At 36.1% G+C, this 144,179-nt stretch overlaps 1 protein-coding gene across 3 annotated transcripts; it reads right to left on the bottom strand.

The window, feature by feature from the left end:
* Nucleotides 1-40,570: 40,570 nt before the first annotated feature.
* Nucleotides 40,571-139,910, bottom strand: SCN9A (sodium voltage-gated channel alpha subunit 9). 3 transcript variants are annotated; one of them, XM_047083900.1, is made up of 26 exons: nucleotides 139,653-139,910; nucleotides 132,111-132,229; nucleotides 131,672-131,761; nucleotides 130,993-131,121; nucleotides 129,406-129,497; nucleotides 128,215-128,424; nucleotides 120,572-120,635; nucleotides 119,151-119,292; nucleotides 116,164-116,370; nucleotides 114,302-114,589; nucleotides 111,676-112,047; nucleotides 108,574-108,703; nucleotides 106,912-107,150; nucleotides 104,660-104,833; nucleotides 102,891-103,247; nucleotides 98,088-98,564; nucleotides 75,562-75,682; nucleotides 66,254-66,408; nucleotides 62,229-62,402; nucleotides 58,545-58,667; nucleotides 54,585-54,866; nucleotides 54,089-54,142; nucleotides 53,014-53,151; nucleotides 46,854-46,958; nucleotides 44,845-45,115; nucleotides 40,571-41,763 (listed from the first exon to the last, which is right to left on the bottom strand). In XM_047083900.1, exons 1-26 carry the CDS (start codon nucleotides 139,908-139,910, stop codon nucleotides 40,571-40,573), a joined length of 5,964 nt encoding a protein of 1,987 aa, XP_046939856.1. The 3 variants fall into 3 exon arrangements, with proteins under 3 accessions (XP_046939856.1, XP_046939858.1, XP_046939857.1); XM_047083902.1 differs by having other exon boundaries at nucleotides 111,709-112,047; XM_047083901.1 differs by lacking the exon at nucleotides 129,406-129,497 and adding an exon at nucleotides 129,197-129,288 and having other exon boundaries at nucleotides 53,014-53,147; nucleotides 54,085-54,142; nucleotides 111,709-112,047.
* Nucleotides 139,911-144,179: the final 4,269 nt, after the last annotated feature.

The following is a 144,179-nucleotide window of genomic DNA, read 5'->3' as shown; positions in this document are numbered from 1 at the left end:
CTGCAAAGTCCTCAGACAATTTTAGTCAGATTTCCAAATTACGCTATTGTATTTGGAGCCCAGCTTTAGAAACCCTGTCTTCAAACAGCAAGTGTGGGCCCCCTCATACATTCGGATGTGAAAAATCTGATACATGGAGCTCTAAACCAGCAGAGCTCTCTCTGCTGAAGGCCAGAGTTTCCCTGGAGGTAGAGGATTAAGATATAGATGCTGAACTGGGTACCCAGACCCATTTGTTCCTTTCACCTCATCTCTTTTTCACCCCTCAACTTTTCCAGTTGGAGAAAGACTTGCCTGAGGCCACATACCTAGCTGTCTCTATGGCTTGGTCAACACACAGGTTTTCTTGACTAGGGTCACAGAAGCGAAGAATCAAGTATCGAAATGAATAACAGAAACCCAGTTTTGTTTTTGTAGATGTAGCTGGATTATAAAAAATTCAAAGTGCGTTCCATTTAGCAAAACCTCTAAGCATGTTCTGCATGGTGACGTTATATATGCTAAGTCATCTTCTTGCCATTTTATAAAGGGAGAAGCTGATGAGAATGTTGAACTAATGACAGATAAACGTGGATCATAATTTACATTTGTGTGAATGTGCTTAATACTTGACAAGGCGCCTTCATGTATTTGATCCCCTAGAGACCTGGATCCTCACTGGATCCATGTGAGGTCTGCAAGGCCACCGCTGACCTGAGCGAGGCCGCTACTGAGATGAGTCCGGGATGCATCCTGAGTCTTGGAGCTCTGCACACAGTGCTCTGTGCGGCACTTCCTACTGTAGGAATCTACTAGCCAAGTGGAAGGCTACATGGGTGTGAGGTGAAAAGTGTGGATGAGGAATGTCCAATCCTAACCCCAAACCTGCCGCAGAGAATCTGTTACCATTCAGACCTCCATGTGGGCTTTTGGAGGAGAGAGGTTCAGGACTTGTGAAATCCAGTGATGAAAAGATCTTCAGAAATGCCAAGCTCTGTTATTACTCTGAGTAACAATTAGTCCCCAGATGATTTTTATTTTGGGGAAGAAAATCTCAGAAGTGATTAGTCAACTAGTTGCACAGCTGCAAATGTCTTCAGATTGGAAAACATTGCCCTCTTTTCAGAGGACAGGCAACAAGGTTCCAAATGCAAGCAAATTTTGCATATACAAAAAACTACTCCATCAGCAAGCTTAATTAGGTAGAAAAAAGTTTGCCTCTGATTCCATTATAAATCAACCAATCATAGGATTTGGAGGTTGGAAGAAACCCCAGTTTTGCTATTGCCCCACATGGCTAGTTTGGCAAATACAGAAGGCAGATAAAATTTGATTTTGATTAGCGCTCTAAAAGAAAAAAATATTTCTATTCTGGTACACAATGTATCGTTACTAATATGAGACATCTTTAAAAATGTAGTATATTAATAGTTTGATAGTTAATCTTTGAGCCCTAATGAATTATTTGTTTTCAATAAATAACATTTAATATATATTAATGAATATTAAAAACACTCTCTGTAATCCTGGTTCCCTAGCATTCAGGGCAAATTTTATAGGGGAAAAATGGCAATTATAATGCCTCTCTCATACGACTGTTGTAAATTTCAGTGGCAAAATACTTGTTAGTCACGGAGCCTGTGTTGAGTTAATAAAGTTCACTTCTATCTTTCTTGTTTCCCTCACATAAAGATGGGAATTTTGATCTCTGGTCAGCCAAAGGAAGACTATTTTTAGCCACTAACCCTTCAGATTAAACTAAATTGGAAAGCTTCTCTTTGGGCTTCTTTTTTTAAAGTTCATTTTTATTCTCACTTGTCTGTAACAGGAAAGGTGGGGCTGGGAGGTTCCCTTCTTCATAGAGAAACCTTGCGTTCAGTATGTGTGCTAATCAATGACTCACTGATGATTGCATTTTTAAAGTATCCTTGCTTCTGATGTACTTAGCCATTTGCTGTATTCACTCTAGCTATTAGCAAGGAATATTTATTGACTCCCCTACCCACACCTATCTTTTAGGACATACAGCTAAATCCTTTTGGAATGTTTATGGTCTGGGGAATATATGATGATATTATACTGTATGATTGGTGCTGAGGGCTGGAAATTTTAAGCACGTTGGAATTCAAATAACAAGATCACTTCCTCTGGGGGTGTAAGATATCTTCTTGGGGAAAGTGGGATTTGGATAGAGAAGTGGAGGGGGTGGATTTCATAGAGAAGAGTATGGAGAGGGTGGAGTGGTTAATCCTTCTTGAAAGAAAAAGGGAAAGAGAGGAATATTCCAGAAAAAAGGAATAGGCCAGTTTATCTAGGGCCTGAGGGATTGTGCATTATCATGATTAATCACAGGAACAGTTGCCAAGCTTTCATTATAAAAATATTCTCTAGGAGAATTCATCAAGTTCTATTGCCTATTAATTTCTGTTGATGCATTTTATTTAGCATCTTCAATGACTGAAGACACTTTTTAAAAAAAGAAATGAAGGCAATAAGATGAAGCTCATTAGATAAATGATTTATGTGTGATATTTTAAAACTAAGCAATGTCTTTGCCCCAAGAAAATTATGAGTCTTTACTTTTAATATGTTTGCAGTATCCTTGGAGTGTCTAAATTTGTGACTTAACATTTTTACTTAGTACATATCAGTAGATAGTGTTTTATCATCTTAAATTTACCATTTATCAAGAAATTATGAAACAAGGCAAAGTAATGCCGTGGCACATGTTTTGATTTGGAACTTTAAAAAATTTGGTTTACAGTCTTATACCATTAAAATTCTCTTTTCTTGTATGACCTTGAATATATTTCCCATCTGTGAATCTGTGTAATCATGTACAAAATAACCGAGACTAAATTTAAATGCATTTGAATCCCTTCAAGTTTTAAAATTGTATATTTTATATATATATAAAATACACACATATATATTTTAAAACTACAATACTCTTTTACTTTTATCTTTTTTAAAAACCACATTCATGAGAATAGAATTTGCAGAGTTCAAATGGTTTTTTTCCTAGGTAGCAAAAGAATTTTTCAAGGGCTACATAGCAGCTTTTAGCAGCTTACTGTCAAAACCAACATCCTAAAGAAACTTAATGACATAAAGCAAGATTTTAAAAGGTCTTTCTGCTCCTGGTTGGTGAGGCTTGTGAGGAATTCTGAAATGTGTGTAATTTAACATTCATTACAGCACTTCATGAGGCTCTAAAGTTCCAAAGTGTATCTACCCATACACTTGACCTAAGTGACTTTTTTTCTAAAGTTTATTTATTTTTGAGAGAGAGAGACAGAGCGCGAGTAGGGGAGGGACAGAGAGAGAAGGAGACACAGAATCTGAAGCAGGCTCCAGCCTCTGAGCTGTCAGCACAGAGCCTGACACTGGACTCGAACTCAAGAGCAGTGAGATCATGACCTGAGCCAAAGTCGGCCGTTTAACCGACTGAGCCACCTGGTGCCCCTGACCTAAATGACGTTTTATGGAAGATAAGAATATATTCAAGCCTCACCACTGAAACTGGTGAGGGATGCCACCCTTATGAAGAATGGAAGGTGGAAAATATTCCATCTTGAGAATATGTCCTCAGGAAGCCAACAATGAATGAGTGGTTGCCCCACTTATGAGTATAGCTAAGAGGTCCCTCTAGTAAAATAACTCTCCTTATCAATTTTCTAGCAAGAAGACTGAGCTCCTTCTCTTTGAGCCTGTGTGTGTTAGAGAGGACACTTGCTTGTATCAACAAGCACAGACCATTGATTGAACATTGCTAATGCATCTCTACCAAGAGAAGCCATGCGGGGATTATCAGAACCCCTGCAGGAAAGCCCATGACAGACTTCTGCATAGTTGTAGTTTCTTACAGCCCTGAGAAAATCTTTCAGATATTTTCATAAGCCTGGGTCCTATGTGGGCATGTAATTCTAGCTACACATAAATAAATAACATCAGTGCTAATAGTACATACACTTTGTGTTGTGAGGTAATTTTGTCCTAAATGCCTATTGCTATACATTTTTAATTCCCTTCAGAATAAATAGAAGCTTTTCTTTACAAAGTGGTTAATGAAAGATTAGGCCCTTTTCTTCTGGCTTTCTGTTTGGTGAAAACAAATGTGTACATCTTCTTTAAAGTTTGAGAACATAGGACACCCTCTATTCCCCAAAGCAGATTTGAATTTTCTAGCTTTACTTTTTAATATTTAAAATGTTTAATGTTTATTTATTTATTTAGAGAGAGAGAGAGCATGAGCTGGGGGGGGGCAGAGAGAGAAGGAGACACAGAATCTGAAGCAGGCCCCAGGCTCTGAGCTGTCAGCATAGATCCCAACATGGGGCTCGAACTCGTGAATCACGAGATCATGACTTGAGCCGAAGTCGGACACTAAACTGACTGAGCCACCCAGGTGTCCCTACTTTTTAATATTTAAAGGTTAGTATATTATATAAACCAAAATAAAACTATGATTATTAAAAACTATGATTCACAATAAACCTATATTACATGATTATTTGAAGTTTGCCATGGTATAGTGTAAAAATCACAGTAGGGGCACCTGGGTGTCTCCATTGGTTGAATGATTCTTGATTTCAGTTCAGATCATAATCCCAGGGTCATGGGATAGAGCCCTGCATTGGGGTCCTTGCTGAACATGGAGTCTGCTTAAGATTCTCTCTCCCTCTGCCCCTTTTCCTTCTCTCTCTCTCTCTCTCTCTCTCTCTCTCTCTCTCTCTCTCTCAAAATAAAAAAAAATTAGTAAAACACAGGAAGACCTGGATTGAGACTCTGGTCCTATTAGTTAATAGTATGGTGACTTCTGGAAGCTGCTCAAATTTTCTGAGCCTTTGCTCTCACCTATTAAATGGGGATGATAATTTGAAACCATAGGGTTGTAAAGTAAAATAATGAGATAATGTGTTTGGCACATAAAAGGTTTTCAAAAAATACTCCTCTTCTTCTCCACTAACCTCCTTAATCATGCTGAAAGTACAGGGCAGGAATTTGATGAACGCTTCACTGAAAAAGAAAAATCAAGAACTCATGATTTTATTTCTGGCCTTCTGTTTTTCTCACTTTATACATTTCCCTGAGTTATCTTGATCTATTTGTTGGCCACAATTACCACCTCTATGCTGATGGCCTCCATGTTTCTATTTGTGGTTCGAATCACTTTCCTGTATGTCTATATGCCTTTTATACATGCCTCTGTTAAACTCACTTTAAAGTCTACATTTCCAAAATTGAGTTTAGTATCTCCCTCTTACCATTAAAAAATACAATAGCCATTAAACAATTGGCTTTTCTTGCTTTGTTTCCTATCAAGAGTGCCCAAGCTTGAAATCTGGGTTACAGCTTGGACTTTTCCCTAAATTCTTCACACCCAATCACTACGTCCCATCCCTTCTACTTCCAGAATATCTTTCAGATTCATCTACAACTCTCCACTCTTACTGTTACTACCCTGCTTCAGACCATCATCATCTATTACCTGAATTTTTGCAACCAACTTTCAGCTGGTCTCTCTGCTTATAGTCATGCTTCCCTCCAATCTGTTGCCCATAATGCAGACATAAAGACCTTTCTAAATCTACTGCATATTGTGTCTCTTCCATTCTTAGAACACAGGCTTATCACCATTCTAATGCAGCTTACATGATGTATCCTTAACATGCTTTATTCACAATGGGGTGCACTCTCTAGACCTCCTTGAGGACCCAAGCATTCATTACAGTGTTACAGCCAACTGCTCTCAGTTATGTCCCTCCTTGGGACTTCCCTCAGCTGAAGAAAGCTTACTTGTACAAGGTTAAACCCTTCCTAGGGCAGCCTGCTTCCAGTGACAGTTCCACTCATAGGTATGAAATTATTCCACCCGTGATCCCAGTCAGAGAAAACTCTAAAGATCCATCCAAATTTAAGAACTCCCTGTGGGATTGGCTGAAGATGTTGTTTTGATTATATTACAGCCCAACTTCTTCCCTGAACACAGAGACAGAAGTTGAGCAGTAGACTGCCTTCACTGCTTCATAGGTGTTGATATTGAAAGTTCTCCCAATAAACTTCCTACATGAAAACCTCGACCTCTGAGTCTAGTTCCCAAAGAACCCAACCTTTGACACAAGGGTCTCTTATGGACTATTTAACATTTCAGCCTCTTCCCTTTGCATTCTGTCTTTTATCCAGTCTGACCTAATTTCAGTTCTTCAAATATATAGTGCTATACCTTTAGTACTTGTCCTTTCCTCCAGGCTCTCTCTTCCCTCGTTCTTTGGGTCATTGCTTAAAGTGTCACTTCTTTCAGGAGGCTTTTCTGATGCAGATTCTAGTTAAGTGCATTCTCTTTATGTTTTCCTGGTGGTTCCTTCCTCTTAGCACTTACCACTACCATGTTGTATTATTATAGCCCATGACCATGTCTAGTCTATATTATTGATCAGCTATAGGCTCTGTAAGGAAAGGGAATTATGCACCATTGTATCCTCATTCATTTCACAGTGCTTGGCTTATGGTAGTCTCTTGGTACAGAGTACAGAGACTCTTTTGGTACAGAGTACCAGAATTCCCTCCACTGTTAGAAGTTATCATTAATAGCCTTAGAATTTATAAGTAGCCTATACACTGTTGACAATCTCTTATTTCTAAGTTGAAAACAGAAAATAATAATTCTAGTCAGAAGTTATCATTAATTTTCTTAGAATGTACAAGTAGTCTACATACTGTTGACAATCTCTTATTTCTAAATTGAAAACAGAAAATTATAACTTCTAATCTAGAATTTAATAATAACTTCACTATTATTAAATCTCTCATTGAGATAGGAGAAAAGAATATTGAAATCTGGTAGGTTCTTATAAAGCATGTTAGTAACAACAAGTTATTTTCTAAAGTTCCAATGTTATCCTTGTTTTTTAAATACTTGGGGACATTGCAGGTGTCAGTGGGAAATCTGCACATAATTATATATTTATTCCCAATGAAATATCAAAGAGATGAACTTGTAGTGAGACTATTACAGGGACCTAAAGGGAACCTGAGGGAAGCTGTGTCATAGATCCACCTCTCACATAAGAACTTTGCTTAGGGTGTGGACTTGTTCATGAAAAGACATTGACCTTCCAATCTATACATTTGATTGTGAAGGTGTAAGAATTTGCTCTTAACCAACATTCCAGAATGTTCACATTTTAGACCCTTGTTAGAAACTGTAACATCAAACTCTGTGTTTGTACTCTTATAAAAGTTCGAGAAGTTGAGTTTATAGAGGATACTTTGATGGCATGCAATTCAGTCTTCTCAGTTTTCCTAGACCTCATTATTGCATAAACAGAGAGCTTTACTCTGAGGCGATATTGGTTTTTTAAAAGTCAACTACAGAAACTAGAAGCACACAGTGGTCACATTCTAGAGAGGTCCGCTGCAGGTTTCATTTGATCATGATCCTATCATTTTCACTGAGGTAGAATCCTAACAGGCTGTGGTTGAAAGCACTGCAGTGTCTGTTAATAGTCTGACCAAACGGTTACAGCTTAAAATCAAAGATCATCTAAATATGTATCTTTTGAACAGAAGAGAAGAAAAAAAATTCGGTGAAAATTGGCTTCAAATTCAAGTTTAGAAAGCATTTTAAACAAGATTATGTAAGTCAAACTAAAAATGCATGCAAATCACTACCTAAGTACTGACTATGAAACTTAGCACATTCATTGCTAAATTAGAAAGTAGTTGGACAATCCTTTCCTCTCTGGGGAGTGTGAAAACCTCTAGGCCCACGGCCAACAGACTGGAATGCCTGGTTAACTTCAGGCTGCCTGGACACTCACTGTTGTTATTGAAAGCCTATCACACGGCTCAGATCGAGCTCTGGCAGGTGAGATCTAGGGAAAAGGGAAGACCCTGTGGCCAAGTTTGTCCATCTCAAAGGGCTTCTCTATCTTTGCAGAAACAGAGCATCTCCTTGTTTTGGGGAGGAAAAGAAAACTGTCTTAAGAATTCCTTATTACAAGAAAAAAGTTAGACTTTTTATAGATTTTTAAGAATATATGTGTGTATGTGTATATACATATAAATATACATATTTAGGTTTTTATTTAAATTCCAGTTAGTTAACATGCAGTGTAATATTAGTTTCTGGTGTACAATATGGTGATTTAACACTTCCATATAATACCTGGTGCTCATCACAACAAGTGTACTCCTTAATACCCTTGACTTATTTAGCTCATCCCCCCACCCACCTCCCCTCCGGTAACCATCATTGTGTTCTCTAGAGTTAAGAGTCTGTTTCTTGGTTTGTTCCTCTCTCTCTTTGTCCCTATGCTTGCTTGTTATGTTTCTTAAATTCTACATTTAAAACAACTTTGTGCTTAGAGATTAAACATTTATCCTAGCTTTTGCATAAACCATCCAAGTTGGCTCAAAGAAAACACAAGACATCTTTAGATTTTTATCCAGACAAAGCCAAAAGTAAGTTGGCTTCAGGGCTCTATTGCAGGACTGATACCTCATATCCTCTTGGCTACACCTGCTATGAAGCCTCTGTTACTTTGTACCTACTTTGTACATGCTGCCTCTGCCTATTTGGGTGATGGCAGCCACAGTGGACACAGGGTGGTCACAAAACATTGAGGCCACTGTAAGGAATCTCTCTCTGTGTTCCCCACATCTGTTCTCAGAGGAAGTCCTGTGCTACAGGGGCAGGCAGGGTATTTAGTCTCCATGGGACAAACATTGCCTCTTACAGCACTCTGACTTTTCATTCTAGATCTTGCCACTACCAGAAATTAGCTTGCTCATTTATCTGTTTAGCTTTTTCTCATGCCCCTCTCGCCTCCCCACCCCCACCCCACCTTGCTCAGCATACATGCACTAGAATGTGCTGGAAAATGGTGGATAGGGGTTGTTGCATGTGTTCAGTACCTGGTATATTCCAGACACAGGATTTTTATCTGCACTTTTAATTTTGGCACTAATATTTTATACATAGTTTTTAAAGCTCTTTCATGTTAGAAATGTTATTCTGAAACCTCAAGCAGCTTTAACTTGAATCTAGTGAAGGAAAGACAAACAAGTGAAATATTTCTTAGATCACAGTGCTCTACAAAGATCTAAATTATATTCAGCTACTTATTTTGAAAAATTGGATAAGGGGATAAGAAGATCCTTAGGAAAAACTAACTGTTCACTCTTTAAAATCCTTGTATTTTCTTACCACTTTTATTCTTTTTAAAAAGCATGTTATGGGAATGCAAGCTGGTGCAGCCACTCTGGAAAACAGTATGGGGGTTCCTCAAAAAACTAAAAATAGAACTACCCTACAACCCAGCAATTGCACTACTAGGCATTTATCCAAGGGATATAGGTGTGCTGTTTCAAATGGACACATGCACCCCCATGTTTATAGCAGCACTATCAACAATAGCCAAAGTATGGAAAGAGCCCACATGTCCCCCAATGGATGAATGGATAGAGAAAATGTGGTGTATATATATATATATATATATATATATATATACACACATACATACACACACAATGGAGTATTACTCGGCAATCAAAAAGAATGAAATCTTGGGGCGCCTGGGTGGCGCAGTCGGTTAAGCGTCCGACTTCAGCCAGGTCACGATCTCGCGGTCCGTGAGTTCGAGCCCCGCGTCGGGCTCTGGGCTGATGGCTCAGAGCCTGGAGCCTGTTTCCCATTCTGTGTCTCCCTCTCTCTCTGGCCCTCCCCCGTTCATGCTCTGTCTCTCTCTGTCCCAAAAATAAATAAACGTTGAAAAAAAAATTAAAAAAAAAAAAAAAAAGAATGAAATCTTGCCATTTGCAACTATGTGGATGGAACTGGAGGGTATTATGCTAAGTGAAATTAGTCAGTCAGAGAAAGACAAATATCATATGACTTCACTCATATGAGGATTTTAAGACACAGAACAGATGAACACAAGGGAAGGGAAGCAAAAATAATATAAAAACAGGGAGGGGGACAAAACATAAGAGACTCTTAAATATGGAGAACAAACTGAGAGTTACTGGAGGGGTCGTGGGAGGGGGGATGGGCTAAATGGGTAAGGGGTACTAAGGAATCTACTCCTGAAATCATTGTTGCACTATATGCTAACTAATTTGGATGTAAATTTAAAAAAAATAAAAAATAAATAAAATAAAATAAAGTGTTAAAACAACCATGCATTCCTAGCATAAAAAGCAAAAAATATATAAATAAATAAAAATTAAAAAAAAATTAAAAGGATGCTATAATCTTTCTGGAATTTTAAGGTACACTCATATCTCCACATTTTTGTGGTTGCTATTTTTTTTTTAATGTTTATTTCTGAGAGAGAGAGAGAGAGAGAGAGAGAGAGAGAGAGAGAGAGAAAGCAGGAGGAGGAGGGGAGGGGCAGAGACAGAGGGAAACACAGAATTTGAAGCAGGCTCCAGGCTCAGAGCTGTCAGCACAAAGGCTGACATGGGACTTGAATTCACTAATCGAGAGATCATGACCCGAGCTGAAGTCACACACTTAACCAACTGAGCCACCCAGGTGCCCCTGTGGCTGATGTTTTCCTATGTAGTTCTTCAAGTTGAGATGAGCTTAGTTTTGCTTTTCTTGCAGGAAAATACTTGAGTTATTTCCCTGCAGAATTTAAGACTGAGATTACCCAAAGCCATTTCTTCTCGTTAATTGCCCCATTGTGATCTAAAACATCTTTCTTTTCCCCTGCTGTTATCAGAAACTTGACATCATCAGATAGTGAACCAAGAGTTACTGACAGCTGAGGCCAAATGACGACCTCAGCTTAATCTTGGCATCTTTGCAAGAAATAGACTCTAACTACTGTCTGACGAAGAAGTCAGAGAAACTACTGCCACCAAAAAGTCCTCCCTGTGGTCAGGAACCACAGGTCAGTAATCCCCATGAGCTCTGGAAGCAATATCAAGGTTTTAGTTTCTTCTACACTTTTTTTCTCACCCTGCAATGCATGCATTTTTATGCACTCCAAAAAAGTAATATGAAACAGAGGTATACAAATAAGTAAATATGTGTGTGTGTGTGTGTGTGTGTGTGTGTGTGTGTGTGTGTGTGTGTGTGAAGTTCATTGCCCTGGGGAAATGGCATAAGAATATTTTTCTTAAAAGAAAGAACATTATTGTAAAAGACAAACCCACAGAAATTCTTTACTTTATAACATGCTTCCTTTATTTTCCTGTAGTAAAATGTTTTCTACAGAGAGTCAGTAAAATTGCTTAGCCTCCACATAAAGTTTAATGTCTGCAGACAGAATTAAAAACACCTTAATGTGCCCATCAGTCCAACATCACCACTTCCTGGCCATGTTCAAATCGGGTTTAAGAGCTTCAGTGAGTACCAATAGTGATGTCCACGCTGACAGTGATCAGGGAGGCATGTTAAATGTTTCACCAGTGTTTCTGTCTGGAGTCTCTGATGCTGTCTTTATAGAGGGGAGCTAAGTACAAGATACTGGATATTATCTGTATGCAGTGGATAAAATACTTAACGTAGCTGTTGTTGGGAAGGTGTAACATTCAGATGTCTTAACTGCGCTGTTTTTATTTCTCTTCTAGTTGTACAGTGACTAAGACAAGCTTCATTTTGCACTAGGCCACATCTCTTACATTTTCTTCTATTCCATGGCTAGTTGGTAGAAAGGAAAGGGCAGATACGAATCCCTCTCTGTACCTAATCCTCAGAGCTCCATAAAAATGAAAACTTCCTTCTTAGTGTGTAGCCCTTTGATCCACAAGTAAGATAATTTCACACATACTAAATCATTCCCTAGCAAGACATTAGGAAGTATAAATATCATTTTTAGAAACTGAGCTTTAAATATTTAATAATGGATTCAAAGATTTTGCATCAGTTTAGTGATGCCTTTCTCTCACTGAAGTACCACCTTTGAGATGGAAATGACCCTGATTCATTGTCTTGTTTCTGTGTTTCTAAAAAACACTGAGCAACTACTTACTGATGCTTGATTCGGTTCAATGTACTAAGAAAATAAAATGCTGAGTTTTCTGGTCTCTTCTTAATGTTCCAGTCATCCTCTTTTTCTGCCTAGGTGTACTGTATTCACTAGTAGAATACAATATCTTGCTCAGCTCTGAACAGCATGTGCAACGAGAATTATTCTTTAGACCATGTTTATACTGAGACCAGTTCTCTTCACTAAAAGGAATCTTATTTTCTCAATAATTTTCTTCTGTTCCTAAGACATGAGAGGCATCCTGCTGAGAGCAGAATAATTTGTATCTTCTTACAGAGTGAGCTGTGTACTTACTCTTGTTTAAGATAATATAAGCAGTTAAAAGTAACACAAACATGAGAAACACATAATGTTGGTAAATATTCTTTTCAAAAACTGTATACAGTCAATTTGTCGTTTATTCTCAGGCTTAAGGTGCTTTTCCAAAGTAAAATTAGTTGGTAAATGTTTTGTAGATTTATAAGTACATCCAGATACTGAATAAAAAAGCATTTCTAAGACCTTGTGTTTGTTTGGAGATGCCTGATTAATAACAACACAGCTTATCTCACCTACCGCCTGTGTTCTTAAATACAATTCTGTATAATCTAGATGCTAGTGAGGAAGTAGGGATCCATGACAGGTACAGCATTGTTATATTTAGTTAATTTTCCCTTTCCCCGCACTGTGAAGCAATTAACGTTCACACACAAAACTCCCATTGAATGTGAACTAGTTAAAATTATTACCAACATGACCTAAAAGGAGTATGTGAGTTGATGGTGGATCTATCTGGATCCTGAAAGCATCTACACCTGGCGATCTGCTCACTCTCTGCATTGAAGATTGACCTGATTGTGCTTCCTGCCCAAAAGCTCATGTTCATACTCTGCGGCCAAGTCTGCCTCAAGGTTAAAACCTCAGTATAGTACTCCAATTTAAAGTATTGGGGTTTTTTCATTGTTTATGTATTTATTTTGAGAGAGAAACAGAGACTGAGAGAGTAGAAGGGGCAGAGGAGAGGAGAGAGGGAGAGGGAGAGAAAGAGAATCCCAAGCTGGCTCTGCAAGGTCAGCCCTGAGCCCCACGCAGGGCTCAATCCCACGAGCCGTGAGATCATGACCTGAGCTGAAATCAAGAGGTAGGCACTCAACCAACTGAGCCACCCAGGTGCCCCAGTATAATATTACAATTTAAATAGCTCCTTTGCCCCAGGCTCTTTCTACCTGCTTCATGTCTAAACTGACTTTAGAACTCATTCACTGTAATGAAACTTGATGTATGAAACCTCACCATTACATTCATTGAACTATAGCGTACACAAGTTTTTCTAGTTATTCTTTATTTGGAAGCCTACTTCCCATTATTCTTTTTTTTGGCAAGAATGCCAGGATTTACTCCGGGCAAATCACCTCTCCTCATTTTGTGCAGTCAAGGAATTTTACTATCTGCTGGTCAAGAGGAAGAGCAAATGACTCGGGTTGGGCCAGCTGGATTTTTTGTCTCCCAAGGCTTAGAACCTTAAGCAGGGTGAACACAAGGATAGAAAAAGTGATCAGAACCTGTTTATTTTGGTAGTGGCACTCTGATGGGTCTGCTGCCCTGGATCTTCAGAGCCTTGTTCATTGTTCTTATCTCTGTTTCCGAGGCGTCTTCTTCAGCCTTTCCATGAATTTTGGACTATAACTATCCTCATAATACATTGTTTTCTCCTTAAGTTAGTCAGAGTTGATTTTGTTGCTTGCCACCAAAGAATTCTAGCTGAAATGTGTTGCTTTTTTGATTGTAAGTCTGAACTGTATCCACATTCCTTATCGGTTTAATCAACAATTATTTCTAAACGTGAACTTTGGGGTAAATTTTGGCAGTTTTAGAGATGGTTTCAGTGAGAGGCCTGATACTAGCTTGCATTTTAGGCCTAGTTAAAAAGAAGATTGGGGCACCTGGGTGGCTCAGTCGGTTAAGCGTCCAACTTCGGCTCAGGTCATGATCTCACAGTTAGTGGGCTCGGGCCCCACGTCGGGCTCTGTGCTGACAGCTCAGAGCCTGGAGCCTGCTTCAGATTCTGTGTCTCCCTCTGTCTCTGCCCCTTACCCACTCATGCTTTGTCTCTCTCTGCCTCTCAAAAATAAAGAAATGAAATAAGAAAAAAAAATTTAAAAAAAAGATTAAGTTAATATATTATATTCCTGGTCGTGTGTTAAGTATTTGTTTGGGTGCCTTGAAAGAGTATATTTCTATGTTTGATTAAGAAAGAGATATAAAATTGGGGCACCTGGGTGGCTCAGTCAGTTAAGCATCTAACTCTCAGTTTCGGCTCAGGTCATGATCTCGTGGTTTCATGAGTTCGAGCCCCACAATGGGCTCTGCGCTGATAGTATGGAGCCCACTTGGGATTCTCTCTCTCTCTCTCTCTCTCTCTCTCTCTCTCTCTCTCCCTGCCCCTCCCCTACTCATGCTATCTCTTATTTTGAGAGCAAAATAAGTAAACTTAAAAAAAATGAAAACTAAAACTAAAACTAAAAAATAGAATAGAAAAAAATAAAAAATAAATAAAAAATAGATCACACAGTGTGTGTGTGTGGTATTTTAAAGAAAGAGATATAAAATAATTAAACATCCATATTTCCATATGGAAGGAAGTTTTAATTTATGGTATAATAAGATTATATTAACCTATTTATAAACCTATAATATTTAACCAAAGAAAGTTAAACAAAAATGTGTCTTAAGTAAAAACAAACAAAACCCTCCCAACAACAAAATCCACAATACGAAAGATGTCATGAGGCAATCATGTGATTCATTGCCAAATGAGGGATAAAGCTAACAAAGACTGTGGTGTCAGAGGAAGGTGACACATGCAGTGTTGGGGTGACCTAAGGAAGTTTCATAGAGGCCTGGCAGAGACTGAACAGGGCCAAGAAGAATGGGGTGTCCGGTAGAGTAGCGTTAAGTTAAGGATATCTCCCAACTCTACAAAACATGCCAAACCACAAGAGAGAACAGGTGTAGAGGATACATCACAATGACATTCTTGAACTGGCCTCTGGCACATGGACACCTCACGCCTCTTACACCCTCCAATTCAACTCTCACATTAGCTTTCTTTCTCTGTGCTCAGATTGTCTAACTTGGCAGCTCATTTGATCAAATCTCAGAGCTCCTGATCCTCCCCCTTACTTGCAGGTTGCAAATTGCCTCCTTCCTCCAATATCGATTTTGGAGTGTCCTCTTGGTAATGCCCTTCTTCCAACTGGCTCCTCTCCTGATATAAAACTGCCCTTTTGAGCAGCACCTCCTGGGTACGTGCCAAGCTTCTCTCCTTTAAAGTCCCCAAAGGTTGTACTCAAATAACTGGGAGGACCTGGAGAGACTGAGGGAAAGAGACTCCAGAGTGATAAAGTTTAGGCAGGATAGCATGAAGCCAAGGGCAGATGCAGAAAAGTGTAGGAGATATTCAGGGGAGCAGTGCTGACTTATTGAAATGACAGGATTCAGTGGGGGAATAGTGAAGGAGTACAATGCTTAAAGCAGGTGGAATTGATGGGTGATCAGAATAGATTTTATGCTATAGGTGATAGCATATGATTTTTTTAAATAAACTTTTTATTTATTTTGAGAAAGAGCGAGAGTATGAGCAAGGGAGGGGCAAAGAGAGAGGGAGAGAGAAGAGAATCCCAACCAGGCTCCACCATGCTGTCAGCACAGAACCTGACACAGGTCTCCATCCGAAGAACCATTAGATCATGACCTGAGCCGAAATCAAGACTCAGCCGGTTCACCGACTGAGCCACCCACGCACCCCACACATGATTGTTTTTAAACAGCACCATATATATAAACATTGACTGGATTTTAGAAAGATTAATTTGGTAAGGTTATGACCAATAGATAGAAAACAGGAGACTCTTGCAACAGCTTAGAGGTAGAGAGATGAAGTTCTTGGCTAGATGGTGACAGCCGATATGGAAATAAGTGACTGATGTGAGAGTCAGGCATGATAATGTTCCTAAGACCCAAAATGGTTTTAATTATACGGGGCTTATGCAGAATAAATTACCAATGATTATTCTATAGATTTCAGATCAAGCCAAGAATATAAGAAAAAATGATTCTTAATATTTTATCCAGATTGATTGTCAAAAATAGTCTGATTCTTTGGAGCACGTGGGTGGCTCAGTCAGTAAAGCCTCCAACTTTGGTTCAGGTCATGATTTCATGGTTTGTGAACAGAGCCTTCATAAGGCTCTGTGCTGACAGCATGGAGCCTGCTTCAGACAGAGTGGAGCCCACTGAGGATCCTCTGTCTCCCTCTCTCTACCCCTGCCCGCTCGCATGCACATGCACATGCACTCTCTCTCAAAAATAAACATTAAACAAAATAGTCTGATTCTTTAAAATTCTTCTACTTGAGATGTACAGACAGAATAATCAGTACTGTCACCAATATGGTGGCATAGGAAACCTCAACCTCTGTCCTCTTATAAAGAGCAAGAATTAGGCTGTCCATGAATAAAAACATCTCTGGGACAGTTCAGGAGTACACATAAGAAACTTTAGCAACACAGTGAACGAAACCCTGAGAACACAACAAGGGTAGGAAGAATAGCTTCATTTTGCCTGCATCATCCCACTCCCCCATTGGCTCAGAGCCAAGAGGGAACTCTTAAATACAAAGAGTCACTCTCCAGAAAGGGAGAGTGAGGTGAGTGACAGGCTTGCCCAGCCTTTTGTGGCACTGAACTGAAGGACCGGACTCAGTTTTACTGAAGAGACCAGCAAAGCTGAGACTTATTAGAGGTGGCTAGATACAAATAAGAGCAAGGGCTACCAATGCCATCCACACCGTGGGAGCAGCTGCAGTTCCCAGTGACATGCCCTGCAGAGGACCCCTGCAGCCTTCACCACTGAAGAAACCAACCAATAGCACAGCTCCCATGGACGCCCTGCAGATTTCACCAGTTTTTGCCCCATAGTATTAGTATCCACAGGTGCCACTTATCTGAGTCTTTTCCTGCTCCCTCCTCCCTGTCCCTGTTAGAGCCCTGGATCCTCACCAGCATCCATCCCAGGCCTCTGCGGCTGAGAGAGTTCAAGATGCCAGCCTACATTCCCACGACTGATCCCTACCACTATGGCTGTGCTCAGGACTGGTCTCCCTAGCTGCGCCCCTGCCCGTGGCTGGGCTGGTGCACATCACAGGCTTGTACTGTTGTGTTTGTGACCATGATAAGACCCTGTGGCCATAGAAGTACACACTAACAACCAAGGTCCCCATAGCTGCAAGTGGACATAGATCCAGCCCTATCCCTTATCACTGTCCTTCGCCACTGGGCTTACCTGTAGCTAGCCAATCCAGCCACGCACCTACATGCTCCCAGACCATCTCCTGACACTTGGCTCCAGTGAAATGCATGTACCTGTGGTGAGACCCTACAGTCATAGGAGTGCACAGCCAGGCTCCCCACAGCTGCCAGTAAGCCCATACTTGACCTTGGCCCTTGCAGTTGACCCTGGGCTCTACCATCATGCGCGTGTCTACTATCAGCCCTGCTACCTGATGTCTGCAGCTAATCCCTGCAGCTGAGTATGTGCACACCCCTTGCTCCAGCCACTGCCTCTGCCTGCCATAGACCCTAACTTCTGGATCTATAGGTGCTCCTGAGGACCTCATTAACCCTTGAAGCTACTGCGGACTCTCCACAGTGCTCACCACTGGAATAAAAGGTACAGCATAGGGAATATAGTCAATGGTATTGTAATAGCATTGTATGGTTACAGACCATAGCTACACCTGTGGTGAGCATAGCATAACATATAGAGTTGTTAAATCATTATGTTGTATGCCTGAAATTAAGTGTGTTAACTATACTTAAATAAAGAATTTACAAATTCAAAAAATAAAATAACCTCCCAATAAAGAAAAACTCAGAACCAGATGGCTTCACTGATGAATTCTACCAAATCCTTAAAGAATTAATTCACATTAATTCTTCTCAAATTCTTTCAAAACATTGAAGAGGCAGGAATATTCCCAAACTCATTTTATAAGGCCAGCATAACCCTAACACCAAAGCCAGATAAGGGTACTATAAGAATAGAAAACTCCAGGTCAATTACCCTGATCAATATAGATGCAAAAATCATCAACAAAATACTAGCAAATTGAAGTCAGCAGTACATTAAAAGGATCATTCACTATGATCAAGTCAGATTTATCCCTGCAATGCAAGGATAGTTCAACATACACAAATCCATAAATGTGATATATCACATCAGCAATAAAAGGCACAAAATCATATAATCAATAGACACAGATAAAGCATTTGACAAAATTCAACATCCTTTAAAAGCTCAACAAACTGGGTAGAGAAGGGACATATCACAGCAGATAATAAAGGCCATATACGACAAATCCCTCAGTACCATCATACTTAATGAAAAGTTTAAAGCTTTTCCTCTAATTTCAGGAATGAGACAAGGATGCTCATTTTTCATCATTCCCACTCAACACAGTAAAAGAAGTCCTGGCTAGGACGATTAGGGCAAAAAAACCACGTCTAAATCAGAAAGGAAAAGTAAAGTTGTTCTGTTTGCTAATGACATAATTTTGCATATAGAAAATTCTAAAAATGTCACCAAAAATCTCTTAGAATAAACAAATTCAGTAAAGTTATAGGACACAAAATCAATATACAAAAATAAGATATATTTCTATATATTAACGATAAACTATTTGAAAAAGAAATAAAGAAATACCATTTATAATAGCATCATAAGTGATAAAACACTTAGGAATAATTTTAACCAAGAAAGTTAAATAACTATACATCAAAAACTATAAGACACTGATAAAAGAAATTAAAGACACAAAAAATTGGAATGATATCTCATGTTTATGCGTTGGAAGAGTTAATATTGTTACAATGTCATTACTTCCCGAAGCCATCTATAGATTCAGTACAATCCTTATAAAAATTTCAATGGCATTTTTCACAAAAAAAGAAAAAAACAATCCTAAAATTCCTATAGAACCACAAAAGACAAAGCTGGAGAGATCATGATATTACAAAACTATTATAAACAAAACAGTATGATATTCATATAAAAACAGACACATAGACCAGTGGAACAGAATTAAGAGCTCAGAATGCATATATGGTAAACTGATACTTGACAATGGAACTGAGAATATTCAAAGGGGAAAGGATAGTCTCTTCAATAAATGGTGTTGAGCAAACTTGATACTCACATGCAAATGAATAAAATTGGACCCCTATCTTACAACACTCACATAATTCAAAGTGAATTAAGGACTTTAACATAACAAACCATTAAAAAAATTTAAAAGCCCATAAAACTCCTGGAAGAAAACAGAAGTGGTAAGTTCCTTGACATAGATCTTGGCAATGATTTTTTTTTTTTGCATATGACACCAAAAGCATAAACATCAGAAGTGTAAATCAGCAAAAAGGAGTACATCAAATGAAAAAGTTTCTGTACAGCAAAAGAAACAATCAACAAAATGCAAAGACAACCGAGGAATGAAGAAAATATATAAGGAACACATAATTCAATAGCAAAAATGAGCAATCTGATTTAAAAACAGGCTTGAACAGACATTTCCCCAAAGAAGATATATAAATGGCCAAAGAAGTACATGAAAAGGTGCTTGACTAGTCACTAGTCATCACTAGTCATCAAGGAAACACAAATCAAAACCACAAGATAGCAACTCACACCTATTAAAATGGCTATTACCAGAAAAAGAAAAAATAACAAATTCTGATAAGGATGTGGAAATAAGGTAACCCTCATGCACTGTTGGTAGGAATGTAAATTGATGCACCCACTATGGAAAAGAGTATGGAGATTCCTCAAAAAATTAAAAATAGAACTACCATATGATCCGGCAATCCCACTTATGGGTATTTACCGAAAGGAAATGAAATCACTGTCTCTAAGAGATACCTGTGCTCCCATGTTCATTGCAGCATTATTCACTGTAGCCAAGACATAACCAACCTAAGTGCTCATCGGTGGATGAGGTGGATAAAGGAAATGTGGCACATGCACATGCGCATGTACACACACACACACACACACACACACTGGAATATTATTCAGTCATAAAAAGAAGGAAATCCTGCCATTTGCAACGATGTGAATGGATCTTGAGCCTGGAGGGCATTATGCTAAGTTAAATAAGTCATAGAGAGAAAGACAAATACTGTATATTCTCGTTTCTATGTGAAATCTGAAAACAGAGATTACAGTCGTAGTGAGGGGTGGGGGAAATGGGGAGATATTGGTCAAAGAGTACAAACTTTTAGTTAAAAGTTGAATATGTTCTGAGGGTCCATTGTACAGCATGGTGACTATAGTTAATGGCACTGTATCCTATAGTTGAAAGTTGCTTTAAGAGTTTTAATGTTCTCACCGTAACAACAACAAAAAAGGTAATTATGTGAGGTGAAGGATGTATTTACTAATCTTATGTGGTCAATACTCCACAATATATACATGTATCAAATCATCATATTGTACACCTAAACTTATACATTTTTATATGTCAATTAATATAGCAGGGGAAAATCAGTACTCTAATGTTGTAGTAACTCACATTCCAAAGTTTACTTGCTGACGGTTTTTTCAGACAGGAATATTTTCTCCAATTTTAATATAGTTTTAAGCATTTTGCTGTAAGCTTGGCCTCTGTAGAGGGCAATATGCTATTATTTTTTAGTGATTGAGAACACATAGTCTTTAAGAATCTTCAGGAATGTGATCTGAATCAGGTAGGATTTTTTTTTATCCAGTCACATTATAGTTTTGATTAAAGGTTTTCAAGATTCAAGGCAAGGAAAGCACGTAAGTGTCTGAAGTGAAGATTAGACATCATTCCTATATTCAGAAGACAGTGCATATAACTTTCTGTGTATCAGTTTAATTGCCCATAAGCAGAGGGCGTGTGGCATACAAGCCTTTCCTTATAGGGAAAGCCTGTATTTGCTCCTCCCTGTACTGGTCTCACTGTTCTACACTTCCCACTCACTGGTACAGAGACACGAACATGGCCAGGGCAAGTGTTTGCTGAACTTAATCATTTAAAGGTTTTTGTTTTGTTTTTAAAATGAATTGAAAAACATATCTTTTTCCTATTGATAAAATTTACACTTAGTTTTTTAAAAATTCAGGCAAACGATGAAATTCTTAAAAGCACAAGAAATTCAGAAAACACACCCAAAAAGCACCACCTAGAGACATTAGTAGATGATTCTACAGATTTTTATGAATTTACATACATATGAACTAATAGTTTTAGGGAATTGAAAAATGGTTACAATGAGTAGAAATATTTTCAAACATACTCCCCCTGTTTGGGAAGTATTTTCAAATACATGTATATGTCCTTGTTCTAATTGTGATTATAGGAACAATACCTGAACAGGTATCTGAGGGGGCCGATGATGGAACTGGTCCTGAGGACCAGAGGAGGATTAACATGTGGAAGCAAGACTGGCTGATGATTTTTATCTTTGCTTCACACATTCAGCTTCATTCCCCTGTCTACTGTAGTAAAGTAAATTAAATAGTGTAGCCTCTATACATGGCCCCGGAGAGTGGGGACTTTTACCAGCATCAGTGCATGAAGAGAGAGACAGAGGTAAATAAAGACACTCAGAGAAACACAGAAAGTCCAAGAGAGAAAATGAGAGAAAGCTCTGTAAGATGAGCCAAGTATCATATTGACAATTGTAAGAAATAAATGCTCTTAAGTTACTCTATAATATTATGACCCTATCCAGACCACACGAAAACACAAAAATCGACTTTACCTACATAAAAAAAAATTACTGGGAAGAAATGTAGCAAGATGCAATTATTGTTTATCTCAATGGAATACGACTTTATTTCTTTTAGGGTTTCTGTGTCTCTTAATTTCTACAAGGAACACGTTACTTTTGCAACATGAGGAATTAATGTTGTCCTAAACACATTAGGCAACGCAGACCCCTGTGAGATGACCAGTGTGATTTGTCTAGCCTGGTGAAATGTGCTTAGGAAGCCTACCTGAGCTGGCCAGACTGCAGTTGTCTGTGACCGGCAACTGATAATTGTGCACTGAGATTTGGTTCAAGGTTGCTCTTACTTGAGTTTATACCAAACCAGCAAAAAAGTGGTACGAAGATTAGAAATCAGATACAGACACCAGTGAATGAGCGGATGCTGCTCTCCAGAACTCTCATTCCCTTCTGAGGAACACCCAAAGTGAGGTATCTATAAGCAGGATGAGCAAGTGTTAGTTAAGGACATGGGAATCCAGAGCTGAGGGCTGGTTGGCTTTTGTATCTTTGGAGGCCAAGTCACAATTTAAGACGTAGCTACTACCATTTAGGGTATATCTTGCTGTCCACAAATACACTTTCTAGATCCTTTTCTTACCGTCAAACCCTGAAAGAGGCCTTTTACAGTGAGATCTATACAATTTATATTCGTCTACTGAGGTGTTGCTGACTTGGTTTCCCTCACTGCTCTAACTTGCTTGTTCCACACCTTACTTTTACCCTCTGAGTTCTCTTGACCCTTCAGGCCATTTAAGTGGGATCATGATAAAAGCCCTCTTTTAAGTGTAGATCTCAGTACTGTGTATGTACTTAGTAAAGATGAACCTAAATCCCCTGGAAGACAAGTACGTGGGGGCTATCCTAACAACTTGCAGGAAGGAGAATTGAGACACATGAAATTGATAACAGAATTTGCTCATCACTGGCACTGTGTCTTCCACCTCCACTCTCTCTCCCTTGGATAGATAGATAGATAGATAGACAGATAGATAGATAAAAAGTCAATTCACTAAAACTTTTAAAAAAAGAGATAATTATAAATGTTAATTGAGGAATAAATTAGATGAATAGATCACTTAGAATCTGGTGTAACTATGCCCGGTTAGCTATTATTATTGACATTTATATTAAAGACTGGAATTTTTGTTGGTTTTGTTCATGGCTCCCCCCTCCCCCCGGTACCTACAACAGTACCTAACCCAGGAAGCAGTCAATTCATACCAATTCAATATCTATTGGGTTTATTCCACAAAACGCTAATTAGTTATCATTTCTTTTCTTTGTATATTTCATGTCAGAGAATGTAAGACTTTGTAAGTTAGTGAAAACTCCATGTCCAGTGGAGATTCAAAAGTGGCTCAATGATTATATTCATATTGGAACGTTTAATATCCCGTTCCTTCATTCTTTTTCAGTTTCTTTACTATATTTTTGAGATAATTTTCTGTCCTTTCATTTTAATAAAGCCATGTAAAATATCTCAACACTTAAATATTAGAAGAGACTGTTTTTTACTGTCATATTTGTAGCATAAAAGAGTAGCAGACATTCTAAACTTCTAACAGAAGTTTCAGAGAAGGAAGTATGGTATTGCTTCCTATAGTTAGTTAGCTAACTGCTTGCATGTTTTACCCCAAGAGATGTATTGGTAGACCCAATATGTCTTGGTATGAATAATATCCTTTATTGTGACCCAGAACATTCCAACAAAAATAAATCACAGTTTCTATAAACAAATGTAAAGAGTAAAAACATAACTTCTATTTCAGTATGTCACTGTCTTCCTATTCCAAGAAAAGATTTTATTCCTCTTAATAAAAAGCAAAACAACAGGTTTAATAACAATAATCTCCAACTGGATTTCCAAAATACTAACCTAGCTGTATATAGTAACATTCAGTTATATTGAACCGGTAAGTTTTATTTGCTAAGGCTCAGAAAGACATTGAGATACAGTTTAAAATGGTCTCTTATTTTACTGTATTTTTAGGAACTAAAGAATATGGTAAATTGTGTTACACTTCCCGAAGGAATATCAAATGGACTGAGGGCAGGAAGACTAAGACATTTCTGTGAGATTTACATCCAAACATAAAGGGGTTTCATAGTCATTTTTTTCCATTCAAGTACACAACTTTTCTATTCATTTAAAATTAACTTCACTTTTCAATAGGTCTTTATTTCCTTTAAGTTAAGCCCATAAACCCCAAAAGATTTCAATATACGTATTGGATGTAGATCTACTACTGGTAGCCTTTCTTTCTAAGAGACATCCCATCTCTAGGAACTAAACTTTGTTTGTGGGTCAGCGCAACTATCCATAATTTCTCATCATGATTTTAGCACAAATTTCATAAAATTTTCTTCCAAACTAGAATGAAAAATTGGGTACAGAGCATGAGATATCAAATTCACATGAAGTCTCAGGAGTAGGAGGACTCTGAACTCTTCTGCAGGGGGGAAGAAGTACCAAGAGGGAAGGTGAGAAGCAATGATAAAGGAAACTAGAGACAACAAGACAAATACAGCACCATCTGCTTTTATATGGCAGCATTGGAGACATCGGGGTCAATTTAAACAATAAAGTAAGTAAAATTCTCAAGGAAGAAGTTAATGAAGCTTGGGGACCTTTGCTGAATAAAAAGTCTTTTTTTTTTTTTTCCTGACATTTACTAGACTAGTTTAATTATTTGTGGAACATGGAACCTAACTGCATTTTGGAGACTGGAAATTCTTTATTTCATTGACCAGAAGATGGAGCCATTATATAAAGAATTTTTAAAACTTGGAGGCCAAAATGGAACCACAGTTTGTCTCTTTACTATATTATTTTAAATATCTTCTAGAATCTGAGTAGTTGCAGTGTCATTTTGTTTTTAATAATGGAAAAGAGGTAACATGTTTTAATATCTCATATGCAGAGAAATAATATATTATTAGGTGATTGGCACTTGAATAAGCATATACGTGGAAGATTCATAGTCTCTGTCCTCAATAGCTATAAAAATATATACTGTAGAATTATAAGCACATTGGTTACCTTGGACCAAAGCAGATTTCAACAAGCAGGTAGCATTTGAGCAGTTACTCTAACGTTCTCATTTGGGATTCTCATATAGCCAATAATCTGGGAGAATATATTTGAACTAGGAGCTGTACTAATTTTTTAAATCTATAAACCATCTATAAGCATCATTGTCATCATACCCATTCTTAATAATTCTTCTCTATAACATTTTAAACTTTTGTAAGCATTTTCCATATTCTTAATATACTGCTCACTCTTAACCAGAAGACAAAACCAAGCAGTGAAATGTCATATTCAACTAAGAAAGTCACACAGCAAATAGCAATGACTGAGTGAGACCCAATGGTGAGCTTCCTAACTCACAGCTGAGGCAGTCTACCACTGGATACTCAAACCTCTACTGGCACTCAAACCTCTACTGTTTAACACAAGCTTAAAACAAACTAGGAAATTGAGGGAAGGAGTACCTTTCTGATGGGTCCATTTTAGGATGGGCACTGAGAGACGTGTAGGAGCCCCGGGGTGGCTCAGTTGGTCAAGCGTGTGACTCTTGATTTTGGTTCCGGTCATGATCTCACAGTATGTGGAATCAAGCCCTGCATTGGGCTCTGCACTGACAGCTTGGATCCTGTTTGGGGTTCTCTCTCCCCTACGTCTCTCTAAATAAATAAATTTAAAAAAATACATCACGTATGTATTAAAATCCAGGGTAACTTCCATTGTTTTTCAAGCTTAGCTGTGCAGCTAAGGAATCAGCTGGGAAGTTTCTAAAATCTTAGTACCCAGGCTGACCACAGACCAATCAAAGCAGACCAATCAAAGCAGAAACTTTAGATGGGACCCAGGCATTGGTTTTCAGGTTTTCAGGTGATTACAATGTGCAGTTACGTTTGAGAACAGTAATCTTAACCAATGTCTTTCCAGCTGTAATGTATATTCAAATTACTTGGCCTCTGGAGCAGCCCTTCTTCAAGTGTGGTCATTAGACAAAAAGCCTCAGCATCATCTGGGAAGTTATTAGAGATGCAAAGGTGGAGTCCCACCCTAGGTCTACTGAATCAGAAAATGACCGTGCAGCCCAGCATCTGCAGTGATACTGAGAATCACAGGTCTATCTTGGGACCAATCTCCTCTCTTTATCCTTGGCACACGATGATTTCATCTTCCGAAGGGATGAAACTTTTTCACTGCCTCATCAACAGTTTTATCCTGGGAGCTGACCCATTTTTGGTTTTTCATCAGATTTGCTAAAGTAGTAGATACATCCTGTTTGATATTGAGTCACTTTTCCTTTCAGTGCCTGCTCCGCTTAATGTCTAGAATGTTAATGTCTAGAGGGAAGGGGTCAAAAAGACATAGCAAAGAAAGTAAGAAAGAGGAGTAGAGAGAGTGTTTCAAGATTTTGCTGGTGCACTGAACTCTGATTAACATACTTTTAGGATTCTCAATCCATCTAATTCTATACTCACATATAATTGATGCTAGCAATAAAATTGACTTCATCTGCAAGACATCTAGGATATTCAGAAAATAGCTGTGATCTTAAGAAGCACCTTGACATTTAACCAAAGTCTGGTTGTATTGTTTATTGCTCTGTGTGTGTGTGTGTGTGTGTGGCTTTTTTGGCTACCACTCCTTGAAACAAATGAAAGATGTAGCCCCCAGAGTCAGAGAGATCTGGATTTGAACTCTGGTTTCTCCCTCATAGTGGGCACCCTTAGGCAAATTACCTAAACTTATTTCCTCATCTCTGACATAAAACTAATAAATCAGTTTTATGGGCTGCTCTAAGATAGAAGAGACAGAATATAAAGTAATTCACACTATTCTTGGCACATGGGTGACATCGAGGGCCAGTGGTGCCCATCTTTTCCCAAGTCCAATTTCAGTGACTTCAGGTTGTTTGCTTGAAATTAGCTGTCGTGAGAGTATTTGCACCATGGAAATCGACAAAATGTACATAGAAACACGAACTTCTTTTTCTCTAGGAGAGCCAATTAGCAAACATTTACCAGCATACTACTGATAGGTGTTCCTTTTGTGGTTGTTTATTTCCTGATGGACTGATTTAGGAGGTAATTTGCTTTTTCTCTTATGAAGCAAACAAAAATAGCCAAACATAGACCAAATATGTGATATGAATGGAAAGATTCCAGAAAACCCTTCCCTGCCATCCTTCTCCCAACATATATCCCCAAGATTTCTCTGTTAAATTCATGGACCCATGGAAAAGGGAACACTAAACTATGAACAAACACTGATCTTTTTTGTGATTAGTGCATCAGAGCTTTTCCTTTTCAAGCCAAACTGGCAGAGTTTAGGATCTGAAACAATCTGTTAATGAATCCTGAACATCTGTTGGATCTCAAGCCTTCTAGGGATGGCGTTAGCTAAAATAAATAAGGTCTTACCTCACACGGTTATGTTTATGAATTGAGAGGAGACAAGAAAACAAATAGATAAAATCATAATAGTCTTAGATAATAGTAAAAGATGAGATGAAAATAAAACAGTTTAACATGGGAGAGAATGACTAAGGCCAGTGGGGTTGCTTTAAGTAGGCTGATGAGGGGAGGCCTGTTTAAGCTGAGCTGAAGTCTCAGAAGACACAGCTGTGTTCTGAATCAGAGGCGCATTTCAGGTGGAGAGGGGCAAGAGCAAAGGCCCTGAGGCAGGAGTAGACTTAGTGGACTGAAGCACAGAAAGAAAGTCAGTGGAACTACAGCTTGTGAGTTTTAGAAAAGGGTGGTGTGACATGGGGTTAATATAGTTAAGGGGCCAGATCACATACAGCCCTTTAGAATACTAAGAAGTCTGCCCTTCCTGCTAAAGAATTGTGAGAGGAATTGAGGAACTAGAAAGAATACCTTGATGGAAATTAGAGTTTCAAAGGATCATTGCTCTGTGGAGAGTAGGGAACAAAACATGGATCCCAAAGAGGAGTTCAGTAGCTACTGTGAAGGTCTAGGCAAGAGCTAATAGTGGTTAGGACTGGGGTCAAGGTTGTGGAGATGAAGAGAAATGGGCAGATTTGGGAAATAGTTTACAGGTTAAACCTATAGTACTTGTTGATAGATTGGGTATCTCTGTTCATCAGCTAATTTCTAGCTTGAGGTGACTTGTAAAGAGAATGGCTTGTCTAAGAAATGGAAGAAAAACCTTTAGACTTCTTGCAAGTTGGAGAAAAGAGAGCTGTTCATATTGCATCCTTGACTTCAAGCCATTCCTCCAAAGAGAAATGATTAACACGTTTAGAGTACACCCCAGTTCTCAAATAGCTCTGTGTTGTTTGTAAAATGGAATTACAGTGTGGTAGGAAAATGATGTTGCAGTTGGATCACCAAATGATTACTCTGATAAAAAGAATTAAAGCATTAATGATATTTACAAACTTAAGTGTTAGTCTTAATGAGTCTTCTTGAATAAATTATTATCTTACTTCTCTACTCCCTTTTTATTTATTTTTTTTTCAACGTTTATTTATTTTTGGGACAGAGAGAGACAGAGCATGAACGGGGGAGGGGCAGAGAGAGGGAGACACAGAATCGGAAACAGGCTCCAGGCTCCGAGCCATCAGCCCAGAGCCTGACGCGGGGCTCGAACTCACGGACCGCGAGATCGTGACCTGGCTGAAGTCGGACGCTTAACCAACTGCGCCACCCAGGCGCCCCTCTCTACTCCCTTTTTAAAAGAAATTTATTCCTAGGTTTGCTCTGGGAGGCTCTAAAAGTGTAGAAAAAAAGTATTTTGAAAGCCCAAGTTTCATTAGAATGACCTTACGTTCTGTACTTGTCAGACAAAGTTACAGGAGATTCCAAAACAGGAAATCATTCTGTGTTCATTTAGTTAGTGTTCAGCAATTAGATGACTAGATATCCTGAAAAAAAAAATCTGATATAAAATGTCTGTTGGGCAAAATTTAATAAATATCTTTTTTAATACAAGGCAAAGCTTGCAAGAAATTAAAGGAAACTCCCCAGAACCAAAAGCAAGGAAACAGCAGGTAACAGAGCAGCAAGATGGTACTGTAGCCAAACCACTTGGAGATGGTGGCTGATCTCCATAACACAGTCTTCTTGTTGTTGTTTCCTATTCTATTGAGGTCTAATAAATATACAGTATAGTGAAATACTTGTACTTCTATGTAAACGCCGCCTGGGGTGAGATATAAAATATTTCTGGTATCCCAGAATTCTCCATTATGCCCTTTTAAGCCAATAACCCCCCAAATGGTTCCACTCTTCTGACTTCTATGATCAGAAATGTTTTGTCTTTTGCTATGATTCATAAAGTAACTCACACAATATGTAATCTTTGGTGTCTAGCTCCTTGGTGAGATTTTCCATGATCTTGCATGTATCAGCAACTTGCCTTTTCTTGCTGTCCATAGTATATTGTTGTGTATGTATACCACCATATTTATCCTCTCTAATTTTGATAGATTTTCCCATTGTTCCTATTTGTTCCAGGCTATTATGAATATAGCATCTCTGAACAGTCATACAAATGTCTTTTGGTGGTTATAAACACTCATTTCTGTGTATATATACCTAGTGTAAGACTTTTGGTCATAGAATATGTTTAGTATTGATACTGTGAAACATATTTTTAAAGTAATTATACAAATTTATGTTCTTGCTGGAAAGGTATGAGAATTCCTTTTGCTCCAATATTTGTTATTGTCAGTCTTTTTTTTTTTTTAAGTGTAGCCATTCTGAAAGTGGTCTAGTGATATTTAATTTATTTTAATTTTCATTTTTCTAATGAACAGCTTTAAAAAAAGAATAAGACTGGGGCCCCTGGGTGGCTCGGTTGGTGGGGTGTCCGACTCTTGATCTCATTTCTTGATCTCCGGGTGTGGAGCCTACTTTAAAAAAAAAAAAAGAAAAAGAAAAAGTCTGACATTCCAATGTATTTTAAGGTAGCATTTTTGTTTGCCATTTTGTTATTATCTATATACCATGTCTTTTTTCTATCTCTCCCCTACTGTCTTCTTTTGTGTCAAACACATATTTTATAGTGTTCTGTTTTAATTTCCTTGCCATTTTTTTTTATATTTTTTGAGTTATTCTTCTAGTGGTTGCTCTGAGGATTACAATTAATATTTTAACTTATAACAATCCAGTTTGGGCTAATACCAATTTAATGTCAATAGTATATAAAATATTTGCTCTTAAATATCTCCTTTCCCTCCTCATTCTTTGTGCTATTATATCATATAAATTACATCCTTACACATTATACGCCCATCAACACAGACTTAAAATTATTGCAAGTGGTGCCTGGGTGTCTCAGTTGGTTAAGCATCCAACTCTTGATTTCAGCCCAGGTCACGATCTCATGGTTAGTGAGACTGAGCCCTGCATCGGGCTCTGGGCTGATGGCACGGAGTCTGCTTGGGATTTTCTCTCTCCTTCTCTCTCTGCTCCTCCCCTGCTTGTGTTCGCTCTGTCTTTCAAAAATAAGTAAACATTTTTAAAAAAGTAAAATTATTTCTTTCTGTGGTTATCATTTACATCATATAGGAGAAAAAGAGGAATTACAAATAAAAATACATTTATGCAGAGGCGACTGGGTCGCTCAGTCGGTTGGGCATCTGACTTCGGCTCAGGTTATGATCTCACGGTTCGTGGGTTTGAGCTCCTCATAGGGCTCTGTGCTGACAGCTCAGAGCCTGGAACCTGCTTCAGATTCTGTGTTTTCCTCTCTCTCTGTCCCTCCTCTGCCTGCATTTTGTCTGTCTGTTTCTCTTGAAAATAAAAATAAACATTAAAAAGTAATTTAAAAAATACATTTATACTATCTTTTATATTTACTGCTTTGGTTACCTTTATTGGTGCTCTTTCTTTCTTCCTGTAAATTTGAGTTACTGTCTGATGTCCTTTCATTTCAGCCTAAGCTCTGTCTTTAGTATTTCTTGTAGGACAGATGTGCTCACGACATAGTCTTTCAGTTTTTGTTTATTTGAGAATGTCTTAACCTCTCCATTTTTGAAGGTTAGTTATTCTGGATATAGAATTCCTAGTTCAGTTTTTCTTCAAGTACTTTGAATATGTCATCCTACTGCCCCTGTCTTCCATGGTTTCTAATAAGAAATCACCTGTTAATCTTAAGGTCAGATTTCCTTCCCGCTTTGTTTGTCCTTGTTGCTTTTTGTTGTGATGGTGAGGTGCTGCTTGTTTGTTTAGTGGTTTTCCTGGGCTAAATCAGTAAAGTCTGTGTTCTTTGTCTTGTGTGGACACTGAAGTCTGCTCAATTAACTTAGTGGTTAGCTAATGATTGGACAGAAATTTCTTTAGATGTCATGCATGATTACATCTCCCAGCCTTTGCTGAGAGCCTCTATTTGCTTGTTGGGACATGCCTTTAAGACTCAGGCAGGCAGTTTACGACTCTACCTTAACTGTCATTTCCTGCTTATACAGAGCCTCGAGGTCAGCCAGAGGTGAGAACTCCGTACTTGTGCATAGCCCTGGCATGTTCACAACCCTGTATATGCAGATGGCTTGTAGATTCCCAGAAATAAGTTAGAGTTTTAGGAAGTCCATTATGGACGTGTCATTCCCTAGCCTTTCCTTTTAAATTTTTTGGTAATCTTGTTTACCCCAACTATTATCACTGCCCCAGGCAGCTGCAATGTTAGATAATTGTGAACAACTCCAAGGAAAAGGCTATGTGCATTAGGTGAACTTTGAGTTAGGCCAAATAAAGATAGCTTTGCAGGTGCATTTTTCAGGGAATTGTCAGTTTTCTGAAAGTGGGCTTTGGGCGAGCTCCAAACTTGTTCTGCTCCTTCCACTGGCTTTTAGATTGCTGGTTTTCACTGAGATTATGAGACTATTGGTTTTTGAAGCAACTATAAAGCTTGCTGTACTTACTGAGATTCAGTCATGTTTCTTGAATTAAAGCTCCTATGGTTAATTTCCAGAGTTTTGAAAAAATCGATTTTTGACAATTTTGCCAGTGTTCCTCTTCTTTTATGGAGAAGTAGATTTTCAGAAGTCCCTACTTTGATATTGCCACTGATGTCCTGAAATCTCAATTTAAAAATGGGCAGAAAATGCAAACATACACTTCAGAAAAGAGGATATTCAGTCTGAATCCTTAAGTTTTTATTTTTTTAATACCTACCCTGCTATGTGCTGGCAAGGTGAATTTCATGAGAAGTGGGTAATGGTCATATTAATGCTTAACATAGTTCTCATTGACTCATGCCCTATGGCTTTTGCATCTAAAATTCCACCAAAAACACTTGTCCTCAAAGATTGACATTTTTAGTGTTGAGTTGTGTGACAAATCTGAAGCAGTTTGTAATGCTGATCACATTATCACATTCTCTTTCTTAATATTCTGTTGACTCCCCTTAAGACTGTTTCAAGCTTCTACCTGTGTATACTCTTCCTAGTTGACTTAGCATGCCTTTGAATTCATCCACCCCTGGGAAGCAGTGACTCCTGGATATTTGTCTCTAACCCTGTTTGAACTTCATTTAACTTCAGGTCTTATATTCAATTGCCTTCAGGACTTTTACTTTGACTCATAGTACCTCAAATTCCAACACATTCAAAACTGTAACTCAGTTTTTTTGTTTGTTTGTTTATTTATTTATTTTGACAGAGCGAGTAGGGGAGGGGCAGAGATAGAGAGGGAGAGAGAGAGAGAATCCCAAGCAGTCTCTGCACTGTCAACACAGAGCCCAGTGTGGGGCTCAACCTCATGAACTATAAGATCATGACCTGAGCTGAAACCAAGAGTCAGACACTTAACCGACTGAGCCACCCAGGTGCCCCTGTTATTCAGTTTTTAATATTCAGCTCTAGGCTGCCCTGTCTAGATTAAGCTCCTCTCTATCATCTATACATGTTACAATATGGAAAATAGCATAGTGCTATTATCATTGATTCTTCTAGGACACAATAGATGCTCAGTATCATATTATTGAATTTATGACTGAATCCTAGATTGAGAGGTACTTCACACAGTGCAGAATACATTGCTGCCCGTTAAAGTTTCTACTGTGTATTTATGTACTTTAAGACAACTGTCAGTCTCTTGTAGATGAACTTGAGGCTTGGAAAATACAGTACATTGTTCAAGTTCACAGTCACGTTGTTGGTGACAGGTTTAATCTCATGATATTACATAATATGCTGCTGCTGTGTATATATTTGTATATTTACATTTTTGATGATTCTTAAAGGTGTAAGATGGTATTTCACTCTGAAAAACAGAGCTTAGATTTCTTTAAAGTGCTTTCAATGTCATGTCTAATTTGCTTTATTGATTTTATAAAGAGGAAGAGATTAGTTTTATTGGTTTTAGCTCCCAAGATGACAGAAGCAGGGGAGAAAAAAAAGAGCTACCTTACTCTAGGAGGAAATAACTGGACAGGAAGAAATGACAATAGAGAAAACAATGCCAAAGGCTGCCATTTTAAGCCGCCAGAGTAATTCCTCAGGTTTGTGCAGTGTCAAGGGCATTTCTCTGTACCGGCACCGGCTTCTTTAGAGCAAGCTATTCAAGCCCTTTCTAGCTCTAGGCATAAGACTTAAGTGAAGTTTTATCTTTATTTCAAAGAAAAAAAACTAAAATATGCTCACCTGAAAACACTCACTTCTCGACTGTAGTCATTCTTCAGATTTCTGGTGTATTCTGTGGCTTGTGTCACAAAGTAAAGTAGATTTCATCTCTTGTTCCCCCTGGCTCCCTCCCAGATCGCTTTCTGTCCATAACCCAGCTCTAAGTGGTATTCTGGCTGAAGTTTGTAGGAGGCAGACCCATTTGTCTTTAAAATAAATGGACAATATGTGACTCTTTGGAGATAAACAGAACTTTTTTTGTTTGTTTGTTTGCAAGTACCAGGGCCAAATTAGGTAACTCTAAACAAGTTATCAGTCTTTGTTCTGAATTGAGGGTCTAAATAAGATGGTTAGGGTAAGATGAGTATATAAAAGGAAGTAAATAAGACAGGAAAACAAAGCATGAGTGAAATCTTTTCCCACTTCTGCTTTTTTCCCAATCCTCTCTTATTAAACTGATTCAATAGAGGGCATCAGCTAGAACCAATATATCAAAATGCACTGAGTTGTTCAAGGAGATTACAAGAGAATTCGATCTTTCTTATTTTCTTAAAGGCAGGCGGAATGAGAGTTTGATATTTAGAAGTTTCATAGTTGTGAGCCTCACCGATGTTTTTAAAGAAAAAAATATTTTCTGTGGAGTTTTGATACCTATTTTTCATCCATAACATTTTATTTTAAAGGTAGTTCTTAATTTTCAATGTTGAGAAGAACATCAAGGATAATATTATAGCTTCAAACAGAAGCGTACATTTTGATTTAACTATAAATTTGAGTCTTTGTCTCATTAAATCTTTGGCATAAATGCCAAAGCAAAGTGATTACTTTGAATATTAAAAAAAATTCTTTTATAGAAGTGAAAAGTAAAATACCTATTAGGAATCAAAATTTAGCTCCTGAGTGACTTTCTCTGGCAAAACAGCTTATAAATCATTGGAATGAATGAGCAAAGTATTTTTGGAGTTACAAAAATCTGCAGAAAAGGCAGAAAAGAAAAGGCACAACTTCAAGTCACTATTTAAATTTTTTAAAATTATTTTATTTATTTAGAGATCGAGCAGGGGGAGGGGCAGAGAGAGAGAATTCCAAGCAGGCCCTGCACTTTCAGCCTGGAGCCCAATGCAGGGCATGAACTCACCAACTGTGAAATCATGACCTGAGCTGAAACCAAGAGCCGGTCGCTTAACCAACTGAGCCACCCAGGTGCCCCTCAACTCACTATTTTTAAGTTGTGACCAAAAATTATGAAGCTTTGAGAGTGAAACATCCTGATATTATCTATCATAAAATAAAATAGTATATAACATAGACTATAGAACATGTAATAAAACATAATCTAATACATACACATTCATGATTAATAATGTATGATAAAACCAATATAATATTACTCTGATATTTATGATCATTCATGGGTCATCAGTTTTGCCTTAAGAGGGAAGGACATCATTTTGTCCCTTAAGAGGGAAGGACTTTGTTAACGGCTGCAGATTGAAGGGGAATGACAGATTGAAGGTGCTCAGTAGATATTGAATAATGAGTAACAAACTCATATATGATGTTTAGTTCTTTTTGACCATTAACTAAATTTTGTTTAGTTTGACTTTCTAGAGATAAATTAAGAATCAGAAAAGTTTTGAATTCATGGATTTGTTGCCTGAGGCTGAGACGGAAGTGAAGGTGTCTGCAGCTCTAAAACTCTGCAGAAGGGTTCAAAGTAGAAAGGATTTGTGAGAGCTTTTGGGAAGGCTGGAAAACTCTGCTTACCTGTATTCAATTTTAACAGGGGTCTTTTTCAGACCTCATCTTTGAACTGCTTGTTTCCGCCCTCAATAACATTAAAAAAAGTTTTCTTTGGTACTGCTCATTTCAACTTTGCTAGGGGTCTAATGTCGTCAAAATCAATTTTATTAAAATTCCCAATGGTTATGGAACCTCAGTGTGTTCTGACTGCGTTGAAATATTCCCACTGGAACCATCTGCATATTTGTACAATGTGTAGCCTTTTCAAATTGGCTTCTCTCACTTAGTAATATGGTTTGTCTTTGCTTGTCATTATTCTCATTGGCTCATAAAGACATTCCAAGCTGTTCCTAGTGGAAATTAAGTAAATAGAAGATGTTTGTCCCCTATGAAATAAAACAAGAAATAGGACATACCAACAAATATTACATCGGGAACAGTTCGATTAGGTTTTTATAATTGTTAACAAGGCTTAAGTCTTTTCCAAATACTTTTGTCCATTGTTTTATCTATTCCTTTGTTGCATTTCAATTGTTTCTGAAAAATATTTTAAATGAGAAGCTGAAATACATGATAAGGACAATACACATACCTCCTAATCTCTTACAATTGACTTTTTTCTTAGCTCAGTTGTTAATGCGCATATCTTATTACACTACTCAGAATAACAGGGAGTAAAGTGAAGTATGTCTGCTCTACTGCTTGTTTAGAGCTATCAATTATTCATGTTTCTCTTCCTGTGTGCATCAAATGGTATTGCGGCACAGGTCTCTGCTCTAGCCAGCATGCAATTCTTCCCTCCCTTGAGATGACCATGTACTCCGCAGCTAATTTTGCTTGGATTATGGTGTGTAGTGTTATCTATAGTAAGGAAGAAGTTCAGTCTTTTGTTGTAGGAACTTCATGTGATTGCCACTCATAAGATGCATAATGGTGCTGTTCAGGGATCATAATTTTGTTTTGCAGTGATTATCACAACTGCCAGTACAGAAGTCCCTAGGAATGTTTTATATCTTTTTATATGCCATTATAATAGCATACAAGGTTGAAATAATGGCCTAGCATGGCAGCAATTATTATTACTGTGTCTTACTTAAAGACCAAAAGCAGGACTGGATGCTCACATCTAAAACAAAATACAGGTTTGGCTTGACTATGTAGTTAACTCTGGGAACTACCTCCTCCAAATTTTTTCTTGGAATAAGCTAAACCTTTGTAAATATACACGTTTCTTCATGTTCGCATGTTACTTGAATTCACAAATCTCCATTTTGAAATATTGTTGTGTATATGTCACATCACTAAATGTTCTTTACATATCAATAAGATATGTGAGACTCTTTTGGGTACTCTATTTGTACAAAGTCATAAAGTAGAGAAAATATTGTCATGAAGAATGCATTCTGTTCCTATATGATAGGTTGCCTGGGTTCTCTCATGTTTAGTGGCAAACTGGTTGCTACACTAACTACTACTACTAATGTAAATTATTGATTCTGTATTGTCAGGCATTGTTCTAATTGCTTCATGTGGATTTCCTCCTTCTATCCTGTGACTGTATAGTGAAGTAGTACAATTATCCTCATTTTATAGATGAGAAAGCTGAGGCACATATAGATTAAATAATGTATTTAGGAAATTCAGAGAGTCATGGCTTAATTGGGATCCAAATACAGTTCTGGATCTGGAACCCAAGCCCTTAGCCATTACATATGTTATACTATCTTTCAATTACACAATTACACTATTCTATTCCATGAAAAAGATGCATACAGTCACTGTGTAACTAAATGTTGGCATATTTTCATTTCTTGTCTAAAATTTTTTCTTCTGCACAAACTCTGTTGTGGATTTCAATGAATTTCTTTGGAACTCTATATTCTTTATCCCCATATTTCTTATCCTGGAAGACTTTGTATGGAGGACGTTGGAAACTGTCTATCTTTCCATTTAAAAAAAAAAAAGCTATCAGCTTCAACTTATTTAGGGATGTACTAAACTTGTTTTCCTAAAGGTTATTCTCACATAAACAGAAAATACATGCACACATGACTCTGTCTTGTTAATGATTTTTATTTTTACATTCTATTACAATGTGTAAGTCTTGGGTATAACTGCAATATAATGTATGACAAAATCAAACATTTTGAGCATTCACAGATGTATGAAATTGTGAAAGAATTCTATGTAAACAGCATTATTATACTCATGGCTATTCATTTATTTTTATGAAGCAATTCTTGATTATTTTCCTCAAGAATATTACATCATAACCACAGATGTTTTAAAAAAATGTCTCTATACATAGGTCCTAAACCCAGGCCACTTCCTTGGCCCCTTCTAATTTAGCTGGCCCTCTTTTCATTACTTACAATGACATTTCTCCAAAATTGCTATTTAAAACTGCTTTATTTACATGTGCATTTTATCTTAAATCTTTTTAATAAAGCTATCAAAAATCTATAAAATCATGCCGAACATTTTAGGTTGAGGTTTTCAACAATCAGCATCTAGAAACAGCCCACAAGTCAGTTATATCTTTTGCAAAAGATATGACAGTCAAAAAGGCAAAATGAGATTCTCCCATTGTAATTTCTCCAAATTGTACGTATGAATTTGTGTTCAAATCTTTATTTCCATTTGTGTTTGCTTTCATTTAGTTCTAATTTAAATTTTAGAGTGTAACTACCATTCTATATCATTAGGTAAAATGAATTTAGTGATTATGTGATTTAAATATTAGTATGACAGTGCCTTCTGGACGTTGGTATCTCATTATCAGTACCAAACAGTACCTTACATGAAAAGCAAAGTCTAATTTTACTTTAGCTTACACAGTACTAAATAAGCTCTTAATCCCAAATATTGTTTTTAATTGATAAAAAGTCACAACTAGACATTCCTGGGAAAACGTATATATACAAAACCTAACTATGTTATATTAAAAAAAATTATTGTTCAGCATGAAATTGGTTCAGCATGAAAGAGGAGAAAAGAGGAAATTTGTAAATTGTTTTTGAAATGCTAAGAAGAAACTGTTGAGGAACCAGTTGCCAATATTTTTTACTTTACATAAAAATAAGGCAATGTAAAAACATTAATAGTAAATCACACAAAAACCTATCTACCATATATCTTTTCATAATATATAAATATGCAAAATGCAGTTATATTTATATGGGCTCAAAATAATGAAGGTAGACTGAATTTAAATCTAAGATGATATTAATTTCTTAATTTAATGTATTAAAAACCTTACAAATGTAATAGATTTTGTATGGTTCCCTAATTGTCAAAACCTATTTTCAACAGGCTTAACAGATATGCAATGCAATGCTCTACATAGTCCAGGAAAACACTGCATGGTATCTTTCACATTAAATAAAAAAGAGGCTCAAATAACCTAAGATGAATGGTTGAATGTAGGTGTAGAATCTTTGGCCCTAGATTTAATTTCATATGTACCTTAGGACAAATGTCTAGAAGTGATTATCTCCCTCATGGATGTTGTAAAATACATCACAATTTTAAAAGATTCAAGATACAAAGTTCTATGGAAATGTCTCTGTTTTTGTCTGTTTTTCTTAGTCTCTCCTCCTTTCTATCATTCTCTACCCATACTCTTCATCTCTATAGGCATGTTTAAATCTCCTTTATTTTTAATTAGCCAGAGCAACAAAAAATATGTTGTATTTATTATAGAAATATAATTTATGTCCCTTTTTAATTTAGAAAAGCAAATGAATGATATGTACATTTGCTTTGAAAACTCCTACAAAATCTTCTAAATAAAATTACTTCCTACTTATGTAACTCAATTTTTGCCTATGCATAAGTAACTTGATAGAAGAAATATTTTGTATTCCTAAAATAAACTCATGAAAAAATGCATCATGGTCATTTCTTTTTAAGCCACTACCAACAAGGACTTTTTAAAGCTAGGCTTAAAATCCCTGGTAGGAGGACAACAGCTAAAGCAAAATGAATATGTGCTTGGTAAACTATAAGCTCAGGGTACTTTATTGATTGATGTAAAATATACCTCATAGTCATAGAATTTTAAGGTGAAGGTGACATTGTCCTCATTTTATAGGTGAAAGAAAAAGGTCCAAAAGGATTAATAGCACAAATTAGGAAAGTAGGTTAGTGGTAAGAAAGCAAGTTGGCAAGAATCCCCACTGAATGATCTTTCACTCATACTAAACACAAGTCTGTGTTGAAAGTATGTAAACCAATTTGACAATAAATTTCATAAAAAAAAAAAAGAAATCCTGCCATATATTATGACTTGGAAGTCTGCCATACACACATTAGGATGGAAAACAGGTGATGCAGTAAATACTTTGCCCAAGTCATTATCTTCTCAGACATGTACCACAGTATCAAATAGGTTTCTGTACATCAGGAATCACTTCACGGAAGGAAATTATCAACGTTGCTTTGTGCGAAAGAATGACTTGAGAATACTGCATGAGAAAAAGCAGAAAATTGTGACCAAACAGGTGAAGAGTTGGGTCATCACTGGTGTTTTTAGGCAGCACAGTCCGGTGTTAGTTTGTATAAATAATAGAGAATAACGTTTTCTTCACTTCCTCCTTTTCTTCAGTATCTTCACTTTTTTCTTCTTTTGAGGAATGCGATATGTACTTAAAATAATTTTTCATGTTGTATGGTTATTGTATGAACAAAGAAGGATATTTTAAAAGGTGGGCTATGAAGCACAATACTCTACAGGTAAGTCTTATCCTGGTTGGTCTATGAGTCAAGATGAATGAAAAGTATTCCTTGAAATGAATCGCCTACATATGTTTATAATCTCATGGCATTGTATAGGCACATGAAAATTGGTTCTGTTGCGATATAGAATAAATTTAAGCACCTCAAAATATAGAATGACTTCTGTACATGAAGAAGAGTCTTGCTCCCTAATATAACAAGATATATTAACTAAATATTTGTTATTAATGTCCATTCCTTGTATCAGGGTATTTCATTGCAAAGCCAAGGTAAAATACTTTTATAGATATCCAAATGATAGATGCATGTGTGCGGTTGTATTTGCATGGGAAACACGAATATTTACCATTCTGTGAAAAGATGACAAGGCAGATGTGAACATTTTCCACATGGTCTTCTGATTTATTAAAAGCAAATAAAATTAAATCACCTTTGTTTGCTGTAGTCAATAACCCCTACAGAATATTCTTACAATTCTTACAGAATCATCTACCAGTGCAAACACAGCCATCTGCTAATGCTGCCCACCTATTTTAGGGAATCTGAGCTAGTCACGGCAATGACTTTGAGACTATTTTGATGAAAAGTTTTGGCATAGACGTCCTTAAAAGAGTCTTATTAACACAAATTTATCACCTTCACAGGCTGTAAACAATATATCAGAAACGAAGCTCTATTTTTTGCTTTCTTTGCCATCTTTCCCTTTGTCTTCTTTTTCTGTTTTGTCTTTTTCATATTTCTCTTTGTCTGGCTTTGTTACACTATCATATGAAGGTGGAGAGACAGTGGATGGGGTTGCATCTGTTTTTTCTGGACTTGAGTTCTCATTAACGTTATCAAAAACCTTATCTTCTTTATTGGGCAAATCATCATCTCGGTTTCCATCTTTTATGTATATACTTGATATATTTTTGACATTTTGCCGTAAGCGGTAACGTCTGTAAGCACGCTGAATGACAGTAGCAGACACATCCTCTTGTTTTCGTTTTAGTGTAGTTGTTATGGGTTCATAGGACACTTTGGAAGGATTTGCTGACATGAACCTTTCTTCCATCTGTGAACGTAGAGAGTCCATTTCTCCGCTTTCACCCAGAACACGCTTTGTAAAAGCAAATAAGATGTCAAGACAATGGATCCGGTCCCCACTGACCATGGGCAGGTCCATGGCAATGAGCTGAACTTTGTTTGGTTTTGCTATGAGGAGAGGAGGATCTAGGGCAGCTGCAAAATCAGAGAGTTTGCTATACTCTATAAACTGGGTGGCATCAGGATCAAACTTCTCCCAAACCTCATAGAACATCTCAAAGTCATCCTCACTCAGGGGCTCAGTACTTTCCTCGGTAGCGACACTGAAGTTCTCCAGGATGACAGCGATGTACATGTTCACCACAACTAGAAATGATATGATGATGTAACTGACGAAATAGAATATCCCAACAGATGGGCTACCACAGTCTCCTTCAACTGAACTTCCAGGATGAACTTTTTTGGGGTCACAATCAGGGGGTGCACTGTTGAGAATAGGCGCTAGCAATCCATCCCAGCCAGCAGAGGTGGTGATTTGGAACAGGCAGATCATGCTGTTGCCAAAGGTCTCAAAGTTGAACATGTCATTAATTCCAGCTTCCTTTTTAACATAAGCAAAGTTGGACATTCCAAAGATGGCGTAGATGAACATGACCAGGAAGAGCAGGAGGCCGATGTTAAACAAGGCGGGAAGGGACATCATCAGAGCAAAGAGCAGCGTGCGGATCCCCTTCGCCCCTTTGATCAGACGCAAGATTCGACCAATCCTGGCGAGACGGATCACTCGGAACAGGGTAGGGGACACGAAGTATTTTTCTATCAGCTCAGCCAGAAACATACCTGGTGAGGAGGGAGGGGATAGAAATAGTTAAATTTCCATGCTACAGAAAATTATGACTTTAAGTATTTTTATCTGCCATCTTATCTCTTACGATTTCAGAACTGTCCTTTTATATTGAAAGCAATTTCACAACAATCAAAAGATTGAGCAATCCCAAAGGAAAATGAAATTATCATTGTGACATTTTCTCTCCTTTTACTCAGTTTGTGGACGTTTTTTTCCTCCAAAATAATTTTAATTATAAGGGTAATACGTACTCATGTAGAAAGTTCAAGCAGTACAGTAAAATGCTAAAAAGGAAATATAAATCACCTGAAATATCACCAATTATAATCACTGTTACTATTTTGCTGAGTATCACTTTTGACATTTTTCTATGCAAGCTCACACACACACACATTGTCACAGGAATATAATTATGTTATATAAGCATCTTTCATAATTATAGTCACTTCATCATATGTCATGGAAATATTTCCATACAAATGACAACAAAGTAATTTCTTATAGTTTTACAATGTTCTTTCCAAATAAACACATATTGAAGAAATTTATGTTGTTTTCGCTGAGATGAATATCCAAGTAGGTATATTTTTTCTAGTTACGTGAGCATCATTTGATAATACATTAATAAAAGATCAAACAGTATATTTAAAATTTTTTATCTATCACGAAATCTATCTCCAGAAAGTTTGTACAACTTCTCAGTTATATATGAAAGTGCTCATACCCTGCATGCTCAATTAGTATTGTAATGCTTTATAATTTTTACCAGAAAATCTTTATGATGTTTCAAAACATCTCATTGTAACTTATTTGCATTTTTCTTGGAAAAAATATCTACATTTTTTTCTTATTTATTGGATATTTTGTGTGCTTGTTGGCTGTTTTCAACTTTCTCTTTTGGCCATGTTAAGTCCTTTGCCCATTTCCCTATTGAGATATTTACTATTACTGATTTAGGGAGACTATTTTTCTATTGAAAGTGTTAATCCTTTATTGTTCTTAAATGTTACATAATTTTTTCCCCTGTATTTTGTGTTTCCATCTTTTTGTTTTGGGTAGAGGTAGTGGTTAGTTTTTGTCCATAGAATATTTTGATTTTTATGTAGACATAGTTGTTATTTTTTTCTTCATAGATTCAAATTTGTGAGATGACATAGGAAGGATGATTCGATTCAGGTTCATTGTTATAAATCTATTTCTTCTTGAATTTATTTTATTTTACACTTTAATCTTTGATTCATGTGATTTTTCTACTGAGCAAATTATTTATCTTCTATATATTTGAAGTTAAATTTTGAATTATCTATTTGAATTTATTGAGCTTTTTAAAACACTGTTTTACTTCATCAGTGTTATAATAGTATAAATATCTAGCAATACTTTAATTTCTCTTCCAGATGAATTTTATAATCATTTAGACTTATATTGCCATTATCTCCATCATGCAAAAAGACTTACTGATATTCTCACTGGGATGACACTTTATTTATAATTAATTTATTTTAAAAAGGGTCATGATTAGAGTGATAGCCTTCTTATCCAAGTAAAAGAAAAGTAAGACTTCCTTTATGTATGTTAGCTTCCTCATAGAAGTCTTATGCATTTCTTATTAAAGTTGTTACTAGATATTTTACTTTATTTTTATTGCCAATATAAGTGATATTTTTCTTTAGGTATACTTTCCAAATTTTTTGTCCACATATAAAACATTTATGAATATTGATACATGTGATTTAAAATTTGTATCGGGGCGCCTGGGTGGCGCAGTCGGTTAAGCGTCCGACTTCAGCCAGGTCACGATCTCGCGGTCCGTGAGTTCGAGCCCCGCGTCAGGCTCTGGGCTGATGGCTCAGAGCCTGGAGCCTGTTTCCGATTCTGTGTCTCCCTCTCTCTCTCTGCCCCTCCCCCGTTCATGCTCTGTCTCTCTCTGTCCCCAAAATAAATAAACGTTGAAAAAAAAATTAAAAAATAAAATAAAATAAAATTTGTATCTTCTGAAATCTAACTGAATCCATGTTTTTGGTGGATTCTCTTTCATTTTTAAAGAATGCCATAATATGATCTGAAGATGAAGATAACTGGCTCCATGTACCTCTCTGTTTTCTTATCTAATTGCATCAGCCAATACTGTTAAAAATAGAAGTGATAGAGGAACACTCTTTTCTTCTTCCTAATTTAATGGGAATGCTCCCACTATTTTGCTTGTTATTCCTCTGAGATTCCTACCTAAATTTTAATTCGTTTTCTTCTATCTTAATACTTTCTTCTCTTTTTTTCAAAAACTGGTTTTGAATGCCTTTTCGAAGTTACATGGTACTCAATAAGGAAGTTTTAGATCATATGACCTTTAACCCTTCTGGACTGTTTTATCATCTATAAGTTGAATTTGTATTAAATCATCTCTGCAATCTTGTTCTGTCTAAAATTTGTAATTCTTAAAATAAATGAAACCCTAAAATACTGGGCAAAGCTTGTACAGATAATGAAAAAACAAGAGGACAGAAAAACAGCTATGGTAAAGGGGAGAAAGTATACAACCATGTACTGTGATTCACAGACATGACTGAGGTTGGTTGAGAAATGATTGTATTGACAAGTCTTTGCCAAGTATGAAGCCATAAGAAATGAAAATGGCATTTCTTAAGACCTTACCTTCACTTTGAATTTAGAAAGAATGTTCACGCAGAGTCAGGGATATTCTGGCTGTTAGTAATCATTAATCAAGGGACAGTTCTCATATGTGCTAAAATTGGAGGTGATTTCAGATTCTGCATTGGTCTTCCTACCTACATATAGGTCTTTCTACCTTCAACCCTACATATAGACGTAGTTGCTACTTTTGTTAAAAATAATCTTGGAAATCAAATATCAAGAAGTATTACATGCTTGTGGCTTTGAGGCCTATAGCATAAACATAAGAATTCTGACACAGAGGTCTTTGTTTTATTTAGTTTTGTTTTTAAGTTTCCTCCATTCTTCATTTTACTAACATATCCAAAAGTAAATTTACATTCAAGAATTCAGAACCTTCTCTGAGCATGTGTGAAGTTTAGTTTGATTCAAAATGGTCTTACCTACAATGGAGAGAATCACAACCACAAAATCAAAAATGTTCCATCCTACAGTGAAGTAGTAATGTCTGAGGGAGATCAGTTTCAGCACACATTCTCCAGTGAAAAGGATAATAAAAACCACATTTATCCAATATAAAACATCAGTCATGTAGTCACTTTGTCCCTCTTTTTCTACCATCATGGTTACCATGTTGAGGCAGATAAGAACCATGATGGTGATATCAAACACTTGGTTTGTTACTAGGTCAAATATACATCCTTGGAATTTGTTCTGTAAAGAAACAAGAATAATATGGAATGTAGAGTAAATTTTGCAAATATCCATTAACCATTATATTAGTAAAAGATTTTTTTTAAAGTTGTGTCTTCAAAGTTGCATAAATTATCTTTGGTCATAAGTTCTTGATTCTACAAGAGATATTATTCATGAGTTAAATCAAAGTCAGAGTGAATGAAAAGTTTTTGTTGTTGTTGACTTTCAGTATATACCAAACAGACTTCAGTTGGTCATGTATACTAACATTTGCTTTTAAGCTCATCCAACCCTAGTATGTTATATATGAATTGTTTCAGTCACCAGTAATTTTTTACTAAAATACCTCAGCTCTACTACCCGGAGTATTTCAAGTTAATAAAATATCATGTCTCTAAATTTCTACTTTGCCATATTATTTTAACTAATGTGTTGGAGTGTCTTATACTTATATGACTGCTGTAGTATCAGAGACTTATATTTTCCTATCTCTTTCATGTATGGAATATGTATTTCCATACATATTCATACTTACAAATCACCTTTCTTTTCAGTCTCACTGTTAGTATTATGCTTTCTAGGAAACATAGCTTCTTCAAAATCCTTTTAGGAAAGGCCTTAAAGCATTTTACCAAGATCAAGTAGGGCATGCAAAAAATTAAATACCAGGGTTTCAAATCCATAGATTGTGATTCAATAGGTCTGGTTGAGACCTGGCAATGTGTCCATTTAAAAAGTGCTGGGTGATCCTCATGTTGCCAGCTGGGTACTAATTGGCTTTGTCTTCAGCCATGACTCTTTGGCAAGGTGTGTTATGTTCAATACAAATTTAAATGCATTACATGCATTTAAATTATATGCATTTAAATTTTTTCCCCCAAGTTGTTAGAGGAATACAAACTATTCTTTGACTGCTTAGACTCACTATTTCCATCTGAGCCCATTCTGGTCTTTGACTTCACAGTAGGAAAAAGTTTAGACTCACAACCAGTCCAACTGCTTCTTTTGCTATTTGTTGCAATATTAAAAATCTTCATGTTAGTTTTACCCTACCGATAGACAGCAATCACTACATCATAAAGTCATTACTTAGATAAATAAGTTTCAATCAAAATTACATTTTATTTGTATTCTCCACAGGCCACTGCACTAATAGTAAGCTGTGTAGCTAATATAAAAGTAAAACCATATATAATTATTTGTAATTTTTATAGGAATATTAAGAACAGTGATAACGTTCAAAATACATATATTCAGTTTTATAAGGCCTTTTATTCAAATATTAGCATTCATGTTTAAGAACTAGTTGTACGTTAAAGATGAATTAAAAATAATTGAAAATTTATATGCTAGAGATATATATGTAAAAATATACAGTTGCCCCTTGGACAACAGTTTTGAACTACATAAGTCCATTAATCATGGGTTTTTTAAAGATAAATACAGTGCAGTACTGTAAATATATTTTCTCTTCTTTATGATTCTCTTAATAACATTTTGTTTTCTCTAGCTTACCGTATATAATACAGTATATAATACATATAACATGTAGAATATGTGTTCATCAACCATTTAGTTTATCAGTAAGATTTTTGGTCAACAGTAGGCTATTAGTAGTTAAGATTTGGAGGAGTCAGAAGTTGATATGCAGATTTTGACTGTGTGGAAGGTTGGTGCCCCTAACCCCTGTGTTGTTTTAAGATGAATTGGTTTTTTTTTCTTTTCTTTTCTTTTTTTTTTTTTTTTTAATTTTTACCCCTGGCCGAGGTATTGGCTTTTGTGGTTTCTTAGATCCCAGCTTTTTCATCGCATTATAATATTTCTTCTGTTCTTCTGTCATAAAGATGTCTTGACCTCCAAGGTAAAGAAATAAAAAAATAAATCTAGTTAATATCAGAATCATGGTCTGGATCTTTCTTCAGATCATTAAGACAGGTTAAAAATGTATTAATATATAAATAAAATGCATTTATTATGTGCCACGTAGCTATAAATAAAACCCATCTTAAAGAATTACTTAGATGTAGGCATGTTACTCTCCATAAATAATGTAATGTGCATACGTAAAATATATGTATTACATATAATAATTATTGGCTCAATTTTCTTTTGGTGCAGTAACCCGTGTCATTCTAAACTATGTGCTGGTATTTCATTTTATCTGCTACCTATCTCAGGCATTTTATTGCTAGATTACAAATATATTAGGAAGAGTTATACAAAATAATACTGAACATCTTTTTTGATGATTTGGCTAATATTTGGGACTCTAATGAAAAGTAGGGGTCAAAACCATAGTAAAAATAATTTTATGTTATTTGTATTCATTCATAAATGCCATATTTGTTTAGCACAGAAAAAGAATATACAGTAGTGCCCTCTTATCTGTGGTTCTGCTTCCTGTGGTTTCTGTTACCCATGGTCAACTGTGGTCTAGAAGCAAGTGATCCTCCTGGCATAGGTCAGAAGGTGAATAGTAACCCAAGGCTACATCACAATGTCTGCAGATAGTCACCTCACTTCATCTCATTACATAGACATTTTATCATCTCACACCATCACAAGAAGGGAAGTATAGTACAATAAGATATTTTGAGACAGAGAGACGATATTCACGTAACTTGTATTATGGCATATTGTTCTATTTTATTATTATTGTTGTTAATCTCTTACTATGCCTAATTTATAAATTAGACTTTACCATAGGTATGCATGTAGAAGAAAAAACATGGTACATTTAAGGTTTGGTACTATCTATGGTTTCAGGCACCCACTGAAACATATGCCCTATAGATAATGGGTGGGGGAGACTACTGCACAGTGAACATGTAACACACAATATCTGTGTGTGTGTGTGTGGGGAGGTGTTTGAAGAAACTTGTTAGATACTTTTTTCATTCCAATAAAGAAACTGCAATATAAGCAGGTTATTGGGTGTCAACATTATGTATAATAGTGTTGGAGGTATTGAGGAAATTACCAATGATTCAGGATCCTTGACCTGAAGGACTTCCTAATTGAATAGACAACCTTTAAAATTCAACAGTAAAAATAACTAACTCTAAAGTTTTTTGGGGTCACCTGGGTGGCCCAGTTCGTTAAGCATCTGAGTTTGGCTTATGCCATGATCTCATGGTTTGTGAGTTTGAGCCCCATTTTGGGCTCTGTACTGACAGCGGAGAGCCTGCTTTGGATCCTCTGTCTCTCTCTCCCTGTTCATCCCCAGTTTGCACCCTCTCTCTGTCTCTCAAAACCAACCAACCAACTAACCAACCAACAAACAAACATTGGGGTGCCTGGCTGGCTCAGTCGGTTAAGTGTCTGACTTCAGCTCAGGTCATGATTTTGCCTCTGTGCTGACAGCTGAGACCCTGGAGCCTACTTTGGATTCTGTGTCTCCCTTTCTCTCTGTCTCTCATCTGCTCATGTTCTGTCTCTCTCTGTCTCAAAAATAAATAAACATTAAAAAATTTTTAAAAAGAAAGAAACATTGAAAAAATTTAAATGAAGGTTTTTGATCTTTATTTCACAAAGGGGGCTTAGAAGCTTTATCTGTTCTTTTAGGGTATGCCAATTTTCTTAAAATTATCTGTAATTTTTACAGATTCACACATTTTCTACATTGATGTGTAACATCAACTTTTTAGTTATGGGACAAATTAGTATAATCGATGTAATGGGGAATTTATTTTGAATAATTTTTAGTTCTCGAATCCTTACTTAATTTGTAGGGTTGGGGAGTTAAAGATCACCTGGTTATTGTTTCCCTTTAGTTTTCTTGGATTGGGCAATAGCTTTCTATTATACCGCATTTTAAAAAATGTATCAAATACCTAATGGTAACCAGACTCTGCTTTCTTTCTTAAACTGTTTTAACTCACCTTTATTCTAGTTGATATACAGTCTTTGGTATTTATCTTACATATTCATGCTAGGTATCCAGGAGAGCCTTCAGGCCAATGTTAAGAGAACTACTTATGAGCAGAAGCTGAATGCCATACCATGTCAAGAACTTACCAGAAGAAGCTAGGAAAACACTGGGAAGAGAACTCTGAATTAGAGGTAAAAATCAAAGTGGCAAATTTTAACTTTTCTTAATGATACCTTGTTTGCCAAAATAATAAAAGGTGGGGATAAAACTAGGAGATTACAAAATGCTCTAATAGAGGAATTTGTTTTGTTTGGTTTTACTATAGCTTTAGAGACCTTGTGCAAAATGTATCCCTTTAAAAGCTAGATGGAAGACACTCTGTAAATCAGGCTGGTCCTTTTCAACGTTACACACTATGTCAAGGCTGTGTTACTTAGTACTTAAGACTGTAGTTCTAGTATCAGATCATCTTTGTTCAAATCCTATCTCTGTTGTCCTTAGGCAAGTTTCTTAATCTCTTTAAGGATAAGTCATCTCATCCTTACAAGAGTAGCTATATCTCAGTTGTCTTGTTCTGAGGATCAACTGAGATCATGTATTCAAAGCACTCAGAATAATGCCAGATACACAAGCCCTCAATAATTGTTAGTTGCTATTACCGTTGTTGTTACTAACCTTCCTAATAAGGTTATAGTTACTAAAAGGGGTTGCTTTACTCAGAATTTACCCATACGTAACCAGGGCTATACTAGGTCTTTGTGTAAATATACTACATATTTTTCCCTTTTGTAACTTGAACCTATTAATAATTTGTGTTCTAATTTTCCAAAGTATGTTTTCTAATGAATTATTAAACTCTTATTATCACATGAACTCATTAAAATGAAAACATTACTTATAGAAGTTATGGGTATTTGGAAAAACTAGTAAAGTGGGGTTGGTTATTAGAAGAGCTATGAGCTGAGACCAAAGCACTAAGTTAAAAAGCCTTAAGAGTCAAGAATACGCTGGGAAAAGAATATGGGCTTTGAAGTCAAACAGACCTTTGGATCCTGAATGCCAATGGACCTGTTGATTGATTTGAAACAAATTACTTATCCTTACCAGGCCCCAGCATATATACTTTTCTATAAAGATGCCACTTTCATTAGCTTGTCTGTGGATTAGATGAATTCACATACACAAAGTTATCTAGCAGAAGATCTCCTATGTAGTAGGTTAATTGAAGTGTCGGTCCTGTTTCTTACTAAGGTGGAAAGAAACCATAGGCCATTCAGAAAAGGTCAGAATATAAAAGGTATGCTTAAATTGCAAATTAAATACTAGAAGAAATGTAGGGGATAGTGGTAGTTGGCAATGCTTCTAAATTAGTAACTTTTGCCTGACAGTAATGGTAATGGTGTCAACCCATCCTATCTTCCTCCAGTGGCAATTCTTGTAAGAGTAACATTTAAAAGCAAGAAGATTAAAGCAGTTAGGGTTGTGGCTGTCCTGTCCATGGTCACATGGCTTTATCTAGATATATGTTTGATTGATCCTATGCAGGGAATATTGGGGAATCATACGTATATGCTTATATACCATATATACACATATATAACGACTAAAGTTGAAAAAAAAATAAATTGAAAATTAGAGTATATTTTGTAAACTTATTTTCAAGGTTAATTATCAATTTTTAGAGATTCTCTGTCTAAAGCCATGAATATATGATAATGTTAGCTAAGTGTGGCTCTCAGATATTAAATGTAAGAATGGAAGATGGAATTTTCAAAATATCTTTGAAAAAAACCTATATTTGAAAATGTAAGCATAAATAACATTTAACATTTACTAAATTTCCTTCCAATCGTGAATATCAGTCACGTACAATAATGACATTTCATTTCTTGTACATCTATCTTTTCTTAAATGCTAAGCCAGTATCTAAAATGACTCCCTCTTGGAATCCTACCCTTTATCTTGGAAAGATTTCTTTTCCTGTGGGTGGTGCTACAGTTATAGTAACTCAGCCAACTTTGACAGGAAAATTGAGACTTCTTAGATGATTTATTCTCTTGCAAATCACAGATAATACTATAGACTGTACCCACTACAGGCTCTTCATTGAACATATCCCGTATTCCCCATTGCTGCAAATGACTAATGTGGAGACTTAAATGTGGTCCAGGTAGCAGGTAATGCAGAATCTGACCTAGTCTTGGGTCTCTCTTCAGTCATTCTACGCATCATTGCTGGATTCAGTTTTTAAATTAGAACTGAGTTTTCATAGTCCCTGGAAGAAGACTCCAGAATTGGATCTGTGATGAGACTACTTCCTAACTGTCGGATCACACGCAAGTAACACATCCTCTCTGACAGGGGAAGTGGTGTTATAATGCCTTTTAGGTTTGCTGTAAAATGCAACTAAGATTACACATGTGGAGTACTTTACACAGAATCAGACACATCATCAAGTCATAACAAATGCCACTGTCCTGCCTATATGTGCTCCCTTGCTCAAAATACCTCAATGACACATCAGCTCCTACTGAAAAATATATAATATGGCTTTTCAGATCTGCTCTCAGGCAAGACTTCATCTTGTACTATTTCTCTTTTTAAAATTCCATCTCAAAACTCCATTCAAACTGGATGGAAGGCTATTCCTCCTGGATTATTTCCTCTTATGTCAGCCCTTTGCATGTGCTCACACATTTCTCTATCCCTCCCTGTGGATTATCCATCTTTCTGCCTCTCAGTTTCTACATGTCTTCTTATTAATCTTACAAAGCCTACCAATTGTCACATAAATGTGTTTTTTTCTATTTATATCTATTTTTTCTCTGTCCATTTATTTTGTTGTTGTTATTATTGTTGCTTTTGTTAATTTTTATTACACTTATCACTGTTTCATATTATAGTATTTAGGGATCTGGCATAGTGCAGGGGCTAAAAAATATATGCAGTACATGGGATCAACTACTGACCTTATCAGAACTATCACTTACTAGATGCATGATCTTGGGTACATCACTTAACCTTTTTGTGGCTGCCCACGTTTATCAGACAAAGTCAATAATAATAATAATAATAATAATAATAAATTTTAGGGTGGATATTTTAGGTTGAATTGTGTCCCCCCAAAAAGATATTTTAAAGTCCTAGCCCCTAATACTTCAGAATTACCTTATGTGGAAATGTTGTCATTGTAGATGTAATTAAATCAAGGTGAGGTCATACTAGAGAAGAGTGAGCCTTTAATCCGCTATGACTAGTGTCCTCATAAGTAAAGGATAGAGACACAGAGAGGGAAAACACTCCATGTGACCATGGAGGCAGAGACTAAAGATATGCTGCCATAAGGCAAGTAACACTTGAGCTACCAGAAGCTACCAGAAGCCTTCCCAAAAGGCTCTAAAGAGAGCATGGCCCTAACAAAACTTTGATTTTGGACTTGCAGCCTCCATAACTGTGAGAGAATAAATTTCTGTTGTTTGAAGCCACCAGTTTGTGGTACTTGGTTATAGGAGCCTTAAAAAATTAATACAGTTGATGTGAAAGTTAATGAAACACAAATCTCAGGAAAGTATCTTACTTGCAACATTCAACAAATCTTAATTTCCACCACATATATCATTGCTTCTGCTATGATACAAACTCCCTGAAGTCAGGAAACATATCCTGTGCTGTTGTCCATCAAGGGCCAGCCCAATGTATACCACACAGAGCAGTGGCTCAGAGAATGAATGAAGTAACTCCTTATGAAATATGCTTTGAATAAACAATTAGTGCATTAATTTTTCTTAGTCAATCCTCTATAGCGAACATTGACAAAAACTCAATACTTGTCATATTGCTTAAAAATATGATAGAAGATAATTATTTTCTGTGCAGAGATAAATGAGATTAAGCACATCTGTATTCAATTATTTAAAAAAATAAATGAAGTTATAATGAAGCTAATCACTAATTGTTATCAAATTAAATTTCAAATCATATTTTTAGGAAAATAATTTTTCATATTTTTCAGTACAGTAAAAAAAAAAACCCTTAAAATACTTATCTTTTTTTTCTGTTGGTTGAAATTATCTATGATGACACCAATGAATAAGTTCAAAGTGAAGAATGATCCAAAGATGATAAAGATGACAAAATAAATATACATGTAGAGGCTGTATTCATAGATGGGCTGCTTGTCTACCTATAAGATTAACAAAAGTTAGCAGCATATTGACAATAACATTAATGATTTTGTTTTTTACATGGTCTGACAAGTTAATCCAGACAGTGCTATCCTCGGTGAACTTGGCTTTTCAGAAGCCATAGCATCTTGAGGATCAGCCTAAACCTTCTTAAAATTTATTCAACATTAAGCATTAAGCGTTAAGCAATAAATATTTATTGCATGCTTACTATGTACATGAATATAATCTTCAAATGACTACAAAGGACTTAACCATATGTAGTACTTGTTCTCAGATTGGTAGGACAGACAATCTGGTAACTAACTGAACTAAAGTATGTTATTTATTTCCAGAAAAAAAAACTGTAAAGAATGTGATGCCATATTTATTTAAATTTTATTGATTTTTTTTTCTTCATTTGATTACACAAATGTCTTCACTGGATTTAACTTCTTAGCATGGAACTCATTTCACATAAACCCTTCCAGAGCATTTTAAACATAAAAACAACAAAATCTATGAATAAAAAAATTTAAAACCCATGAATAACTTATGATATTTAATTTTTATTTTGATAAATGTATTTATTGAGCACTTATTGCCTGGGTGTGCAAAGTGCTCTACTTACATTTTCTGGTTGGTTCCTCAGAACAATCCCATGACACGGACAGTAATTTTTTTTTTTCTTTTTACAGCCAATAAACAAGCTGAGAGAGGCAAAGTAATTTGCTCAAAGTCAGTTACAGAGCTTATATATGATAGAGCCAGAATTTGAGTCAAGCTCTGTCCCCAAATGCTGCACACGTCATCACTAGGCTATTATTGGGTGGAAAGAAGTTCTTCATTTTGTGTGTACGTACCAAGGGCTCCTTGGAGCTACTATTTGAAAATGGCTGACCTAAACTCAGGAGCTTTAAAAACTGTAGAGCTTGTGTTATATTGACCAATACTTACATTAACAGAATCAACAGCTGCATACATAATATCCATCCATCCCTTAAATGTTGCCTGTAAATAAAACAATAGAATCTGAATGTGAAGCTCACACTCTAAAATAGCCATACACGAATTAAGTCCATTTATTGTTACATTTATTAAGTGATATCAAATCACTGAATTTTACTGTATTTCAAAATATCAATTTAATATAAAGATGCTATGTCGAGCACCAAAAGGACATAGTGCCAAGTCACATTGTAAATCTTAGTCCTAGTTAATTATTTCCAGGTTGTTACAATTCCTGAAAATTTTGCACATGAACTTTAATTTTTCCAGAGGTAGAGTTTTCCAGAACATGTTTTATAGGCACATATTCTATGAAAGACCAAGTCTCTTTTTAAAGTCACAAAGTACATTATCTTTAACTTCTAGTTAATAGATTAAACAATGAATTATATCCTTCATCCAGAGTCCACTACAATATCAAGCATTCATGACAGGGCTCACTTACAACTTGAAGCAGAGACAGGTAACCAAGTCCAACATTATCAAAGTTCACCTTCAGGTTTTTCCACCGCACATTTTGACTAATGTTCATCAGTGCAGAACAGTCGGAACGATTTTTAACTAGACTTGTTGGAAAACGTGACCCATCTGTGGTATTAACACACTCATAGAACTTCCCAGCAAACAAATTTACTCCCATGATGCTAAATATTAGCCAGAATATAAGACACACAAGTAGCACATTCATGATGGAAGGAATTGCACCTATGAGTGCATTCACGACCACCTAGTATTCAAAGGAAAGAAAAGGATGATTAGGATTAGTAAAAATGTTAAATGGTCCACATTAATGAAACACAATGCAGAATTAAGGAAATTAGAAAAGCCACCCTTACATGTTTAAGACATCAAATCACCAAGCAACATGTATTAACTATCTATGCTTAGTAGTATGCCAACCAAGACAAACGAGACAGGAGCCCTGTGATCAATAAGCTTACTTAAAATAGTTGATAAACACATTGAAAGTATTAGCAACAGTGAAAAACAAAGTAGCTAAAAATGATACCATAGCTTAAATAAATGAAAAAATAAAAATAATAAACCAAAAACCTGATATATGTAAGGTGAAGTCGAAAATCTGCATAATCTAGGGAAAAAAAAAGAAATTTCTAAGCATAAATGATAAAAAATAAATAAAATGTACATTTAAAGGTCAGTGCTAGCCCTAGATTTGTCAGTGCTAAAATTCTCCTATATAGAGAAACCACTGGTGTATATAAGCTGGAGTTAAGGTTGGGAGTCTTTCAGCGTATGAACCCCTTATATTTAATTGGTTCTGCTAGTTGTATGGTGCTGAATTCAATTAAGACCTTGGGACCTCAGTTTCTTCATCTACAAAACGAGAGCCATCTGTTCAAATTTATTATTCTAGCTCTAAATATACTTTATATATAAGTCCTTGGCTAAATATAGATAACGCTTGCCTTGGTTAAAATAAAAATGAAATAGTTTATCATTAGTTAATACTTCCTTTATTTCAGCTTTTCAGCATTTCCACTGCTATTAATCACTGGTGCCTCTTGCCATTCCAATTTTCCTGCATGGAGACTATTGTAGCATTTATCACTCTCCAGATTTTCTTAATTACCCCATCTTTCGAAACCTACCTGTCTTTTTATATTTCAGCTCTAGTTTGTATTTGAGTCCAAATGTGTTAAAGACTAATTTGTTAAGTGAGAGCACTGTGCTCCCTCTTTTTTCCAAGCAGTGAAACATTAAGAATCTTTGACCATCTTTGAGATTTTCTAGAGCAGGGGTTGGTGAGCATTTTCTTAAGTATTTTTAGGCTTTGAGGGTTATATGTTCTCTGTTGCAAGTATTCAATTCTGCTCCCGTAGCAATAGATTATAAACAAATGGGCATGGCTGAGAGGCAATAAAACTTCCTTTACAAAACAGGCAATCAGCCCGTGGGCTTTAGTTTGTTGACCTCTGACCTAGAGCAATAGTACCGTAGGGTCTGTGGGCCACTGAGCTTCCATGCCAGTATAAAATTCTATGAAAAACATCATGGTTGTATTTTTTTTTTTTTAACGAAGAGATGATTCATAGTGTTATGAGATCCTTATAGTGTACGTGACACTAAAAGGGTTAGGAAACACAGGAGTAGAGAATAAAGTTCAAAGTGGTCAACTCTTGTTCAAGCCTATGCTTTCATCCTCACTTCCTGCTAACCTCCACACTGTGCTTATCACTGAGGCACATTTTTCCTTCTAGTCCTTGCTCAAAGAAGCCTTGCACACTCAACCCTATGTTTCTCTACCAGCTAGCATCTCTGCCTGGAATGTCTAGGTGCCTGGGGGTTGAGGCCCACTATTTCAGTCCTGGCTCCGAAGTCACCTCCTTGTGAGGCCTTCCTAGACTTCCCAAGGTAGCTACTCTAGCTTCCATGGTCCTGTAGTACTGTGTGCTTACCATTTCATAGCAGATGTCATAGAGTAACCACTGTTTCCCTGTCTGTCTCTCCATGACTTTTGTCCCCACTCAGTCTTGGGGGACTGGGGTCTCTTCACCATTGTACTCTTTTTATAGCCTAATAGCTGACACATAGTTGGTGTTTAAAATGTTTGCTGAAAGAATGTGAGTAATGGTGGTCTCTGAGGGAGATAGGTACATATCGGTCTGATGAGCAGCCATTTGGGAAAGTCAATAAGCTTGAGATCCTCAAGATTCAAAGGAAGCTAACTACATAATGCCTCAAATCATCATTTCATTTACTCTTCAGAATGATCCTGCAGTGGGAAGGAACATATCCTTTTATGTGGTTAATAAATGCTACAGAGATATATCTGCTCCTCCAAATCTATTAAAACATTCTCCAATTATTGATAAAAAACAAACAGCAAAGAGGGTAGAATAATGGGCTAGCTTAATTGCTGAGGGAAGTAGATTGTAGGGTAAAATACATTCTTTGTTCAAGAAAATGCAGTAGATGGTCTGTGTGAGTCCAGATAGGAGTCATAAGTTCCAGATCAATTGTAACGTTCTACCAATGCTCAAAAAACGAAGTTAATGCCAATGGATTCCAATACTATCTTTCTGTGTGATAACACAACTTTAATTTTTCAATTCTTATATGATAAAAGTATTGAATTACACTTATGAATATTTGTGTATAATTATGATCTCTCACATACACTGGAGCCATTATACATTGGATGCATTCAACACTAGACATGACAGTCATAGTTTAGCAGGGATAACCCTGAAGATCTGCTAGACTAAAAGATCTCTGATATTCACCTGAGGCTTCAGATTTCTGAGCCCCACCCCAGAGTTCATGATTCAGTAGGTCTGGAGGAGGGCCTGGGCATCTGCATTTCTAATAAATTCTTAGATGATGCTGATGGCTGGTCTGTAGATCACACTTCAGTGAGATAGACTAATCTGCGTGTTAAGTTGTTCAGAGACTACAGGTAGAGAGGCAGTCAGATAAACAAGTACAAAATAATATAATAAGGATTTTGTGTGTCTGAACATAAAGGGAGGATGATCACTTATGCCTGGTGGTGAAGAGACAAAGCAAATATAAATTAGGGCTTAATGGCTGGGTAGGTGTCTGCTATATTGGGGAGCTAGGGTTGAGACAGGGCAGGGAGAAGCACTCTCAGCCAAGAGAACGACAGAAGCATGAGAAAGCAGGTATAAACCTGGTAAAAAAATAAATTTGAGGAGAGCAGAAATAAGTGAGGATATGGACTATTTAGAGAAAATAAGGTCATTGTCCCGCATGTATTTTATGAAGTTGCTGGTTTAATACAGCTCTGAAAGCTAGGTTGCTAGTAATTATTTTTCTCACCTTGTTTGTCTCTGCAAAATGGTCTCTTTTCAGGCACCATGCCGTCTTGTGCAAATTCAGTAAATTTTCAGAGCTTTAGTTTTCTCAAATGCAATTTGGATATCATTCAACTATTATTGAAACATTTATTTTAAGGATGAAATTTAAGGTGGTGGCTGATGCCCCTTGACTTCCCTGATTTTTCTTATGACTCCTACCAGGGTAGCTCTTTAAAAAAATATATTTTTTGAACACCTGATACAGGCAAGTCCTTGATGACTGGTATTTGGGAGATGTTATCAGAACTAATAGTGTCCCCTTCACCTAAATTTCCTAGCACAGGGAAGATTTTCATTTAAAAAGGGAGAAGTCACTTATTTGGATTACTGCCTAACAGTATTACGTGAAGGAGGCATTATTGTATTTGATTTACTCTTTGTTAAACAATATGCACTGAATACTGTGTATATGCATATCTATACACATATATAAACATTACATCTATATATATACATACATATATGTGTATATAAACAGTCCATAATTTCTACATACTTATTTTTCATACTTTATACTCCATTTAGAAAATAAGAATATTATACTAGAACGTTTAGCATTTTCTTACCCTCATTCCTTCAAATCTAGATAAAGCTCTTAGAGGTCTTAAAGCTCTAAGTGTCCGAAGGGATTTAATGGGGCCAAGGTCTGAGTAGCCGAGAGTGTTTGCGACTAAAGTAACCAAAGAAACCTACAAAAAATAAAATTTTCATTAATCATTTCAATGAAATAATAAAGCATAAAGAGGAAAAGTCAAATTCAAAGATCACTAACAGCAGACCAATAAGAATAATATGATTTTAAATATCAAATTGTCTAGTCATTGGCTAAAAATAGGTAAGATGTGCTTTTGTTAAGGAAATATATTTAAAGAAAGGTTAATGAAAATAAAAGAAGTAATAGAAGGAAAGTAGTTTCTTAGCCTGAATAAAAATCACACATTCTTTTTACACGTTTGTAGTCAATGATCATATAATTGCTTATTAATATGTTTATGCTTGATATATTTAATTAGATATGCTATATATTTAATTAGAGCAACTTATGTTATACATTTATGCTATGCATTTAATTAGAGCAACTATCAAAATTTCAATTATAATAAAACCCAGGGCATAAGAAAGTGTGTGATTTTGAAGCTAAGTCATAAGAGTGTGGCATTAATTCAGCCAAACCTATGTCTCAGTTAAACATTATTCAAAAGCGTTTTGAAGACTCATGATTTTGAGACGGAGTTAATTCCCCACAAGGCTGTTCTGCCTTGTGATTTATCAGAACTGGCACCAAAAAGATTTACCTAGTAATAGACACTGGGAGAAAAATCTCAATTGTATTGAAGAGAGCAAAAAGTAGATGATCTCACTGGCTTTGCAATCAACACAGACATACGGACCTTCATCATGTGAGACCTGCCACAATTACCATGATCAGTATGCAACAGAAATTAGTGTTCTTACAATAAACTATCTTAGAAGAAAGATCATGGACAGAAATAAAATCAATACACATTTTGGTAATAGAGCAATGAGCTCCTCAATGACCTTACATCTGGATCTGTAAATGCATGAAGTCTCTGAGTGCGTTCCATTTAAAATATTCATTTGTTGTTACACTGCGTGTAGCAGGAAGTAATGTCTAAGAACAATGTCCAGAATGCAGCTTTTCATTATGAATGAAGTAATGACTAAAAGATTCAAGTTTTCCAGAGAAGACTAGGAACACCTGAGTCATTGTTCTTATATTTAACTATTGACAGAGTAGAAAAATTCAGTGCTCACAAGTTCACTGCTCCTGCTATCAGAGACAAGTAAACTGATTTATGAATCAAAACGCGTTGAAGACTTTTGTTCTTTCTCATACAGTTACTTCCAAATGCCTCAATGTTGTGCAGGTTTGGTGGCACAGTAGTGAGCATAGCTGCCTTCCAAATGTCTCAGTGTAACATTGTTTATTTTTAAGTCCTTTATATTATATATCCAGCAGAACTAATTGTCTGTCCCTCATATCATTTGAAATTCACCCAAGTCACTCAGGTCTATTATTTTCCACTTAAATACACTTAAGAAAATGTACTTTTTAATCAGGATAACAAGTATTCCCTTTTAATCAGGAAAAAAATTTTCAAATGTTTATTATAATTTTTTTAATGTTTATTGATTTTTGAGAGACAGAGCATGAGCAGAGGAGGGGCAGAGAGAGAAGCAGACACAGCATTCAAAGCAGGCTCCAGGCTCTGAGCTGTCAGCACAGAGCACGATGTGGGGTTCGAACTCACAAGTCTTGAGATCATGACCTGAGCTGAAGCTGGATGCTTAACAGAATGAGTCACCCAGGTGCTCCTCTCTTTCTTAAAATACATCCTTGTAAACTTAAAATACATACTTGTAAACTTCTATTTCACAGGCTGAGTGATGAAAGTAACTATGTTTGTGATAATGTTTTTAAAGGTTTTTAAATACCTTAAATATTTTATAATAACCCATAAAAGACCCAATCATATTTAATGGTTAAGAGAAAAGAAAAGAAAAAGCCTACATTCTTTCTATCATTTCTTCTTATTTTGTTTAGCCTTTCTTTAAATCTATTATGTTACAAAAGCATCTTTCTTACCATTTATTTTTCTATCTAGTAACTAGGTAACATATATATAAAGGTAAATTAAAAAAAATCAAACAATATGAAATCAGTAACATAAAGTATCAAAAATTAGAGATCAGATCTCACAGAGAAAGCCTAAGATAACATAAGAGGTGTAATGTATACCTATATCTCAATAAAAATATTGTTTTTGCATATCGCCTATATAGAAAGCAAAATGTTAATTATTGTTTTTAATATTTTATATTTTGACCTGTTAAAAAGAACTTACTAAGCTTTGGATAACAATTGAGAAATTAAACTTTTGAGTAGAAATGATGAGTTTTGTTTTAATTTTGTAGTCAGATTTTGCTATTTATAGTCATTCTTACTTGTAATTTTGATATCTATGAATGATGCTATATTTTTCTTTTCTGAAAAGTTTAATGATGCAAACTGGTGGTTAAATGTTAGAGCACTTGTTAACATTATAAATATTTGCATGTTGCCCTCTAATTCCAGACATCAGATGGAAAACAACTCCCTAAAAATTATAACTTATTATAAGATGTCCTTTCCCTAGCCACAAAGACTAGATTTTGGAAAATCTAGGGAAATTAGTAATAGATGGAAGAACATAAATCATTCTGAGAAAAATTAGATTTGGATATTGAGGTCAAAAATTAACTTAAAAAAGCCTTTTAAAATAATATAAAATATAATAACATAATTATTATATGTGATATATTATTAAATTATACTATTAAAATATAAAATAAAACAGAGAACACTAAACAAGAATAAATTGGATGTTGCACCATTTCTATTTGTGATGCCTTAATCTCACAGCTATTTTAGGATCTCTTTCTTATTTCAACAAGATTCCCAAAAAAATATTTTTGCTTTGTTAAAAATAATTTGTAAACTTAACCTTGCTTATATATTTTCCATCATTCAAGTGTTGAACAGTTCTCTGAATTTATTACTTGACATTGTCAATGCCTATTTTTCTGTTCCATTGCCACTCCAGAGATTAAGGGTAGGTTGGATGTTTCAGGTGGGGACAAGAGTGTGACTCATTTTGGTTTTCCTTTTCATTGTGAAAGAGATAAATATTTTGAAATTCATGCCTCTCCATTTCCCTAACACAGAGTTATATAGCTTTTGTGTCACCACTTTTACATAACTTTCAGCTAACACATCAGCTTGATACATCCCTTATTGTCTCTTATTTTCTAATTTTATATTGTAAAAAAAAATCAATATTTTATCTCTTTAATCTATGCCTCTACCCTCTTCCATTCCCACACCCACCTCCTAGTGTTTCATTTTGTTCTTATTCCCAACAGGAATGATATTTGAATTATGTATACATACGTGTATATAAATTCACATTTTCTCTTACTGCAGAAAACACATGCAAAGTAAATTATAAATGTTAGAATGGCACAGAAAATAATTTGCATTCATTGAATAATTTCTCTTTTAATACTCCTTACAGAGATATTTCTACTGGCTATATTAATATTTCAAAAAAAACCCACAAATGTATAGTCTGAAAGTACAAGAAGCTAACCAAAATTAAAATATGATAACAAACAACATTAATGAAGGTTCTTCAGAACACTTATTTATAAGAATACAGCCTCTTTTAAAATTTAGTCAAAGTACCTACATCAACAATTAAGAAATCCAGCCAACACCAGGCATTGGTGAAATACGTTTTATAACCATATGCTACCCATTTTAGAAGCATTTCCAGAATGAAGATGTAAGTGAATATCTTGTCAGCATACTCGAGGATAATCTTAATGGTCTTTTTCTTTTCAATATATATATCTTCAAAAGCCTGTGAAAATAATAGTCAAATTTCAATTCATATCCAACTTAAAGCTTATGATTCATAACAAACACAGGAAATAAAGTTCTGGTGAAGAAACCACTGAAAGCTAATACTGTTATGGGCTAGCTGACTTTCTTCTGGTTTACAGCAACTATATAACACTTAGTTTTAGACTACTTACCAGTATGCACTGCTGGGCACCAGAGATTAAGGGAAAGGATGTAAAGAATAAATTTTATAATCCTCTAAAAAGAACCATGATCTCTCATACTTGCAGCAATTTCCACTTTTTCTGACTCCCCTTTATCTCTCTCCAAATGGGATAAATCTTAATAACTTAAGACATGATTCCCAGATCAGCTTGTCATATATATTTTTCTCACCCTGCACTCTCTTTCACACCACCAGTAGGATTTGGAGACTCTCCTCCAGTTCTTATATGTGTGTTCACTCCCAGTGCCTAGCACTGTGTCAAGAACACAGTAGGAGACAAGGAAAAGTTTGCTCAATGAATGAACGAATGCAGTATCTTAACAGGGCTGTAGAACACAGAGGATTTCTTTCTTTGAATCTTGCACAATATTTTATCATTCATTGAAAGCTTAAGCTCTACAAATCACTATTTACATTCATTCTGTGAATGCAGCACCTTTTAACACTCTTCTAGAACTTTTAGTAAGTGACAGATGATGATTCTATGACCACAGTCACAAGTCCCTTGGGAAATAATTTGAATACACTTAACAAATTCAGCTCAGTGAGGACACTGAAAATGACTGCTGACCTAAACAGGTGTAGAGCATTAGGATTTTCCTTCTCTCTCTCTCTCTCTCTCTCTCTCTCGAGCATGAACTGGGAAGAGAGGCAGAGGCGAGGAGAGACAGAGAATCTTGAACAGGCTCCACACTCAGTGTGGAGCTCGACACAGGGCTCAATCCCATGACCCTGGAATCATGACTTGAGCTAAAATCAAGAGTTGGATGCTCAACTAAGTGAGCCACATGGGCACCCCAGTATTCTCTTTCTTGTTTAAGCAATATTCACTTTGTTGAAGAACATGAAAGTCAAAGGACCCGTACCCTTATAGTGGTTGACATTATGCTACCCATCCATAGCCATGGGCTTGTCCACTTTCTTCTTATTATTATAAGTCCTTCTATCAATACTTTCAAAATGATCCTTGGCACTTATTGCAAACTGTTGGTATCAGTATTGAAGAAGGCAGAGAAGTTGGGACATAGACAATGGGCAGACCTACCAAGATGATAAAAGAGATTCTAGCACCTAGCAGAGGTTCTGAAAGTCAGTAGCACTGAAGTACAAGAATAAACTTCCAGCCTTCAGGGTTTTTGGGCCTCCCTTCTCCAGGTTGTAGAGGAATCAGGCAAGCTACTGAGATAAACTATGGCAATGCTTCAGTACTTGAGATGTAAAGTTATTTTTTTTAAGTTTATTTATTTTGAGAGAGAGCGTGGGGAGGAGCAGAGAGAGGGAGAGAGAGAGAACCCCAAGCAGGCTCTGTATTGTCAGTGCATGGAGCCCAATGTGGGGCTTGAACCCACGAACCATGAGATCATGACCTGAACCAAGATCAAGAGTTGGACACTCAACCTACTGAGCCACTCAGGTGCCCCTTGAAATGCAAAGTTTAAGGAAGGGGCTTTATCACAAAGAACGAGAGTGATATTCCTGGAACTGAGGTGGAAAGCAGGACCGGTAGCAAGTCTTGATGCTGAGAGCCAAACACTGTGCCTGAATACACCTTGCTCTGACTAGTCCCAGAGCTGGAAACTGGATTCAGTCTGCAGTGTTCCTAGCTAGCTTCCAGGACTAGTTATGTGACTGTGGGAGCAAGGAGGCAAGGACATCATTATATGAGCTCCACCAATGTGGGGTGTAGGTCTTACTGTTACTCATTTCAGTTACTATTCATTTGTTTTTATGTGGTGTGTACTCTCCCTTTTGAGGAACCACAAATCAGTGAAAATATATAGTAGCTTTGATTTTAGACCTCAGGTATGAGTGTGTTGTTTACTAGCTTTAGGACATTAACTAACTTTTTAAACTCTCTTCCCTGCTTCCTCATTGGTAAAATAAGCAAAATAATCATAATCTCACAGGATTGTTTAAATATTAAGTGAAAAAACCTATATAAATATCTTGAAGCATAATAAATATGTACTGAATTTGAATTGTTACCTTTCATTTATTTTACAGACAGGTATTTTAAAAATCTAGCTCAACTGGCAAACTCCCTGAGTAAAAACAGCAGTTTCTTAAACTACCTTTCTCTTTTCTTCTTCATATAATTCACTTGAATTTCAGTTTTGAAAGCGCCTCTTACCAAAAATGTCATCTTCCTTTGGACATTTTGAATCAGGGATTACTCTAAACTTTTGTTTAATTTTTTTTTTTCTCTCCTTTCTAACAGTCTCAGTCTCATGCGTGCCTCAGCACAGAATAAACTTCATTAGGTATTAGGAATTAGATTCCTACTTGCATTCCACCAGATAAGAAGAGTAGCATTTTTTAAAATTCATTTTCTGTTTCAGGAGAAGTCATCCACTGTGGGCCCCGTGCATCCCTGCATGTCCTTGTTGGATAGGCCAAGAATGCAAGGCCCTGACTGGCTTCACTCTGGCTATTTCTCAGGGTTGTTTTTGCAACAAGCAACCTTGAGGAATAGAGACAGTGTCTCTGTGACAAAAAGCAAGGTTGCATACTGCTTGCTATAAAAGGACAGGGTTCCCTAAATTTAGGGCTCTTCAGCTGTGATGCTAAACCACTGTGTGTGCACCAGTCATTTACCCCCCTGCCATGCCCTCATGAGACTTGGGGATTAGCAGGACCAACATAAACATGTTGAAGTTCATGTTGCTTCCAAAATCATGAGAAATAAAATTCTTTGTCTCTGACTTGGAAGTCTCCTATCTTCTACCAGCATCCATGAAACAGCAACAGGTTAATTTCTTATAAGTAGAGTAAAATCCAAAATTCATGAAGACTATCTATGAGGCAATTTACAACTTTCTTGAGTATTGTGTCTTCAGTATAGTGGAATTTCCAGTGGTATCTCTAGCTGGAACTGGGCTTCTAATGGTTCATTTCTGGTCGTGTCAGCAGGAAAGACAAATAAGTAAGAAAAGGCTCAGGGAGTGCAAAACTCTCCTAGAAAGTGCTTTCAACTCACATAGAAAGTGCTTGATATATGTGCAAGAATAAGAATGTGTCCCTTTCTCACCCTAATATTACAGCTTGTGTTTCAAGATCTTCATAAGCTGACACTGACTGTCTTTGTCACAGTACCTGTGGTTACCACTCTCTTTCCTGTGTTTGCTCTTCCTCCAACATCACTTTCTACAGGTTGGCAACTTTTAATGTGCTGAATACCTCCTGATTTTTTATGCTTCCTTATCCCTGTACACTTGTTCCCCTCAGCCCACCCTGTCTCTCTGGAGGATCCCTGTTAATCTTCCTAGATCTCGCACAACATCAACTATCTTTCTTAAATTCCAAGCAGACAATAGTTCGTCTCTTGCTACAGAGCTTTATCAAGTATATTCCTCACTTACAAACACATCCCAGTGCGGTAATCACTTGTGCCTCTCTCCCCAGTGCTCTCTTGAGAAAAGTACCTGGATCTTAGCCACCTTCACATTCAAGACAGCAAGAATAATGCCGGCCATGTAGTAGTGCTCAGCAAATATTTACTGAACTAAGCTAAATTTTTGTCCTAGCACTAATTATAGGGCTTCATTTTTAGGCAAAACAACTTTCCATGTTATTTTTATCCTCCAACTCATTTATTAAAACTACTGACTTACTCAAGAGATTGCTTTAGGTGTCATATCACTTACCAGAGCGCCACTGCTGAGCAGGATCATGAGAACAATAAAGCTTTCAAACCAACTGTGTTCAACTATTCTGTAGCAGGTTTTCCTGATGTTCCACCAGATTTTTCCTTTCCCTGACTCTACGTCAACTTGGCAGCATGGGAATCTCTGCACGCAACCTGGCAAGAGAGACATTCATGTAAAATCTTGATATTCAGAATAAATAAAATGCTTAAAATACCCTATTTAATGTGAAGCTTTCCCTGTGATGTCCCTCAACAGAATAATTGCTAACATTTACAATGCAGCTTTAAATAGATTCAACTTGAATAGATTCAATTAAAAATAACTTGTCAATGATTCTAACTTAAAATGTATTCTTGTCTTCTGTACTTCCTTGATTTCTTGTCAATCTCTTCCATGATGTTTAGGCCACTTTTTTTTTCTTCCATTATTGCAGTCCTCATACTGTGCCAATACGTGGTGAACTCTGAATGAATGAATATTAAACTAAATCTGAGGACAAAATGCTTTTCAGGACTTTCTTTGCTGACAAACTAATTTTGCTTGATGTGGATCTCATCTACAATTTCTGCTACTTCCACTCTATTAAAAAAAAAAAAAACTGTGCCAAGCACCATTCTAGATAATATTAAGAGAATTGGTAGAAGTTTCTAAAATTATGTTCAAAAGAAATAGATCTTCATTAGAATATTCAGGTAAAACTGTTTCAAGTACTCTATGTTAAAAGCAACTTGGGACATGTGGGTGGCTCAGCCGGTTAAATGTCTGACTTTGGCTCAGGCCATGATCTCACAGTTGGTGGGTTCGAGCCCCGTGTCAGGCTCTGTGCTGACAGCTCAGAGCCTGGAGCCTGCTTTGGATTCCGTGTCTCCCTCTCTGTCCGCCCCTCCCCCACTTGCATTCTCTCTCACTTTCAAAAAAATAAACATTAAAAAAATGTTAAAAAAATAAAAACAACTCTGTCTTTGTAATCATAGATATAAAACATGCTGCTTTGGTAAGTTGAGGAACATTTAATTTAAAATTTTTTAACCATTTATCTTTTGTATACTTAGCTGTGTATATAATTTCTTCTCCTCAGGGAATTTATTTTTGGTTTTGATTAGGCAGATAAATATAGAAATAAATGACTGTAACTGGATAAAGCAACTGAAACCACAGATGTAAAGGGGTTATTTGGTAGCATGGAAGAAGTCTACCTAACCTGGCTTGTTTGCTCAGGAGAGGTTGGAACTTTGTGGAAGGAAGAGCTGGAGCCTGAATTGAGTCAAAGTACTAGCCAAAAATACTATGGGTGGATTGCCCTGCCAAGGAAGCAAAATGTGTTCTGCATAGGAATTATAAGCAGTTCAGAGTGGTGATGAAAGCACAGTGTATACAAGAGGCATGGGTGAGAAATGAGGTTAGAGAAATTGGTCAGATTATGGAAAGCATTTTCTACCACATGAAGGAGTTTGGTGTATATCCTAGAGATGATGAGGAGTATGTGGAAGGTTGCAAGCAGAAAATGATATAGGCAGATGCAATTTAAATAGATGTCAACAGTTGAATGGAGGATAATCTGGAAGAGAAGAAAAAGGAGATCGAAGGTGTAGAAGGACTCAGAGCCAGAAAACCATTTAGGATTCTGGTATAGTAGCCTTAACAAGAGGGGCAGGTTATGGCAACTTCTAGTTTCTAGAGCAATAACGGATTGAAGACATGTTTGGCAGGTAAAGTCAGATGGATTTACAGACTTACTGGATATGTGATGTTAGAGAAAGGGAGGACTCCCAGAACAACTGGGTGAAGGTCAGCAATGAAATGAAGAACAAAAGTGTGGGAGCTACTTGGCAGAGTTTGAGTTTGAGATGCTGGTGGGACTTCCAAATACCAATATCCTGCAGATATCTGGAGGTCTGAATCTGCAGCTCAGGGGGTAAGTCTGGGCTAGGAAAGAACAGTTTTGAGGTCACACAAAAAAATATATTTTAGGATAAGGAGAGAAAAAAGGGCCAAGTCTGGAACATCTTAGAACAGCTAATATTAAGGAACAGAATGCAATGGTATGCTGGAGCCAGTTCACCCAGGCTGTTGATAACTCATTGTTCAATTGTCAGGAATTTTTGTGAGCCTGTTGTTAAATGCAGCAATCCTCAAGCATTAAATTATGTGAACTTAAAACTATAGCTTACCTTTTTTATTTGTTTGTTTTTAATGTTTATTTTTGAGAGAGAGACAGACACAGTGTGAGTGGGGGAGGGCAGGGAAGAGGGGGAGACACAGAATCCAAAGCAGGCTCGAGGCTCTGAGCTGTTAACACAGAGCCTGACATAGGGCTCAAACCCACAAACTGCGAGATCATGACCTGAGCCCATGTCAGACACTTAATCGACTGAGCCACCCAGGCACCCTGAAATTATAACTTACTTTTGAAAGGATAAGAAACACTTAAAACATATCACTTTCTAATCATTTCAGTTTATCTGTGCTCTTGAGTATATGTGTATATTCTATTTGGATTATGGAAAATTTGGACTACTGTCGTCTCTTCCCAACTCCACATTTGGTGAAGTCACATCAGTAGTTTGAAATAAGCCATGGTGGGTATCTTTACACTACAAAAGTCATCAAATGCTATAAACCAGGGCTTGTTGGTTTTCTAGAGTAAACTTAATAAAGTAATGGAAGAACTGTTAGTAAAATATATAAAACAATGAGTATCATATTCATAGCCATGACACTATGAACAGCACAAAAAATTGAGGAAATATTCTTTCGTTATTCAAATTCTATTATCTGAGATTTGCAAACATCATTGATGAATGAGTGAAGTTCTGGCATATAGTTTCTTTGTCTCACTTTCACGTTACTGATTAACATAAATGAAAATACCAACCAACCTTCGGGTTAAAACTATACTTGTTCATCAATTGCAACCATTGATTATCTATAAATACCAAATTTTACTAAAATCTAACAAAAGCATTCTGTGAGAATCAATGAGCTATATGGAATGTACAACAGGAATATTGTTTATATTATTACTTGTAAATCATGTGCCACACATCCTTTATATCTATAAAATTCATAATAAACTGAGGTACATATTCATACTTTATTTTTCTTGGAGAACAGTGGTGAAACATTTACCTGTACCCCACTAGGACAGGTGGAATAAGAGAAAACCTTGAAGGAGAAGGAGACAGAGTGGAAGTGGGAGAGATGTATAAGTAAATAAGTAAATAAGTAAGGCAGTAAATAAGTCAGGGAGTAATAAGGTTCTGAACAGAACCATGACCAAGAGAGACCCAGAAAGATAATGACTGAAATTTTAAAAATTAAATATAAAAAATTGAAGTTGATTTAAAAAAAAACCCACAATTACTTTGAAAAAGAGGAAGAACTGAAAAAAGAGGAACTACAATTCATTTCTCTCTTAAAAATTTTCCTTTCACAACCATCATGCCCTGCTGGTGGGAATGTAAATTAGTGCAGCCACTGTGGAAAACAGTATGGAAGTTCTTCAAAAAGTTAGAAACAGAAACACTATATGATCCAATAATTTCACTATTGGGTACTTACCCGAAGAAAACAAAAACACAAATTTGAAAAGATACATGCACCCCTATGTTTATTGCAGCATTATTTAAAATAGCCACGTCCATTGACAGATAAATGTATAAAGAAGATATGGTATATATACATATCATGGGTTATTACCCAACCATAAAAAAAGAATGAGATCTTGCCATTTAGGACAATATGGATAGATCTAGAGAGTATTCTGCTAAGTGAAATAGTCAGAGAAAAACAAATACTATGATTTCATTTACATATAGAATCTAAAAAACAAATGAATAAACAAACATACACAAAGCAGAAACACACCCGTAAATAGAGAACAAATTGATGGTTTCCAGGGGCAGGGAGTGGGGGGATGGGCAAAAGGCATGAAGAGGAGTGGAAGGTACAGGCTTGCACTTATGAAATGAATTAGTCACAAGGATGAAAGGTATAGCATAGGGAATACAGTCGATACTACATAGAAGAGCACTGTATGGTGATAGATGGTAGCCATACTTGTGGTGAGCATTAACATAATGTATACATTGGATGAATCACTATGTTGTACACCTGAAACTAACATAACATTGTGTGTCAACTATACTTCAATAAAAAAAAAAATCACTGAAAAAAATGTTTTTCCTTCCAACTGGAGGGAAGGCAAAAAGGTGGGAGAGCACTTTTTAGATACTTGTTTCAGAGGTATGCAAGTTAGCCATTAAAAAAAAAAAGTCCTGTTTTATAAAACAATATATTTAATTAAAAATACTGAGCCTCTCAAGTAATAACTCAGATAATCATAAAGTGTATGACTTGAAACAACAAAACTAGAATTCTCTTGAACTGTACTGTTTAGGCAATGTCTTATTATGGTTTCTTTTATGATTCTAAAATGAAATTAGTTCATTGATCCAAGTAATATGAGGTATATCTGGCACTTTAATTTCCAGCACTATAAAAATGTAGCAAGCTATGTTTTATTTTGTTTCTCAAAAGTCTCTGTTTTTTGCGATTGTGTGCATTTTATGTGTTCCTGTCCTTTCTCTCTGGAAACTTAAGCTCCAAGAAGGCTAAAACTTATCAGTTATGCCCTTCATTTCTGCTCACGGTACTTAACCATATTCTTCTACATGGCTGAATATGTCATGTATAGTTGACTTAAAAGACATAATTCCCCTCCAAATGTAGTTCTAAAATAATCCAAGCATTAGTCATGATCCGAAAGATCGTATCTCTGCAAATTCTAGAATTTACAAAACTTGGATGGAAATTGGATTAGATTGGATGAAAAAAAAAAGCCCAGAATGAATAGGAAATATACATGTGCCTTCATTTATCCAACATTAATCATAGTTAACATAACCTCAGATCTGAATGAATTTATCTTCATTGTATTTAAACAACCACCATACCTCTCAAATGCACTTAATAAAGTTAGAATATTTTGGAGGCTTTTAAAACATGTTTTTAATATTTATTTATTTTTGAGAGAGAGAGAGTGAGTGAGTAGGGGGAGAGAGAGGGGGAGACACAGAATCCCAAGCAGGCTCCAGGCTCTGAACTGTCAGCAAAGAACCCAACGTGGGGCTTGAACCCGTGAACCATGAGATCATGACCTGCGCTGAAGTTGGATGCTTAACCGACTGAGCCACCCAGGTGCCCCTAGAATATTTTATAAAATAATGTGGGAGAATAGTAAAAAGGTAGGACCAAAAATTGACTCCCAGAAAATCTCTTCCTGAGCAAAAGAAAACAGTAGAGTGAAAAAATTTAGGATGGTAGTATTTTTTTTATATTAACTTAATGCTTTAGACTTTATAAATTATCTTAAAATAAAAACAAAGATCTTGTGCAGAACAGAATCTATCTGTCTCAAGTATAATTTACCAGAGAAGAAAGTTTCCCTTTTAAGATTTTACTATCTGAGATTTATTTTTGTCAGTCTTAAAATTGAAGAGAAATATTATTCTTAGGATTTTAGATTTAGGCAAGACAAGGCACTATACGTTCTAATTAGAAAAGTAAGATTTTTATCTGAGACAAAAGTTTATAAATATTGCCCTCAGGATTTATAACACCTCAGAGAGTTTCTTACTCTTATTTTGAGGCAGGAGTGCTCAACTGACTGTCTGGCTTTTATGCAAAGGCATATCCTAAGAGATTTCCAACCTAGCTGGTTGGCAATGTTATCACATCTTCTTTTTTAAAAGGAGTATTAACTAAATGTAAACATAACAGAGAACCTCTCAAACATTTTAATGGGTCCCCATGGGTAAATGCTATTTCTTTTGGGTGGTTTCATTAATTTGTTCTCGTGATGCATTTCATAAACTCTATACTGGGTTTCATCATGTTAAAGTAGTGCTCTCCACCCACCGTCCCCCAAACAAAAAAACTCCTAACCACCACTGACCTCTTCCATGTATCACTTATCTGTCCTATTAAATATTTACTACTAAATATTTATTTGGGCAAGGGACATTGTTTTTTTCACTGCTCTATCTCTCTCCAGTGAGCACCCTGGGCCTGAAATACAGAAGTTGTTTAATGATTATTTGCTGATTGGATGAAAGAATAATTAAGTGGATAGATGGTGAGAGGCTCAGCAAATTGGATGCCCTGTTTGATTTACCAGGCTGAGCTTCTTAGCTCAGCAGGTTGAGCAAGTATAAAAAGTTTCTAGCTGCTCAGAGCGATGTGACTCACAGATGTGTGTTTCCTCATAAATTTTCTTGTCTTTTGTTTTAAAAAAAATTATTTGTTTATTTAATTTTTTAAATGTTATTTATTGTTGAGAGAAAGATCATGGGTGGGGGAGGAGCAGAGAGAGAGGAGAACGGAGGATCTCAAGCAGGCTCTGCGCCAACAGCAGCGATTCCAAGGCGGGTCTTAAACTCAGGAACCATGAGATCATGACCTGAGCCAAAGTTGGATGCTCAATGGATTGAGCCACCTGGGTGCCCCATTTAAATTTTTTATTGAGGTAGCACATATATTTAGTATAGTATACCAATTATAAATATATAGATTAATATACTCATATAATAGCCATGTAGGTCAAGATATAACATTTTAAGCACCCAGGAAAGCCCCCCTCCCACCCCCATGTTCTTTCTCAGTCTGCACCCTCTAGAAGGAACTACTGGTCTGACTTCTATCATTGTAGGTTGATTTTGCCTATTCATCCCCCATTCCCAGCTTTACTGAGGTACAACTGATAATTTAAAACTGTATATATTTGAGGTACATGAATTGATAATTTGATATTAAGTATACGTTGTAATATAATCATCACAGTCAAGTTAATTAGCATAGCCCATCTTTTCACACGATTACAAATTGCTTCTTTACATCTGTGATGAGAGCATTTAAGATCTACCCTCTTAGCAAATCTGAAGTATACAATACAGTATTGTTAATTATAGTCACGTTGTTGTAGCTCTTCAGAATATATTTACCTGTGTAACTGAAACTTTGGCCCTCAGTAAATTTTCAATTGTTAAGGTCAAAGTTCATCTGAAAATGTGTTTCTATAATACCTCTTATACATTAGACTCAATTCAGAAGTTATGAATAATCTCAAAGGACTCACATAACTATTCTCATTAGAGCTTTGTAGGACTAGAATAAACTTTTTGTAAAGTTTAATCTCAGTAAAATAGCAACTACAGTCTGAAATAGCTTAGCATTAATGCTTTCTGCAGAGGGTTTAAGTTTTTCTAAAGCTCTTTTCTAATTTGAAGACATAATTTGTTTGATAAACCCAACTTCTTTCTAGTTATCCTAGAATTTTAAGTTAGGGTCATTAATAAAAAGTATAGAGGAAATCTTGGTTGTATCTGTACATATTTAATGGTGCTAATCAATTTATTGAGAAATAAGCAACACCTGATGAAATTCTTTAATTTTGTAAAGGAAACACTTTAAAGGAAACTGTTTTGCTTATGGTACTAATTTCAGCAAACACAAAATTTCTACCAGTTGGGTGCGATACTTGTTTGCTTCTCACATAAAATGAAATTTAGCTTGTATTTAAAGAATATTCATGTACCCATTGTAGTTAGAAGATTTCTTTATTTGACAGGCATTTTTTTCACACATGAGTGCTAGAGGAAGCAGGTTGAGAAAATCATAGAGGATGAACACAAGTCAATGATTTCTACAAAAAATACTGATTCTGAGAATAATAGATACCAAGTCATCAGCATCAACCCTGTGCTATCAGAACTATACAGGATTGTCAACAAAATATTTTTAAAAATAAAAAAAAAAGGAGAAGAAGGATGTTAGGAACTGTGGTAATTAATTTGTGTTATCTCACTTAATGTCCTCAATATCCCTATGATTCAGATGTGATTGTTGTATCTATTTTACAGATGAGGAATCTGAGATTTAAGATTGAAAAATGTGGAAAAAAAAAGATTGAAAAATGTGCTCAAGGTCTCACAGAGAATTAGCAGTAGGCCAGTTAGAAGTCATGTTTATCAGGCTCTAAAGCTTCTGGTCTATGTTATTGTATTATACTGCAACTCTAGTATAGGTTTGTGTTTTTACTTGAATAATGCAATATTTGATTAGAAAATATTGCATAAATTCACAGGTCAAGTTCAAAGTCACTACTTTGAATAAAATCCCTGAAAAATTCCAGAAGTAGTAAGTTCAGTAAGTCAGAAAGTGAAAAGGAATCAAAGGAGATACTGTTAGAAAAGAAGATATTGAAATGCAAAGGGATTTAAATGCTATGTTAAGGACTCAGGTTTTATCCTATAGACCAATGGTTCTCAGCTTCTAGTGTGCATTAGAATCCTCTGGAGGATGTACACCTTATCCCCAGAGTTTCTGATCAACTTGTGGTTTCTGTAATCAACTTGTGGCTAGAAAGAAAGAGGTCAGGGCTGAATCAGTCTTTAGCTTGAGAGACAGGATAGATCATGATGTCACTAAATGAGAGAAAGACCAGAGGAAGCTGTGAATTACATGGGGGAGAACTCACTAAACTTTGTTTCAAACTTATTTTACCTCACATGTTTAAAGGCAACCAGTGGAGATGACCATACCTGGAACTCAAGTATGAGGTCAGAGGGAAAGATGATAATTTAAGAGTCAAACAACACAGAAATAGATGTTTAAACTATAGACATGGATAAAGCCCCTTAGGGCTAGAGAAATAAGAAGGTAACAGCATTGAAATGTGGGGGAACAATGTTATTTAAGGGATGTGCATAAAGATAGTAACTGAAAGAAACAGGGGAAGAAACTCAACTCTCAGAGATGCAAAAGAAGAACAAAGGTAGAGTGTGGCTTCTGAAACCAAGAGAAGAATTTTGAGACAGACTACTATTAACCAGATAATGGTTAACAGTATCAAACGGTGTGCTGAAAGTTGGCAGGTGGCTTCAACTTTTGATGATAAGGACAGTAGTAGCCTCTGTCCCATTGAGCTGTATTCTAGTGGTTCCACAGAACTGGAAAAATGAATTAAGGATCTAAAATGAGAAGTATGAGCACCCTAAGTAAGTAAAGTGCTTTATAGTATAACATACTGTCATTGTAAATTATTATTAGTAAGTATCTTAAGTGTGGAAACTGAAGCTTTGAAAGCTTCCATGATTTACCCTTTGTCATAGAGCCATGGCTGAATCAGTATGCGGTGGAGTCTTCTGACTTTTCACTGAATAATCCCTGATAAGTATGAGGTTTTAAGATAAAACCCCAAAGACGAATAAATGGATGGCTAGCCAAGGTCTTGAATTTTCTCTTACCATCTGTAAAACAGGCCTCTGGCTCATCTGAATTTATAGGTTCAGCCTCTGCTTCTTCTCCTTCTCCTGGCAGAGGGTTATCAACTGTGCTGCACTCAGAGGAACTCGACCGGTTCAATCTCTAAAAAGAAATGCACCAGCCCACCAGGCAGTTAATTTAGAGGTTATTCAAATCTTATATTCAAGCCATACTTAATAACCAAATTCATGCAAAGTGTTATGAAAAAAAGATTAACAAGTATGATGGCCATAAAAACGTATAAACACATATTGAGGTCAAGTAAACTTACAATGCATCTATGCTTAATCTTTCTATCTACACATCCCGTGAAAATTAAATTTTATTATTTTTAGTATGCTAGCAAGTAAGTATATGGACAGAATTAGCATAAGGTAATTGCTTGATAAGCTATAGCATTTGTAAAGTATTGGCCAAATTTTTATTATGTTTTATGTTTAATATAATTTGTGTACACCAGTAATTATTATATTCAGACAACCAAGACCCTGATAGAAATAATACAAGTGCCAAATTGCCAATGCCTGAGAATTGAAAGATTGTATCTGACAGTTGGCAGAAAACGTTTATTGATACTTAAAATTAGAAAAAAAAGAAATAAATTAGTGTAAAATGAAATCCAAACATATTTCCTCTATTATCTCTTGGATTTAACAATGTGTATCAGGATGATATAGATAGAAGGCTTTTCACCAAGACAAAAAAAAGTCAAATATTATATTGGAATCAAAATGCCAAAGACCACACTAATTATTTCATCCAACACAGACCACTTTAGTATAAAATTTCAGGATATAGTTGAAAAGATCATAAAGTATTATATATAATGTCAAAAGATAGTGGTTACCAAAGTGAGCACCACATGCAAAATCTGAAACAAAGTTTCAATGAAATTAAACATGGTGGTTTCACACATGAGAGGAATGAATTCATTGTCATTATGATCATATAATTGATCATAAGACAAGTTCTTCCCACCCAGAAATTTATGATCAAACATGATGTTTACACACTTATACATACACAGAAATTTTAGAAAAAATACATACAGCAATTGTAGCAAAACTGTCAATTTTTCCTAATATTGCTTTATAAGGGGTAGAGCAGCACATCAATAGAAGAGTTCATTTTTCATTCTCATTTGCTGAATGACATGTGAATATTGAAAACTACTAGTTATTACAGCACATGCTTCTCTTATTAAGATTATAGCTTTACTTGAGAATAGTTCTATAAATACAAGTGCTAAAAGCAAGGAAATACTCATCTCCATTAAATTGCTTTTTTAATCAATTAATTTGCATTAATATTATAGGCCAAATCTAAAATATTAATTTTTAGAGATTTACTGGGAAGCTATAAATGTGGGTACCACATTCTCAGTGTTATTATTATCACACATTATTCAACACCAGTAAAAAAGTCATTGATACAGCTTTATACATAAGGAATGGTATAAGCAAAGTTCTTTTTATGAGAGCAAAGAATTATGATTACTATAATATTTATAATCCTATTGGCATGGGGCATTATTCCCACCAGGTTGAAGAGTTTTATAATAATATCCATTATGAACAATATTACTATGAAATTTCACTTAAAAAGCAGAATTAAATTGATTGAATTAATCTTAAATGACTTTAAAATAAAATTTTAAATAAAATGCATCTAATATGCAGAATGCCTACTCAGGCTAAATTAATGAAAACACCTTCACCTTCGTATTTGGTTTTCTCATTAAGCATTAGCAAAAAAATATATGCCAAGTTAATTTATAAGCAAATAAAAATTAAGATGATTTTGTAAAGTGTATCATGTCATTTCTGAAACTTTTTTCATAGTATGGCAACTTTTTGACGTTTAAATTCAGAGTTTGGCTCAAATTGTATATAATAAATGACAGTTATTCAAGATAATTCCTCATTGCAACAGACATCAAAATATTTAATATGAACTACAGTTTGTATCATAAGCCAAATTGCTATGACTCTTTAGAAATTCAAGTTTAGAATATTTTAGGAATTCAGTGTTTTCCCGGGAATGCATGAAGTATTCACAAAGTAGCTATTTTAATACTGTATATAATATTAAACGCTTATGTATATGCCCTAGTGATGTAGAGAGTTTTGATGTAATCTATTCAGTCTTTAAATTTAATATTTACTAAAGTCGAAGTGTCTTTAAACAGCGTCCAAAAGGATGCCTTTAAATAGAAAGGCTAACATCTAAAATGAAAACTTTCCCTTGAAGGGAAATGCATTTAATTCTCATGACAGGTATTGCTGTATTTAACTATTGAATCTTCTTATTTTCTTGTTAGTGCACAGAGAAGATCATACCAATCATTTGAATTGCTTTACATTATTATTATTATTTTCAATTCTATAAACTCAATCATTTGTTTTTTTAGTTTCCTTTCTTGTAATTATGGAAATCGAAGAATTATTATAGTAAACTAAGAGCAGTAAAATAAATACTTTAGTGTAGAAAATTCCCCTTTTGATATTATAAATAGACTATTCTGTAATTTTTGTGTGGATTTTGGTTTTAATAAAAAATGAAATATACTTTTGTCTATAGCTTTTTTGCTTGTCTTGTCAACAAATATAATTTTTTACCTTTGAAAGCCTATACATATAGGCTGTATAAACATAGGATCATAGATGTAGAGTCATTAGCATTAGGAATAGAAAATATACCATAGACAGCATTCCTGCCTTTTTATTGAATAATATGGCATCATTTATTGACACTTTCTAAAATTTTCTTTCTTTTCTTTAAATAAAATCTATACTTGATTCAAAATTTTTAAATGTACAATAATATATGGCAAAAAACAAAAGTCCTTTCCACTCTCTGATTCTATTCCCTACTATATATACAGTGTGTATGTGTGTGTGCATACATATATATCTTTCCATATTCAGTGTGCATCCATACAACATTGAAGTAGTTTGGAAATAATCTAATCTTGATTCAAACTTATATAGCTATCTAAGAGGCCCCTTTCAACATTTGAAAATATAATCAGATTAAGATGATGGAGTAGTAGGACCTTATGCTTGCCTTGTCCCTTGAATGCAGCTAGATAAATATCAAATGATTCTGAAGACCCAGTAAATCAATCTGAAGACTGAGAAAACAAACTGTACAAGTAAAGGGAGAGAAAAGACCACATGGTAGAAGGTAGGAAGTATGGAGCTGTGATTTGGGGGAGAAAGGATTGTGGGCTGTGGAGGAGAAGGAGTCCTGATCATGGAGAGAGGAAGGAAGACACAGAGAGAGACAGAGAAAGAGAGAGTGAGAGAAATGTACAGGGGATTGCACAATAAAAGCACTTCCTCAAAACCACTGACTGAGAAAATGAGAGGAGCTGATTATCATGAGTTTTTATAACCAGTGGAGCTCAAAAATTGGAGTTTAGAAGTCCATACCATGTGGATGGTGGATGCGCTTGGTGGATGCAGTGGTGCTCCTGTGGAGAAGGCGGGCAGAAGCCCAGGAGCAGATGGCACGATCTGAGAACCCCTGGGATATACTGGGAGAGATAGTTTCCCCTTCGTGGAGTGCATCTGGGAGAGGAGGATAACCTCTCAGGGGACAAAACAGCTGGTGGGTGCCATTGTGCTGCCCTGTTCCTTAGCATAGGAAAAGAGGCACCTGCTGAGGGCAGCTAACCTGGACACTGGCTTTTTGCTATGCTTTACTCTAAACTCCAGGATCCTGCATGTTGGTGCAAATGCCATTCTGGGACAAACTGGCACCAACCCCAGTGCCATGAGACCCTGGCCCAGAGGACCACAGCAGGTCTGTGGCACACCAGGTCCCTAAAACTTAGATTTTGAAACCCAGCCAACATGCCTGAGATAAAACACAGGTGCACTACACTGCTGGGAGGGCAGAACGGCCCAGACACAGGGTGAAGGCAGAGATCTGAGGAATGCCTGGGACACATGAGGTGAGATTGTTTGCTCTTCTGTGAGGGCTTCACAGACAGTGGCAGACACAAACTCTCCTCTCTGGGGATGAGGGAGAGGGTTGTTGCCATTTTTCTCCCCCACCCATCAGAACAGACTGACTTCAGTGAGCAGAACAGCTCCAACAGTGGAGACCTGAGCTGCTTACACCAAGCCCCACCCCTCTGAGCTCTGCAGGTGCTTCTTTACTAGGGCAAGTGTACCTGAGAACCAGAGCAGTTGACTCTTCCCCCAGAGGACCAGCACAAACTCCTGCACACACCAAGTCTACTGACCACAGAGTGTAAAGCTTCAGCTCTAGGACACATAGGATCTAGCCTCTTAACAAGCAGACCAGAGCACACCTAGTTAAAACTCACCACACTCTGGACAAGGTGAAAACACTCCCCACAGCAGGCAAGAAGAAACTTTGCAGAGGACTGACCTGAGGGGAAAAGCAGCCAAAACAGTAGCAGAGTACACACAGCATAAACCAGAAACACCTCCTGAAATGCCAGGCCCTGGACAGTATATGATCTCTTCTTCATAAAGTCATTACTCTCTGGAGCAGGAAACATAGCAAGCTTTCATAACACACAGAAGGCAGAGACCTAGACAAAATGCTAAGATGGAGGAGTTCATCCATCCCAAAAGAAAGAACAAGAAAAGGTCATGGTCAGGGATCTCTTTGAAACAGATATAAGTAATATGCTTGATCTAGAATTTAGAACAATCATAAGGATATTAGCTGGGCTTAAGAAAAGCATAGAAGACACCATAGAAAAGCATAGAAGACAATAGGCAGTCCCCTATTGTAGAGCTAAAAGACCTAAAAACCAGTCAGGTTGAAATAAAAAAAATACTATAACCGAGATGAGAAACTGACTGATTGTAATGACCACAAGGATGAAAGAATCATAGGAATGAATAAGTAACATAGAAGATAAAATTATGGAAATTAATGAAGCTGAAAAGAAGAGGGAAAGAAAAATACAGGATCATGAACAAGACTTAGGGAATTCAGTGACTCCTTAGGTGTATTAACATTTGTATCATAGGAGACCCAGAAAAAAGAGAGAGGATAAAAGGGGAAGAAGGTTTATTTGAGCAGATTATAGCTGAAAACTTCCATAATCTGGGGAAGGAAACAGATATACAAATCCAGGAGGCACAGAGAACTCCCATCAAAATCAACCAATGCAGGCCAACACCAAGACATATAAAGTAAAATTTGCAAAACACAGAGTTAAGGAAAAAATCCTAAAAGCAGCAAGGAAAATGAAATCTCTAACTTACAAGGGAAGACAAATAAGGTTAGCAGCAGACCTATTCCCAGAAACTTGGCAGGCCAGAGGGAGTGGCATGATATATTCAATGTGCTGAAGAGGAAAAATATATAGTTAAGAATATTATATCTAGCAAGGCTGTCATTCAGAATAGGAGAGATAGAGTTTCCCAGACAAACAAATATTAAAGGAGTTCACAACCACTAAACCAGCTCTGTAAGAAATATTAAAGAGGACTCTTTAAGGGAGAAAGAAAGAGCAATGTGACAAAGACTAGAAAGGAACAGAGAATGGGGTGCCTGGGAGGCTCAGATGGTTAAGCGTCCAACTTTGGCTCAGGTCATGATCTCATGGTTCATGAGTTCAAGGCCCACATTGGGCCCTGTGCTGACAGCTCAGAGCCTGGAGCCTGCTCCAGATTCTCTGTCTCACTCTCTCTCCACCCCTCCCCTTCTTGCTCTCTGTCTCTATCTCTTGAAAATAAATAAACATTAAAAAAATTTACAAAAAAGAAAGGAACAGAGAAGATCTCTAGATTGTCTCTAAGATTGGACTAAATGCTCCAGTAAAAAGACACAGAGTAACAGAATGGATTAAAAAAAAAAAAAAAAAAAAAAAAACAAGACCCATCTATCTGCTGCCTACAAAAGACTCATTTTAGACCTAAAGACAATTGCAGATTGAAAGTGAGGGGATGGAGAACCATCTATTAGGCTAATAGATGTAAAAAAAAAAAAAGCTGGAGTAGCCATACTTATGTCCGACAAACTAGATTCAAACTAGATTTTAAACCAAAGACTGTAATAAGAGATGAAGAAGGGTACTATATAATAATAACGGGGGTCTATCCAACGGGGGTTAGATCCAACAAAAAGATCTAACAACTGTAAATATTTATGTCCACAACCTGAAAGCACCCAAATATATAAAACAACTAATAACAAACAAAGAAACCCATTGATTATAATACAATAATAGTAGTGGACTTGAACACCCCACTTACAACAATGGAAAAATCATCTAAGCAGAAAAACAGCAAGGAAACAATCTCTTTGAATGATCACTGAACCAGATGGACTTAACAGATATATTCAGAACATTTCATCCCAAAGCAGCAGAATACACATTGTTTTCAAGTGCACATGGGACATTCTCCAGAATAGAACCACATAGTGGGTCACAAATCAGACCTCAACAAATACAAAAAAATTAAGATCATACCATGCATATTTTCTGACCAGAACACTATGAAACTTAAAGTCAACTACAAGAAAAAATTTGGAAAGACCACAAATACATGGAAGTTAAAGAACATCCTACTAAAGAATGAGTTAACCAAGAAATTAAAGAAGAAATAAAAGAATACATGGAAGTAAATGAAAATAAAAACATGATGGTCCAAAATCTTTGGGATACAGCAAAAAAAAAAAGTCATAAGAGGGAGGTATACAGCAATATAGCCTTACCTCAGGAAGAAAAATGTCAAATACACAACCTAACCTTACACCTAAAGGAGCTAGAAAAGAAACAGCAAAGAAGCCTAAAGCCAACTGAAGAAGAGAAATAATAAAGATTAGAGCAGAAATAAATGATATAGGAAAAAAAAACAGTAGATCAGATCAATGAAACTAGGATTAGTTCTCTGAAAGAATAAATTGATGGACCCCTAGCCAGACTTATCAAAAAGAAAAGAGAAATGACCCAAATAAATAAAATCACAAATGAAAGAGATCGCAACCAACACCACAGAAATACAAACAATTATAAGAGAATATTATGAAAAATTATATGCCAACAAACTGGGCAACCTAGGAGAAATGGGCAAATTCCTAAAAACATACAAACTACCAGAACTGAAACAAGAAGAAATAGAAAATTTGAACAGACCCATAACCAGCAAAGAAATTGAATCAGTAATCAAAAATCTCCCAAAAAACAAAAGTCCAGGGCCAGATGAAATACCAGGGAATTCTACCAAACACTTAATGAAGAATTAATATCTATTATTTTTTTTAAGTTTATTTATTTATTTTGAAAGAGAGAGAGAAAGAACGTGAGAGGGGCAGAGACAGATGGAGAGAGAGAGAATCCAATGTGGGGTTCGATCTCACAAACCATGAAATCATGACCTGAGCTGAAACCAAGAGTTGGTTGCTTAACTGACTGAGCCACCCATTCTTCTCAAACTGTTCCAAAAAATAGAAATGGAAGGAAAATTTCCAAACTCTTTCTATGAGGTCAGCATTACCTCGATGCTAAAGCTAGAAAAAGACCCACTAAAATGGAGAATAATAGGTCAATATCCCCGATGAACATTGATATAACTCTCAACAAGATACTAGCAAATTGAATCCAACAAGTAAATTAAAAGAATTATTTGCCCACAATCAAGTGGGATTTATTGCTGGGCTGCAGGGCTGGTTCAATATTTGCCAATCAATCATCGTGATATAACACATTAATAAAAGAAAGGATAAGAACCATATGATACTTTCAAAAGATGTAGAAAAAGCACTTGACAAAATACAGCATCCTTTCTTGATAAAAAACCCTCAACAAAGTGGGGATAAAGGGAACATGCCTCAACATCATAAAGGTCATATACAAAAGACCCACAGTGGGGTCCTCAATGGAGAAAAACTGAGAGCCTTTCCTCTATGGTCAGGAAGAAGACAGGGGTTTCCACTACTACCATTATTATTTGACATAGTACTGGAAGTCCTAGCCTCAGCAATCAGACAACAAAAAGAAATAAAAGGCATCCAAACGGGTAAGGAAGAAGTCAAACTTTCACTATTCGCAGATGATATGACATGATGTAAAATACCTGAAACGCTCAACCAAAAAATTGCTAGAACTGATACCTGTATTCAGTAAAGTCACAGGATACAAAATCAACATACAGAAATCTGTTGCATTTCTATACACCAATAATAAAGCAGTAGAAAAAGAAATCAAGGAATCAATCCCATTTTCAATTGCATCAAACCCCATAAGATACCTAGGAATAAACCTAACCAAAGAAGTAAAAGAATTATACTCTGAAAACTATAGAACACTGATGAAAGAAATTGAAAATGACACAAAGAATTGGAAAAACATTCCATGTTCATGGATTAGAAGAACAAATATTGTTAAAACGTCTATACTACCCAAAGAAATCTACACATTTAATGCAACCCTTATCAAAATACCACCAGCAATTTTTCACAGAGCTAGAATAAACAATCCTAAAATTTGTATGGAATCACAAAAGCCCCAAATAGCCAAAGCAATCTTGAAAAAGAAAAGCAAAGCTGGAGGAATCACAATTCCAGATTTTAAGCTACAAAGTTGTAATCATCAAGACCGTATGGTACTGGCACAAACAGAGACACACACATCAAGAGTACAGAATAGAAAACCCAGAAATGGACACACAACTATATGGGCAACTAATTTTTGGTGAAGCAGAAAAGAATATCCTAGGAAAAAGACAGTCTCTTCAACAAATGATGTTGAGAAAATTGGAGAGCAACATTCTGTCCACTGGATCACTTTGTTACACTCTACACGAAAATAAATTCAAAATGTATAAAAGACTTAAATGTGAGACAAGAAACCATCAAAATCCTAGAGGAAAACACAGGCAGCAACCTCTCTGACATCGGCCATAGCAACTTCTTGTCAGACACATCTCCAGAGGCCAGGGAAACAAAAGCAAAAATGAATTATTGAGACTTCATCAAGATAAAAATCTTGTGTACAGTGGAGGAAACAATCAACAAAACTAAAAGGCAGACTATGGAATGGGAGAAGATATTTGCAAATTACGTCTGATAAAAGGTTTGTATCCAAAATCTATAAAGGGTTTATCAAACTCAGCACCCCCCTCCAAAATAATCCAGTGACAAGCGGAAGACATGAATAGACATTTTTCCAAAGAAGACATCTAGATGACTATCAGACACATGAAAAGATGCTCAACATCACTCAACATCAGAGAGATACAAATCAAAACCATGATGAGATACTGCATCACACCTGTCAGAATGGTTAAAACTAACAACTCAGAAAACAACAGATGTAGGTGAGGATTGGGGAAAGGGGAACCCTCTTACACTGTTGGTGGGAATGTAAACTGGTGCAGACACTCTAGAAAACAGTATGGAGATTCCTAAAAAAGTTAAAAATAGAACTACCTTATGACCCAGCAATTGCACTATTAGGTATTTACTCAAAGGATAAAAAAATACTGATTCAAAGGGGCACATGCACCCCAATATTTATAGCAGCATTATCAACAAAGCCAAATAATGGAAAGAGACCAAATGTTCATCGACTGATGAATGGATAAAGAGGATGTGGTACATATATACAATGGAATACTACTCAGCCATAAAAAGTATGAAATCTTGCCATTTGCAATGACATGGATGGAGCTAGAATGTATTATGCTAAGTGTAATAAATCAGTTCAAGAAGGACAAATACTATATGATTTCACTCATATGTGGAATTTAAGAAATAAAACAGATGAACATAGGGTAAGAAAAAAAGAGAAGGAGGCAAATATAAGAAACTTAACTATAGAGAACAAACTGAGAGTTGCTGGGTGGGGAAGTGAGTGGGGGGATGGGTTAAATGGGTGATGGGCATTAAGGATGGCACTTGTTGTGATGAGCGCTGGGTGTTATATATCAGTGATGAATCACTAAATTCTACTCCTGAAACCAGCATACGCTATATGTTAACTAAGTACAATTTAAATAAAAACTTGAAACATTAAAAAAAATGATCAAATTAAGTACTTTTTTATTCGTCATGGTTCTTTTGATTGCCTAGAAGGTGTTTTTTCTACAATACTTAATGTGAATAGAGACTGTTAAATATAGGTGTTATATGAGAAACTGCCCCAAGCTGGTAACTTACAATGTTATTACTGACATATCCCAAAATAGGCATTCACATCATAAGGCTATTTTATGCTAGTTGGCCTTTTCTTATTTTGAGAGGTATGAAGTAGGATTATCTAATAATTTGATGATCTGCCACTCAAAAAAAGCCAAAAAAGGAAAAAAAAATTCAAACCTATTCTACCTATTGTAGAAAATACAGAACCCAACAAAAACCTTATGCAAAGAGGATGGTTGGTGTTGAAAACATTCCAAAGATTATACATTTAAAATACATACTGTAAGTCTGATTGCTATATACAACAAAAGATATTCTTTGAGGAGCAGAGCTTAGAATAGTTATTCCACCGGAGAAGTGAAACAAAGAAACACGGAAGAGAGCAAGAAGTTGAGAGAAGCAAATCAAAGAGAAGAGATGGGCATATATGGGCAGAAAAATTAAGGGAGACATTAATGATAAACTAAGCTCTACTGTATGTCATTAAGCTTAAGAAATATTTTTTTATTATATTCAAATAACATCACCCATATTTTAATTTTAGAGTCTAATTTTACAATTGATATTCATAATGAGGGCCCTGAAATCATTAAAGGAGTAAAATGGTCAAGTTCAGAAAAAAAGATCGAAGGACATTTAAAGAAGAAAGCTACAGATTCTACTATGCTTTGTGGGAGTAGGGGTCCAGTGTTTTCCAAGCTCCCATTCTATCATGCGATAACTTCAATTTAAAATATTCTTTTCTGGTCTAGAACCAAAATATGCTTTCCTCTTCCTTGCAGTTGTTAGGGCCCTTTATGCCCTCTGGAGAAATGCAAATATTATCTTCCTACAGCCTTTTCAAAATGAGACCATTTGTGTTTTTCATCTTAAGAGTACTGATATTTAGTTTCTTTACATGACTTAGCATTCTAGGCGCCTCAAGTCCCTCCAATCCTTTTCTCATCTCTCTAAAATCCCGATCTCTCTCAAGATTCTTTTTAAATGATAATGCCAGTTAAAAAGTACTGAAGATATCCTTCATCAATGGAAATGACAATAGTATTTTCCTTTCTGTTATCTAGATTTACTACCATTTAAGTAGCAATTTTTAGTTTAATTACTAGTTACAGTAAACTCTTGACTCAAGGCAACTAAAACCCCAGCAGTTTTTCAGAGAAAGGGTAAGAAATGGAAGTTTTCCTTTTCTAGTGTTCTTGATGACTACTAGAGAAAGTCTGTAGGCTTTTAGAGAACAGCTGCTTGTTCAGCAGGAAATCCACTTAACAGTTCCATCACAGGGTCAACGTGATGTATAGTATTAGATGATGGAGAAATAATGAGGTCACATCTCAGGCACATCCATGGAAATTCAAAATTAAGCAAATGATTTCACTGAGAATTCTTACTTTTCCATAATCTTCTATCTAGAGCACTTCCTATTTAAAAACATGACAACTTATATGCCTAAAAGATAAGATCTTGCATATGAAAACAAACAAACAAATTTTGGCCACATAAAAGATTGGACTGATTACAGGTGTCTCAGCCAGATCGTACAGGGTCATCTTGGATCTTTAAAAGGCAAGTGACATTCACCAATATGGACTTGCCATGCAATCAACCAATGGTATTCTGTGCACTAACACAGAACTCCTATCTGCAGAGAATAGATATTTAAGTAGCTGGAATACAGTGGGTCAAGTGAGAAGGAAAACTTAAAAACTTGAGAAACAAATATTTAAATATTTCTGCTACTGAGGCCTACTAGAAGTGGATAAATAAGGATTGGAACACAGGCAAACATTCTGGCAAAATGTGAGGTAAAAACGTAAACTCTAAGACTCAAGCTCATTATTCACTTACAATTAAAAAAAGAATAACAAACAAACAAAAAAACTACCAGTACATTTATGCTAGCCCCTTAAAACTACTCATAATGAGGAAGGAGAAGGAAAGACAAATTCCAGTGGATGGAACAGTTTTTTGAATACATGGATCTCTAATATTGAAAATACAATGTAAAATAAAAATTGGTACAGAAAAAGCATATTTTTCCTAATGTTTATGTAGGCAGCTTCTGCCAAAGAAAAGCAGTATATTTTGAGTCATTCTTCACAAATGAAATATCCAGAGTTTTTTTGGCTTCAGGACAATGACCATTCATTAATATGAACCTCATGTTTTCTAACAGTTTGGTAAAAAAAAAAAGTAATAATAATTGAAGAATTAACACACACACACACACACACACACACACACACACACACACACACACACACACATTTCTGGAAACCATTTTCCAAAAAAGTATGTGTTTTGCCTATACATACTATTGTATACGTATGCATCTTTATGTTCTAGGCAGGGGGGAGATTTTCTACATTCTGAAATAAAATTGTTTTACAAGAGAATATTGCCTCTGCATCACCACCCATCTGAAATACAAAAAAAAATATGTCTTTTACTTAGGAGTACCTTTAAAGCTAACTTCAAGTAAACTGGAACAATATTTGTTTGTTCTTTTAATTAGAAACTGCTAACATCATTATCCCTAGAGTGTATCATTTTCATGATAAAGTTTTGCTTTCAACATTGCACAATGGAAAACAATAATAAAAACATCCCATCAATGACAGAGCAATTCAAAATATATACTAGATTATAAAAGAAAAAGGCAAGATTCTTATTAACATGGATTTTTTTCAGAAAACTATTTTCTAGAGTTCATTCAACAAGCTATACTAAAATAAGATAAAATAGATCTGAGTGGCATTTTTTCTTTTATATTTGTTAGAAATATTATATAATGAAGTCCATATTAATCTGCTTCCAATATTATGAAAAGTGTTATATGTCTTATTGAAAGATTTAGTGTTCACTTACTATGTTACATTTAAACCTCTTACCTTCCTGAGGCTATGCTGCCTGTTTCCTTATGAGATATATACATTATAAGAAACATTCTCATCAGCGTATAATATTGCTTTTGGAATCAAATTAAGCATTTCGAGCACCTATAATTCATTCATTCATAGGCTTGGCCTATTAAATTTTAATTGATGCATTTTATATACAAGCAAATAAAAATTAAATTAGTTACTGAATTGATCAAAGAAATAAAGCCCTAGTTATCACTGTGCTTAAAGTCATCTCAAAATATATTCAAAATTATCTTAGAAGCTGGGTACTGTGGCTCTGTCCTCAGCTTTCTAGGTGTGTACTTAGAAAACAGCTTATTTGTATGCATTTCAATTTCTGTAAATACAGGGCTAGTACTAGACTGTTCCTTTTCTGTTCTGAGATTTTATTTTTATGCTTGAAGTATTTTCCCACAAAAATGGCTTATTAACAGAGTTTTGATTTACTAAATTTAAATGTGACTATTTTTTCCAGTGTAATTTTAAGGTGCACAATGTAATGATTTGATACATGTATATATTGTGTATAAATATATCTATATATATTTACCACATCCTTTATGCACATAATTACCATTTTGTTGCTGCCGTTGTTATGATGAGAACATACTCTCAAAGTTCTACTCTCATTGCAATAAATGTGACAATTTAATGTGACATAGATCAGATTAGATTAGGAAGGGAAGTTGCTAGAAGTTTTCAAATTAAATGTTGCTCCAGTGGTTTCTTTTACATTCTATATATTACCTTTATAAGCCATCCAATAAAACCTATAGATCATTCACTTGAATCACCTAAGGACATGAGAGATATATATATCAAGGAAGTCATCAAGAGAATCACAAAAAATGATGGAATTGCCCCCGTGACATGCTATGATGTCAATTCATCTACAGAACAATTGTGTATGTTTCTACTTTCTTGCAATGGGTCAGGCAGAAACATTTAGTACTGAACAGCATGCATGACACTGAAAAAATATCATATATGTATGATTTTTTTTAGATAACCTGTGTAAAAGTGGTCACATATGTCTTTGCCTGGTTAAAAGCACAGAGCTGCATTCTTGATTGATCCAGTTTGTTTTTACCCCTGTGAGAAGTAAGAAGGTTAAGTACTGAAGTTTAGAAATGCAGAAGGATGAAATAGTTTAGTCAACTGATTTAAAATGCTTAAAGTCACATACCTGTAAGTAAAAATTAGTTGTATGTTAGAAAATACATGCTATAAGCTCAATGCAAAGCAGTATATTTGAAATACAGCAATAAGACTGAATATTATTCAACACAGACTTAAAAACAATCAACTGGATAGTTATAAAGTTCTGTTATTTAGGAGATGAATTTAAATACTGTAATATGCTAAGGCAATCTTTTGGTCTGTTTGCTCTGTATAACAAGCATTTAAAAGTAAGTGATTCTCAATATTGGAGTGGGTGAGAGTAGGAGTGAGGAGTTTTTAAAAAGCATATTCTAAAATTAGCATTTCTTGATTTACTTGTAATTATCATATTAATTCAATTTTGACATTTCAAGTAGCATTGAAGGAAAAAAATGTTTCCAAATTTATCAAAGTATAAAGAATAAGAAACACTGATTTAAATGTCAGACCAAAGTGTCATTGTTTTTAGACACAAACATATGCAATTAAGATGAAAGATTTTTCAAATAGTTTGAAACAAATCTGCAAAAAAGAAACGGGTAAGTAAAATTCTACGAGTCTTTTGTTTTGTTTTGTGTTTTTAAGAATCTATGCAAAGGGGTGCATGGGTGGCTCACTTAGCAAACCTACTGACTCTTGGTTTTGGCTCAGGTCATGATCTCGTGGTTTGTGGAATCAAACCCCACCTAGGGCTCTATGTTGCAGGGAGCCTGCTTGGGATTCTCCCTCTCTCTCTCTCTCTCTCTGCCCCTCCCCCATTTGCACTCTCTCTCAAAATAAATAAAGTTAAAAAAAAGAATCTATGCATAAAAATAGGATCAAATACCAGCTTAATTGCATAATTAAGGTATAATAGTATAATTATAATTATACATTTGTATAATTGTGACTAATCCCTAAATCTTGTCAAGTCAAATGCAGTTCTGGGAGAGGTTATTTTATTTTCTGAAACGCAATAACAAGAAAATTTCTAAACTGCCTTTTTGGTGAAGGTAATACTGTTTGAAGAAAAAACTGTAAAAATCTAAGAGAGACCAAATAACAACATAATTAAAACCAACATGTGGTAAAAGGACATAAAATATTTAACCTTGATGACTACAAATATTTAAACAATTTTTTTTTTACTAAATCGATAAAAGGAATGCATTTCATAACAAGTAAGCACATTTAAGTTTCTCCAAAGATAATGGCATTGAAAACTGAAGAGTGAATAGGTGAAGTGGTAGATGGATTAATGAGTGAATGAATCATATAAACAATATGAATGTCTGTTCCTCTGCCTGGGATTTCCTTCTCCATTGGAGCCACACAATGAAATGATCTCCATCCTTTAGGGTCTGGCTCAAGTGCCACCTTCTCTCGCATGCTGTCAACCTGATATAATCTCTTACTCAATGCATCCTCAATGGACTGGTTTATTATTCTGTTCCATTCTATGTTATGTTATTGAGGTAGACTATAACTGAATAAATCAGCATTAAGGAGGATGAGAAGCTAAATTTGGATCACTAATGCACAATATCACTATACCAGAAAAGTTGATCCTTAACTGCAACATTACAGGGCATAACAGAAAACAATTATATTCCTACTCACATCTTGCCTTTCTATCGTATGCAATATGGCATTTAAGCTCAGGGTTCAAATTTTAAAAAGACTCCCAGAATCATCGGTGACTAATAAATATCATTTCTTAATCTTTTAGCATTTTAGTTATCTGTGAATATAGATGAATGATATCCATTCTCCTGGTTGTCATAAGGAGGAAAGTTATAGAATGTATATGAAAGTGGCAAATATGTAAAATTTTTCCTTGGTCTCTTTGGTGCTTTCTTCTTTTGGGTTCACTACTCAAGTGTTGAGTTGATCACTTGTCCTCTTATTTTCTGTGGTCCCTGGAGTGTAGTGGATGTTGTGGTGCACTGCCCAAATCTCCCTTTCAGAGAGCCTCCTCTTTTTCCAGCTACCAGGAATGTTGGGGGCTGAAGGTTCATAGCTGAGTCCCTGCAAGGGAAGTGTCATGCAGAAGAGAGCTGCCTCACCCAAGGTTCCATCTCCTCCCCTGGGAAGGTGACTCGTTGGTAGGAGGGTACAAAGGCCTGACTCTCCTGCTTCAATTGGGACTACTATAAAGGGTCATCCTAGTACCTATAGGAGACAACCATAGGATCAGCACAGGCCTCTGATGAAATTGCAGAGCATTTCAGTTTCTCCCTGTGCTCAATCATCTTGCTTCCCTCATTTCTTATAGGTGTTAGGTGTTGTTCCTGGTAACACTCCCCAGTAAATCTCTTACACACAGATTTCTCTCTCAGAGCTGGTATCCCAGAGAACCTGACTTTAGACTGACTCCCTGTATATTCTGTGGTTAACATAAATTAACACATAAAATCTCAACCTGTCTACAACTCTGACTTCTCAAGACCTAAGTTTCCAAATACATATTGTTCAGCATCACTTGGCTATCTTGCAAGTAGCTCACAATTAAGATGCCCCCAAATTAAATTCTAAATCTATTCTACCTCCTAAATTTTCTCCTTCCCCTATATATATTTTTAATAGCACTGATATATATCCAGTCTTCTAAGATAAAACCTTTTGTCATGAGTCAGTTTGTATTTCCCAAAGGGGAATGTTGAAGTCCTAGCTCCTGGTCCACTTGAATATGACCTTATTTAGAAATAAGGTCTTGGCAGATATAGCTAAGATGAGGTCATTAGTGTGGGCCCTAATCCAGTATAATCAGTGTCCTTGTAAGAAGAAGAGAAGACAGACACACACAGGCAGAACACCATTTGATTACAGGGAATGTCAAAGATTAACAACCCATCATCAGAAGCTAGGAAAAAGCAAGGGAGAATGCTTCCTAGAGGCTTCAGAGAAAGTATGGCCATGCCCAGACTTCCATTTCAGACATTTAGAACTCTAAAGCTTTCAGAGAATAAATTTCTGTGCGTAAAGCCACAAAGTTTGTGATACTTTATTACGGCAGCCACGGGAGACGGATACACCCTCTGCAACAGCTCATCCACGAGAGACGGATACACCCTCTGCAACAGCTCATGACCCCTATATCCAGATCCTGAGCCCTTACGTATTAACTCGCAAGTATCTTAGAGTGTATCCCCTTCTGCCACCATCATTCCCTTAGCTTGAGCCCCTATCCAATGTCCTTTGAAAAGCTGCAATAACTTCCCATCTTCTCATCTTCCTCTGGGGCTGAGCTTTACTACACTCCCCAAGGAAATTTTCTTTAGAAGACCAAGTTTGCTATGAACAAGGTATAATAAAAGACCCTAAAGTTTTCTCTTTCTGTTAAATAAAAAGAAATGTATTTTACTCTCTTGTCATGGTACATCAGGCTGTTCACTACCTGGCTCCAGTCTACCTCCTAGTAGGCAACCTCCTACTTCCCACCAGGTTCCCTTCATACGTATGTAATGGGCCTTTTTATATCTGGGTCTTCCACGTACACTGGGCTCTTTACCTCCATTGGAACAAACTCCCAACTGATCTGTAGAAAGAATTTTTCTTTTCAACATAAAACCCCCCTCAAATGCCATTTCCTCTGTGAAGTATCCCAATTTATTTTTAAGGTTGGTTACACTGTCCTCTCTCCTGCCTGAATATTTTGTCCTAAAACTAAATTGTGTATTCATTCTCTTTTTGTATGTTTAATTATAATTTTTGTTTCTATATGTGTTTCTTCTCAAGGGCAGAAGGCTTGCTTTACTCTTTATCACTTAAGACAGTGCCACAGAGAAAGACCTTCAGCCTTCATTTAATGAACGAATGAGTGCACTAATGATGTGTCTTCCTCATGTCTAGCATGGATATGGTAACTGGAAGATGCTCAGTAAATGTGATTGAACAAATGAATAGCAATGGTTTACAGAAAATGTTCTCTAATGTATTCCTGTGCAATTTCCCCCCTAATGATTAAAGTTAATGAGGGGTTTATTTGGACTTTAGTTCCTTATGGAACATGAAATTTTGCATAAGTGTGTTTGCAGTGTTTTAAGGTGACACTCTCCTGAAGGAGGGAAGTTTGATTATGTGAAATTTGAATATTTCATTGACCTCCAAGGACCTCAGCTAGTTCCTTCAAGACTTTGATATAATGTTTCAAAACTCTAAAGAACTATTAAGTAAAGCTAAGTATCTGCCTTTGGCTTAAGGAGGCATGAATAGGGCATCTTTCTCTGAGGAGATGTTTACACAGAATGTTTCCTCTCTGCTGAGTACACAATATGAGCACATTCACTTAAGCAGCCTAACTAAGTAGATACATTTGTCAAAAGAGCAGTAAAGAAGTATTTGGGGATTAGATTCACAATAAATAAAGGGGCATCTCTGAAAGCTGTAAGAGTCTGTACTACTGTAAAATCATATGAGGCTGTTATTGTTTTTAAATATTTTGAGAAATAAATTTGGATTAACTTAATATTTTCCTCTGAAATTTGCATACACTTCCAAAGTCCATGTTACAATTCTATAAACTGCTTCTTTTTTCATCTTTGAAGCAGAGAAGGCAGTAATCCATAGTGATAGAAAACAAAGAGAATGACTCTAATCATCTAAGAAAGAGCTCTCCATTAAAAAAATAGTTATTAATTTAGTGTTTTAGAGTTTTAAACATTGAGATTTGGCACAATTAAAAGAAAAGTACACTTAAGAATTTAGTTAAGCCAGATGCCAATCACATTAATTGCAGGATGCGTGAAGTAATTTTTTTTTTCCCCTTCAGCAACTCTTAGCACAGTGCCTGGAGCATAGTAGATCTCAACAAATATTTACTGAATGATTGGGTGCATTTCATGCTTCGTTTGAGGCGCATAGTAAGGAAGCACTTCATTGTTAATGATAAAAATCTGTGCAGTGTGTTATTAATGTTTCCTGTGTGCTTAGAGGACTGCAGTGTGCCTCAGGAGGAGGCTGATTTTGAGAGAAGCCATCAGATCAATGTCTGCATTCTGAGAAGCAGCGACAAGTCCCATGGGCCCATGGGAGATGACAGTATGTCTTTCTCAATTCTGAGATAAACTCTATCTTCAGAGAAATGCTGCTGTTCTGTTGCCAATTATTTCCTCAAAACTGTTTAAGTTATTTTACTCAGCACTTTATTTAAACTCATCTCTTTGGTCATCCTTTAGGAAGGTATTTTATTATAAAATGTTTTTACTTCATTCTGGAGTGTACTATCAGGACAAGGACACTTGCCTATCTGAGAGCTGATATTAGTAGAAGATGGAAAAGTGTCCATCAAGTGCAATGGGAAAATAGAATGCTAGGCCCTAAAAGAGAAGTTTTATGCTTGTTTGTTTGTTTGTTTGTTTGTTTTTGTTTTGTTTTGTTGACGAAGAGGGGGGAAAAAGGAGAGGTGTCCAAGGTCAAAGGTGTTTCTCTCTGTTCAAAATGCAGATTATTCAACAGGCAAAGGGGGAAATATCCCCGGCCCACAAATAAAGATAAAGATATCTCAGAAATCTGGGTCAAAACAAGCTAGGGATGAATTTAGGTTCATATCCCACACCAACTCAATCCATCATGGTGGCCACTGGGAACACCACTGATAAGGATTCTGAAGTGGCTTTCAGACTTAGGCAGAGAGAGTTCAAAGGATATGCCTCCAAACCGGCATGTGGAACAAGCTCCCTGCATCTTTTACACAATAAAATTGTGAACCATTGATCTACATAATGCTACCTCTCTTGAACTGAACCTGCAGCAAATAGCTACTTACAGTCTATATGTGACCACTCGATTCCATATCATAATAACTGTTAATCAGGCACTTACTTTCCAGCAGACATGCACCTAATTATTTACGTACACCATTTACTCTTCTTTACAATTCTCTTTTTCATATAAAGAAACTAATTTTTTTTTGTAAATTACTGAAGACCATAGAGTTAGTAAATATCACAGCTAGAATTTAAGGCAAGTAGTCTATCTCCAGAGGTTGTATTCTTAAACATATCTATCGCAAAGTAGTGCTTAAGACTTAACTGACCTAAAGGTATTGAATCAAGTTATTACTTTCTGTTGGGTAATCAAGATTTATCCTTGGGGCAAGGTTCATCAAGAACATGGCAATCAGTATTTCAAGAATATCTTAGGCATGAAAAAATTAGAAAGTTGCAAAGGAGAGAATAAGCAGTTCACAAATATGGGAACTGAAGTGGAAGCTGAAGATTAGGGGAATTATAGCAGGGAGGTTAGCATGGAAGAGAAAAGAGGCACTTTCAATAAAGAAAATATGCTTTTTTTTTTTAGTGCTCCAAGTATAAAAACAAAAACAAAACCAAGTCATAATGATAAACATTTAAATCTCAATCACCTGGAAAGAAAGACTCCAGACACAGGGTTTCCCAGGTCACAACAACTTACTACCTCTAAGTTACCTAACAGATTTCCTATATATCTTGAACTTGTTATTTCTCAAGTCCAGTATATTAAAGTGGGTTTGAATGTACTCATGCTGTGAGATATGTCATGGAAAACTGTTTATGAAAAAGGGCAAAGTTTTCAAGTCCACAACTTTAAATCTGTACTTCTGGATGATAATAATGGGGGTGAATTCAACAATAAACACAATGGCTTACATTGTTTTAGGGCTTACCAACTATTTCATATCTATGGTTTTTCAACTCTGATCTTCACTAGCAGAAACATGAGTAATTGAATTAGTTTCCCTTTCCACATGAGACCAAGCTCAGACCACTGTTCCTGAAAAGGGGTATGTGGAATCTGATCTTCCACCTTTAAGTTGAAATAACATCAACTTAAATTTGGAGATTTTGGATACAGTACTTCTTCCACGTAAAGGTTTTAAAAATAAAAAAATAAAAATCCTATCCTTCTTTTGTCATCTTGGAAAGAATTTCTTTGGATACTTAGAAACACATACTCTTAATTTATATACTTATGTATTCACTTAGTATTGAGGATTTACTCTGTACCAATTGGTCATATGGCCAGGAGACAGACAGATAAGCATGCACACACACACACACACACACACACACACACACACACTGGTATGTATCTTTATTCCAAAATCCACTAGCAATTCATGGAGAGCAGGTCTTTCTTATTATAGGGTTAAGTGGATAGAAAGCATTTGATAAATGCCTTTCGAATACTTTCAAATGTGACCTAAAGAAAAGAATAATATTTTTAGGTAATATCTTGAAACTTTAAAGAGATGCCATAAAAATATTTTGTCGTAAGACTCACTTATGGTTATTATATTCCATATTAATAAAATATAGTTCAATGAATAAAAACAGTAAACACTATCACTCTAAATATATGTGACCAGGTGTGGAGAAGGAGGATATAAAAACATTTTGATAAAAGGTTCCTGTTCTCGATGAGTCTATAGCACCATTTAATGAATACAATGATTTGTCCAAAAAATTAAAATATAAAGCTAAATAATAAATCCAGGAAAAGTCATAAAATTGTGTAGGGTTAAAATGAGTACAGCTCCTATCTCTCTGGAGAGAAATTAGGAAAGATGCAATAGCTACCCTTTTGATCACTCTGAGTACTGTTCTAAACATTTTACCTGTTAATTCTTGTAACCCTCACGCAATCCTGTGATGTAAGGACTAATAAATTTACCCATGAGGAATGTCTTAAAGATGCGCATAGGATTTTGACCAAGGAAGGAAATCCCAAGCAAAGTCAAGCACGATGCCAAGTGTTTGTGGTCCAGAAGGAGACCAAGCAAGCAGTAGGTGACACAGCTGGTCAGCTCGTGGGGGCCATGGTGTGAAGACTTTATCTACCGTCTATAATTCAGGAGACTTGGGAGACAAAGGATACTTCAAAGGAGTGACATGATTGGGACTGAACCTGAATAAAATTAATCAAACAAATGAACTCGAGTAGATGGAAAATGGAAGCAGAGACACCAGCTGGGACTCTGCTTGGTACGGTTTAGGCAGGAAGTAATGAGTGAGAAGGCAAAGGTGATGAAGAGGAGTGGTGGCTTCAACAGACACAGTGGAAGGAGACTGTATGACTTCACAACTGATAACAAAAGGGGATGAAGGAAGGGAAGACTGAAAGGTACCCAGCACTTTCAAATCTAGCCCAGTAAGATTGAATCACTTATGAAGAACCAAGTAAGTACAACCGTTCAGAGGAAACTTTAGGAACCCATTATGTGAACTCACAAACAAAAGAAACTATCCATCAGTTTGCAATATTAGAAAGAACTTATCACAGCAAAAATCTGAAATTTCAGTTCATTGCACACTACTTATTCATATGAAACAACGTGCATAAAACAATCTTACCCCTTTGCTGTATTCACTATCTGAATCACTGCTGAGTTCCTCAGTATTCATATTTTCCAAATCAGATTCCCCAGGTGCAATCGGCACTGTCACTGTGAGGCTGGGGTTATGAATAAATGATTGACACTCACTTTCTTCCATTAAGTATTTGTCCACACTGCTTCCCAAACCACTGATTTTATCTTTTTCTTTGTGGAAATTGTGATCTTTGCTCATTTCGGCAAGCGTGCGGTTAGAGATATAGTTTTCTTTCTTACTATTCAGATCTTCTGCTCTTCCTGGGTCTTTGGGAATCTTCGGCTTTTTGGAGAATGCTTTTAGAATAAATTCACGTAAGGTTTGTTTCACATAATTTACTCCCTTCCTAATTCTGGCAACTGCAATCTGGAGGTTATTTGCATCGGTGTCTTCTTCAATTGCTGTAAGATTGTCTGAGCTAAATGAGCTCAATAATAAAGCCAGAAATAGGTTGAGGACCTATATCAAGAGAAATAGGGAGACAGGAAATGAAAAAGAAAATAAGCACACTTTTCTGAAATACAGGCCAAAATCCAAACCAGCATTAAAGATTTCTGTACTTCTTCACACATAGGTAAGAGCATGTGATGGGGCAGAGGACAGGCGGGATTCCTCATCACTCTCTCTGGAACCTAGCTCCTGTGAACTCTGGAGAGCAGAGGTCAGCCACACCCATGAAGGACTTAGCCTGAGGAGCAAAGAGAATGTTCCCTCCTCATTATCATTATGTCATTCTTACATTCATTTCTGCAGCAGGAGTCCCTTGGCCAAATTCCCTTTTACGGGCCTAAAAAGCCTTCCTAACATTTACTATAGATAATATTTATTACCTGTGAGAAAAACTAGAACAAGAAAATTGTGATTAGTGTTTATTGTGCTGAAGTAACCTAGGCCAAGCTCGGTGTTCACTTTTCCGAGAAGTTAAATGTCAGTTTGTTGCAACAAATGGAACATAGAACACTTGCAAACCTCCTGTAATAAAATATTCTGTCCAAGAATTGTGCCAGCTTGCAACTTAATGAGGCTTTTAAAGCATAGAAAAGGGCCTGCCTACTGAACCCAATTCAAATGAGATAATGGCATTATGATTGAGTGGCTTTATGCCAATCATCTAGCCCTGGAAGAGATAATAAAAGGGGTCAGGACAACTCCTAGCCTTGAAGAAAAGTCCTGTTTGTGTGCAAAACCACTTGTTTTTCCTCCCTGAGGTAGGGGTCCAGGTGAACTCAACATTGTGAAAAGAAAAAAAAAATTCTCACGGAGGGTTGAAAGTATTTACATTATATTTAAGTGTTGTTTTATGTAGGAAACAAAAAGGTAATTGAAACACCCTTTCACTAAATACTAAACACCCTTTCACATAAACACCCTATGAAGTGTTTTCATAGACAAAAACATCTACCTCACTAAATAATCAAATTTAGGTCAATCTGAGGAGAAGGGACTCACACCCTCACACCTGAATTTGTTCTCATCTAAAAGTTTTTCAGAGACGTAAGTAGAAGAGCACAGGTTAAAAATGTCTATGTTAATATGTTTGATTTAAGAGAAGAGTCCAAGGGGGAGCAAAAAGAGAAAATCACAGAAAACAACTGTGATGAATCACTGAGGAATTCTGAAGTAGTTTACTTTCATTTTGGTCTTTATTGTCAATGAGAAAATGTATTTCATTATGAGATAACATGTTTGTGTGTGTGTATATTTAACAGGAATGTTGATGAGAAGCCAAGGGCTCATTCTACTACTTTAGCCTCCCTAATCAATGCAAGTGTTAACAGATTTTCTCTTTCTTCCTTTCAAATTTGTAATTAACTTTATTTTTTCCACATTTATTGAGATGTAATTGATGTATAAAATTATGTAAGTTTAAAGTGTACAATGTGTTGATTCGATATACTTATATATTGCAAAATGATTACTACAATCATGCTAAGGAACAACCCCATCATGTCAAATAATTACCTTTTGTGTGTGTGTGGTAAGGACATTTAAGATCTATTCTCTTAGCAACTTTCAAGTATATAATATGGTAATGTTACCAATTACCATGATGTAAATTAGATCCCTAGAATTTATTTATCTTATAGCTAGAACTTTGAACTTTGGTCACCATTTCCCATGCCCTCCACTCCCTGGCCTCTGGTAACCACATTCTAGTCTCTGTTTTTATGAGTTTGACTTTTATAAGATTCCACATATTTCAAGAATATGCTTCATCACATCTTCATAAGGATAATAACAATAATTTTTATTCCATCAAAAATCATAACAAGACTCCACTATTTTGTTAAAATCTACCAGGTATCATAAATAACAATACCATTTTATATCACATATCCATTATCATATTAAGCAGAGAAATATTAATAAAATGTATATTTGATTCAACATTATCTGATTAATGTTCTTTGCCAGTTTCCTGGAATAGACTTGAGATTACTAAAATCTACTTTTCTGAACTACCCTCTAAAACTTATGGTTTTTAACCATTTTAATTAATTGGTAGTAAAATGACTTAAGGCGTAAGTGAGAAAAAAAAAGTGAGAGATCTGTTTAGCATATAACTCTAATATGCAGAGGACTATATCAGAAATATAAATTTATGTGTCTTTCTTTTTAGATTCTAATTGTACATCAATGGTAATTCCTTATCCAAGAGTTGGTTATTTATTTTGTGAATTACACTTCTCTTATCTCTCATTATCACTAGCAAATAATGAACAGATATCAACATGAGGCAGTCATTACCAATTCTATATGGATTAAACATTCACCAAGATACCCCATCTATTTTTAACTATAAATTCATACTGCTTTTCAAAGTGTATCATTACACTCACACCTGTGTTCAAGCTTCAATATTGTATTATGTATTATTCAAAGACCCATTTCAAAATTCTTCTTCGAGTCACTATTTAGAACGTCTCTCCTTTTTTTCCAAGTGTCAAGAGCATTTTATTTTTGCCCCACTGCTAGCACTTACCACCTCTTCCTTACCTGGTAATTTGGTGTACCACTTTTCTATGTCCATAGAATGTAAGCACCTTGAAGAGAGGGACTAACTCATAGGTATGTATTTTTAATCATCCTGCAATACCCATATATTTCCTTTCACAGAGAAAGTACTAAAAATATTGAATGAATAAGTTGAGAGAGCCCAAGGAATCCCCCTTACTTCATACATGCCTGAGCGAGTACTAAATATTTAAATTAGTTGTGATCAGTGGCTTTGATGTGGTATGTTTTGACCTCCTGTATCTTATAAAGAGCTACATTTCAATATTTTTATGTCAACATTTTATAAGAAGTATATGAACAAGTCACATTAAAGGAGCTTATAATACAAATGTTAAATTCAGAAGAAGAACCAAAGAGAGAATATTTTATTTCATATTGGGAATTATAAACCTACATAAAACTAGGAAATTTATTACTACAACTGGAGGATGATTAATAATTACAGAATTCGAACTCATGGTGTCTATATTTTGTGCAGATCTAGAATTTGTATTGCATAATTTACTATGTATATGTCTAGTCATTTAATGGCAAGAAACAATACCATTTAGGATGTGATTTGATAAATGTAGGTTTCTGTCCTAGACTCTGAATTACTTTTGATATGGGGGCTTCAAGGACAAAAAAAAATTAGTAACTTATTTTCAAGCCAGTGGGAAGTGTAAGTACTAACCATATAGTTGTTACCATACCCTAGCTCCTGAGATACCTAATCCAGAGTCTGATGCCAAGCTGACAGACTAAACCAAGTCAACACGGTGGCTTTGAAAATTGAAGTCAGTGAGTCATGGAAGAACATCTTATCCCAATTTTCTCCTTTGGTAAGCTTGAAAATTTTCACCAATAAGTAGGTAGAAAGGAACAAACAAACAAAGAGTACAAGCCAAGAAAACACTAATGGAGACATGGAAGATCAATTGTTAAAGGGATATTATAGAGAAGTGGTGGGCAAATTTCTTCTGTAAAGAGCCAGATTAAAAAAATATATATTTTGGCCTTTGTAGGACATAGAATCTCTAGAACAACTATTTAACACTGCCACTGCAGAGTAAAACAGACATAGACAATATGTAAATGAATAAGCATGTCTAATAAAATTTTTCTTACAGAGCCTGAAATTTAAATTTCATATCATTTCTATGTGCCACAAAATATTATTCTTCCTTTTATTTTAACCATTGAAAAAATGTAAAAAAAAAAAAAAAAGAAAAGAAAAAAAACCCCAACATTCCCAAGCTTACAAGGCCATACAAAAACAGGTAGTATGCTGGATTTGACCCATGAGCCATAGTTTCCTGATCTTTGCTGTAGATCAGGAAACTATGTCTTATTATGTCTGACTATATTTGAGTGTAGTGCAATGGGACCAGTCCTTTCAATTGCCTTGTTCTGTTACAGCTTCATTTTTATTACTGTTAATTCAATCATATTCCGTTTACTAGTATGATTTGATATTTGAAAGGACTTTTAAGAGACATGAAAACCACAGATTTAATTCATATGCCATCACTATCAAAATGAGAGAATAAAGTAGGAAATCATTCATTAAAATAAATATTGTGAAAAATATAAATATGGGTTATCTGTCAGGGAAATTGAAACAATATTTCATTTTATTTTCTGTTTTTTTTCCTGTATTAAAATGATCAAAATTCTATTGCAATTAATAGTTTTATGTGTAATTAATCCTATAATTATAAAATAAGTGATTGTCATATAACAATTTACTACGCAGAATTTTCAATGTGTGAACATGCGACTACATACCACTAGGTTTCCAATGACCATGACCATCATGTAGACTATAAGGCACATGGCTTGACCAGCGACCTCCATACAGTCCCACATGGTTTCTATCCACTCTCCACATAGCACGCGGAAGACAATCAGGAAGGAGTGGAAGAAATCATTCATGTGCCAGCGTGGGAGTGTACAGTCTTCATTGATCTTGCAGACACATTCTTTGTAGCTTTTACCAAAGAGCTGCATGCCAACCACAGCAAAAATGAAGACGATGATGGCCAACACCAAGGTGAGGTTACCCAGAGCACCCACTGAGTTGCCAATGATCTTTATCAGCATATTCAGTGTTGGCCAAGATTTTGCCAGTTTGAACACTCGAAGCTAAAAGTAAACACAAAGCTTAATGTTAATTATTAGGAAATTTTTCAATTTTCAATGTTTCCAATCTTGAGTTTTGTTCAGAATTTTAAATTCTAAAATATTGTCAGCATTACCTAGCTAAAATGGATTATTTCTATTTTTTACTTTCAGCTATTTTCAATATTCTTGTTATTTTGTTATGCTTGCCACAATATAATTACTACACATATTTTGAAGGAAGTTTAGGATTGCTATAAAAGCCTCTTATAATGATTTCAGATATTATTCCCTTTAGAATTGATAATTTATCCTTAATTCTATTTTTAGATAATTAAAAATTTTTTTTAATTTGAAAATAGTCTGATACTTTTTATACCTTTTCATAGTGACATTGGATAAAGTCCAACATGTTAGTGTGGAGGTTCCTCAAAAACTTAAAAATAGAACTACCCTATGACTCAGCAATTGCATCACTATGTTTTTACCGAAAGGATGCAAAAATACTGATTCAAAGGGGCACATGCACCCTGACATATATAGTGGAATATTACTCAGCCATCAGAAAGAATAAAATCTTGCCATTTGCAATGACATGGATGGAGCTAGAGTGTATAATCCTAAGTGAAATGTCAGTCAGAGAAAGACAACAACCATATGATTTCACTCATATGCGGAATTTAAGACACAAAACAGATGAACATAGGGGAAAGGAGAAAACAAAGAGAGGCAAGCAAACCATAAGAGTCTTTTAACAACAGAAAACAAACAGAGGGTTGCTGGAAGAGAGGTGGGTAGGGGGATGGGCTAAATGGGTGATGGATGTTAAGGACGGTATTTGTTGTGATGAGTACTGGCTGTTTTATGAATCACTAAATTCTATTCCTAAAACCAATATTACACTATATGTTAACTAACTAAAATTTTTTTAAAAACTAAAAAAAAAAGCCCAACATGTTAGAGAAAAATACTTTAAAAAGTCTTTACATTTTTTATATTTTTGGTATCACACAACAATCATTTTGGGGACAACAGTTTGATCTTTAGTTATCAAACTCACAAAGTAATGAACATATTGTAAGAACTGAAATTCTGTAAATGATAAGTTTCTTACTGTGAAATAAATTATTGCCTTACTAGTAAAGAAATATTTTATTTACCTGCTTCAATTATACTAGCATGTAACTGAATATGTCTTCAAGAGTCTAAAATTGATTCAAATTATGACTATGTCTTCAAGATGCTAAGATTAAAATATTCATGTGATTTTTGAGCTCTTTAAGAGCTTTTGCTATAGAATTAACTTGATTACACTGGACACCAGAACCTAATCTTGTCTTTTGATTTAAACTGCTAAAAGATTTAAATAATAATACAAAGCATTAGAAACACCCCTTTATATATGGAATACAATGGTAAGGTTGGTCTATATTTACCAGTCTGAATGATCGCAGAACTGACAGTCCTTCCACATCTGCTAGAAAAAGCTCTACTAAACTTAAAGTCACAATAAGGCTGTCAAAAATATTCCATCCTACTTGGAAATACTCATATGGATCCATGGCAATAAGTTTTAAAACCATTTCAGCTGCAAAGATCCCAGTGAAGACCTAAATGAGAAATACAATGTGTTTTTTCTGGTATTATGAGAAGTATAGAATCAAAGTAATGATGATTATTACCATTTGTTTAACATCATTGTGCTTCAGACAATGTGCCAGATACTCTACAAATGTGTTATCTCATTTAATCCCATAAACCTGGTAGTATTATTCCTATAGCTCCAATGTAAGCATTACAAGGTTAAAAAGCTCTAACTTTCCTGTCCATTCTCATCATCTTTAGATAGCATTTTAGAGGAGCATATTAAAATTCCAGGTAAATAAAGCCATGACAATCAACACAGGCAGTTTTTGCAAAAAAAAAAAAAATTATATGGGTCATACTCTGGAAGAAAATGAAAAGGAAATATAGACTGACACTAAAATCTTGAGTCAGTCTTTTTGTTGGGTCTGACTACTCTTAGAGTAATAGAGAACATATTGACTCACTCTTTAAAGATTTATTAGTAGAAGAGGGAAAAGTATTTAATTGACACAGTGGGAGCTAAAGTAAGACTTTCAAAGCTTTGACACAAAAGTGCATCACAAAACATCATTAATTCATGACACTGGTATCAAAGGACTGACTTAAGAAAACAACACTGAAGGACCTGTTTATGAATCATTCAGGTTTGACTAGACTCAAAGAAGCTGACCAAAGAAGGCTCAAAGGGAAATGGTGAAGTCTACATAAGTGCCGAGTCCATTTAAAAATAATGCAGCATCAAGAAGACAATCAGGGAGTACCCCGCACTTAGGGTAGTGGCAATAGATAAGAAACACGATAAATTCTTTTGGGGTTCACAGTGATGCAGTCAATTCAGCAAGAAGGTACTGATTTTCATGGCCTGTACCTCCATCAACAATTAGAAACCAGATAGGCCTGTCTTTTTCCGAAGAGAAATGGAAGGAAAGAAGAATGCTCCCTCAGAGAGCATATGGGGTACATACATCACAACTAAAAATACAGTATATGGGAGAGAAGACTGACTCAGATACAAAGTCTTTGGCTTCAAAGATCAATTGGTTTGGGACCACGGCAAAAGTAAAATTATCTTACACAGACATTCACAAAGACATCCAGAGTTATTCATGATTTATGAAGTCATAAATGGGGACCCTTTGGCCATGAAATTGCACTTCTGCCTGCTTCATACAGATTCTCAGAAACTAGCACTTGTTGTTTGCCATAAGGCATTACTTAAGCCAGAATGTGACCAGCACTGCACATTTGAGAAATCAGTCTGGCATCTATTTGCCAAACAGGATCCTATATCTTCTTGAAGCCTACAGATCGTTTCTTAAGTGCACTTTTGTCTTCTGTGTCTAGTCCTACCATTTTAGCTTCTTGGTATTCTTATTCTTAAGACTTCTTTCTGCTGGTTGATTTAAAGCATGATGATGATAATAATAATAACAATAGGTTTAATTTGTTAACGACTTACGATATGCCAGGCTAATAAGTAGAAAGTGTTTATTCCTCTTAACAATATGATAAATGAAGTGTTATCATTATATTATAAATAATACATTATTTTTCTTATTTTGCAAGTGAGGTATTATTATTTTGTAAATGAGAAAATTAAAGACATATTTGTTCAAGGTCATATAACCAGTAAAAGGCAGAATGAGAATTCAATTCCAGGACTGTGGGACTCCAAAGGCCCAGACACTTCACTATTATGCCAAAACAAACCATCCACAGTTTTTCTAAAAATATGTGGGGAATGTACTCACAAGGCAGCTGCAATATAATTATAAAATAGGTAATTATCAAATTTTCAAAGTGTTGCTTCAAAGAGACATTCTGGCAGGAAAAAAAAAAAAAAACAACACCATCAATTCCCAAGATGGTGACCCCCCTTTGGAAATAGTATTGTTATAGACCTCTGCACTTCTGCAAAATTATTTTAAAGTAGTATCACCAGAAACTTGACTCTGTACAATGATTCATATTGTGAATTCTGGATATGGATAATTATGTAGCTACACACCCATCTGAGTTAAAAAAAAAAAAAAAAAGAAGTGACAATCATGACATCCAAGGGGAAGAACTATGGGTACATAATACACATTTAGAGACTCACCAAATTTCCTACAGTGAGTACGTTTTTGAATTCATCAGTCATGGGGTGATGCTCCATAGCCATAAACAATGTGTTTAAAACTATGCAAATGGTAATAGCAAGATCTACAAAAGGATCCATTACAATAAAATAGACAAGCTTTTTGAATTTTATCCAATATGGAGAACAATTCCAGATCAAGAATGTGTGTGCAAATCTGTACCACCAAGGTGGACATTTCTGTCTGGATTCTTCAAGTTCTGGGGGGAAAACCAAGAGAGAGCATGAAGTCAATCGTTTGTTTATTTTATTCCTAACCAGGTACAAATCAGCAGTAGACTTTAACACTGAAACAAGTCTTCTGTTTAGACTTTGCAAATTTAACAGTACTGCTTCTATGAAAGCATAATATATTACATAAAAATCTTCTATCATGATGTTCATTTACTAGACCAAGTGTAATTTAGGGGAAGGCAGTGAAATTAATGACTCAAAGCAGATAGAGGCAACTCCTAGAGAAACATACACCTAACATGTGATGGTAAACAGGAGAACCTATGTTTTCTTTTTTTACTTTTTCCTTGCATATACAGAGAAAGCACATGGGAGTGGGGGTGGGGGAGAGAGGCAGAAGGAGAGGGAGAGAGAATTTCACCCAGGCTCCACGCACAGTGTGGAGCCCCACATGGGGCTTGATCCCATGATCTGGTGATTATGACCTAAGCAGAAATCAAAAGTTGGACACTCAACTGACTGAGCCACCCAGGTACCCCAAGAATCCATGTTTTCTTAATGGAGAAATATATATTTTCCATCAATATATATATTTTCACAGGTGAAATCAATCTCAGAACCAAGAGACTAGAAATAATTTATGGAGTGGCTCATTCAATAGATACAGCATACCATAATCTCTTTTATTTCTCACCATTAAGTTTAGGAAGTGGGTGGAAGCTTTGTCTGAGGCCATCATGGTATGAAAGCACAAGGTGGGACCTGGGGCATATTGTAGGGGGAGAGGGTGGAAACCAGCACATTGTAAAAGTTGCCACCCTGACTCGCTTCTCAAGGTCTAACCACTATATGTTCTCTAAATTGCTTTCTCTAATGCCTTTTCATCATAATCTTAACAGATGTTATGTCACAGATTACCATTTTATAATTTTGCTGAATGTGCTCAGAGGCAGCCATTATAGACATCTGGAAGTATATATTATTTTCTTGCATATTAGATGGTAAGCCCAGAGACTAAGTTTGTAAGATTATATAATATATATATATATAATATATATGTTATATATTATGTTATATATATATGTGTTATATAATATTATATATATTATATATATATTATATATATTATATATATATTATATATGTGATAATATATATATATATAACACAGCCCTGGTTAACCTAGCTTTCTTCATTTATTATCATTAATTATCTTTGAAAAGTCTTATCATCCAATACCTTTAATCACACACAAAAAAACTTTATCAAGTTTTTTGAGCACATAAAGACCATTCCATTAGTATCCATTGGTTATCTTTACCATTGTTTATAATCATTTTTTATTCTTTGAATTCTTCCTAAGAACTTCATATACCTATTTAAGGCTAACCGGGGTTTATCTAAATTTTGTTTAAAAATCTGTATGGGTAAGACAGCATTATTACATACCTTCTACAGTGTTTGTTAATATGCTTACTCTACTCATTGCTCTTTGTCTTAGATGGGGATCATTCAACATATCTTCAGAAAGGAGATAAGAACTGGAACGTCTTTTCTTGTGTATTTGGTTGGTTGTACCCTGAAAGAATAAAAAAGATGATTAATTAAAGTTCTAAGAATATAATTCTAATAAATTATAGGTGCAGAATAAAATTTTGCTTAGGTAGCTGTAGTGAGTAAATAAAAGTAGAAACTAGGCTGCTGGGTTGTAATCATAGCTCTGCTACTTACTGGGTATGTGTCACTGGAGAGTTACTTAACTCCCATCTCAGTTCTATCATTGGTAAAATGGAGATGATCATAGTATTTGCCTCATATTCTCGCTTTGAGGATTAAAAGAATTAATGCTTAGGAAGTAAAAAATAAAACAAGCTGCTTTTCTTGTTGTAATCACTTTCATTACCTATCTTTCTGGGTGTCGAATTTATTCAGATAGTTTTACCATGTAAGTGTCCTACATGAAACCAGCTAAACGTGTATTGCAGTGATGTGTGGTAAAGGGACAGAACCTTGGTATTCTCTGATAAATTTCTATAATTATTCTTTGTTGAGGTAACAGAATTACATGGAGACTGTAATGGATGTTTCTTATTACCAAGGAAGATCTCATGAATTGCTCTGAGTGGATGAGGATAAATGACTCAGCGTGAAAAGGACGACGGAGACTGGTGGGCACTGTAGCAAAATGGAGAATGTAAGCTCCATCTGAAAGAGGTGACCACTGTTCAGCTCTAAAGGATTGTTGCCATGCAGGAATATGAGCTCAGTCTTACCAGGTGCACTCATTTTTGTGTGACAATGTCTTGTTTTTAAATCTTGGCAACTAATTCAAAGTTAAAACACTATGCTGGTTCAGTGCATGCCAACAACACACACACACACACATACACAGCTCACACACACATATACACACAAACAACTATACAATTCTACATGTATCACCTATCTATCTGTTTAGGTGTGGTATGTGTGGCATTTACGTATGTATAGATACACACACACCACTTTACAAACATGTAAATATAGCTCTAGAGTTTTAAAGTTGTATAGTTGTTTAGATATACTTATATGTGTGTGTATATCAAAACATGGACACATGGGCATAAATGTATGCATGTGTGTCTGTCTGTATATGTGCACAGACATCCACACACACATATCTGTAGCTGGCTTTTTACGGAGATCTTTCTATTTGATACAGTCTCTAATCTACTGACTTTCAAGAAATGGCAATTTTTTTACAAGTCAAACAAGAATAACACATTCTTTTTCATGTAGACACGTTTTAGTTGTCAAGGTTATATTATCTGTCATGCAATTTTTTTCATCTAAACTGTACATTTTGCCACACTATCATGTTTATTGCATTTCTGTTGAATCTTAGAGTATACTCTAGTTTTGTAGTTTGTTTCAGGATTTATGGTAATACTGATTTTTCTACGGTAAAAGTAAAGTCTTTAGTGAAAATATTTCATTTAAAAATATGAAATAATATCCAAATCTGATATAAATTATATGTTTCACAGATAGTACATCACTGAAAAGCAAAACACAGCAAAGATCTGATTCCATAGAATTTAGCATGCTCATTTGACAAGGAAAAATATCTTGGCCGAAGGCCCAAAGCTGGATCATGCAAGCACAGAGGTCACTTGTTACCTAAAAAGCACATGCAGTCATTCCAAATGAAATATGTATGTGGCCATGACTTTGATGGAACTTTATTCTCGCTAAAAATATATTGTCTGAAAATATGAATATATGAATACCTAGCACGAGTTCAAAGCTTGTTAGGTCAGTCAGAGCCCCTACTGATCTTTAGTAATGCAATGTAACAGTGACTGGCCTAAAGAGGTAACCTAGAAACTCCAGAAACCAGAAAGATCTCACTTTCCAGCCTAATTAGACACTTTCTCTACTGACTTAATTACTCCTAAACCCTTGAAATTGTTGCCTTGGAATCGTTGGTTTGTTTTTGCTTTCATGTGTGTATGTTTGTATTAATGTATATAGTTTGGCTATTATATTTTTATTGGTAGACTCCAGACCACAGAGTTTTTGTTTTTGTTTTTATCTTATTTTAATGAAAAAAGTTTCATTTATGTATGGGGAAAAGCATAGCTATTCTAAATTATTTCTAAGTTTCAGGGCACCTGGGTGGCTCAGTTGGTTAAATGCCCAACTTCAGCACAGGTCATGATCTCGCAGTTCGTGAGTTCGAGCCCCATGTCAGGCTCTGTGCTGACAGCTCAGAGTCTGGAGCCTGCTTCAGATTCTTTGTCTCCTTCTCTCTGCCCCTCCCCTGCTCACACTCTCTCTCTGTCTCTCAAAAATAAATAAACATTAAAAACATTAAATTATTTCCAAGTTTAAAAGCCTAGCACACACTGGAGAGAGAGCAAAAATGTGGTGGGTTAAGAGTGCAAGCTCTGAAACAGAGAGCCTGTTTGAACTTCAGGACTACTGTTTACTAGCTGAGTGAACTTGGGGAAATTGCTTTGCTTCTCCATGCCTCAGTTTCCTCCTATGTAAAAGAGGGATGATAATATATCACCTTACAGGGCTATTATAAATCCTAAACACATGTTTGCTATTATTATTACTATTATTAAAACTCAAGATTCTTTGCACAAGGTATATATTAAACAGTATCTTCAGAAAGATAGCAGTAGGTGGAAAGAATCCAAATTTCCTTAGAAAAATGGGACCTATTATCAACTAATAAAGATCAGCATAACCAATGCATTTTCTGTGCTGAGATTTATGTATATATATCTATGTCTTTTATACATTGTTTTCTAAAGGGATGGCTTATAATATGGAAGTAAATATAAGTTCCTTTTTTAAAACAATGCAGTTTTAAATATCTTTGAATTAGACATCTACAGCATATCCCATGGGGATTACATTAATGAGGTGAAGGTGTGTTTCTGTAGTAGCGGTATTACAAAATGCAGAGCCATTCACAGGACCCAAGAAGGCCCCTCTAGCAGATGGACTGATGCAAGAACAAGGGCCGAGCCAGGCCTGAGCTATTTAAAACATCCTTACGCTGTCATCAGAAGTTGCCTTATCTATTATCACCTCTGGCAGAAGCTGTCCATTGGGGAGCATGAGGGCTGAGGGTCCATCAACCAGGGAGACCACACCATTGCAGTCCACGGCACTGTGCATCTTCCCATTCACTGGCAGCACTGGGGGGGACCTACTGGCTTGGCTGATGTTACTGCTGCGCCGCTCCCGAGGTCTGTGGGGCACAAACAGTGAGCCCCTCCTGCTCTCACCATCCCCGAAAATGCTATGCTCGTCGTCGGCAAACTCAGTCTCAGATCCAATGTCTTTCCCTCGGCCTTTGAAACTAAAAAGACTCGTTCTGCTGCTGCGCCTTGCAGAAAACAAGGAGCCTCGGATGCTGAGTGGTGACTGCAGGAAAAAAAAAAAAAAAAAAGATTACATGTAGCCATGTATCTGCTGAAGCATCTAAGAATAGAAGTGCACATTACTGCCTCTGAGACCTCTGAGCTGAGGCCAGGTGGCTCTGCGCTGGTTGAAAAGAAACATATTAAAAAATAAAGCAATTCAGCAGGAAGACAAATTCTCCCAAATAAGGGATGAAAAGACTGGAGAATTCATCCTTTCTGGAGTAGGTACATTATTTATTACTGTATAGGTCTCTCCTACTTTGGCCTACAGTGACCTCGCCATGCTTTCTACCCCATTGATTTTGCTACAAAGAACGTACCACTTATAAAAAGCATTTGGTATTCATACCTGTTATTTAGCTTTCAATATATCAGTCCCTAAGTTCCATAAGTAATTGAAACTCTCTTGAGGCCGAAGGGCACACTGTGTGCTTCTTTGCATTCCAATGCTTGCAACTCCACTTTACATGTTGGAAGCTCAGTCAAGGTATGTTAAGAAAGACCTTTCAATGTCAGTGAGTTTACAAGTCATATAATACTAGAATTTGAAAAAGAGATTGCCCAACACCAAAGAGGAGGAAAAGTCGCATTTATTGAATTCATGGCCAGGATAAACCGTGTCCATAAACAAAACTGAATGTTTATTCTTTGGAAGTATCTAATTCAATAAGTGCTAGTGCTTCCTATGTAAAGGACAAAGTGGCAGGCACTCTGAATAATGGAAAGCGAGGATAACAAAGCCTTCGCCTTAAATCCAGCTTGTTTTGCTCTTGTCATATGTCTTTTTATTGATACCACATGCTTTCAAGTTCTGTCTCCCCAGCTAAATTATAAAATCTTTGAAGGTAGGGACTCTGATTTCTATGTGTATCTGGAAGCATCTTACAGACTCAAGTAGTAGAAGGTAGAAATTTTATTGTTTTAATTATTTTTTTCTTAATGTTTATTTAAATTCAAGTTAGACAACATACAGTGTAGTCTTGGCTTCAGGAGTAGAACACCATGATTTATCTCTTACATATGACACTCAATGTTCATCCCGAAAAGCACCCTCCTTAATGCCCATCACCCATTTAAACCATCCCCCCACCCACCTCCTCGACGGCAACACTCCATTTGTTCTCTGTATTCAAGAGTTTCTTACGGTTTGTCTCAGTTTTAAATGAAGTCATAAATGCAAAGGACAGTAATTGTTAAGTAAGGCACCGAAGAGAAAATGGGAGAAGTGGTGAGGGCAGAGGCAAATTTGTGGGATAAGTGGCATCTGAGCTTATGAAAGAAGAATGGGTGCTGCCACACCAGGAGGGAAACAAAGAAGAAAATCACCCCACTTAGAGAACACCACATGTACTAAGTAACAGAGGTACAGGGCATGTATGTATGAGTGAATAATCACGATGGACTGAGGGTACATGAAGGTAGAGAAAGGTGGGAAATGAGGCTGAAGCCAGTCCACAACATGGATAAGATGTAGGTCTTGTTCTATAGTCAGTAGTTATTCAACACAGTCAGGGTGTTTGTTTTGTTTTGTTTTCTTTGTTTGTTTTTCAAGTTGAGCCAAGGGACAGCTTTGTTTTGTAAAAGGGATTTGGGAGTGTTGTATGAGAGAAAACAGGCTAGTATTTAGGAGAAGGGAAGCAATTGTTCATCTTCGAGTTCTGTAGGCAGGGAACCCTGAGAAATGGAGGTTTCAGTGGAAAGAGAAAAAAGAAAAAAGGAAAGAGATATTTTACACAAGCAGAAATAACAGACTGAGCGATTACTTATTAGTAGTTGATGTAGTCGGGGGTAGAGGTTGTTTAGTGTCTCTAAACTTTCCAGCTCATGCACTGATATTCTGCTGGTACCATTAGTTATGGTGGTGAAGAAAAGTGGAGAACCTAGTCTGGGATTAGTTTTTAGCCAATGAGGCATTACCAAATACAGACTAGATAAAAATGTAAAAGTTAATATGTTGTGTAAATAATTTCTTCATTTATGACAGTTCTCATGAATATTCTGTTCTGAAAATGTTTATTGGAGAAGATATGACAATGTTGAAACTATAGGCTCCTTCAAAAATAGTCCAAGTTAAATGGAAAACTATGCGCATCTGTGTTCTTTCCATAAATGTCCAACAATCAATAAGTTTTTACCTAAAAATATACCAGTGAAGTCACTCACTCTCCTCTCCTAAGATCCTGTTACCTCAAGGTAACACATTTTGCTCTATAATCCTAGCCCTGGCAATAAGCATTTGACAATTGCAGTGGTACCTGATTAGGGGTAGACAGTCTCTTTTCACGTGCTCGCCTATGACCTTCAACCCCAAGGTGGAAACTTTTTCTCCTGATACTCTCCTCAGACTCCGATTTGGACAATTTCTCATTGTCTCCCTTTTCTTCCCCACTGGCGAGCTTCTTTTGGTTCTTTTTCCTTCTTCTGTTTCTTCTTTCTTTAGCACTTTTAGAGCTCAGTTTGGATGTTTCAGAAGAACTCTCAGAGAAGCCCATAATTCTGCTTCTCCCAATACTTGTGTACTCAGCTGCTGCCATTGCGATTGCCTGTTGGACCAAGAGGTCACACATGTGGTAAGTCATTTCCGAAGTCTGGGAAACTCTATTATGGGGTAGGCACCTCTCTACCATGAATTTAATTACACTGTCCATGTAATCATGTCCCTTGTGCATGAAGTCATGCCTTTTTTTTATTTTTTATTTTTGTATTGTAACTAGAGAGCTTACAAAGCATATATTTATTGCTTCTCTTGCATTGTGATAAGGCCCCATTTTACTTTGGCATTAAACTAATATATACTATTCCTATATTTATGGTAAAACAATTTAAAATGGTATTTATAAAAGTTTTACTAGGTAATTCTGTAACATAAAACTCACATAAACCATATAATAAGAAATTCGTACATCTTTTTCAGGTAATTAACTCAATATTATCAAAAGAGTCAGGCACTTAGTTTAATGAAAACTGAATTGCCTGAAAACAAAAATGAATTATTATAAAATGAATGTCAAGAAAATGAGAGACTTCTAAGGGTTTCCTAGAAAATCCTGGATGACATACTGTTAATCTTTTATCAAAAAATTAAGTTTTTATTATTAAAACATTCCTTGTAAAAATTTGGAAAATAAGGACATTGTGAATAAAAAAATAAAAATCACTCAATCCTAATTATCAAAATACTGCACTGAACATCTTTCTCTATCAAAGTTTTCTACTTTACATATTACTACCTTTCCCCTAATAAGTTAGACATTTTGAAGATATTTAGGTTGAAATATCAAACAAATTTTATTTATTTTTATTTTTTTTTGAAAGTTTATTTATTTATTTTGAGAGTGAAAGTAGGGGAGAGGCAGAGAGAAAATCCCAAGCAGGCTCTGCACTGTCAGTGCAAAGCCCAATGCAGCACTTGAACTCACAAACCATGAGATCATGATCCGAGCCAGTCAGATGCTTAACTGACTGAGCCACCCAGGTGCCCCCAAACAAATTTTAAACTCCTGCATAATATTGAAATTTTTGGTTCTCTTGGTACAAACCTTCTGAAACTTTTCCACTGAAGTACCCTCTTGGAGAGAGGAGTAAGGAAGAATACTCAATAATTTGTACCTTAGCCTAAAGTGCCTACAACTGTAAGTATAAATTTTCTTAACATCTCATGTTTTTTATCTTAAAACTTCTTGCCACATTAACAAAAATTGATGCACATTTTTCTTTCTACTCCATAGAGTATCTGTTATCTTTAACACTTAAATAATTTTCCCTAAGCTTTTGTATGCAATTGCTACTCTGGGGAAACATATCATATATGTTTTGGGACTTTGCATAATGCTATACATACTGAGGAATTATGGATAACAGGTTTAGGAGGAATGGCTTAGAATATTCTCTGTGCTGGAGTGAGCTGATTATGGGGAAAGGTAGAATGAGACAAATACCAATTCTAACTCAATCCAGAATTGGTTCTTTGACCACCCCAGAATGAAAATTCAGCTTATGTTAAAAAATCCAGTAAGGAAAATCTCGTGGGGAAGGCCACAGAGCCTCTGCTATGAGCCTCTGCTATTCCCCTTTGCATTTCTACTTCTAGGGAGAATTTTACACCAAACAATAATACCTCAGCTTCTTCTTGCTCTTTTTTAAGACGATCTAACATCTGTTGAAATTCTAACTCCTTTTGCCTCGCTTCTTCGATGTTTGCCTGGTTCTGTTCCTCATAGGCCATGGCAACCACAGCAAGGATCAAGTTTATTAGATAAAAGGATCCCAGAAAAATCACCACAACAAAGAAGATCATGTAAGTTTTCCCAGCAGCACGCAGTGTCTAGGGAAAAATGGAAATAATTATTTTTTATTTTATTTTATTTTATTTTTTTTAATTTTTTTATTTTAACGTTTATTTATTTTTGAGACAGAGAGAGACAGAGCATGAGCAGGGGAGGGGCAGAGAGAGAGGGAGACACAGAATCCGAAACAGGCTCCAGGCTCCGAGCTGCCAGCACAGAGCCCGACGCGGGGCTCAAACTCACGAGCTGCGAGATCATGACCTGAGCCGAAGTCAGATGCTCAACCAACTGAGCCACCCAGGCGCCCCGGAAATAATTATTTTAATAACACAGAGATTTTTGGTAGATTATTTCAACTTGAATGGCATATTAGGCATGGGGGAGTTGGGCAGTTCAGTATAACCTCATGTTATCAAAAATATAAAGGAATAAAATTACACCTCCATGGAAAACAATCAGTATTTAAAATACACACTTTTTCACTACAAAGGATATAGCAATCTATTAAACTTGTATTAAAATTAGGTATGATTCTTCACTATTTTTAAGAATAATAATCCTGGATTAAAAAAAATGTTTACTTATTTATTTTTGAGAGAGAGAGAGAGAGAGAGAGAGAGAGAGAAGTAGAGATAGATGGTCAGAGAGAATCCCAAGCAGACTCTACACTGTGAGCACAGAGCCCGACATGGGCCTCCAACTCACAAACTATGAGATCATGGCCTGAGTCGAAATCAAGAGTTGGACCCTTAACTGACTAAGCCACACAGGTGCCTCAGTCTGGGATTTTTTAAATCTGCAGTCTGAAAATTACTCAAAAAGGAGCTACTCTGCTCATTTTCAAATTAGAGAAGCAGATAGTATCTGTAGTCCCTTTGACTGATAAAGAAAGTATCAATGATCATGTATCATGTTCACACAAAGTAGCGAGCCTAATTGAATGATCTTAATTGCTTGTCTACTCTTATATTTACTTTTAATTAATATGTATTAAAAATTTTGAATGCAACATATAGTAAAAAATTCGAATGGTATAAAAAGATAATTACACGAAAAATATCTCTCTCCTATCTCTAATGCCTACTCATTTCCCTTTTCTATCAGTTATCATTGTTACAATTTCTTCTCTTTGATAAATTCTTAGGTAGTGGAATTTTTGGTTAATGGGTATATTCATTTTAATTTTCATAAAAGTTCCTGTGTTGCACTTGGCTGTGGTTCCCAGCAATGTGTGAGTAAGTCTACCTCCCCATGTCACAGCCAGACAGCATCTCTCTTTGGATCTCCATCATTCTAACAGGTAAAAAATTAGTTGTCACTCTCGTTTTAATTTTCATTTCTTTAATTTTGAGTAAAAGTGAGCTTCTTTTTGCATATTTAAAGTTGTTTCTATTCCTTTTTTCCTCTGAAGTATATGTTTACATAATTTCTATATTCCTTTGTAATATTAGAAATGAAGTAAACATAAAACAGGCCCAAAGAATCTGGCAATTCTAAGAAAAGTGATTCGTTTTTTATTTATAATACAGAATAATCATTTTCATCTCTTTCCTCTTGGGGTCAGGTGCTGAGAATATATAAGTGAAAAGATACACCCACAGGCCCAAAAGATCACATTGGAGGAGGTGGCCATGTGAATTAATAATTAATGTACAAGTGATGGATACTATAAACTGAGGAATATTAAAAAGGCATGGAAGTGTAGGGGGAGGAGAAATTGAGTTTGGACAGGAGAATTTAGAGATGTGAATTGGGTCTTCAATTCTTATATTTCCTTCCTAGAGCTGCCACGACAATGTACTATAGACTGGGAAGCTGAAACAACAGAAATTTTAATTAAAAAAAATTTTTTTAATCTTTATTCACTTTTGAGAGACTGAGAGAGAGCATGAGTGGGGGAGGGGCAGAGAGAGGGGGACACAGAATCCGAAACAGGCTCCAGGCTCTGAGCTGTCAGCACAGAGCCCAACACAGAGCTTGAACCCACGAACTGTGAGATCACTGAGCCGAAGTCGGACACTTAACCGACTGAGCAACTGAGGTGCCCCAGAAATTCTACTTTCCAACAGTTCTAGAGGATGGAAGTCCAATATCAAAGGGTTGGTTTGTTGGATTTCTCCTGAGGTCTCTCTCCTTGGCTTGTCAATGGCTGCCTTCTCACCGAGCGCTCACAGGGTCTTCTCTCTGTGTCCAGGTGGGTACATCTCTGGTGTTTCTCAGGAACTAATCTCCTTTTCTTTTAAGGACACCAGTCAGATTGGATTAGGACCCATCCCGATGCCTCATTTCAATTTAGTCACCTCTTTAAATCCCTAACTCAAAAAATAGTCAGTCTAAGGCGCTGGGAGTTAGGACTTTAACACATAAATGGGAGGGGGTACAATTTAATTCATAGCAACTGTACATGGGAGTTCAAAAAAATAAAGCATGATGAACCTATGAGATCCTGGTGTTTAGGGCATTGCAAGCAGGGCAGCACATTCAGGAAACAGTGTGTGCAGGAGAGCTACAAGAGACTGTAACAGTGTATTTCCTGCTATTTTCTTAGGACCCCAAAGGATGCTATATTCAGAAAGGGTTGGGGGGACACGAACTGGAGATCAAATAAGCCAAAAAAGGATAAGATAACAATTTATAATTTTCAGACTTATCCACTCTAATACTGCTGGAAATAAAACATGTCTAATTTAGTGATAAGCCAAAAGAGTTTTGTCCTTTCTAAATTGAAAAAAAAAATCTTATATAAAGTCTGGTAAGGAACAGTCACCAGATTTTTATGCTATTCAAAAATGCAATGAATGTTTCTCTTGGCACTCACCTGTTGGTAAAGATTTTCCCAGTAATCCTGGGTCATTAGCCGAAATAAGGCCAAGAAGGCCCAACTGAAAGTGTCAAAGCTTGTGTAGCCATAATCAGGGTTTCTACCAGCTTTCACACACTTGTACCCTTCTGGACACTGACTACATACAAAAAAAAAAAAAAAATCACAAGTTAGAATGTTTCCGGGAGGCAACCTAAGGAGTACAACAGAACAGTTAGATATTCAAGGTTCCTTTCTAGGGGGACAATATTGAATAATGATTAAGAACACATTATTTGGAATCAGGAGGAACTGGGTTTGAATCCCATTCCACTCTACTAGTTGGTGACTTTGTCAAATTACTTAAATTCTTCAAGGTGCAGTTTACTCTTTCTGTGAGAAGAGGATAAAACCTACTTCAAAAGGTTAAGATTGTTGTTAAGTTTAAAGAAAAGATGATATATACAAATGGTCTAGCCTAGTTCCTCTATATAGAAAGCATTTAATAAATGGCAGCTGCTATTAGTATCCTCATCAAAATCTGGAAATTCCATCTGGCACCAAGTAATAGTTCTTGCATCAGAAATATTGATATATAGGCCTCCACCAAAACTCGGTTCCTCCAAATTATTCTTGGAGTGAATTTGAATAAAAAAAATAGCCAAAATAGAGCAATTATTTAAGTTCATAAAGATTTGTAGTTTTATATTTTTCATTCTAAAATCGGTGGACTGGGCAGTCTCTACTGTTCTGCCCACTGCTCCCTTGCGGTGTATTCAATAAACTTCTAACTTCTTCAAAAAAAATAACAATAAAATAAAATAAATTGGTAGACTTGTATGGTGATGCCATTGAACAGTGTTCTGAACTGTCTTGCAGGGCAGCAACCTTATTTGTTTATTTTTAATGTTCCTAGTGAACACAGAGCCTGGTGAACAAATATCTGGGCGGGGGAGAACAAGAACAGAGATGAACTTGGTATATAGGAAAAACTGCAAGATAGGTAGTTTGTAGAGATGGGAGATTCTTAAAATATCTTTACCCAAGTCCATGGGTTCCTTTTGTTTAGAGTGGCCCAAGTGTCCCTGCATTCAGTCATCTATGAATCATTCTTGATTGGAAAATGAGTAGAATTTGGGAAGAAAGAAAGTTGATTCTATCACTCTTTTTTCCAGAAAGAAGAAAGACTTCAAAATTATCCAGCCAATTTTCCGGAAGTAATTTTTCTACTTTCATATATATATATATATATATACACATATACATATATATATATAACTTGTATCTTGTTTCAATTCAAGCACTACCTCCAAGTTTTGCTTTCAGAAGTATGCATTAACTATAAATGTTTTAAAGTTTCTCATAAAAAAAACTTATTGATTATGCTTTTCCTTTTATTTTGTAGCCTCTAGACTAAACACAAAACAAATATTACTTACCCTGAATCTGTGCTTGTACCACAAAGGAGAGCATCTTTGGATCCCTCCAAGTAATAAAAATATTCTGTTTATGAAGAAATTGAAGAATATAACATTAGAGAATGTAAGCTTTAAGAGTGATACAGAAGTTAAATTAATTAGTATAGACATACTCGCACATATTCAGGCCCAGTCCTAGGCAATGTGCATTCATTTGTTTATTTATTAAATTCTTGCATATTCTCTCTCAAATATTTATTGATAACTTCTTATGGGTCAGCAATGAATAAAATAATAAAAACATGACAAACAAGATCATTATTTTTATGGATCTTTCTTTACATGTAGGTAAGCATGGAAATTGGGGATGGAGAAAGACAAGCAAATACATAAATATACAAAGTATTTTTAGATAGTGATAAATGCCCTAAAGGAAATAAGACAATGTGATAAAATGTGGTCAGGGCAGACCTTTCTAAAGATATGACATTTGAACTGGGACCTAAATGCTGCAAAGAAGCCAGTCATCCAAAGACCCTGGTGAAGAGATATTTTGGCAGGGTGAAAACCAGGAGCAAAGGGCCTGAGGCAGAAGTGAAGTTGGTGAATGGAAGAAACGACAAGATGGCCAGCCTGGCTACAGGCTAGTGAGTGGAGAGAACCATGTGGCAGAAGTAAGGCAGGGGTCAAATGCCTTTGTATGTTATCAAAAGAAGTTTGGATTTTAAGTATGATTAGAAGTAATAGAGGTAGCAATATGAGGTATCAATATGAGATAATAATCAACATTTTAAAATGTAACAATGGTTGTTTTATGGACTGTAGATAATAAGAGAGCAGGTGTGGAAGCAGAGAGAGGAGTTAAGAGACTACAGGGAAAGGCGATGTGGCTAAAATTCAAAGGGCAGCTGTGGATATGGAGAGAAAGGGGTGAAAACAGAGTGGACAGGATTTGCTGATGGAGTGTGTGGTGGGAGAGAGGACACAAGAATGTGATAGGAGTCATCATCAGGTAGATAGTTTTCAAAGCCATGGGAGCTGAGGAGTTAACCCAAAGAGAAAGTGTAGCTGGAAAAGAGAAGGGAAGAAAAGAGAAGGAAGGGAGCCCCCAACTGAGCCCCAAAGTATTCCAGAAGTGGTGGAGTCACCAAGGCAATACTATAAATGGACACAACCTGTCTTTTGAAAGTCTCTCATTTATTCACCACTTAACAATTATGCAGGACTTACTAATTTCCAGATATTGAGGATATGGCAGTGAACTGAATGCACATTTCCCCCTCATGGTATGTTTTGTGTCCATTTTCAGGCATAAGGGATGTTATAATCTCTTTCTTCATTTACTGTCAAAGCTTATTCTTTTTTAAAATTTTTTTCACATTTATTTATTTTCGAGAGAAGAGCAAGATAGAGTGTGAGTGGGGGAGGGGTAGAGAGAGAAGGGGGGTGGGGGTGGCATAGAATCAGGCTCCAGGCTCTGAGCTGTCAGCGCAGAGCCCGATGCGGGGCTTGAACTCACGGACTGTGAGATCATGACCTGAGCCTAAGTTGGACGCTTAACTGACTGAGCCACTCAAAGCACCCCTATCAAAGCTTATTCTTAAGACAGGAAGCAATCCAGCCATGCACAGTAAAGGTATGAAGAATTAAAAAATATCTATTCTTTTTAATAAGGGTCAGCTTCCTATTTGGCTCCAATCAAAGGAATAAAGATGTAATTGTTAGGAGGCTTCTGGAGTGATAGTGGAAGAAAGACTTCGAAGTTAGACATACTTGGATTTGAATGTTGCTTCTACCCCTTCCTATGTAGGTGAACTATCTTACCACTTTAATGGTTAGCCACTATGCCTGCTTTGTAGAGATATTGAATAGCATACATAGGATATTGCATGTAAAGTGTTTAATACAGTGGTCCTCACATTCTATCCACACAGTTGCTCAAAGAACAGCAGCGATCATTATTAAACTATTACACAATTCCAGTTAAGATTAATCGACTGACTTCCACATTGCTTTGTCTTATGTAGAAAATAAAAATTTTAGAAGACACACAAAAAACAATAATGCCTCTTAGTTTGAAGTGAAAATTTAGGGGAGAATGTACATGAACAACTTTTTTGAAAAAACTCTTGTGGTTCAGGTAGGGTGGGCATGGCAGAATGAGGATGGAGAAGATTAAGATGGAGTTTTTTGTACATAAGCTTCCAAGACATTTTGACTATGGAAGGATTACTTTAGAACTATCCTTTAAAGTAACGCTGGCTCACGTTTACCAATCACTGAGGAGTTTTTATAAGAATGGGATCTAGTGGGTGGTTCAGTTGGTTAAGTGGCCTATGCTTGGTTTTGGGTCAGGTCATGATCTCAGGGTTTGTGGGTTTGAGCCCCACATCAGGCACTGAGCTGACGGCATGGAGCCTGCGTGGGATTCTCTATCTCCCTCTCTCTCTGCCCCTCCCCTGCTTGTGCTCACTGTCTCTCCTTCTCTCTCTCAGAATAAAGTTTTTAAAAAAAGAAAAAGAACAGGCTCTAGAGTTGCCTGTCCCAGGGCAGGGCGAACAGAATGATGAAGTCAGTACAAGAATGTCAGTACAAGAATGATGAAAGGTAAAGCAATGGCAGTAGTTCACGTTGGCCTTACAGAACACTTTAAAATAATCCCTACACAAAAACAGACATTCATTATTGGAATAATTAGCCTCAAGAGAATTTAAGGTTAACACGTAAAGGGAAAACGTAATGCAGAGAGAAATAAAAACATACGTCCACAGTAAAACTTACACATGAATATTCATAGCAGCATTATTCACAATAGCCCCAAAGTGGAAACAACAAAGACATTCATCAATTAATGAATGCTTAAACAAAATGTAGTATATATATACAAGGGAGTATTATTTAGCAATAAAAAGAAATGAATTACTGCCACAGGGATGAAACCTGAAAACATGCTAAGTGAAAGAAGCCAGACACAAAGGCCACATGTTGTATGATTTCATGTATATAAAACGCTCAGAATAGGTAAATCCATAGAGACAGAAAGTAGATTAGTGATTATCAGGGGTTTGCGGGACGAGGGAATGGACAGTGATCGCCAGTAAGTACAGGGTTTCTTCTCTCTCTTTTTTTTTTTTAATGTTTATTTATTTTGAGAGAGAGACAGCAGGAGCAGGGGAGGGGCAGAGAGAGAGGGAGAGAGAGAATCCCAAGCAGACTCTGGACTGTCAGCACAGAGCCCAATGCAGGCTTTGATTCCACAAACCATGAGATCATGACCTGAGCCGAAATCAAGAGTTGGACACTTAACCGACTGAGCCACTCAGGTACTCTGAGTACAGGGTTACTTTTGAGGGAGATAAAATTATTCTAAAATTAGTGCTGGTGTTTGCACAACTCTGTGAATATACTATGAAACACTGAACTGTATACTTCAAAAAGGGGGATTTTTATGGTATGTGAACTATCTCAATAAAGTTGTTAAATATAATGCAGTACAATAACAAAGATTGTGGATAGTAATAGATAAGCCTCAACCTCACAGTAAAAGTCACATGGGGATAAAAGGAAATAGAAAGTTGCAAAATTCACACACCTAAAATCTGGAATATTCAGTCAAAAGCAGATTGGTACAGAATGATAAAACATACTGGTGACCTAAACATTCTATGATTAGTTTTATCCAACCTGGTTCAGAAAGACAGCTTGTAGCAACCATGTATGACTTGGGCTTTTGGATTCAAGAGTTTTTTCCTCAACCAAGAGGCAATAGTAAGTTAACTCTGAGAAAGTTAGTGCTGGGGATCAGGTAGAGGCAAATTGCCTGCAATTGACACACTGCCTTCTGGGAGACTGAACTCTGGGAAGTCCCCACAAGGAAAGCACCATAGATGAAGACAGGAAAAGCCCTGGTAGAAGTGCAGACCAACACTGTGGCTTTTCCAGGAACTTTTCTATGAAATGTCAAACATTCAGAAAATAGAGGTTTCTTTATCCCAACATTCACGTACAATAGCTACTGAAAATTTGGCTTCCAACTGTGCACACGAACCTTTCCTTCACCTGTAGCAGCAAGAAGGAAGATTGAGGAGCATGAAAGTAGACAATGCTTGGCATCAAAGGAAATCTATAGATTGTATGTTTGAAACATGGCCTTCTTTATTTGATAACAAATTTTCAAAGCGCCTCCAAAGGGGCTTCACTGTAGGACCCAGAAAACACTTTCAGAATATGTTCAGGCTTTCTATGTAGGCTGCCGTTACCATGGCAATTCTTTTATCTCTTCAAGAATTCCAATTCATTTACCTCACCACTTTCTCAAAACCTGTCAACCAACTCTTGGGTGCACTTCTTTCCTTGTCCAGTTTTGAATCCACAGACACTCATTATATCATTCTCTTACAATTTCCTCAACTTCTAAGTATTTCTATCAGTCTATCACACTAATTGCCCCAACTCATACTCTAATGTCTACCTTCTGCATACTTGCCCAAGTGGCTGAATGTTATTGGGGAAACTCTCACACCCAAGTGAATGATTGCATTTTAAGTAAATGATCTCTGGTATCAAATTGCAACTCAAAATAGACTCCATGTCCCATTCCTTAGGATGACCATATAGTGCATTCTCCTCAAAACTTCTGTAGAATTTCCTCTTTCTCATTTGCATTCCCAGCCAATGGTCCCATTTCATACCTTTCTGAGGAAATGAAAGCTACTGGGTTTGACTTAATCCTCTTCTGATAAGTCTGCAGCCTGCCCCTCCACCTTTCCTCTTGCTTCAGTGGTAGAGATATCTCTTCTCTTTGCTCTTTCACTTTCTCCAGAACTTGACTTCTCCCCTTCTCTCCTGAATTATTCATCTATATTTTACTACTCACTCATTTCTACCTCTAGAAGAGCATCCCTATCAAAATATGCCATTAAAAAAGTACCAGACATCTCCTCCATTATTCTGCTTTCCATTACAGCCAAATTTCTTGGGAGAACTGTCCACACATATTGTCATCTCTTCTTTCTGACATTTTATTTACCCCTCTCACCACCTTAAGTCCAACCTTCTGCTCTTACCACTCCACTAAAATTTTCTCATGAAAGTCTGACAGTTTCTATGTTGTTCAAGCTAATGCATATTCTTTTATCTCCATCATTCTTAATCCTTGATCTTGCAGCATCATTCAACACAAGTACTTCCTTCTCCTCAAACTTTCTTCTCTTGGCTTCACTCTTCACATCTTTGTTTTCTTCTTACTTTATTGGCTGCTCCTTCTCTGTGTCCTGTCTGGGTCTTCTTCTCTGCCTGCTTTCCAGATATTAGGGTTTTGGAGTTCACCAAATTTGCATGAAAAATCCAGTTGCCCTTTCTTAACCTGCTTATAAACATCAGAGTTTTTCAGAAGGATGTGTGTATGCATGTATGTATCCTTTCTGTTTGATGATTATTTCAAAGTGTATTTATCTCCAAAGCAGGAGGTTCCTCTGATCTCCATGCTTAAATCCCTATTGCCTACTTTTTTCTACACTTGCATGTATCAGTGTCATCTCAACTTTAACTGGTTAGTAACAACTTCCATCTACAATCCTGCCTACACTTCCTTCATTTCCCATTGTCACCCATCAAAAGTTACTGTAGCCACAAGCCTAGAAGATATCCTCAAGCCCTCTTCTCTTCTCTAATCCATCAGCAAGTTCTATAGATTTTATCTTGACATAACCCTTTTCTCTTCACTGTCCACCACCACTCTAGATGGAGCCACAATCTTCTCTTTCATAATGACAGAAACATCCTAAATGGTTTTCCTTATTCTAGACTACCACCTCCCGTTTGCCTAATCAGTACTCCAGATGGCAAACAAAATGATTGAAACCACTGCATTTAAAATGAAACCAAACTCCTTTCCAATGGGCTAAAACATCCTTCGTGCTTTGACCCCTGCCTTTTTCTCTCACTCTATCTGTTGCTATTCTATCCCCATTTTGCTAAAATCTAACCATACTGATGCTCTTCCATTCTTTAAACACATAATACTCTTTCTTGTTTCAGGACCTTCCTACATGCTATTCTTTCTAACTCAAGTAGTAGCTCCCATACACACACTCTCACCAAAACTTACACTATTTTATGGCTTCTCATTGTCCTTTAGATCTTCACTTTGGTAACTTAAATGCCATCTCCTCAGAAAGGTCTTCTCATTTAGTTGGTATCTCAGCCCCTGAGATTTATTTGCTTTGCATTGCTTTTATTATAACGTGCAATATTTTTTATTTGTCTGTTGCCTTCCTTTAGTTTTTCATTCCCACTAGAATATAAGCTCTGTGAAAGGAGAGCTTATTTCTGTGCCAGAAAGTTGCACAATGCTTAGCTTAGGGGGCACTTAATAAACACATGCTGTTACATAAATATCCAAATAAATACTGCAGTGAGACCTGGCTTCTATGACACAGAGAACAAGTGAGGAAACCGAATTCAGACCAGACACAAACATTTTCTCCCTAAAACTCTATTTCAGAAGAAAATAAAGAATAATGTATAGAATTAGGGGAGAAGGTTTTGGTATAAAATTCCATTGTTCACTAAGATGTTATTTCACTCATTTGTAATAAATGCAATATGAAGATACACTGCAAAATTCAAGGCTCTTCCTACTCATTTTGAAAAATATTGCTTGAAGTAATAATGCCAGAGGTTAAAAAAGTCATTCAGATTACAAACTCAAAAATAGGACCACGATTCAAAATAAAAGAACTGGCAGTGATCCGAGGAAAAAACAGTTAAGTTTAAGTAAGTGTTGTAAACTGATTGTTAATTGTAAATGTCAACAATTATCCATAAGATATGTTACTTTTATGGTATATAACTTAGATATTCTTTGGAAATTGAAAATAACATTTAAGATCATATTAATCAAAATCAGAAACTGAAAAAATAAGTAAAAATAAAAAGGAAGGGAAAACATGCTAAATTCCTCACCAAACATTGGTAGTAAAGAATTATACATTCAATATTTTACTTCAAAACCTTCATTTTTTTTCATTTTAGGCTTCAGTAATTTTTTCTGTTTTCTTTATTTACATCCTTTTACTATATTAGCTAGGTTTTATTTGCTTTTATCTTCCCCAGTGAGTGGGAGAATACACATTTAGTAAAGAAAAAAAATGATATGTACTCTTCATAATCCAAGGAGAATCTTGACCTTTACTCTCTGATCTCATTCTGTCAAAGCTACATACACTTGGAAGGTGTCTTGATTTCCTCCCCAAACCCCCCACCTCTGGATCCAATTATCCAGTAAGGTTTATGGGTTCATATGGGCAATATCAGACATACACACTGCAGGTATTAGACAGAAAGCACAAACTTGCTTGGTCTCATTCTCACCCAAATTCATCAATAGCTCCAGCAAGAGGAGCTGTGTTAGAGGACAACTGTTCAGAAAACATGCAGTTTGGGCTTTTTTGTAAAATATTCTAAAATATACTCATGAATTAAGCAGACTTTGAGACTGTGTGCACAGACCAACTCATATGGTTTGTACAGAACTAGTTCTGATGAACTAAACTTTGAGATCATGACCTCAGCTGAAGTCAGACGCTTCACCGACTGAGCCGCCCAGGCTGAAAGAGAACAATCTTATTTCAACCTCTTAACAACTGCAGGGACAATCTTACTTTTATAGTCTTCTTCTTCAAGGGTATCCAGGATGCTTGCTAATGTTTCATTATTTTCCAGCGGATCCCGCAGACATTTATGCTTCAGGTTGCCCATGAACAGCTGCAGCCCAATCAGTGCAAACACGCTCAGACAGAACACGGTCAGGATCATGACGTCAGAGAGCTTCTTCACAGACTGGATCAGAGCTCCCACAATGGTCTTCAGGCCTGAATGCAGGGGGGAGAAAAGTGTTCATAATAAAATAAAGCCTCTGGATGAGAAATAAAAACAAAACACGAGCTTTTCTAGAAATTCATGCATTATATCAAATCAAGGACCTTAAAGAGCCTAGTTCAAAAAAAGCCTAGTAGCTCAAAAGGGTAGATTTACTGTTTATATATATTTTGCTTTTATATATCACAGCAAATGATAAAAATTGTAAAATAGCCCAAAGAGTAACCACATTGTCAAAATGAATAATTTGGTTGCTCAAGCCATATCCATATTCACCTGTAAAAATAATTTTTCAAAGTGCTAATTTAGTAAATGCTTGTCAAACAAACCATCTCTCTATAATGACATTAAAAGAAAGGGGCTGAATTGCAGCATATAGTGACACGTTGCTAATATTCAGTTAAGAAATGGTTTGTTGTGGAAAGCTAAAAAACATGTCATGCAATACCCCCATGCTGATATTTAAAATCTCTTTTCCTAACTGTATGAAAAGCAATCAGAACAAATTGAAATTTTCATTCCTGGCTAAACAAAATGGAAAATGAGCTGTTATTCAGGAGGGAAAATTTCAAGTTGAGATGTGAGCCAAATGGCCATCTTCATCCTCTAAGATCCATGCAATTGATTAAACTCAAAGGCTGACTTTTAATAATGATTGTGAAAAACATAAGAAATCAAATTTAATTAGAACTGTGTAAGAGAAAGTCATTCTTGTCTTGGCTCCAAAAGATCAAAGTCAGCCCCGGTGTTTAACCCCACTCTCACCTGGAATGACTGAAATTGTTTTCAGTGCTCGGAGAACTCTGAATGTTCTCAGCGCTGAGACATTGCCCAGGTCCACAAACTCTGTCACATATCTGTAATAGGGAGTTCACACACAACACAGTGACAACACACACACAAACAAACAAAGAACAACTCCCAAATAGTTGGAGTTATGAGTGGCCTAACGCTCCACACCAATCACTCCTTACCTGGAATTACAGAAATAGTTTTCAAAGCTCTCAACACTCTGAAAGTTCGAAGAGCTGAAACATTGCCTAGGTTTACAAATTCTGTTAAATACCTGTAGAATTAAATCAGAGTTATTCAGAATTTAGATAGAATCTATGATACTTACCCGTGCCTTTAAGTCAAGGTATTGCCTACATTTGGAAATGCTTATTTAAATGGATTGTTCTGCAAGTCTTTTTTTTTTCCCCTAACACAACTGAATCAATTTGATTAGATTTGATTCAATCCCTTTTATGTGAGTAAAATACAAATATATTATTAAAATGGCTTCAAATACTTTAAATATCTAAATAAACAATCAAATGCTTCAATCATTAGACCTCAACATTATGGTAATATAGATATTTAATATCCTATAAAATGTTAGCAGCAAATTTTGAAAACTGTAGGCTAACTGAAAGAAGCCAGACACAAAAGGCCACAAATTGTACAATTCCATTCATATGAAATGTCTAGAATAGGCAAATCCATAGACTCAAAAAACAGATGAGTAGTTTCCTAGTTTCCAAGGACTAGGGGGAGAAGGGAATAGAAATGATTTCTTCTGGGGGTGATGGAAATATTCTGGAATTAGAAATCAGTGACAGTTGTACAATGTTGTGAACATACTAAAAAAGCAACACTGAATTTTATACTTTAAAAGGGTAAATTTTATGGCATATAAATTATATCTCAATAAAAAATGAGAGCCCTGAGAAAAGGCAGCCTTCTTTTGACTTGATGTCAACGCTGACTCTTGTCAGCAGGTGGTGGGTGCACCTACAGCAGTCAGGTGACCATAAAAGAAGAGAGCCTGATAGACAAGGAGGTGGGGGTGGGGGTGAGGGAATGGGAAACTAGAAATCTTAAGACCCTTCTGCATTATCTAAATTCCTTCAGTGAACCCGCATTAGTTTTAAAATTCAAGATGATAGAGGGAAAAACATTGTATCTAGGTTTGGAGACTCAAAAAAAAAAAAACAAAAAAAACAAAAACAACTGACTGTTTCTGGCAAATATATTTGGGGAAAGAGCAGCAGTATAAATAAATTAAAATTATATTTTAATGTAATATTTTCCTCTTAAAAATAAACTGTGACGGCATACATAATATATACACAATGCACTAAAGTTAGGGTTAGTATGCAGTGACAGCCCTTATAAAAATTTTACTTCTGTATTTTAATATAGCATAATAGTTTCATAGTATAGGTTAATAAAAAGAGCACAGTACTTTACAATTAAGGCTTGAGATTTTTCTGTGATTCTTATAGGTTTTATCAGTTTTCAAAGTATGAACTCACTTGCACTGCATATACTATCCACCCAAGTGCTGAGCATGAAGATGATCAATCTTAATGATGTCATACACTTTTGAATGGGAAATGCTCTTTCTCAAAAATTAATCATTTGCCTATCAAATGAATGACTACCTTTCATTCAGTATCCTTTAAATGCAACCATTACCTGCAGGAAAAGTCAGACCCCAAAGGCTTACTTTCACTGGAATACTGTGCTCTCTGTCATTTTCATGAGTTTGCCATTTCAAAAAAACTAAATGTACTTACGCAAAAACAATGACGACAAAATCAAGCCAGTTCCATGGGTCACGAAGGAAAGTGAATTCTCCTACACAGAAGCCTCTTGCAAGGATTTTTACAAGTGATTCAAAAGTATATATTCCAGTAAAAGTGTACCTAGACAAATAACCCAATGGCATATTAAATATGAGAAGAATAGAACCAATATAAATCTTTATTTTTTTCTGATCAACCCAAGAAAGCCATCTATCAGAGTGTGGCTGTTGGTTTATGGATCCACTTGAAGTATTAGAATAAACTACAATAAAGGTATTTCCAGAAAAACCTCAAAATGTCCATATTAGATACTCTTAGAGAAAGTAGAGGTATTCAAAATGACTGAGAACACAGGTATTAGATCTGCCTGGAAAAGTCCTACATTACTCCTATCAGAAATATACCCAAGGATAAGAAATATATAACATGTCTAAGAACAAGGCAGGACATCTGATAAATTCATTCTTCTAGAAAAGACTGTAACAATTATTCTATTCCACTGCTAACTGGTTAATACCACAGAGGAGGAAAAAATAATTGAAAGAAAAACAACCATATAATATGGGAAGATAAACATCACAATTTTTAGAGCTGTGGTAACTTCCTGGCGGGAAAGGAGAGGATTAAAATAACAGTGAGACCATATTAAAATGTATTTATACCCACTTACTCTACATTCTTGGTCCAGTCTGGAGGGTTACTCATGGTCATAAATATGCAGTTCGTCAGAATAGTGCACATGATGAGCATGCTGAATAAAGTAGCTTAGAATCAAGGAATTTGATAAAAGACCACAGTGGGAACTTTTAATATTTGATAATGGCACTTGTTAAAATGCTAACAACTTTGTCCTAGAAAATAATTCTAAATGATTTTTATAACTTTTTTATCTCTTTGAACAAGGGAGTAATATATAAAGTAATTTATCCTAAAATGCTAACATTGCCATTCTCCCAATTTTCTCAGAGACTTACACCAAATTATACTGAAATCAGTACACTAAAATCAGAGTCTTTTCTGGTACACAAGAACTAAAATCCACATTTGAATAAAATAGCAAAGTTTACATTTTAAAGCACCATTAACAGTAAACAATTTAAAAAGGATATGAGTGTACTAAAATCTTAATTGATATTCTTCTTAGGGGACTGAAAGGAGACAGCATGTACAAAGCAGGTGTGGCATTGAAACGGAAGATTGCTTTCCCTTTGTTCAACACGATGAAAGTCTGCAGGCGAAAATGAAAACAACATGAAATTGAGAATCTGAAATTTCACCCTCACACATTTATATCAGCAATTTACCTCTGCCTGTGGTAGTCTCACATTAAAGAAACACTGCCATCAGACTCAAGCAACCTGGTACCACTGACATTAATTGAACTCTTTAGATCACATTGGCCAATGAACTCCTTCTATTTCTTCTTAGTAAATTAAGAAGTGAGCCATTTATGAGCATGGGTTGCCTAGAACTCCTCAAATACAATGTCTTCTCTTTTTCATATCCTTTTAACACCCAAATTAGTAACAGTAAGTTGTGGCCACTGGAATTAATTTAGAATATAATTTCCTTCTTTCACATCAGTGTATTTTAAGCAAACAAAATAGAAACTAGCTATCCCTGATTTTTGCCATAACACCTTGAGAATTTTAGTACTTGTTGGTTATTGTCATGGCTAATAGTAAGTGTTCTAAAATATGAGTCATTTCAAAAACATATTCTCATATATTTAAGGAATATTAGAGTTAGAAAATCCTATTACCCAGTTCAATTTTCTTGTTTTAGATGTAATATAAATAATAGCTAAAAGAAAAGATCACAAATTAAAGGACTTGCTTGCTACTACCCACAGTAATTTAAAAAATAATAATACAAATGAGCCAAATATTCTTGAAATGTGTTATGTAATCATTACACAAGTGACATTCTCCACAGCTTTGGTATGTAGTTAAAAATTTTAAAACTCAAATAAATAAACAGCAACAACAACAAAACATTAACACAATCTAAGAAATTTGCTTAGAAATCAAGAAGACCAAATTTTAACTTTTTGTCTTATTCTCCTATAGTTTGATAGGCAAATTACCTGTGTTATTTAGAAGACATTGACTTGGTCTTCTGTTGTTGTTTAATCTGAATTTTATATAAGTTCATGAATGGGCTTCTGGTAATAAATATATTTCACCAAATTGGGGACCTAAGTTCAAGTATCTTGCTTTTTTTTTTTAATTTTTTTTAATGTCTATTTATTTTTGAGACAGAGAGAGATAGAGCATGAACGGGGGAGGGTCAGAGAGAGGGAGACACAGAATCTGAAGCAGGCTCCAGGCTCTGAGCTGTCAGCACAGAGCCCCAAGCGGGGCTTGAACTCACTCACCGTGAGATCATGACCTGAGCCGAAGTCGGACACTTAACCGTCTGAGCCACCCAGGCGCCCCTCAAGTACCTTGCTTTTTAATTGTATGTGGCAGTGTTCTCAAGAAAGTGAACCAGAATCTATTACTTTCAGATGTCTTTTTATATTCCTAGTCACTTTCACTACACCGGTTATGACTAAATACAATTTAACATAAAATTCACTTTTACCTTAAAATTAGCTTTAAAATTAATATATAGCCTTTGAGTACAACCACTGTTTTCTTAACTCTTGATACACTGTGCTTTTTAGAATTCATTCATTATACTCTGCAATTGTGTAGTGAACAACTATGGCATATGAGGCGATGAAAGGCATTTGAACATAAATGAGACATGAGTCTTGCATTCAAGAAACTTCCTAGAAAAGTGATGCATACACAGTAACTCAAATACAAGGCAAGATGTGACAGGTATAATACAGAGAAATACAAATGGAGGAGTGTGACAGTATGAAAGAGACATGGTCACACACAGGTGAGAATTATCAGGGAGACTTCCTGAATCAGACATCAGTTGAGCTAATGTGAAAATCATATTACTGTCTAGATTTGGCCAGATCAAGTTACCTTGTGCTTGACATGTTTACAAAAAACAATTCATTTGCTATTTTTAAATTTAAATTCCCAATGTTTATTCACTTCAAGAATTTCTCTAGGAATATCTGGGTTTACACACACACAGGAATTAGTTATAGGCAGGAAAAATAGGTAAGCCTATGAAATGTGGGGGGTCAGTATAGGTCCCTTTAGTAAATTCCAAAATCCTACTATGAAATGCATAGATATCAAAGTCTGAATAAATTCTTTTAATTTTGCCCATTTATTTAAGAGTTTGTTGAACATAAAATTAGATAAATATGGTACCCAAAGAGCATATGTTTGGTTTGGACAGATGTGATTCTAAATACCAGATCCACCATTTAACAACTTGAGAGCCAGCACTTAGTGCCTTCTAAAAAGCACAGTGTATCAAGATTTAAGATTTAACTTAAAGCTTTTAAGTTTCTGGCACATTGTAAATTCTTAGTCAATATTGGTAGCAGCTGCTTAAATTATAGGTAACATATAAAGCACAGTAGGCCATTGTACCTGTCCTCTTAATACCCATAGCACAGGGTAATTAGTAATTTATTCTTTCTTAAAGACACAAAGTTTCACTTATAATAAAAGCACTGCATAACACTATTAAAAAGCACTTATACATTCATCACATAAAAAATGAAGCCCTAACTTCTATCATTAATTTATCAAGTGTTCTTTGTTTTAACAAAGCATTGATTTACACTCAAATACAAATTAAAGTCTGGGCCAAAGTCAAATTAGGGGTCATTAAGATATATTTTTTATTCTTTCTTTCTTTCTTTCTTTCTTTCTTTCTTTCTTTCTTTCTTTCCTTCTTTTAATACGAAATTTATTGTCAAATTGGTTTCCATACAACACCCAGTGCTCACCCCAACAGGTGCCTCCTCAATGCCATCACCCACTTTCCCCTCCTTCCCACCCCCCATCAACCCTCAGTTTATTCTCAGTTTTTAAGAGTGAAGATATATTTTTTAAATGTTTATTTTTAAGAGAGAGAAAGTATGTGAGCAGGGAGGGGCAGAGAGAGAGGGGGACACAGGATCTGAAGTGAGCTCTCTGTGCTGACAGCAGAGATCCTGATGCAGGGCTCAAACTCATGAACCGTGAGATCATGACCTGTGCTGAAGTCGGACATTTAACCGACTGGGCCACCCAGGCGGTCATTAAGATTTGACCCCCAGGGGTCATTAAGATTTTTAATACTAGTAATAATTATGATGTAGCAGAAATAAAAGTTTTGTCTCTTAGTGTGCATAACTTGAAACATGGAGGAATCAATCCACAAAGTTGCAAGCAACTCTAAGTTTACAAGCAAAAGTCAAAACTACTTTTATCAAGAAATGTTTGAAAAGCTAGACACAAAAAAATTGATAATCTAAAGCTCCAAACCAAAAGAAAATAAGAAGACTTGGTTATCCCTTTAGATCTTTGTAACCACATCAAGAATAGAGAACCATGAAAAATAGATTGCTTTGTCTGACCTAGTTCAACTCAACTATACTGATGGAAATGTGGGTTAGGCTTTTGATGTGGCTGGTGTTATATTATTTGAAAGGAATTGGGGCCAAGGCAAAGAGATGGAGTCCCATCCTAAATGTTCTCTATTAAATTAGTCTATCACAGCCAACATCATTCCATTAGTTAATAGGCCTATAATCCTCCATTCAAATGCAAACATTTTCCCATACCTCCCAAATTACTTTAAGGCAGTATTAGTGTATGTCTATGCCTTGGGGATTATTCCGGAAAGATTCCTTTCCTCCTTAAGAGGTGGCTGGTTAAGTAACATCCAGACCCCCTTTGGAAATGGGAAATTTAGTAGGTATCCATTCTGAGCCAGGAATTTTTCAGGATGAAGTAATAAGTAAAATGAGAAAGTACTTTTTATTTTGCCTGTCTTATTTACTCATCATTATTTAATTTGCTTTTGTGAAGTTGTTACCATAGTGGTTGCTATACAACAGAAACTAGACTATATTAAGAGATGTGGTATAATAGAATATCTCAGTAGCGGGACAAACCAAATTGAATTTTAAAAATCTACAACTTACTGGGGGGTAACATTTTGCACATTGCTTAATTTCCCCAAGCCCTTTGACTCATCTAAAAATAGGGTATTACACACCTCACACCTGTCAGAATGGCTAACTTTAACAACCCAGGCAACAATAGATGCTGGCGAGGATGCAGAGAAAGAGGATCTCTATTGCACCGCTGGTGGGAATGCAAACTGGTGCAGCCACTCTGGAAAGCAGTATGGATGTTCCTCAAAAAATTAAAAATAGAAGTACCCTGTGACCCAGCATTGCACTACGAGGCATTTATCCAAGGGATACAGGTATGCTGTTTCGAAGGGACACATGCACCCCAATGTTTATAGCAGCACTATCAACAATAGCCAAAGTACGGAAAGAGCCCAAATGTCCATCGATGGATGAATGGATAAAGAAGATGTGGTGTATATATATATATATATATATGATGTGGTATACACACACACACACACACACACACACACACACACACACACAGTGGAGTATTACTCAGCAATCAAAAAGAATGAAATCTTGCCATTTGCAACTACATAGATGGAACTAGAGGCTATTATGCTAAGTGAAATTAGTCAGAGAAAGACAAATATCATATGACTTCACTCATATGAGGACTTTAAGAGACAAAACAGATAAACATAAGGAAAGGGAAGCAAAAATAAGAAAAACAGGGAGGGAGACAAAACATAAGAGACTCTTAAAAATGGAGAACAAACAGAGGTTTGCTGGAGGGGTTGTGGGAGGGGGGATGGGCTAAATGGGGAAGGGGCTTAAGGAATCTACTCCTGAAATCATTGTTGTACCATATGCTAACTAATTTTGATGAAAATTATATAAATAAATAAATAAATAAATAAATAAATAAATAAATAAATTTAAAAATAATAAAATAAAATAAAAATAGGATATTACCAAAAAAAAGAAAAAAAAAAGAGGGGTGGGGTAAGTGCACCTGGGTGGCTCAGTTAGTTAAGCCTCCGACCTGATTTCTGCCCAAGTCATGATCTCACAGTTCATGAGATCAATCCCCACATCAGCACAGAGCCTACTTGAGATTCTCCCTCTCCCTCTCTCTCTCTGCCCCTCCCCAGCTCACACTCTCTCTCCCTCCCTCTCTCTCTCTCAAAGTAAATAAATAAACTTAAAAAAATAAATAAAAACAGGGTATTTCTTCCTATCTCACCAGGTTATGATAAATATGTATGCTAATTTACATAAAAAGTCTAGTGCCTGACACAGCAATCCTTAATCTATGTTAGCATTCTTCCTTGCTGTGTCAGAATACTGACTGATTAATTAGAATGCTATATAGTATTTCAAGGGCTTCTCAGGTATTCTGGTTTTTAATGCTGTGCTGCCAGCCTGTTGTGATGTGAAGCAAGTGTTAGGTACTGCTGTTCATAGTAACTACCACTGAGGCAGATGGGTTTCTACTATCAAAATGTAACCTGATCATATTTTATATTTCTCAGGTTATTTCAAATATGTTCTCTATTTTACTTTATTTGCTAGATGTCTTATCAGGAAATATTCCCTTTCATTTATATCTTAAACTATTTTTTAAAATGGGCTTTATTTTGTCTTTCTTGACCTTTCAAAGTCTACAGGTGCTATATGGCAAAGCAATGTTGGAGAGTTACAGAACTGCCAATCTAATCCTTTAGAGTTTCCTCTTAGTCAACTTTAACTTCAACCTGATTGTGTCCACTACTGTGTCAGGAAAGCTGTACTTCTCACTTTCTCAACAGAATAAGCTTTACAGCAGGTGTTTCAAACTCTCTCCCATTTCCCTAAAGTGAAAACACCTTCTCAGTTCTGTTACTTTCAACATTTGACTTTCAGAGGACAATTTCCATTCCTGTGGTGTGGAAAATATTGGCATCATGTAACACGCATTTCCTCTGATGTGCCTGCATTTACTTCAATGTATCAGGACTCTTAAATCCAACCTCTATTTGCCCCTCAAGTCTCAGTAAGACTTGTCTCCATCTTTTTTTTTTTAAGTTCATTTGGTTATTTAGAGAGAGAGAGAGCGAGAGAGAACCCACATGCAAGCAAGGGAGGGGCAGGGAGAGAGGGAGAGAGAGAATCCCAAGTAGACTCCATGTTGTCAGCACAGAGCCTGATGCAGGGCTTGAACTCATGAACTGTGAGATCGGGACCAGAGGTGAAATCAAGAGTTGGACACTTAATGGACTGAGCCACCCAGGCGCCCCTTCTCTCCACTTTTCTCATGCAAATACAATCTGGCCTTAGCTTGTACCTTGTCTATTAACATCTGCAACTAGCTACATGATTCCAACCTTCTGTATTTTTCTCTCTGAGGATTATTACTATTTTTTTTTACTTTCAAGGTGCTATTTCTATCCTATATTAAAAAAGTTTTCAATTTATTTGGAGCCTCAATAAATTCTGCCTTTCTGGCAGAAAATTTTTCAGATTTTTCAGCATGAATGTACTGCTCTCCACTTCCTCTTTTTATTTGCTCTCCACCACCTTCTTGCTTTCCTTCCCACCCCTGAACACAAACTGCTTGCAAAAAGCTTACCAGCTCACCCTCTTTGTTCATTCCAATCGCCTTTCTTTATCCTCAACTTTCTGAGTAATTTTGTGAGATACTCCCTCCCCTTCTTTTTTTTTAAATTTTATTAATTTTTTTTAATGTTTATTTATTTTCGAAGGAGCGAGAGACAGAGTGTGAGTGGGGGAGGGGCAGAGAGAGAGGGAGACACAGAATCCGAAGGAGGCTGCAGGCTCTGAGCTGTCAGCACAGAGCCCGATGCGGGACTCGAACCCACAAACCATGAGATCATGACCTGAGCTGAAGTCGGACTCTTAACTGACTGAGCCACCCAGGAGCCCCACTGCCCTTCTTTTTTTGAACAATAGAAACATTTTCTGATTTATGTCCCACTTCTCTATCTCAGACCCCGTTTTTCAACACCCTAAATGGAGCAGAAGTCTAAACTCCCATTATTAGTTGAATGATCTTACATATCCCCATAAATTCAGCTGGCACCTGCATGCGAACGCATTCTGGACATACCCCGAGGTCTTAGTTCTCAACTGACAATAATTCCATTCCTACAGGTATGCATCTATGTCATGTCCCAAAAGGCAGAACATGGTACTGAATATTTTAAAAGATTAAGGATATCAAAATAATGTGTCAGTGACAGAACCAGTTTGGATGAAAAATTAAGAGTACAAATTCTGAATATCCCACATACATATGTAACTGAACATTTTTGTCATTATCTGGTTTTTCACTAAATTCCACTTACTCTCAATTTAAAATATCTCTCTGTACAGGGATGTCTGGGTGGCTCAGCCAGTCAAGTGTCTGACTTTGGCTCAAGTCATGATCTCGCAGTTCATGAGTTCGAGCCCCACATCAGGTTCTGTGCTGACAGCTCAGAGCAGGGAGCCTGCTTCAGATTCTGTGTCTCCCTCTCTCTCTGACCCTCCCTGGCTCAGGCTCTGTCTCTGTCTCTCTCTCAAAAATAAATAAACATTTAAAAAACTTTGAAGTATCTCTCTGTACAAAAGAAGCCAACAGAGTAGTGCAGAGACTGCACTACTGAGGTCCCAATAAACTCACCTTTTTGTCTGCATAGTAGGGGTCGAGGTCCTCCAGGGGCTCTGACACCATGCCTGGTGGGATGTCCCCGTAGATGAAGGGCAGCTGTTTGCCAGCTTCCAGGTCACTGCTTGGCCTTGGGCCTTCTTCATCATCATCTTTCTTTTCTTCTTTGGGTTCCTTTGTTTTTCCTTCAGCAATACGTTGTTCAATGAGGGCAAGAGACTGTCTTGTGAAGTAGACAAAACTCTGAGGTCCTGGGGGAGGCAACGTTGCCATCTTTTCATCCTGTATATTTTATTTCCCCTTCAGCTCCTTACATAAGAGGCCTAAGTGGAAACAAAGAGATAGGTGTTTGCTAGCAAGATATGGCACATTACAAAAAATAAAAAACGGATTTTTGGTTTCAACTACAAGAAGTAATGTGTTCACAGAATTATTATGTTGAATTAACATTAAGTGATTACTATGTGCAAGACTTATTTTCCATGCTATCTAACCATCTTTATTTAAAAATTTGATCTTAGACAATAAATTTCATATTAAAAAATAAAGGTTTATAGATTATAACTTTAAAAAATAAATTCTAACATGTAAAAATAAATTTGATTTTAATACTTCCCAGCTTCTAAAATAAAAAAGTGACAATTTAATGGAAAAAAAAACTATTTACTTTTCATCTGTATTTAGTTTTAGTGCTATTGAATCAACCTTCCTTATTTAAATTTCTTTATGACAGTGCTTCTTTATTTTTTTATAGTTTATTTTACTTATTTTGAGCGACAGAAAGAGAGCAGGGGAGGGCAGAGAGGGAGGGAGAGAGAGAATACCAAGCAGACTCCACACTGTCAGCACGGAGCCAGACATGGGGCTTGAACTCATGAACCATGAGATCATGACCTGAGCCAAAATCAAGAGGCAGACGCTCAACCAGCTGAGCCACCCAGGCGTCCCACAACAGTGCTTCTGAGAGTACGACTCTCCAGATTCTCCTCTTGCCTCTCTGATCACCTGATTCTCTTCTGTCTTAATCTCATAACATACAACCTCTGCTTCTCTGTCATAGGGAAACTCATTTCTGTGAAATGATGTGGTGGAAACATTGTTTTATTCTATTTTGCATATTTATATTTTCTCACAATTACATACCCATTTACAAATCAGAAAAAAAATATTTTTTTTCATTTTGAATTAAAAACAATTTGGAGAAATGTTTTAGGAAGAAGAAAGAAAAGAGATTCAGAAAATATTTGTGACAGAATTAATTTAAAAAGTAAACAACGGGGCGCCTGGGTGGCGCAGTCGGTTAAGCGTCCGACTTCAGCCAGGTCACGATCTCGCAGTCCGTGAGTTCGAGCCCCGCGTCAGGCTCTGCGCTGATGGCTCAGAGCCTGGAGCCTGTTTCCGATTCTGTGTCTCCCTCTCTCTCTGCCCCTCCCCCGTTCATGCTCTGTCTCTCTCTGTCCCAAAAATAAATAAACGTTGAAAAAAAAAATTAAAAAAAAAAGTAAACAAAACAAAACAAAACAAAAAACACCCTATGAGATGCATTCAAACTATGACTTCCCTAAATAATTTATATGTGTATACAAAACATTACAACACCTACAGAAAAGAAAAATACAAAATAAAAAAGTCAAGTTTCTATATATTATTACTTTGAGATGTTCTAAATAAAAAAAGCATAAAAATAACAGTTCTTATTTTGAAAATAACAAACTCATTATTCCAGTGAGTCAGGGTAATTTTGTAACTTCTCCATTAAAAAAAAAATGAGTCTCTTCTTTTTTTTCTTTCTTTCTTTCTTCTTCTTCTTCTTCTTCTTCTTCTTCTTCTTCTTCTTCTTCTTCTTGCATTAGGTTTGCCTGAGAATTGGGACACACCAACTTCTAATACATCGGCCCATTGTGAACAACTTGAGAAGCTGTATATAGTAAGGAATATCACCAAAGCCAGAGGGAGGGTGACCTAAGAGAAGCCATGATCTGTTCTTTTATTTACCAGTGCTAAATACAAAAATCTAGCAAATCACAGTAGTGAGAACACAGATAATATAGATTCAGAAAAGAAGTGGGAGAAGCTAAAATTGTTCTTTTCCAGGACTCTATTTCCATATCAAACAAAATGAACTTCAATTATGTGTAGAACACAATCGGTGACTTTTCCCCTCAGTTATTTGGGCACAGTATAAGAAAATCCTTACCAGAAGTCTATGTATTTTAAAAGAGACTTTGGTAGCCTGTTAGAAACTGGCACCAACATCAATCTGAGAAATAAGGCAGTGAGTGCAGTTTCCACTTGGGTTTAGGAGATTCTTCAACACTTTTGTAAATCATACAGGTGAGGGGAAGATTACCTTTAACGTACACATACCTGTTTCTTGGAGAAAAGATATCTGGAGAACTGACATTTTTGTACTCCCTACATTCAACTGGAAATGTCACCTCTTTCGGGAATTATTTGACAGTAAGTAAGTAGATGTCATGAACTCAGATGTCCAATCCCCAGTTCTACTCTCCCTATTTCTTTTTCCCTTCTTTCTCTTCCCCTCACACTCTATTCATGAACACCCTCAACATACATATTCTGATTCACTAAACTATATACAGACAGCAGGGCTGGTGGGTGATTCATGTCACTGGTACCATGCATGGAAGGTATTTTCCTGGACAGGATAAAGTGAAGAAAGATACTAAGCATCTGTTTACAACCAGATCAGATTCCATCATCATCCTCTAGTTTGGAGGGTATAGAGGAAGTCACTGCCTCCCATCTGGATGATGGGAATAAATAATGTGTACAAACTTTTAGAGGAGAATTTTGCAATATCCATCAAAGGCCTTAAATATGTTAATTCATTTTTATTGCCAAATAACCTCCCTTCTAAGATTTATCCAAAAGCAATAGTCTCAGATGTCCCATCTGTGAAGATGTTTACTGCAATGTTTGCATAATATTTAAAAATTATAATAAATCTAAAAGCCTAACAGTCAGGGTTTCAGTAAATAAAAAATGAAAATATAATGAAAAATTGAGTGGTATTTAAAGAATTAGAATTTTTAGGGGCTCCGGGCTGGGTCAGTCAGTTAGGCAACTGACTCTTGATCTCAGCTCAGGTCTTGATCTCAGTGTCATGAGTTCAAGCCCCATATTGGGCCTTGCATTGGGCATAACGCCTACATTAAAAAAAAAAAAAAAAAAAGACTGCTTTTAAAGACTATTTAATAAATTATAAAATCTTATAATGGACAATTAATGTATGTGTTACACATACACATTCATGTATATTCATCTCAATTTTTTAAATGTACATAAAGTCTGAAATTAAAGGCACAATATATTTAATGAAGGTTATTCACAGCTGAGGGAACATGGGTTACTTTTATTACTTTTTTTATACCTTTCATTTTCCAAAAAATTTTTAAAATGTTTATTCATTTCTGAGAGAGAGAGAGTGTGAGCAGGGGAGGGGAGAGAGAGAGGAGGACAGGGGATCTGAAGTGGGCTCTGTGCTAACAACAGAGAGGCCAATGCAGGGCTAGAATTCACAAACCATAAAATGATGACTGGAGCTGAACTCAGATGCCTAACCAACTGAGCCACCCAGGCACTCTTCTTTATTTTTCAAAGTTTTAAATCTGTTTTTAATGTTTATTTATTTTTGAGAGAGAGAGAGCGCGCGCACGCGAGAAAGAGAGAGAGAGAGAGAGAGAGAGAGAGTGGGGGAGGGGCAGAGAGAGAGGGAGATGCAGAATCAGAAGCAGGCTCCAGGCTCTGAGCTGTCAGCACAGAGCCTGCCATGGGGCTTGAACCCATGAACCCTGAGATCATGACCTGAGCCGAAGTTGGACACTTAGGCGCCCCTATTTTTCAAATTTTTATAATGAAGATATCATGCATTTATTATCCAAAAAAAAGTACTTTGAAAAGATGCACTTAAATTTATTTGACTTGAACTTAATACATTTAATGAAATCAATCAATATTTATTCTTTTTATGTTTAATTTAAAATTTTGAGAAATAATATTACCATATTTCCACTTACTAATATTAGTATGACTGCATCTTCTTTTCAATATTGCACATTAGCTTCATGTTAGATGATACTTACACAACTACTGAAAACAAAAAGTGAAGGTAGTATCCTCGTATCTAGGATTTCTTACAGTTGAAATAGATGTAAAAGTATTTATTCTGTACTCTCTTCCTATTACCTATTTTCTATGCATGTATGCATGTACTATCTATGTATCTATCATCTGTTTTTTTCCTCATACATTTTCCCAGTCAAAGCACTGTCAGCTTCCAGTTCATGACAATGCTTATCCCATGTTTTATCATCCCCTAGTTTCCAAATTCCTATTGCAATGAAAACAAAGATGGACAAGAGGACAGAGTTTCATATCATTGAAAACCAGAGAAGACACTGAAGAGTTTTTGCAAATCCGAAGAAGAGAGAAAGACAAGTTTCCCCTGGTGAGAAGATTAAACCAGAAGCCACAGCCTACACTCATCTGAGAATGTCAGAAGAGAGAAAGAAACATTTC

The sequence above is a fragment of the Lynx rufus genome, unplaced genomic scaffold (assembly GCF_022079265.1).
Source record: "Lynx rufus isolate CCGP_SWC_20201006 ecotype Redwood Valley unplaced genomic scaffold, mLynRuf1.p SCAF_2, whole genome shotgun sequence".
Classification (NCBI taxonomy): Eukaryota; Metazoa; Chordata; class Mammalia; order Carnivora; family Felidae; genus Lynx; species Lynx rufus.
Note: the sequence above shows the minus strand (reverse complement) of the source record. Positions and strands in the feature narration are given on the sequence as shown.

Bases quoted from the DNA above. Each gene is read 5' to 3' on its own strand.
- SCN9A (XM_047083900.1), bottom strand. From the start codon at position 139,910: ATGGCAACGTTGCCTCCCCCAGGACCTCAGAGTTTTGTCTACTTCACA. The intron at 128,425-129,405 runs GTAAGGAGTGAT...CCCTGCATTCAG, and splicing joins AACTATTTCTGTAATTCCAG to GCCTGAAGACCATTGTGGGA. The intron at 58,668-62,228 runs GTAGGTACTTTG...TATTTTTTGTAG, and splicing joins TGGATTTCTTAATTGTTGAT to GTTTCTTTGGTTACTTTAGT.